The following is a 122822-nucleotide window of genomic DNA, read 5'->3' on the forward strand; positions in this document are numbered from 1 at the left end:
TGTTTCTATCACACGTTAATCCATTTATTAAACAATGAAGCATTAAATAAGAACAGGGCCATTTTACCCTTCTCAAATGGGAAGGTGGCCATCAGTTTAGAGATTTAGGACTGGACAAATTCAGAAAAGACCATCTTATCAATGGTTGCTAGATGGAGGGCAGTACTGAACTTCTGAAACCCAGGGTATTACATATATATTTTTTCAACATTTCCTATAATCCATTTTTTAAGATCAGTTGAGTGTTGAGCCATTGGTTGACCAACCAGTTCGTCATCTGAACCTGACTGACCCAAAGTCACCCAGGTGGCTTTCATGCCTAAGGTAGAACTCACAGTCTAGCCTGGTGCTTTAGCCACTAGATCAAACTGGCTCTCCTGAAGGTATATTTACTATCCACAAAATTAATTCCAGTTTAATTCCAGTTTAAATTTCAGTTGATATTATTTTGGCTCATTCTAAGTATTGCAAAATCCAAAATATTATCTTGATTGACATAGTTTCATGCAAAGCTTTAGCAACCACCCAGCTTCTGACCAATATTCTGTTCTCAATATATCCCTTGCCCTGACTAATGCCTAAATGTTACATTCTTTTCAGATTTAAAAAAAGACTCACCCTGTACTTTTATAACATCCCTCTATATTTCAATGTTCACAGTGGTGGCATTTCTAATCTCTTTTGCATGGTAGGTGCTGGCATGCTAGGAGCATCTCATCTAAACTCTTTTGAAAGAACCGGTATGCTGCCTTACATTAAAATACTGGGAGGAGTGTTAGATTCTGCACTAATGAGAACAAGCCAGAAGCAATCTTTCTCCATTATAATTATTGCTATTCCTCCACCTAAGAAATCTCATATTCCTCGACATAAGAAACATATTCTGTTACAATTATAGACCTGGCTATAATCCCACTGATGGACATGTCTTAGGTGGATGAGACTCCATGTAATATTTGAATATGAAGGATTTAGGACTGCAGGTATAAAGATGCAAAATGGAAGTGGCCGTGCTGCACACTTTAACATGACCATTTTTTTTCTTTAGCAAACCTAAAAAAAAAATAAAAAGCATATTAAAAAGCAGAGATATTACCTTGCCGACAAAACTCCCTATTGTCAAATATATGGTTTTCCCAGTATGCATGGCTGTGAGAGTTGGACCATAAGGAAGGATGAGCACCAAAAAATTGATGGTTCCAAATGGTGGTGTTGGAGAAGACTCTTGAGAGTCCCTTGGACTGTAAGGAGATCAAATCATTCAATCATAAAGGAAATCAACCCTGGCTGTGTTTTGGAAGGACAGATACTGAAGCTGAAGCTCAAATATTTTGGCCACCAATGAGAAGAGAGGATTCTTTGGAGCAGACCCTGATGTTGGGAAAGATGGAAGGCAAAAGGATTAGATGGTTAGATAGTGTCATAGATGCAATGAACATGAATTTGATCAAACCCCAGAAGACAATGGAGGACAGAGGGGGCCTGGTGTACTATGCTTCATGGAGTCACGAAGAGTTGACTTAGTAACTGAACTTAGTAACTTAGTAAATGAACAACAAGAAGTTTTTATTTTCTCCTGTTGTGAAGGAATGATATTTTTAGGACTGGTGCCTTAATATAGGGAAAACCAGTCCATTGCTTTTTCGTAATTTATACACAGGAGCCTCCAGCATCCAGAAAAAAGGATTCACTGGCACAGTTTGCCCACTTTTAATTTAAAATCATGTATAAAACCATTTTTGGCTAGAATCAAAGATATATTCTGGACTTGCTGAACATTCTGGATTTGCTGCAATATTTCTTACATTGTCTAAAGGTGTGTGTCCATGTGTGTCCAGCTGTGTCCGTCTCTTTCTCTCTCTCTCTCTCTCTCTCTCTCTGTGTGTGTGTGTGTGTGTGATATTTATAATTTATTTAAAGTTTCCATACAATCAGATCACTATCTCCAGTTATATTTTCTCAAAAAGCAAGAAAAAAAAGAAAACAAACATAAAGATCTATTTCTTAGAGATCCTTTGTTAGAAATGTTAAACATGTAGCTAGTTTGAAGTGTCTTCATCTGTAATACTATTAGTCTAGCCTTCCCATTAAAAAGCATACATACATCTGATAATAAGTCATAAGATCTAATAAAATCCATGCCCCTCTCTTAAGACATTCAAAATAAATACTAGACTGTGTTCTATAAATAAGTTTAGAATAGACTTGCTCAGTGAAGATGTCCAATGAAAGAATTGTTTACAAATCCAAAGTTTATTTTTGCTTCTGAACAAAATAGGATACCATATTATGTTTTGAGTATAACTTCTATAAATTCCAAATCCAAGCTAATATTCAGGGAATATTCCAGATAACCTGGAGGGCACCAATTGTCTGCTTCTCCTAAAACATGTTTAATTTGCAAAAAAAAATTCTAATAGCTAAATTAGATGGTAGCTGGATCAAAATCACGTAGTGCTTGTATAAGTTATACTTTATTTTTTAAAGATTGTTCATAGTGTTGGGTATCTTTATCAAAGCAGTTTGAATAGCTGCTTTGTTTTTTGTCCCAAAGGTGCTTTTTCAAGAGGCAACTGGACTTTCAGATTTTTCTTTGAAGATGTTTTGCTTCTCATCCAAGAAGCTTCTTCAGCTCTGAAGAACACACTGTTTTGTTTTTTGTTTGTACTTTATAGGCTGCCTGGTTTATTTTTTAAAAATCAACTAAAAAAGCCAATACCTTTCCTTCTATTTCAAGAACTCTGAAGTGAAAGAAATCATACTAACCCAATCTATTTAAATCGCTTTGTATCATTCAATGAAGCCATGACAGAAATAGCACATATTGGAGCCTCAATGTTCTTTAACTTTAGAACAGTAGGATATACAACTATTTCTTTTCAGAAATTGCTGGATGCCTTATTGACTAGTTATGGAATGCTGCAGCTAGGAGCGGCAGGTTATGATCTAATGTGAAGGCTGAAATTTAAGATTCAATACCTTCAATTGGCTTGAGGAAACGAGAAGTATTTGTTTTGTAGAACCTAGGCTGAGAGACCTTACAGTTTCTTCCACTTTACTTTCTCATTACTTGCTTGCTCAATCTCTCTCCTCCCTCCCCCATCACTCCGGTTATAGAAAACAGAGGAACGCTCAGTCCGATATGAGGAAACATGGGAGTGGGGGTGGTGGTGGAGGAGAGAGAGAGAGACAGAGAGAGAGAGATGTTGTGGCAAAGGAATCAATCAAGAGTCGAGCATTTATTGAAACCAGTTTTACACCACCCTCCTCCCCTTGCCCCTCCCTTAGTCTTTTTCAGAGATGACCATTTGTGGAACAGGAAACGTCAGAGCACAAAGCTGCTATGGGCCCCTGCTCTGTGGAATGATTTCCTTTCAGACTGTCCCATTATCTTTTAGCTGGCAGGACATTCTTCTCCCTCCCTTCTTTGCTGAAAAATATTCTTTCTGCTCCCCACTCCTCACTTTTCTTAAACACACACACACACACACACACACACTCTTCACTGGCCATACTGCAAAAAAAGTCCATCCTCCTCCCTCCCCTGCTAACTTCCTTTAAGCATTTCCTGAACTGGATAATCCCAGAATTTGTAAAAGCAGAGGAAAGGGGAGAATGAGAGAGACTGCATTAAGTAAGGAAGCCAATTCCTTGGTCTCCTAATACTGTCCAATAACCCCAAAACAGAGTAAGGGGTTTAAAATGTAGAGCCTACATAGATTTGTAGCTCTTCATCAGTTTTGTATTTCTCTCTTTTTCCCTCTCTCTCTTTTTTACAAGTTCATTGGAGAAAAATGGATTTGGAGTGTCTGTTTTTTTTTCTATGAAAGACCCAGCTTGATTTAATTTGAAGGCCAGCTTCATTTGATTTGTTGGGATACATCAGCAAGGAAGAACCTTAGCCAAAATCTGATCTCTGTTGCCAGTTTTGCTGGAGACATTGGTTTCTTAACTCCCTCATAGAGAACCATCCTAAACTTGGGCTACAAACTATATGCTGCTTCCTGCTGGAGATCTCTGTATGTACTGATTGTTCCCTTCTACAACAGCCTTAGTTGCAACAGCTTAACATCTGGTGGAGATTAATGTTGAGGCATCCGGCTGAAAGTTTTTCTGGGATTTCAATGTTGCTGACCAGAAACGGGACACAAACGACACAAATCTGAAAATAAGAGGGGAGAGCTTTTAACTTATTTGGTGTAAAAAGGGGGGTGGGGGGAAGGAAGGAGGGGGTAATCCTCTTTTTTGGAACTAACTCATGAAGAACAAGGCAGGAAAGCTGAAACTCAAGAGGAAAGGAGCCACAAACGTCTTTGGCTGCGAGCTAAGTGAATATCTGGAGAGTTCTGGACAAGATGGTAATCAAACATGGTTTCTTTCTTTTTTTAAAAATTTTCTAATGATGGCTCTGCTGTGGTTTTTTAGGGTTGGGAGTCTTAGTGGTCAAAATATGGAGTTTGTTTATTTCATGTGGATAAGATTTTTTTATCCTGTTGCCTGATTCTATCAGTGATCAACCAGCAGGATGCTTAGTTCTTATAAATTTATCGCTATATGCCAGAGAGAAAGGAGAGAAAATATCCCTAAGACTTGACGTATATGGAGAAGATGTATTGTATATAGACCAAATAGGAAATGGCTTCCTTTTCAAGTTATATATGTATGTATGTATGTACAGCATGTAAGTATATATTATTGAGAGGGGTGTGGGAAAAATGATTGGACAAATTTGGGAGAAGCAGCTACTATTTCTTGTGCATTTTATTAGACACAATTTCTTTTGATTATGATTAATATTCACAGATGAATATATGATGTGTCATACTGAAGGAAGTTGAAATCCTAATCTGTTTTTAAAGTAGTCAAAGGAAGAAAAAAGCAGATTCCACCGCCCAAGTGGGCTAGATGATAAGTCACAATACTGCTGATATTTTTGGAAACTATATATACGATGACAAATGTTTAAGGATTTCTCTGTACCTTTGTGCCATTTGTATGATCCTAAAATGTTGGTTCTTTAATTCAAAATGATCTATTAGTAACATAATTTGCTTGATATCCAGTAATAATGGATGAATTATTATTACTGTATCTATAGAACAAATCCCTCATAAAGGGAGGGCATTTAGTATATTTGAAATAAAGGATATGATATTGCTTCATCGTGCCATGAGGTGACAAACTGCATTGCTTTGCTCTTGAGTGCTCTCTCAGATACATTTACTTGCCTCTAGTAATTGCACAAGGAGTGTCATCTCAAGTTGGTCTTCTTACAAAGCTGAGTGCATTTTGCAGAAAGGTCTGGCATCTATGGACAAGTATGGCTATGTAAATTACACAGTAACCTTGTCACTCCCGCAGTACAGCTTTTCCCATTTGATGTCCATTAAGAACTGGAAAGATTAGTAAAGAAGAAACTGCAAAAACAGATCTCAGTTATTTCAGGTCAGGGTACTATAACTTTTGACCCACCAAATCAAAATAGGCACAGTCAGTCAACTGTGTTAAAGTCTTCTTAAACATAACTCTCCATGGTGTTTTTATTGAAATTCTTAATCAATATCTCACAACTGGAAACTTGATCTAGCTGAGACAAAGTTTCTCAACTGTGGCGCTCAGATTTTAGAACTTTTTATTACATGAAATGTAACAAATATTCTGTTAAATAACTTTTCAGTCAATTGTTGATTTGGTTTGAATCCTTCTTCCTTTGCTATTGTAAGGAGGAAAGTTGCTAATGGTAGAATATTATATGCACTTTTTCCTGGGAAATTAGGTAGGGCTGGGGGAAAAACAAATCCCATGTGGACATTGAAAGGCCACTGTCCTAATGTCGAACAAAACACAACTTCCTATTAGGGGTGATCAAATTATAAGGATAGTCAATCAAATCTAGTCAATTATTGGAATCAAATATTCAAATTGATTTTTAGATATTTCATTGAATAAATTGCCTTTGAATCACTTCAAAAACAACAGGACAATTTGAGACATGATAACTGTCTCAAATGTTGCAACTTTTCTAACTTATAGGAACAAAGCTGAGGTTTACTCTTAAGTAGTGGTACTCTTAAATTGGTATAAATATCTGACCAATGAGTTTCATTATCTCTAAAAAAATTATATATTAGAAGATTGCTGAAGTCCTGTTATTGTCTCATTGTTCTGCTATACAGTAATTTGTTTAGACAGATTCTCTAGAAAAGAAGAGAGATCCAAATTTATCCAGTTTCCTTTTTTTATACAAAAAGGAAAAGATTTTTCCTGTCCATTCATGTCTGACTCCAGGGAGCGGTACTCATCTCTGTTTCTTGGCCAAGGGAACCAGCATTGTCCAAAGACATTTTCCACTGGCTATATGCCAAAGGCACATGGAACACTGTTACCTTCCCATTGGAGTGGTATCTATTAGTCCACTCACATTTGTATACTTTCAAGTTGCCAAGTGGGCAGGAATGGGGGCTCACTCTGTTGCATGGTGCTTGGGGTCTCGAACCTAGGCTGTCAGCTTTCCAGTTGACAAGCTCAGCATCTTTAGCTGCTGAACCATCATTTGCTCTTATATGATCCTTTATCTTTTCCCTGATCCATAGCCATATATTCTGATAAGTAACTTTCCATTTGTTTGGCTGAATTTAAGGATAGTTCAGTTAGTCTCTGTATTTAATCTGACTGTTGTATTCAAGTTCCCTATTTATTTTTTTGTTCTTTTATTCTCTCCACTAGACCCAAATGAAAACAAGCAAACAAACAAATTAAAAAAAACCAAAACAAGAAAAACTTTTGATCGTGTGCTGAATGAGCCTTCCTTGCATGAATGGGCATAAAATTGTATGCCTGCTGTACAACTATGCATTACAAAGTCTATGTACCATGATATATATATAGTATGTTATATATTTATACTGTCTATACAGTAGTTCATTATGTATGCAATAGTGGTTATGGATCCACAAATGCTTCTTCTATTATTGGACAAGTGACACATAATGTGTCACTTTCTTAAGAATTCATTTTGCTATGCCAATGAATCTGCCAGCTCAGAAAACCAAGCAGAGAATGGTGGATTCATTTGTTTTTATGTTCTTAAGTAAGAACTTCCATTGTAAACAGTTTTTGAACATTTTTATTTTAAATAGAAGAAAAATACTTTCTGTATTAATTAAGCACAACTTCTTGGAAATTGAAAAACTTCCTGAAAAGTTTAAAAACTGCTGTTGTGCTGGATTTTTTTGGGGGGGGCGGGGTATACTTATTATTTCTGCATAGATCCATTCTGCCCCAAATGCTGAAATTGCAGATATTTTGATGTGCCACCATTACAGCCTATGACATAAAATCTTACTGAATTGTTTATCAGTTGGTTCAAACCTTAGAAGCTAAGCAGCTGGTAATACTGGAATGGAATATCTGGGCTATAATTTAGTTACAAAATAGCTGAGTCCGACCTGAGAAAGACTTTAAACTGAATTGAACCTTGTTGCATTCAAGTTGGATCTGGCTGATTCACAAACATCAACAGTATTTCCTTATGTTTTAGTAAATATATTTTTTATCTAGTTTTCTGTTTTTATTATTTGCTTGCAATTTTATATGTGTCATGCCCCTGTAGGAGTCTGAATCCAAGGAGGAAGATGAACAGCCATCAGGGAGTGGAGGAGTAACTCTGTTGGGTGTGGAGGAAACTGGGGAAGGGCAAACTCAGGCTGGGCAGATCAAGGAAGAGATAGAACAAGGAAGAGGGAGTTCAGAGGAAGACCAAGGCCCATGCCCTTCTTCTTATGGCCCGCAGGGAAGAACAGAGAAGAAAGCAATGTGGCTTGTGTGACTTATGATGGAGGAAAGGGCCCTGATTCTTTTCACAAGGCACACCTGGGAAGGGAGTTGGAAGGAGAACCAGTTGGGAGGGACGTTTGCCAGGAACAAATGTTGAGTTTATCTTGTGTTGGCTGTTGTTATCTTAGTTCCTGGCATCCTCCCAAATGGTTGGATTTACTGCTGTGTTACTTCACTTCTGGAACTTCTTATTTTGCCCTGCCAGATCTATAACCTTATTTTGCTTTGTTGGATTTATAGTTTAAAGTTTTCTGTTTACACCATTTTGGATTGGAATATCTGCAGCCAAAGGCAATTGCAGGTTCCTGGGACAGTTTTTCTCCAGCTTGGAAGGTAACCGGAACATTGGGGGCAAAGTTGGAGCTAATAAAGGAATTATTATCTGACTGGGTTGCCTTTGGGCCATGCCCTGGATCATCACATTTGTAATGGTTGCATGCTTGGGACCATCTGGCCTTAATCAGCAGTTCTCAACCTTTCTTGCTTCAGAGACTGGCAGTCGTGGCAACAAGTGGTGGGGAGGGGGAATTTTGTGTGCACAACCTTATCCCACACATGCACAAATGGAGCTTTGCATGCTCCCCCATCGCTTGAGCAGCCCACTTCTCAATGGGCCATGGACCAGTAGCAGTCCACAGATCAGGGATGGGGGACCTCTGGCCTTAATAACAAGAAAATCATGAATTTTATTCTCCATGACATTTCGTTCCTCTCTTTTTTCCAGTTCCAAATAGTCACCATAGAGTTTATTAAACCTAAAATGGGATATTAAGTGGCTCATTATTAAGGTGTATTTGGCTTGGTATATCACGTTGTGTTGCTTTGTTCTTGTTTGTTACAGTTACGGGTCTCTCTCACACACACACATAGACATAATCCAATCCTTTATTTATTGTGAAGACAGATATAAGGAGGCCTTGTATTTCTTCCCTGAGTGGGCACTTTTCCACCAGTGATTTATTTCTTTGCTGGATGATTCAGTCTAGCAGCACAGGTCAAGTGAGAGGATTATAATGAGTGAAATGTTGTTTGTTTACTGAATGGCACGTCCTATTGGTTACCATCACGGGATCCTCTAATAAAAATCTAAATTGTTACAGGAACAATTAGAAGGATGAAGATCAAAAAGTACAAGTTCAATCTTAAAAATATTAGCAGGAGAGATTTGGGAATTTTGATCCTTTTGTTCCGTGACAGCTCAAAGAACTGGAATAATATTAACACCAAATTTATTCCTAGGTAGCTGTGATGGCCGGCATACATTCAAATGTCATAGTTATGAATCTTTGCAGCTGTCTAAAAGTCTTGATTGGAATCTTTGAGTTGAATTTATTTTTGTTAAGATGGAAAATCAGCCATTGGAAGAGAAGGACTCTTATTCAAATATTTTCTAATAATTAGAATCATGCAATAATATTGAAAAAAGCTATTTTCTACCTCTGTGTGAATGATTTGATCTGTGAAGCAGAGACACTGAACACCATAATAATTGGTAAAAAATATTTAGGATTCCTTTAAGATCCTCTTTAGTGAGAATTGAGCCATAATACACTGCTCAAGAAAAGGGAACACTTAAACAACACAATGTAACCCCAAGTCAATCACACTTCCATGAAACCAAACTGTCCATTTAGGTAGCAACACTGATTGACAATCAATTTCACATGCTGTTGTGCAAATGGAATAGACAACAGGTGGAAAGCATAGGCAGATAGCAAGACATCCTCAATAAAGGAGTGGTTCTGCAGGTGGTGACCACAGACCACTTCTCCATTCCTATGCTTTCTGGCTGATGGTTTGGTCACTTTTGAATGCTGGTGGTGCTTTCACTCTAGTGGTAGCATGAGACGGAGTCTACAACCCACACAAGTGGCTCAGGTAGTGCAGCTCATCCAGGATGGCACATCAATGCGAGCTGTGGCAAGGTTTGCTGTGTCTGTCAGCATAGTGTCCAGAGCATGGAGGCACTACCAGGAGACAGGCCAGTACATCAGGAGACATGGAGGAGGCCATAGGACAACAACCCAACATCAGGACTGCTACCTCCTCCTTTGTGCAAGGAGGGATAGGAGGAGCACTGCCAGAGCCCTGAAAAATGACCTCCAGCGGGTCACAAATGTGCATGTGGCTGCTCAAATGGTCAGAAACAGAGGGTGGTATGAGGGCCCGATGTCCACAGGTGGGGATTGTACTTACAGCCTAACACCGTACAGGACGTTTGGCATTTGCCAGAGATTGGCAAATTCGCCACTGGCGCCCTGTGCTCTTCACAGATGAAAGCAGGTTCACACTGAGCACATGTGACAGATGTGACAAGGTCTGGAGATGCTGTGGAGGACATTCTGCTGCCTGCAACATCCTCCAGCATGACCAGTTTGGCAGTGGGTCCATAATGGTGTGGGGTGGCATTTCTTTAGGGGGCTGCACAGCCATCCATGTGCTCACCAGAGGTAGCCTGACTGCCATTAGGTACCGAGCTGAAATCCTCAGACTCCTTGTGAGACCATATGCTGGTGCGGTTGGCCCTGGGTTCCTACTAATGCAAGACAATGCTAGACCTCATGTGGCTGGAGTGTGTCAGCAGTTCCTGCAAGATGAAGGCATTGATGCTATGGACTGGCCCGCCCGTTCCCCAGACCTGAATCCAATTGAGTACATCTGGGACATCATGTCTCGCTCTATCCACCAATGCCACATTGCACCACAGACTGTCCAGGAGTTGGGGGATGCTTTAATCCAGGTGTGAGAGGAGATCCCTCAGGAGCCATCCACCACCTCATCAGGAGCATGCCCAGGCATTGTAGGAGGTCATACAGGCACATGGAGATCACACACACTACTGAGCCTCATTTTGACTTGTTTTAAGGACATTACATCAAAGTTGGATCCGCCTATAGTATTTTTTCCACTTTAATTTTGAGTGTAACTCCAAATCCAGACCTCCATGGGTTGCTAAATTAGATTTCCATTGATAATTTTTGTGTGATTTTGTTGTCAGCACATTCAACTATGTAATGAACATAGTATTTAATAAGAATATTTCATTCATTCAGATCTAGGATGTCTTATTTTTGTGTTCCCTTTATTTTTTTGAGCAGTGTATATGGAATAAGACTTTTTCCTTGATTAAACATTTATATATGGGACTATGTGGAAAGTGACGTACTTTTTGTTCCCTGCCACTGTAATTTGGATTAATCAAGAAAGTGGATATTTATATCACTCTGGATGATAAGTTGTCAAACCATTTATAGATGATATAACCTTCATTAAAACAATTAAAATTATACTCGAGTCAGGAATTATATCAGGCAAGAAATTATAGAAACCAGGAGATTGGGAAATAAAATTTTGTCGATGTTGACTAAACTTAATAACATTTTCACCTATATTTTTCCTCATCAACCAATACGATTTTTAATTGGAGTTTTATATTAACTGGGTTCAGCTTTATTCTATCTGTACAGTTGAAATAAAATTCTATTTGTGATCCTCCAAAATCCTAGTTGTTACAGTTTTAATAAGGCCACCAATAGCCAGCTCCCCAGCTGAAAGTATAGCTTGCTTTAAAGGGAAAGTGTAGATGTAGCCACAGGAAGTGGTTTGGCAATTCAGTGAAGCTTTTTCCCCCCTCTGGGTCAGTTCTTACCAGTTACCTTTGGCTTATGCAAGAAGGAAAAGAGGGTGTTCATTGTGCTCCTGAAACTGCTTATTTTCTGCTTTTCTCTCAGCCTAACTTTTTGTTTGATTGCCATAGAAGAACAGGGATATTTGAAAAACAAAGATGAAAATGCTGTAGCCAACAGTTTGGAGCAAAACAAAAGGCAGGAGCATTTCTTACAGACTACTGCACAGTAGTCAGTAGTCGGCAGATGAAAGAGACACAACGTCAGGCTTGTTGAGACACTTGGAATAGTTCAATAAAATACTTAGATGAATCATGATTTGATTGATTGATTAGGTTATTGAAAACTTGCAGTCCCTGACTCATGATGAAACTAGTCTGCTTTATTACTGCCATTTGGGCCTTTTATAACTATAATATGCTTCTCCTTTAGATAAAGTTAAATCAAAGACAGGTAGCTTGATGTTTATCAGATATTTCTAATTTTTTATTCTATTTAGTCAACAGGGTCAGTAACTGTGGTTTATTTTATTTATTTAGTGTATAGCATCTAAGAGGTCATTCAATCCCTGATATATATATATAAAACTAATGAAAAACATTATACATACAAACACTAATATATGTTTAAGTAGAATACCAGAAAACTTATACATATAATGTGAACAGTATAATATATGAGGTAAAATATTAAATTAAGGTAAAACCATAATAAAATCATGATAATATGGAGTCATAGAATTGCAATGGGACAGATGTTATAATTCAATATCTAAGGAAGCTAATCAACTAACTGCTTCTGATATGGCTGTGATGAGATCCCAAATACCTTGAAATTTCCTGAAGACAGACTCTCAAACTGTGTCATAGTCAGGATCATGGAAATTGTAATGTGAAATATCTGGATCCTATAAGATTGCTTCTCAGATCTGCATGATAATTCAATTCACATTTTGCATTTTTCTCATCTATTCTGACTAAAGAGACCACTTTTTGCCTTCAAGGGACCACAGTGCTAGACTTTATGTAATACCTCTTGCTCCTGCACTCTCAATGCAACTGAGATTACTTTTTTTTTTTGCTTGCTTACTTGCTTCCTGGCATATTAATATCATGGAAACTGCTGGTTTTCTGCTAGTGCCTGTTTATACAAAAACAATAAATCAAAAGACTCCTTGTAGCGAAGAAACTAGAATGTCACAAGACGTTGCAGAAAAAAGTTGATTTCTTGCCAGGCTCAGTAATCATAGAGAGTACTCAATTCATAATTCATAATGACAAGTAGAATTCTCTACTATTTAAATTCTGTTATCACAAAGCCATCAAATTATTTTTTAAAAAAATCTTAATGGCAGTAATTGCAACATCAATGCATGGAAAATAAGAAAAAAGAGAGAACAGGCAGGAAAGTTGTGAGTACTTCCAGTGGGCCACACCAAGAAACTCAAAGAATATACTGCATTGCATTGTACTTAGATTTTGTGTTTAACCCATACCTGGAAGAAGCTTCTCGTGGGGGAAAATTCTCATTGAATTCATGCATTTCATTTTATGGACCTTTTTATAATTATACCAGTGACAGTTATGGATTTTGGTGATACAGATCCAACAAATGAAGAAGCAGTGAATAGAAAATCTAAAACACCTTAAAAATGGATGCATTTTTCTCCATCTGTTTCTCTTTGCTTGATGCTATGCCCTGCTTGTGTCTATCCACATCCTGGCAACATCAATTTCTGCTATATCCTCTTAATGTTACTTTTATCCCCAGCTCATGAGTGAAAATCACTGTTAGCTGTACAATAAAACCTCAATTTAATGGACCAAGACGTACTTCCATTGAATATACATTGAATATAAAATTATGTTATTTATCTCAATTTATTTTATTTGCAGAATGACATCAGTGCACAGATGATATACATTGATGTAAATGAAATAAATTAATACAAATAAAATAAATTTAACACTGTCCTCCTCTTTAAGTGCCTCCCATGGACTATGTCCAGGGCCTGCTGTGTCAAGGAATCTCTGGTAATTGTTTTGCTCTGCTGCCCGCAAATCTTCTAAGTGGAGTTCCTAAGCTCTAATTTCTTTTGCAATTGAGAATAGAAATAATGGAGCAGAACAGTAATTGGGAATAAGGATAATGAAATTTATGAATTTGTTTTTCTGTTGACTTTGGGTGGAAATGCTGTAACTCAGTATTGGAGAAAGAGTCATAGGATGTGGTTTTCATGGTAATGGCTGTATATTTAAAAGTATCCTAAGAATTTGTATTTGAAGAGTAGTTATGGGGGGTTTGTAATAAGATGAAAGTATTTCCTGCTCCTGGTGAACTGAAACTCTGAAAATGAATATGTTGAAGGTACAGGTTACTAATCACAGGTCTGTTTTTCACATTCCTACTATAATATGCCAAGGAAGATACCGTGTGTCTCAAAACACACCTCAGCTGTCCATGTTTCTCAATCACAAAGAAAAAAATACCTTTCATTCTTTGTAGCTATCAGCAAAAGTGTCAAGAGGAGATGTATTCATTATTTTCTTTTTCTCATAATGTTTGAAGCCAGCTAAATTCCTATGCTGAGAGGCTTCCTCAAAACTTGAGGATTTTTTTTTTTTTTGTATGGCATTTAAAATTGGGCAAGTCATGATGAAAACCTCACAAGAGGAAGTTTCTCAGACTAATTGCAACTCTAGTGGTTGCGCATACACTATATTTCACAAGCTTGAGACATATAAACTACTTTTTTGTTCTTTTTTGTTTTCTTTTCCTTTTGTTTTACTTTGTTTATCCCAGATGTATGCAGGGTAGAATCTCTTGTTATGAAATACAGATTGGAAAACTCATATTTTCTGCAGTCCATTCTTTTCTTAGTCAAAATAAATTGTTTTTATAGCAACTTTCCCTAATCTCATGCTCTTCAAATATATGTATCTGTAATTTCCCCATAATTTCCAACGATATTAAATATAGTTGCCTTACAGGTAAATACTCATTCAGCTACTACACTGACTGTTCAAAATTTCAATTGTTGAATGAGGAGAGTTTAACAGATTAATAGAGTTGGAAGGGACCTTAGAGGTCATCTAGTCCAACCCCCCAGACAAGCAGGAGACACTACACTATTTCTGTCAAATGGCAGTCCAGTCTCTTGAAAACCTCCAGTGATGAAACTGTTCCATTGGTTGAATGTTCTCACTGTCAGAAAATTTCTCCTTATTTCCAGCTTGAATCTCTCCTTGTTCAGTTTCCATCCATTATTCCTTGTCTGGGTACCTTGGAAAATAGTTCGACCCCCTCCTCTCTGTGGCAGCCCCTCAAATATTGGAACACTGCTATCGTGTTTCCCCTGGTCCTTCTCTTCACTTGTTTTAGTCCCTAATCATCTTGGTTGCTCTTCTCTGCACTTTTTCTAGAGTCTCAACATCTTTTTTAATCGTGTGGTGACCAAAACTGGATGCAGTATTCTAGATGTGGCCTTACTAAGGCTTTAGTTTATAGAGTGGTATTAGTATCTCTCTATGACAGACCACAACATACATGCATACATATACACATACAAACATACAGATATAGCAATTAGTGTTTCCTGTCTGGTCTACCTAGTACATTCCTTGTAGTTGTGGCCATCGCAGCATCTTCACAATCACCTGATTGTGTCAAGCTTGGCAACTGGCTCACAAATACAAAGGTCACAGCACCTGGCAGCCATGTGATTGCCATTTGCGACCTTCTTGGCTTCCGTCAATGGAGAAGCTGCAGCAGATTATGTGGTCCCGGGATATTTCTTTCTTTTTTATTTCTATTTTTGTAAATGGGTTGTTGCATTTAATTTTTTAAACCGTTTTGTCTGCATTTCCTATAATTACTAAATTTAAATTAAAAGTTTGAGTGATAGGATGGTGTTTGATGTATCTCCTTCCTGTTTATATCTATTCAGAAGTCTCACGATATTTTTCTTGAAGTTGTAATCATATGTAGATTTACTTATGAATATGTTCCCATTCTGTAGTTCTGAGATTCCATAGACAATTCATGCTGAGATAGGTCTAAACTAGCACAATGGTCTGTGTGTCTATTAAAAATAACAACTTTGACCAGAGTTTAGAGTTGCCAAAAGAGATCCAGAATATTTGATGGATCACAAGTGAGATATGAGGCAACAAGATTACACATTCTTCTAATATGGAGACAAGCTTTTATTTTATTAGTTTCCATCAGTCATCAGTTTCATTGAGCTCAGCTATATGAAATTTTCAGAAAGTTCTGAAATTTGTATGTGATTTTTCAACAAAGAATCTATATAAGAAATACCACTCATACATCATCACAAAATCTCCAGAACTGTAAAGCCTACAAACTTGAAATTTGGCACATAAACCTCTTGGTTTCTAGGTGCTCACTAGGAAAGAATTTTTTGAAATGACCATCAGAGCATTAGTATTTCATAAATCATTTTTAACACCAGAGGTGGTATTCAGCAGGTTCTGACCAGTTCTGGAGAACTGGTAGCGGAAATTTTGAGTAGTTCAGAGAACTGGCAAATACCACCTCTGACTGGAGATTTTACAGTATCCTTCCCCTGCCACGCCCACAGAACTGGTAGTAATAAAAATTTGAATCCCACCACTGATTAACACACTCTGATGCTAAGGAGTTCTACTCCGCCTCCCCATCTGAAAAGAAATCTGTCCCAAATGCAAAACGCAAGTGGAGGAGAGGAGTTTCAGTTTCAGCTTTAGTTTCACAGCAACCACCAGCTTTAGTACAGAACAGTTGAGCTAAGCCATGCCCAGGCTCCTTCTTGCTGTCTCCTTCTTGCTCACGCAGCAAATACTGTTTCAGTTTCCAAACAGACCTCAACCCCCCTCACACACTGACAGGACTCCAGCCAGATGAATACCGATGGATGCTGGTAGGCAGAAGGAGAATCCCCCCCATATTTTCCTACTCCAAAACTAAGCCCAATGACAAAGTTTCGTAGCGAAGCACGGGTATCGAGCTAGTTGTTTATATAACATTTAAAATAACCCATTAATAATTTCTTTTAAAAAATTAGGAGAGTCAGGATTTTAAAAAAGTAAATACACTAGGAGCATGATTGTGATCTATTGTAACTTATCCTTGTATACAACAAATGATTATCCATGGACACCAAACTTTTATCCTACAGTGCTACAGCTGTCTTGCTCTTATAGAAAGAAAAATTAATATCTTAGAAGATTCTAGCTTTGGTTTCCAGGTGGGGCTAGAAGTTGCTTCCTGTAGGTGGAGTAACACTGAACGAAATAGAGCAGAGTCTGACTTGGCAGCTACTTGTGTTTCACGACTTCCTGTGTGAGCACATAATGAAAGTGGTCAAGCTATCTTTTTTAGAGGTTCAGTAACAGTAACAGATTGTACTGCCACTCTAGAATCTTGTTCAGGTATCCAACAGGTTTTTTCTCTCTCTTGAACTCCCTTTAGGAAAACACAAAATTAGACATCAAGCACATAGGAGAAGGAATAGGAGAAGGAAAATGGGCTTTCATGTTGTTTGCTGCATTATTTGTATTTTTTTTCCAGTGTTTTTTCAGTGTTACTTTCTTTGGACTCTGCTGGTTTGAAAAGAAGCTCTTTTTGAGCCAAACCCCAAATCTGCTGTCCAGATGTGAATTCAGTTCTCTGCGTTATTTTTTTTATCCTTTTGTTCCCATTTCTATTGGCATATACTTTTACAACAGGATCATGTGTTCTTCTCTGGATATGTATGAATGAAGGAGGATACATTTCCCCTAATTGTCATACAGTTTTGGCTTGATAAAATTTAAAGACTCTCATAAATAAATTTAATGATTAGCCTGCTAGAATGGTGCAGCTAGTTAGGGGAACTTCTAGGGTGGTTATATATCTCCTTCTGCATACATAGTAGGATTGAGTGTAGAATATCGGCTGAAGACATAAGAAGAGCTACAATATAGTATTGTGGTAGGATTACGGTGGCTCATGTAATTAGAAGCTGGGCAATTCGAAATCTGAGAGCGAGCTGTGTGATGGAATGAGCTCTTGTCAATTTGATCCAACTGCTGTCAACTTAGCAGTGCAAAAGCATGCAAATGCAAATAGATAAATAGGTATCATTTTGGTGGGAAAATAACAGACATGAAAGGCATCTCCTGCGCAATGTTGATGTCACTGGCAAATCCTTTCAAACCGGAAGTGCCTTGGTAGGTACTTCTGTCACAAATATGGTAGTATAGTATTAAGGACCCCAGAGCTAAAGTACTTTAAGCAGAGGTGGTATTCAGCAGGTTCTGACCAGTTCTGGAGAACTGATAGCAGAAATTTTGAATAGTTCAGAGAACCGGCAAATACCACCTCTCACTGGCCCCGCCTCCATCTATTCTCTGCCTCCTGAGTCCCAGATCGGCTGGGACTTCTTTTGTTGCCCTGCACAGGAGAACAGAGTAGAAAGGCAGGTTAGTGGAATGAGGAAGGAATGGGATTTTGCAGTAACCTTCCCCCAGAAGTGGGGAGGGCATGGGGATTTTGCAGTATTCTTCCCCCTGTCACACCTAAGCCATGCCCACAGAATCAGTAGTAAAAATATTTGAATCCCACCACTGACTTTAACTACACAGCCAATGCTATTATGCAATTCTGAGATGACAAAGCCATTGTGAGTGTTGGGTGGGGGTGGATAATCTTAAAACGGGGCAAGTCTTAAAACCTACTTTTTGATCTAGGTTTTTCAAATGTGGGTGGTATTTAGCAGTTAGCTGTCATGTTAAATTCAGAATATGATTTTAAAATGGTTTTATGATATTATTTAGGTATATACGTGTATTTCTAAGATACCTAGAGTCATTATTGTGGGATATCAATTGAACAATCAATCAATCATGTCTATTGCTGAGTATTGTGCAAGACGGTCTATATGTCTGGGGCATTCTGACTGGGAAAAACTAATTCAAGCTTTTGTGAAGTTGTTTTTTTAAATGTAAAAGTAAAAGAAATTTTCTACACATTTTGCATTCTGCTGGATCTGCAAGATGCACTCTTTCCATGCCTCTGCTCAGTCAGTTTTGCTGCTGGGTTGGTTGATCTCATGCTCCCTTCCTTGCTGACTGTTAATGTGAAATGCTGTTTAGTGAACAAAGTCCATAGGCAAGCCAATTCTTATTTACAGCACATAGCAAAAGTCAAAGAGCTGCTTCTACTGAAATTAATATATGCTGTAGGCATCCGTGCAGTGGATGTTGGCACAAAATACCTCTGAAGATTCATCTGTGTGGATTTTTAATAGACCAGAATCATTCAGCTAAGGATTTGAAGGCTCTAGAGGTCTTTTGGAACTCAGAGCATAGTTGAATTTAATGCTTTGCTGTTTGTGGTTAATTTCAATAGACTCTCTGAATGTGATATAGGATATGATCATGGATGTACAGGATATGTACTTTGAAATTTGAATAGCAATAGCCTATTTGCTAATCTGAAAGTGAGACATAGAATGTCTTAGCAAGTCTGAAATTTGATACCATTTATTTATCAAATTTATAACATCACCCCGACATCCATATAAATTTGATGTTATCAAATTTATAACATCACCCCAATTCAGGGCATCGTGCATTAAAAATGATAGCTAACAGAGGGATAAAGGATGATGTATATTATAAAGAGAGTAAATAAATAATCAAATTACCATGTAAAGTCATATGAGCAGTTTGTCACTCACCCTAATCAAAGGACTAAGGAAAAAGCCAAGATTTTGAAGACTTTTAAAACACAGTTGGGTTTGGAGGCCATGCTGGTATTAGAGGGCAGGGTTCTTTTCCACGATCACTGACTGACGAGAAAGAATGAAGGAGATAAATTCTAGTGCATGCCTGTGTATCTTTCTTACCTGACCACAGATAGTTAATGAGATCTGATTTCTATTGTAATGGATACTGAAGCTATAAAAATAGAGAGGCTTTTCAATCATACTATATTTCAACTTTTGATATCCTTTGGATATTTAGAGCATATTTTGATACATTATTTCTGCTCATTTCAAAATATACAGTTTGAAATTCAAAACTGCTGTCTTTTTTTAAAACAACAACAGCAACAACCCAATGTGCTGATTTCATCCCCAAATCACAGCTTTGTTTAACAAATGCATAGGTTCTAATTAGATGTGTCAAATGCTTTATATTAAAAAAAAAAAATTATGTTCAAGAACAAAAACGGAAGGCAAAAGAAAACCTGGAAGATTATCTAGCTCAACTTCCAACTTGAGAATTCTGGGACAAGATTTGCACAGTTCTATGCTATGGTTTCTTTAACTGTGGTTTCTTGACTAATTCTTACTTGGTGGGAAGACATGGTACATTCAATTATAAATTGTGGGTTATGAAATATAGTGATTGTGTTTATATAATATGCTTAATGAAAATTGAATAAACTACCTTAAGATTTAATGTGATGTGTGAACACAGCCTGTTATTCTGATGTTCTGATATCAGCCTTTCATTCTTTCCCATAGAAATATGGCTTGTCCCCAGAGAAAGCAGCACCAGAATGCAATCAGACAGATGGCTGCTAGTGTTACTAATTAAAGGCACTTTTTCACAACAGACTGTTGTGTAGACGAATATAGGAAAAAAGAAGTAGGAAAAAGAACATGTAAAGTAAGAAAGAAGTAAAAGGTAAAGAAGTCCCTATGGGGTTTATTCCATTAGTCATAGTTGACTTTAGGGAGTGGTGCTCATCTCTGGCATTCGACAAAGTAGACCACAACCTACTTCTTAGTAAGCTATAAAAAAGTGGAATAGATAGTACCACCACTAGATGGACTCGCAACTGGCAGGCAAACCATACTCAACGAGTAGTGCTTAATGGGTCTAAGTCTACATGGAGGGAAGTAAGCAGTGGGGTGCCACAAAGTTCCGTGTTAGGCCCAGTACTGTTCAATATCTTCATTAATGACTTAGATGAGGGAATAGAAAGGGAATTTGCAGATGATACTAAACTGGCAGGAATAGCTAACACCCAAGAAGATAGGCTCAAGATCCAAATGGATCTTCACAGACTAGAACACTGGGCTGTATCTAACAAAATGAAATTCAATATAGAGAAAAGTAAAGTCCTACACTTAGGCAAAAAATACCAAAAGTACCCATATAGACTGGGTGAAACCAGGGTCAATAGCAGTAACTGTGAGAGGGATCTTGGAGTCTTAGTGGACAACCAGCTAAATATGAGCCAGCAGTGTGCAGCAGCAGCCAAAAAAGCAAATGCAATCCTAAATTGCATGAACAGTGGGATGCAATCAAGTGAGGTACTAATACTACTCTATAAAGCCTTAGTAAGACCACACCTAGAGTACTGCATCCATTTTTGGTCACCGCATTATAAAAAAGATGTTGAGACTCTAGAAAAAGTACAGAGAAGAGCAACCAAGATGATTAGGGGACTGGAGGCTAAAACATACAATGAATGGTTGCAGGAACTGGGCTTAAAGAGAAGGACCAGGGGAGACAAGATAGCGGTCTTCCAATATTTGAGGGGCTGCCACAGAGAGGAAGGGGTCAGCTATTTTCTAAAGCACCTGTAGGCCAGACAAGGAATAATGGATGGAAACTGAACAGGGAGAGATTTAACCTGGAAATAAGGATAAACTTTCTGACAGTGAGAACAATCAACCAATGGAACAGCTTGCCCTCGGAAGTTATGGGAGCGCCATCACTTGAGATTTTGAAGAAGAGATTGGACTGCCATTTGTCAGAAATGGTGTTGGGTCTCACGCTTGGGCGGGGGGTTGTACTAGATGACCAACAAGGTCCCTTCCAATTCTGTTTATCTGTTAAATCTGTTTCTTTGAGCCAGTGCTGTCCAAAGATGTTTCTTCTGTCATATGGCCAGCATGACATCACATTGCAGCGCAAAGCATATAGCAAAGCACGGAATGCTGTAACCTTTCCTCAAAGTGGTACCTATTTATATACTTGCATTTACATGCTTTCAAACTGTTAGGTTGGCAAGAGTTGAGGCAAGTGACAGGAGCTCACTCTGTCATGAGGTGGTAGGACTTGAACTGCCGAAGTACCTTTACTGGTATCTTTTAAGCCACTGAGCTACCACACCTCAAGAAAGCAGAAGAAAGTAGAAAAGAATAGGAAAATAAAAGGGAAGAAGTAGTAAAAAGAAGATGCAAATATAGGCATGCTTTTAGGATCACTCTGAACCATATTGTTTAGTTTGAGGCTGCAGGGCAATATTGCCAATAACATTGTGATATGATCAGAGTAGCTGCGACAAAAACTTTGGGTCCAAGTATTTTTTTGCTATTTAAATATACTGATTTTTGAGAGGAGGATTCATGATCTTTAAGAAGCAATGCTTAAAGTCTCTACACCTATATGCCCCTTAACTTTCCCCCAAGTATGTGATCTGTGTGATCCTGATCTCATCCCAGCTCTTCTCTTCATTTTTCCATGCTGCATCTATTCTTTAAATCAAGGCAGGCAAAACTGGAAATTATTTGGAGATCACATTGTCATCCTACCTAGTAAACAACTTCAGTATTACAATATCTATGATGGGTGGCCATACAGCCTCTGATTATGTAACCCTAGCTGACTGCATCCCAAAGCACTCAGTTCCATAATAGGGCATTCCGTACATTAAGAAAATTTCCCTGATATCTAACAAAAATCTACTATTTTGTAATTTCCACCTATTGTTTATTGTCTAGACTTCTGGATAAGTTGACTATCTCTTACATGCCAGTTTGTTTACTTGGAGACAGTTATGAGTTATCTTAAAATGGCAGATTTAAGTATATAATAGAAATATTATTGAAATTAATGGTGTATAGCAAGGAACCATTTAAAAAAATATTCTGACTTATAACCTTACTCAGGCATGATAAGGAGTATAGAGTTGTTATACAATATCAGAGAATCACATATTTCCCCTTATTTTATATGATCTCTCTCCAATAGTTTCTATCCCTAATTTGGAAAGGACAAAATGTATTTACAAACAACTTCCTCACAAGCTTAAGCAAATGTTTTATATATACGTGGATGAATCTGAAAATGAGTTAACCAAAACAAAAAATAGAATAGCAAGTTTTACTTGGGAAAAAATCTGCTTAACTTGTAAATTGCAAAGCAAAGAAGCAAAACAAAATCTGTTTAGACTATTTAGTGAAGACAGGGAAAATATATTTTGAATTTGTAAATCTAAAATTCATAAATAACTTATTCAAAATGCAATTTTAAATAATTCCAAAGAGTTTAGTTCATTCTTTCTTTCTTAGGCACTCACTGGACACTTATAAATATCCATAGAGAGTCTTCCAGTAACCAAACAAGGAAGAGACTGTTCATTAAACCATAACTGGAGTTTGATGTGCCACAGTTTACTAAGTGTGCAAATACAGGTTGTCCTCGACTTATAATCACACTTGAGGCCAAACTTTCTGTTGCTAAGCAAGACAGTTATTAAGTGAGTTTTACTCTATTTTACAACCATTCTTGCTACAGTTCCTTTGTTTGCAACCAGCCTGCTCTTGCACTTAAATGTGTAACCTGCAGAATGGTGTCAGGTTTTTACAAATTCAGTAGTAAAGTAGTGGTGGTGGGACTTCACTCTAAACTGGGATTGTGGCACCCAGAAACCCTCCTACCCTACAATCTGCACAAATTAGCCTTTGTGGGGGTGGAAAGAACTGTCCTTGTCACTAATGGAGAGCTTTTCATAAATCTTTGTACCGTTAGAAAAGCAGAATTCCCCTCTGAGAGGATTCTAGCAAGGAAAGGAATCTCTCTTCCCCTCTCATCTCCCCTTTTTAGAACTAGTAACTTCTTGTGAGATGGAGCAATGAGTTGTTTCAAAAAAGCAATCTGATTCCCCTGTCAGTCAGAAGCATGTAAGAACACTGATATTATTGTGAGGAGAAGCCATCTGTTCCCTGTTGTACTTTCACTGTTCTTTTTTGTTTTGTTGTTGTGAGATTCTGTTTTCATTATTTCGGCAATCTGCTTTTTGTTTCCTGGGAGTTGTGTTTTAGTCACTGCAACTGAACATTTGTGCTGCTGTCACAGTTCTCTGCATTGTGTCCCCATTTCCTCTTCCAAAAGTAGCTGCATTTTGTTGCATTGTATATCCTGTTTTGCATTTTTCCTCAGCAATGCTTGGGTGAGGCGTTTCAGCTCCCTTGTTTCTTCCCAGACTGCTAAACAAGCTGCAGAGCTTTTGGCTGTGGTGCATACTCTCCAGATCTGTTTTTACAAGGATGGTTCTTATTTATCCCTGCTCTAGTCCAAAAAAGACATCCATTTCTTTTCAACAGCTTCTTGCAGCAACTAATGTTGAGGAGAGGTGGGGGTCCCAGGGCAGGCCTTTTTTCAGTTATCAAAAGCACAGGCATCCTGGAAGATGAGCAAAGGCACAAGGACTGAAAAAAATAATAGTATACTTTCTGACCAGATGCTATTTTGCAGTCTGAGGATAAAAAAAATTTGTGGTTTTACTCTGAAGTTTCTGCAAAATTATGTATATTGTACTATACCAAGAGATTACAGCTGCAATAAAAATATAGCTAGTATTTTGGTCGTATGATGCATATATTTTCATTCTTAAAGTTAACTACTTGACTAGTTCACCTGGCCATCCCATCTGAGGGAGGGAGGGAGGGAGCAGAAAGCAAGTAGTCTTGTGGCCCATTAATAACTAACCAATTTATTATGGTATCAAAGGCTTGTGTGTGTTGGGTTCGTCTATGTGTCAGGCTTTTGCAGCCATTTCTGTTTTAAACTTGGTGCTAGCCTCGTGCTTTGTTAGAATGTTTTTTTCTTCATCCTGATTGGTTGGGAGTCTTGGTCTATGTTTATTGGTCTTGGAGTTTGCTGTGTTCTGTTTGAGTGGTGTTTCTAATATCTTCTGTCTGTTTTGTAGCGTTTTTTTGTCTTGATTGGCTGGCAACATGGTGTTTTGTGTATTCGGGGCTTTCAGCGCTGCTTGGCTTCGGGTGAATGGCCAGCTATCGTTTATTAGGAATCTAGGTTTCATCTGGGTGTCTGGCTGGGCTCTGTTTGGGCTGGAAGTATCGGGGGGGGTGTCTGTTTGTGCCCAGGTGTTTGCTTGGCTTGTGGTATGGCGATTTTTTTTGTTTGTGAGTGCAGGCTTCCAGGTAATTGACAGTCTCTTCTATTCTAACAAAGCACGAGGCTAGCACCAAATTTAAAACAGAAACGGCTGCAAAAGCCTGACGATGAACTCAATACACAAGCCTGATGATGGCAGATGCGATTCTGCTGAAACATCACTGCAACTTTAAAAGCACAACTATAATGACGTGGGAAAATACCCGAACAAAGCTGAAGACCACACATATAAATACTCATGAAAACTTAAGAAAACAAACATGCACACACACACACAAATATATATATATTGTGCACATGCATGCATACACGCACATACACACACATTTATTTTGTATACCAGAGCTGAATTAATGTCACAAATCTTAACATACACATCTATCACTCCTAGTCTCCTCATGCTATTTTTATTTTAGTAAAATCACTTAAAGCAGACGGTGCAGCAACTTATTTCCTGTGGCTCTTATTAAAGCGGGCAGGATATTACTTTTGAGCTATACTGGTGTTTCTCAAACTTGGCAATTTTAAGATGTATGGTCTTCAGTTTCCAGAATTTCTCTGCCAGTATGGCTGGCTAGGGAATTTGGAGAGCTGAAGTCCAGACTAGGTTGTACCAATAGTTTTTCAACTGCCTTCTTTACTCTCTTGGTTGGGTTAAAAGACTAAGGCAGAGATGAGTTATATTTCAGTGGGTAGGATCTCAAGATGTGCAGGGAATTGCAAAATCATGAAGCTGTGTTCCATCAGTGTGACCAGTATTTCTGGAGATTTTTTTTCAGGGTTTCAGTTTTGTTTTTGAAATATAGCTGTTGAAATACAGCTGTGCAGATAATTCTGGATGTTACAATTCCAATTTACGCGAGGGTAGGTGCATCCATAGGATGTGTTAAAAAGAAGTGCAATTTTTTGCAATTTATTAAATTTATATGTGAAGCTCTTACTGTTTCTGTTTTTTATGTGCTTTGTATATGAGACACACATAAAAGAAGCTGAGCTTCTATGGTGACATCATGGATTCCAGCCTGACTCTAAAAGTCATTTGTTTCATTTCAGCTTTTATAGTTTATAAAATATGGTCCATGACTTAGCATATTATACTAAATCAATAATTTGTGGCTTATTTATTAAACCATAGTTATCAAATTCTTATAAGCTATCCAACATGGTAAACCTTGTCATAAGCCAGAATTGTTTACTAATGATGATTTAGACTTTCCAATTAATGTGAACAATATAAACAATATCCATACTATATAGGGTTCATTTGTACTATTTTGTACAAATTTGTACAAAAAAATCCACTTCTCTAGAGTGAGAGTATTTTATTTCTCATAATAATGTTATGGTTCCTTTTTCAAGCCCTTTGTATATATTTTGTTTTTCTCCTAGAAATTAATAATCTGTCTCCAATATTAATGCAAAAGAGATGGAAATAAGTTGCATTTAGAGGAGCTATTAGTTTTCAGATTTAGTTGAATAAAAGCTCTATTTAAGAAATTCATCATGCGTCAGATATTTCAAAATGTCTTTTGGAGAAGCATTGAAGAAGCTCTTTTCTGGACAATTAGAATTCAATATGCTATTAAATGCAAAAGATTCCAGCCTGTAAATTTGGTTTGAAAATTAATCAAAGAGGAAGATAGATGTAACATTCTGTAATTGTTTGATTTCTTTTTCTTCCCTTTTCCTATTTTTTCTTTCCCCCCCTTTTTTCCTAGGTCAGGGCATCTTGATTTTGATCTGTATTGAAAGGCATGTTTCCTAACAGCTATTAGCTGTGGGACAAAATGCAGACATGATAATCTATAACTTTGATACTAAAATAAGCCATTTTCTATTTTCTTCTGCTCCAGGTAGTTAAACCACACCTACACCATATAAAAGACCACAATTTTGGTCTTTTACTTGATGATAATGCAAATTGTGATTTTGTGTATTAAGTAGTATCACAAAATACTTTGTTTGAAAGAAAGGGTCTTAAATTTCAGAGCAACCTTAAATAAGTGAGCCATTAATGGAACCAGCATGTAAGTATAGGAGACAGATAATTGGACCATCCACAAGTTGTCCATCCACAATTGAGATCAACAATGAGATCCTGCAATTCTAAGGGCCTATTTTGATCAATTTAGTTCCATTTGTTATTTTAAGAAAGATAAGAGAGGAAGGAAGGAAGGAAGGAAGGAAGGAAGGAAGGAAGGAAGGAAGGAAGGAAGGAAGGAAGGAAGATCTAAGAGATGATTAGATTTTCTATCCAGTTATAATTCTGCCTTCATCCATTATCTGTTTCTATTTGCAACAACCCTGAAGATGACAGATTTCCCTGATGACATGTGGAATCTAACTGAAAGATTTGACATGTACATACTATATGACTTTGTCTTCACTTGTCCTTCTACCCGTGACCGGGCAACCCCAGTTTTCAATCTAGGGCCCACAATTTTGTTCTCACCTTGCACAAATGTATAAATGAAATGCTTTTAAATCAACTTTAGATATACTGACATAGAAGTAGTTTTCCTTCTCTTAAACTTCCATTATTGCATTGCAACTATAAGGTGAGTATAAAATGCTGGTTCTGGAGAATGTTTGAAGGTGTAGTGTGTTCTCTCTCTTTCAGTGGGCAGAAAAAAAGAAAAGGTGGAGTTAAAGCAAACATTTGTTGCTTCTTTGTCTGTTTCCCTGCATGAGCCAGTATCAATGACTTAAGAAACTTAAACACCTGGCACCTAGTCTGCTTCACTTACTATCTCCTACCAGACCTAGGTAAATTTATGGTAGGGCTTGTGAGAGATCCTGATGGGATCCTGAAGAATAATCTAGAATGGGAAGTCTGATGGGTTTTTTTTTCTTTTGCCTGTGATATGTTGAAAAGGAAAAACAGCAAAGGGAAAGGAGAAAAGCAATCATTTTCCATTAGGAGAGAATATCTGTGACAGGAAACCCCACAATCAGTCACATTGATGAGGTTACCTAGTTGGTAATGAAATATCTGCAAGCAAACAGCCAAGATCAAAAAGCATCTAGGCGAGAATGAATAACATGCTTACAATACCATTTGTTAGTGACTTGGAAATAAGAAATATGAAACAAGAAATAAAAACAAAATAGGGACTGCTAACCAGGACAGCTATCCTGTTATGCTGCCATTGCCAACTCATAGATGGATAGATAGCACTTCAAAGCAGAAGAAAGTTCCTATGCTGTCTGAGCAGTTTTACATTTTGAAAGATTGGCTTGGCTTGCAGTTGTTGTAAAGTACATTTAAAATGCTTAGTAGTATACAGGAGTTCTCATAGTGATCCATTTGAAATGGAATGCATGGATTGTCAACTCAGAACAATCTAGATAGTTTTGTAACTGTTAAGTCTGGGCGGTGGGTCCCAAGGAGAGACGGGACTCAAAATAGTGACAACGGCTCTTTATTAGGAAACCAGATATTGAGACAAGACTCCCAGCTGAGGCAGCTCCTTTTATAGAGCTGGCTGCGGCTAGGCAGCCTATGACATGCATTTGAGCTTGCTGTGCTTGGTTTTACCCAATCGCAGCAGCCGAATAAGAACCAATCAGAACGCTTAGTTCTGTTCAATCATGGCCTGGCTTTTCTGGACCAATAGGAATGCAGGCCTACAAGCCTGCTAGTATGGAACAGTAACCACTAGTGGTGCAGTGATTAGAATGAGTGTTGCAGGCTAATTAAAGTCACTGCTAGGAGTTCAGTCTTTGCTGGCTCAAAATTGACTCAACCGTCCATTCTTCCAGCGCCAGTAAAATGAGGACTCAGATTGTTGAGGGTAATATGCTGACTCTGTAAACCATTTAGATAGTGCTGAAAAGCACTATGAAGTAGTATGTATCTAAGATGATTCCACTATCTTTCTTTTCTTTTTGCTGTAAGCTCATTCAGAATGAATGAACCCTTTGAAAGAGTTTGTATAAATGCTTCAAATGCAATGGACTGCAAGCTTCATTAATTCTATGCTGCCTAAGCAGTGATGGCAATATTTAAATTATCTACTTTGGCTTTTTAAAACAAGAATGGAAGTCCTGGTTCTTCAGTAAAGACTGACTGACTTTCATGTGCCACTCAGAATATAAAAAGAACAGTAAAGTAACAGTAAAATGATATAGGGGCCTCTGATGACCAAGATTGATGTCATGTTTTAAATCAATTCTCAATTTTTCTTATATTAGTAGCTGTTTATCAAGAGACAGAGTCAAAGACTGTTTTGATAGGTGATCACATAAGCTTGCATATGTACATGTTTATGGGCAGTGTCTTTTCATTCCAATTAATACTGAATGCATTTTTTTCTGCTATAATGCGATGTTGCTCATTGTGCCTTGATGTGCTTAGAGGCTCCTTTGGCATAGCTTTGTTATATTTATCCTTCTCTGCAGCAATGAAAGGCGGGTGGTGGAGGAGAAACATATATAATACTGGTGGATTCTTTAACTGCCTGCTGAGAATTTTGGAATTCTGTCCTTGCAGTTCCATAGAATTCACTTCCATTTATCTTCAGCTGCTTCTCTTTTCCATACTTATGCCTGCCCCCCTTTGCAAATCTTCTTTTTTTTCCTTGTTCACATTCAAGGCTGACCACCTGCAATATACCTATCTATCTTTAGAAATAACACAATGTAATATATCCCCCCACCGCCATTTTCTCTCTGCTTCTCCCCCTCCCCGTTCTCCCTCTCTCATCATCTTTAAGATTAATCAGCTGAATCATTTATCTACTTTCTTCAGGTAAAACACTTCTATTAACAAAACACAGGCAAAAATTACCTTTTAGTCCTTGGGTTAGTCTCCACTCTTCCAGTTATACTCTGGTAATACAAGTGTTTATGTAGCAGTCCTGAACTTTATTCTGGAAGAAGCTTGTAGATTAAGGCTGACACTGAGCCATAAAATGTTACAGTGTGAAAGGATCAAGGGTCCTTCATAAGAACATTTATTATGCATAATTGCTGCTCATGTATTTAGGCTTAGAGATATATAAAAAAAAAAGAGCTCAAAAGGTATTTTGAAAGAAATGTGGAACCCAGTGTTTCAAAGAAATTTCCCAGGAATTTTAAAAGGAACAATAAAATAAAATTTCAATAAGAACAGAGTACCCTGTTGGGAACCCAATGCTGGCAGAGCAAATTCCCCCAAAGCGGGCAACTTTTTAAAACGCTAGGTTTTATTCTCAAAAATGCAAACTAGGAAACAATTGTAGAATCATATAATTTAGAAAAAGGAGAATATAATTTAGAAAAGGGAAGAAAGACAGAAGAAAAAGAATATCAGTAAGACAGGCAAACGGACACCCTTGGGAGTATTCATAAGATAATAAGATTCTTAAGCCTGATTCAGAAGGCTGTTCTAGGAAATCTAGATCTTCCAAAACAGCAGTCCCCAACGTTTCGGGCTCAATGGATCAGTGGAAGTGGTGGTGGGAGGGCGGATGGCTTTGTGCGTGCATGCCACTTTCACCAATGCAACTTCGTTCATAGGCACTTACCCACTCCTCCACCATTTTTGTGGCCTGATTCCAAACAGGCTGTGACCCAGCACTGGGCCATGGACCAGAGTTAGGGACCCCAATCTAGAAGTATGTACCAATCAGCAATTAGTTTCACCTGTGAATATTGCAAAGTAAAACATAAAATTGAAAAAATCATCAATCTCAAAGGAAATTAACACAAGTTAATATGCCATTTTCATTTCCAGCCTTTCATAGACAGGTGACTTCTAGGTATACTGGTGTACAACATCTAGAACTTGTTTTCTGCTCTAATTGATAATAGGTGACATTTTAATTCCTATATAGATGAGATAGCTATAGATATGGATGGATGGTTATGATTTTATTATATTTTTGTTGACATTTTGTGAATCTATAAATATCCAAAACACCTTGGACTATAAGTTAAAAAATAAAAGTTGAAACTTGTATCTCCAAGTAGATACTAGGAATCAAATATTAAAATTTGATTGCAATGAAAGCTGACGCTCCTGAGTAATATATAACAACTTACTTACAGAGTTCAATTGGCAAGAGTTGATAGAAGGTTGTTTTATATATTTTATTTTACTTTAAGTCATAATTTATATCTTCTGGCTGTCAGATGTGTCACTGATGCTTAAAATAGCAGTCAACATTAGAAATTTATATTTTTAGTTAATAAAATTAAAAACATTAGAAACTACTTGTTGGGTATATGGATACACCAACTAGGTTTGGGTGACTAAATATATAAACCTAGGTTTAAGTGTTTGTAGCTTTAAGCACAAAACTGCAATGTAATAAGATAATTAAGGGTGCGGTTGCAAGCAGCAATAAAGGCAGTAAGAGAAACGTAACACTTCCTGGTTCCTGCTTGCTGGTTACTGGTTCCTGGTCACTGGTCTGCTGGTCTCTCTGCTCTCTGCCTGCCTGCTGTTTACTCCTGTTTGAGACGTCTACTTGTTAATGCTTGTTGGCTACTGTGCTGAACAAAAGGACTGTTTACTTGGTGAGCTGATATCCTGTGCATACTCAGCATTGTCTTCGAGAGAAAGGTATCGGAAGGAGAAGATTTACAAGCAGATAAGGACATAGCACTGACTAGCTAATGAACTATGTTACTGGATGGATATATTGGATAATGACATATGGACTGATTGACAATGCTTAAACTCTAAATGAATAAAATAACTATTTAAAACTACAAACAGTGTTTTTGTCTCCAGTGTGTGTATACTCTTGGGCCCAGCCTCTCTCTCATTTGGCTGCCTGGCTTGACTGCTGCTGTGCACTCTGCTTGGGGGTTTGTCCCCAAACACTAACACTACTCCAGTTTTATTTTCAGAGCTGGTTTGTAATAAGCACTGTCAAATCTAATGTTACTTTGCAGTAACTAATTGCTTAACTACCAGTCCTGGTTCCCAAATTATATTTTGAAGGAAAGTATGTATCTAACAATAGCTGGAAGAATTGGCATATGGGTCTGCAGTATCATCTTTTAAGCCCGAAGCATCTTATGCTGTTCATTCAAACTGAAAGTAGGAGAAACTTGTTTGCAGGAAATACGACTTAAGCAACAGAGTGGTCAATGTCTGGAATACTCTACCTGATTCTGTGGTTTCTTCCCCAAACCCCCAAAACTTTAAGCTCAGACTATTTACTATTGACCTCACACCTTTCCTAAGAGGACTGTAGGGGGCGTGCATAAGCACACCAACGTGCCTACTGTCCCTGTCCTATTGTTTCTTTTTATTTTTCTTATATGTATCCATTTCATGTATTCATAACTATGTTATTTATAAGATAACATACCTGTTATCTTATAATTGCTTGACAAAATAAATACATAAATAAAAAAAATAAAGAATGTAGTTTTTACTTTTAGTTCAATCTGTTGAATTGAGAAACTCTGAAAATATATTCCTGAATCCTTTGAAATCAAGGTTTTTTCCTGAATGAGTTCAGAGAAAAAGTTTGTTAGGCCGAATTGGCTTACTTTTTTTTTTTCTAAATAAATGCATGAGATAGAATCAAGCTGATGTTATAACAGCATTGTTCAGAACAGGAATTGGATGATTAGTAACCCTGAAGATTCCTCCTTCTATGTTCATTCTGTGCATGTGTAGAAAGAAAGATCCTATAATAGAAAGGCTACGATTTCCAGATATTATTTTTTTAAAATGGTGGTAAAAATAAAATCTTATTTTTTCCTGAAAACTCATTTTAATTTCAATATGCTAGTTAATATGTCCAAATAGAAAGAAATTAAGGGCAACAGTTGGCAGTGGTGATGCTACCATTGGGCAGAGTAAGGTCGTTACTCCAAAGAAAATTACTGGAAGCTGGCAAGAAAATGTGAGAAGTTAGAACTGGGTTCTGCAGGAAGCTATCCTATTGCCAGTATTGGAAAAAAAATACTTTTTTATCGTGGAATAAAAGGGGCATCAAAAAAAAAAAGATTTAAAAAAAGAGGTGCATCAAATTATTCTTCACTTAGGCACCAATATTTCTTGAGTGAGACTTGGTAGTAGCAGTGATAATTTTAGTATGCTGTGAACTTTTGCTGCTTTCTGAGCAATTAATGCATTTGTCTGCCAAAGAATGTTAATACAAACATGTAATGTATGTCATCTATTGGTAGAAGAGAAGAATAAGTACAAATAGGAATTTGGACATTAGTACATCCAGTGGATACCCTGGAAAAAGGATGGGTTATTAATTGGCTTTCTAGAAGTATACAACCTTCCCAAGGAAATCCGCTCCTCTTTGACAGTAGCAATTAGGAAGAGACAAAAGCATCTAATCTGCAGGCAGGAAAGTGGCAAATCCTAATGAAGTCTCAATTTTACCCTACTGAAAAAGCTGTTTGTCGCTCACTCTGTCAAAAAGTGGGGGAGGGGAAACAGTGCCTTAATGATCTCCCAAATCATCCCCAAGATGGAAGCCTCCTAAGTGTGACGTTATGAAGCTGAAAGCTATACTGAAGCTGTACTGAATAAGCCAAGCCACACCCGTTGTTTCTTGGAATAGAGAGCTCTGAGGAAAAGCAGGAAATAAGATGTTGATGATTCAGAACTGTTTTCTTTAGTTGATGCAAAGGAGACCTTTTGGATACAAGGCCTTCTAATTGAAGCAGAAAAGGATGTGGATATTTTTTTCAAGAATATATTTTAAAATAACTATCAGTTAGACTTTAAAAATATCATGCCATTTTAAGATAAGTGCACATAATAATAAGCAGCAAGAATTAGTCCAAATATGTATCTCTGTTCTTTAACTTGCCATTCTGATTTTGAAAAACTATCATATCTCAATATCTAGAAGGTAAGAGACAAATGTAATAAGATAAATTGGAAGTGATAATGCCATTCTGCTTAGTTGCAAACTTCCATGTAAGTCTCAACTGATCTGATCAGACCTTTAGATGAGGAATCAATCCTTATGTTGACAATTAACTGGGTAGGTCACAGAGATAGCATAGCAGGGAAGAGAAACAAGGATATTTATGCCAGAGATGAGGAGGTAGATAAAGTATGGTTCTGTTCATCTTTGGCTTTGGCTATGTCCAGCTTTCAGCTGAAGAAAAGCTTCCTTTCCATGGATTAAATGAATAAGAAGAAAAGGAATCAGGTGGCAGACCCAAAGATTTGTTAAAAAGTAGCTCAGAATGAAATCAACCTGTAACTATTATGGTTTGATTTAAACAATATAATACTATTGTGTAGGAAGCCCTCAATTTACAATTCATCGTTTAATGACTCGATGGGCCACAAAAGGGATGCCTTGTGGGCCATAAAGCACTTCTGGCTGTTGTAAAATATTATACTGACCCTTGTGATCACTTACTACATTTCAGGTATTTGTCAGCTGGCTCACATTTATGACCAGTTGCAGCATCCTACTTTTTTGCTAATTTCTAGCATGTTTTTGCCAGTTTTTGGCAGAAAATGCCCATTCAGGTAAATGGATTCAGACTTACAACTACATGATTCACTTAATCACCATATGAATCAGAGTTGTAACTGCCACATTTGCTTAACAACTAGCATAAAAATAGTTCTAAATCAGGTTTGGTCATGTGGGCACCTTGATTTACAATGAAAATTCCCATCCCAATTGTGGTCGTAAGTCAAGGACTAAATGTACGTTCTTCCTTTCTTTTCCATCTTCTGGTTCCAATACTTATTTGCTAGTTTTATTGAAACCATTATTTGCTGTTCCATCCAAAGTGTTAAACCAAAATTTGTACCTACTGTCCAAACCTGAGGAAAACTATAGTGTGAAGTTCATACAAAATGCAAAGGATCAGTTGTTGGCTATTTATTACATTAGAACAATGCATTCATTTTCGGTGAATATTAAATAAATCCCTGTTTAATTTGGAAGCAGTATTTTTTAGATTAGACTGCTTGTTTATCTAGGCCATACTGTCTACTCCAACAGGGAACAATTTAGAGAATAGTTGGAGTCTTTCCCATCACCTCCTGTGTTTAAATATGGGTTTTCAGCATTTAAATATGGTCCTTTCACCAGTATCATGCAGCCCAATTGTATTTCAATTTAATCCCTAAATTAATTATTTAATTTATATTGAGAAAATCATAGGGGATTTGAACCTGGGTGTCTGCTGTTTATATCCTATATTACTCACTGCAATTGCTTTGATTAGTGAGCCCAAATATAGATACTGGTGGATATTTCACACCTACAAGATTCAGAATTGTTACTTTGTGGTCTGGGTGGAATTTGCTCTTACTGGAAATCTTCCCAAGATACAATGGCTTGATTTTAACACATAAATCTAGTTGAATCTGTTGCCATATGTTTTAAACTCATTGTTTAGCACTTGGGTTGGAAACCTTTCTGTCTTCAAGCTGAGTTTCAGAAGAGAGACAGAAACAGTGAGAAATGGGACTTTTATTTGAGGCATGTTTATAAAGAATAAACCATAAAATGATAATGGTCACAAATAATGGAACTCTTTCCATTCTGCTGTTTTATCTTCAGGCAGAAGTTACAGGCAAACAATAGTTGCCTAGTATAGCAAAAATATTGCATTGTCTTATCGCTAGCAAATTTGAATGATTTTTGAGTTTTTCATAGCAACTCAAACCTTGCAGCAGAAAAACAAAATGTGTCATAGTGGCATTCCTTGGCCAGTATCAGCAAGGATTCTAATTTTCAATATAATCTCTTTCATCGTTAGCTGGAAACTGGAGGAGATCAGACCTATATATAAACAAAGAGCAAACTCCTCTCCCTTCTAGCACTGAAGATGTTATCTAGTTGGGTAATGGAACGTCTGCAAGGAAACAGCCGAGCTCAGAAATCACAAGCTACAAATATTATCTTCTATCAGAAGAGACCTTCTCTGACCTGCTCCTTCTGTAGCTGTTTTCATGATGATTAATTCATTTATACTTCAGGAACATGGAGGCCTACATAGCTTCAATTCAGCCAATGAGTAATGCCCAATTATTCTAAGTTTAGGTAATAAGAAGCAAACTGCTAGCATGTGGACCTTGTCTCCCCAGCTAAATAGCTTGTTGAACTCGGCTTCTTTCAGCACTGGGGGTGGGAGGTGACAAATTTTAGACTAGTCAAATTATCAGCAGCGGATGTGCCAGATATGTTGGGGCAACTTTCCTAGCTTTAAAATCACATCTAACTAAAGCTTTATTCATGCAACTTATTTTTCCAGCCTTGTAAATTTTAAATGTCATTAAATTATTTTGAATTCTCTTCACTTTTTTTTGCTCTAGGTTGATATTTATAAAGCTATAATTACATGTATTTTTGTGCATTTAGAGTGTACATCAATCAGTATTCACCTTTGCTATCTCCTAATAGCTGTGTCCTTTGACTTTAGCCATGAATGAATGTCCCTTCCATTGCGTAAAGCTGCTTATTGAAAAAGAAAATCTATTCACCCCCACAAGAAAAGAAGACAACTTGTTAATATTTCTCTCTCTCTTCTCCTGCTAATAGTCCATGTATGCATCTACATTTTATCTAGCAATTTGCAAAACCAACCAACCAATCAAAAAACATTGTGAGCGGCTGTTCTAGGAGGGTTAATAGCAAATGGGATTAAATGTAAAGCTGTAAACAAATGCTCCAAAGCCATGCTAATGTATCAATAACCCTGCCCAAAGAAGCAAATGACAGTAAATACAGCAGCTGTACGTCTCCACATAACCAGGAGAAAAACCCGGTGGACAGAGCAGCTAAGTGCATTACAGGGTGGAGAAGAACTGTCTCCAGCATTAATCATCTGAAACACAAATCATAGCTATTGAAATGAATATTTCAATTCTAAATATAATTTTATCTGAATTAAGCGACATGGAATTGATGCAGTAATTTCATCATTATTTTAATTTCAAGTTTATGATTCACGCAAAGGTAATACATATGTGAAAAGTGAAGGTAACTAATTGGATAAGGACTGGAATTCAGCATGAAAGGTTTATTTCTCTTCCCCCTCTCCCACCAGAAAAAAATAAATAATAACAATGAGTAGGGTAAGCCAAGTGTGGATAATTCAAGAAGGATAATCAATATCTTTGACCATGCTGGCTGTGTGTGATGGGAACTAAAGCTCAAAACTGGAAGGCACTATGCTATCTATGTTTCTCAGCTATGTTCAGAATTCTGCATTGGACTGTGGTTTGCCAAAAGAAAGTGTGGAAAATGTATTTCTGATTAAAGTGTACATATGCATTGCTGCTAGACCAAATATATAACTGATATAAAGTATGATACTGCACTTTCCCATATTTTTCTACTGGATTTAATAATGAGTTCCACATATGAGCGCTATTTTTAAAAGTATATATTTATTTAAAAATATAAAAATAAATGAAACCTCACAAAATTCACAAGTCCTCAGTTCTCAGACCATTGATTGAATTATTCATGAGGCAATCCTCAGTGACAGAATTAACTGTGTGGAAGTATCATTGTCATTTTACAGAAAAACCCTTTTGTCATAAATATTTTCCGGTCACTATTTTGAAAATGGATTTTCATGACCATAAAAGGAACAACATTTTTAAAAATCATTTTACATTTACTAAAAAAGGGCAAAGATATCTTAAAAACTAACATGCGTAACCTGATGTAATTATGTATTTGCTTGGCTTTTATTGCCACAAGCTTTCTTACTGCATTCACTGAAAAATAGTAATATCACTATCTTTTTCAAAACTCTTTAAAACCTTTTTCTTAAAAAAATAAGCTTTGAAGAAATTTTTGGGTAGGTTTTGAATAGAAAGAATACTTTCTTGTAAGTAAAAATGAAGATAGTTGTCTTTGGCTATGTGGGAAAAATTACTACCAAACCATTGTGGGTAGGTAATATAACTCACTTTTGTGGCATTTTAATCATATTGGCAAATAGAGAGGGGAAAATGAATTTTTCACTTTACATATGGCTTACTCCATTCATTATTGTTATTTGTTTATTTTTTCTGTTTGGTTTTTTTTAATGAAGTCACAACACTGTCCAAAATATTTGCTGTATATTTCTCTGGTGTTTAATGCCATTCTTGTTCCATGAGTTTACTCTACCTTCCTTCCAATTTAAAATGAAGAGTTTTCAAAATTAATTTTAGACTTGGCATATGGTTGTTCCAGCTTTCATTTTCTTTCATATTCAAAAAACATTTCCCCTCTCTATTTTAGCAATAATTTGCATAAATGTTAAATTATTCATGAGGCAATCCTCATGGAAGTATCGTCATTTTACAGAAAAACCCTTTTGTCATAAATATTTTTGGGTCGCTATTTTGAAAATGGATTTTCATGACCATAAAAGGAACAAGAGAAAGATAGGATTCAACAGCACAGTTTCAGATGAGCAATTGTTTATGATCAATCATATAAATGTTAGATTCATCTTGTATTGCAGAGGTAAATTTAAGCTGCGGTGAAAATATGCATGTGAAATAATGTCTTAATAGTTTGGAAATCAAAATATGGTAGATTTATAAGTTGTTGGTGTTAATTTGAAACCTTTATGTCCAGAGAAAAATTAAATGTGTAACAATTGTTTTACAAAATCTTATTTGCTTTCTTCTTCATTTATTTATGTATTCGTTAGCTACAGTACTCCTTCTTTGTATGCATCTAAAAGATGAATGACAGTTTAGGTTTAGCAAAAGTTATTGAGTTTGTAATTTAATATATTATTGTGTCAACATAGAAAGGCTTTGTTTTTAATCTGTGTGCTCTGTAGAACTGCTGTGCGTTGACTTTATAAATCTAAACTAGAAATAAATAAATACTTGGCAGAAAAAGACATTGCTCATTACACTTAAACAAAATCAACTTCCTAAAGTTGTTAAGATTTATAATTTTTATGACAAGTCTTAAAAAAAATCAGTATCTGATTATAACTCCAGTTATTGTGTTTATTTTTAAAAGTACAAACAGGCAAAAAATTTAAAAACCACAGCATCAAAAGCCATGAAGTGAAAAGGAAGCAGGAATACCAATCTAAATGCCTGCTCCCCTATTTCATCAGAGCAGTTATACCTTTCCAGTTGTCTATGTCAGCAGCCCCCAACCTTTTGGCCATCAGGGATCGGTTCTGTGGAGACAGGTTTTTCTGTGGTCCAGAAGGGGTGTGGTTTTGTGTGCTGCCTACACCCTGTGAATGGGTCTGGTTTCTGGCATCCTGCATACCAGACCACAGACCAGGAGTTAGGGAACTTTGCTCTATGTGATGCTGGATCACTTAGGTCACTGTCCCTGAATAGCTGTGGGAGTCTGTTGTGTATCCTGAAAGCACAGCATTAAGTTGGATTTGTTTGAAATCCTATGGATCACTTTAATACTCAAGACTGAGCATGGCATTGGTCTTAAGTTGCCATTGAAAAGAACAACTCTATTTATTTGTAGCGTGATGCAGTTTAGTTACGAATTTCTTCACTCATATGGACAAAAAGATGGCAGTGGAAATTGCATTTTCATGTTATTAAATTATGCTTATCCAGAGGATTCTGAAGATTATTTTGAAAAGAGCAGTCACTAACAATCCTGTGACATGCGTAACAAAAGCCTTCTGAATATATGGTATGTTAGCAAAGTGTGGCACCACAATCAGCCCCAGGTAGTATTGCTGATAGTCAGATAAAATAGGATTTGAATTCTAAAATAGTTGGTGGGCACTAGATTGTGAAAAATTGGCTCATGCAAATGTCATCTTTAGGTTTAGAGTTCAGTAGATTAAAACCAATATTGTCATTTTGTGTTGCTTATCACCATTTAAATCCTTAGGAGAGAAAATATGGACTCCTTTTTAGCCTTTCATCAGACAGTGGTTGCTCTAAATCCTGACAAGAACATGGCACATTTTAATTCGAGTAAGGCTGTGTGACCCTTCATAGCATCATACATAGCCTCACAGAGGAAAAAGGTTCTAAATTGCTTCAGTGAAGTAACAGAAGGGATTATTGCAACTGGATTAATACTTTAGCATGTTTGTAGAGAGACATCACTTTTACTGGACAGATCTTACTTATACCCCTTTTACTGCAATTGGAAAGGGCATGATTTAGTGACTCATTTAGAAGGGCCTGAGCTGTTGAATCATACAGAACAGTGTCTCATTTTTTCTTGGAAGTTCTTTTAAACAGTGGGTGAAGTTAATTTATTAGTGGTAAAAGCAATTAGAGAAGGAGGAAGAGAAACAACAATTAAGTAATTGGTAGGGGAAAAAATAAGGAAAAAAATAGTTGGTTGGACAAAATGCAAGAGAAAATAATTGCGTAAGTACTGGACTCAGAAGCATATGTGCTATAAAGTTGAGAGGGGAAAAAAAACCTGTTCTTGATTTGAAGTGAGAATGAGGCATTTCATATTTGCAAAGCAAATAGGATGACTTCGTAGGAATAGAGTACTATTCCATAGATACCTTCCCAGTGCCTGTCAGGCTTCTTGTCTTGAATTCTTACAACTTTTAAAGTACCTTTTAATTTAAACCTTCAGAAAGTTTTCATGTTGCAAAACAAAGCAGCAGTCCACAATATATAGCACAAACATTTTTTTAAAAAAAAACCCTGTCTCTGGGCACAAAATATGACTCACAGGATTTCTTATAAAATGGAAATGAAGTGTAGCTATAGTCCAATGCTTTGCTTGGAACTCTGTCCTTCTTTCCAGAAATAGGAGGAAAGGTAAGGAAAATTGATAGGAAACATCCTACCAATGGGGAGGCATCGGCAAATAACATTTTGTAAATTTGTATTGTAATTATACAATATTTACCATGACAGTCATATTGTATTATAAATGGACATAACATCACAGGTAAATTGACACAACATTCAATTTCTTGAAAATTTTCAATTTTCCTTTATTTTTTTTAAATTAGCAGTTTTTGTCTGAAAAAAACATATTTGAGAGAAACAGCTGAGCATGACTTCAAGATACGTTACCCTTAATTATCATACAATGATCAAAATAAGAATAAATTATACCAAGCAGCAGTATGTTCGGGTTATGTTGCTTGGTCAACTGCAAGCCAGATAATCCATCTTTTCTGGGAAATACCAGAAATTGGATTTCCTAATATCATAAAGTTGAAAGAGAAATTAGAATCTTCTAATCCAACCATCTCTTACCATTCCATATCTAACTTTTGCTTGAAAATCTCTGCTGATGGAGCACTCATGATCCAAGAAGCAGGCTCTCCCACAATTTAATAGTTCCCAAGATCAGGATATTTCAGTTTATTTCAAGTTTGGATCTTCCGCTGTAAATCTTTAGCTCATTAATTCTTGCCCTAAAGTGTCATGTGTTGGAATAGACTTATTGTATTCTTCTCCTAAATTTCATTTATTATCATGACAATAAGCAGATAAAGGATAACTGGAAAAATAATATGTAGAGAGAACAACGACAGCACCCTTCACTAACACATCCACATCCATGAGATCAATAACAAAACTAAAAAAGAAATTGTAAGGAAATTCTAAACCAGAATGAACTAGAAAAGCAAATGCTCTTTCCATGTGAACAGCAAAGAAGGAATTGAAGGATAGGTTATGCAATATACTATGAAACTGTGGAAAATGTTACAAAAAACTTCTAAGGATGAAAATGAACCATGACAAAACCACATTCTTGCACATTCTACCATTTGCCATCCTCATTCCTTTCCTAGAAATTAGTTTTTGCCTTCATTCTTAAGACTTGGGAAGGATAGTTTGCTTAAACCAGTGGTTTATTGAGCTATCCAGATGCTTTGGTCAATAACTTTTGCAGTCTCTTCCCATTAACCATGTTGTCCAAAGGAAATGAACGTTCATTTCTATAAAATCTACATCCAGTGGCATTTGCAGAGGGTGGGTGAATGGATAAACAACTTCAGAATGCTGGGCATAATGAGGGCAATGGATATTCCTACCTATATTTGATTTTAATAATCTTCTAGCAAGGGACCATATTTGGAGTAAATCATTAAGTGAGGTAAAGGTAAACCACATTAATAAATCATGGATTGCTTAAACATGGTATCTGCAGTGAATTATTTTTCTATGTATAAGTGAAATTCAAGGCATTATGGAGCTATGGGTTGTGTGAGCCTGGTCTTGATTCTGGGGTTTTTGGGTGGGTGGGTGGTGGATGGGTGATATATATGTATGAAGGATACAATAGGAATAACCATTGAACAACGTTGTGGCATTAAAAATGCCAAATCCTTCATTAACAAGCAAAATGTTCTTGAGCTGATTAAGTCTACAGAAATGATAGAGCTTTGTTATCCACACCTACAAGTAGTGTTGTGATATTTAATCAACAGGAGTATCTGCACATAGAATGATATCTACACCAAGAATTTGCATACACAGGTATATATGCAATGAGCTTTGGATTCTGTGCTTTCTCACTTATTGGTCAACATTGTCCAGTGGTGTTTTCAAGATTTTCCTCCTGCAGGCATCAACACTGAATACATAATGAGTGAAGGAGAATGACTCTTTCAGTGCTGTCATTGTTTGAATCCTAGCATTGTGGAACAAGATTTATAATGTCCACTAGGTTTAAATGTTTAATGTATAAACACGGCAGATCTTTACATACTTTTGAACAACTTATATTATGTGAATTTTATTAATCTCTGAATTAGTTTCTAGGCTTAGATTATACAAAGCAGAATATCTAGAGATGGGGATACAGATTAAAAAACAAAGCAGTCTAAAAACATCCACTTTGGTATGCTAATTATCTGGTTCATATGGCTTTCCAAGTGATAATTTTTTTTCTTTCAACAACCTACCCCTATCCCAGGTATTTAAATATTGCTAGACTTTAATAAAGGACGGGAAATAAGCTATCTGAAATGGACCAGAAATGCTTCAGAAATTACATCACATAATGAATACTTCTTTTTACATTATGGAGGAGGCATCCAGTTTTCTTGTATTTTGTTGGCAATATAATGGCCAAAATAACAGAGATATCCCTGTTATTCTCTCTCTCCCACCCACCCTCCCTCCCTCTATCTCCTGTTTTCTGTCTGTCTATCAAATTTATTTGCCATCTCATGATTCAGATTATTCTTTTTGTTTGTTTCTGGCTTTTGATGCTATTATTTGTTCCTGCCAGAGTGTTTCTGACTGTGGTTAGGTTGTCTCATAATACAAAGTAACAGTGTTTTCCAACAACATTTTACAATTACTTTTTTCAACAGAACTTGGAAAGAATTCATATTGCTATTATTTTAATGATTTTAATATATGTATATGTATATACATTTAATATATGTATATATGTATACATATACGTATGGCATTCGGCTTTGTTTGGTTATTTTCCCACACAACTACTATGACGTGGGAAAATACCCAAACAAAGCCGAATGCCATACATGTAAGTACCCACGAAAACTTAAGAAAACAAATATACATATACATATACATATACATACATACATACATACAGGGACATTTTAGAATACAAATTGAAATTACCTCCTGAGGCAAAAGTTTGCTTGTATTTCTAGCAAATATCAGTACAGATGAAAATTCAGGTGAAAAGAAGGCAGTAAAAAATAATGCATATATTATAAAAGTATTAAGTTAATCTAGAAATGAGGAAGGTGTCTATTCAAATCTTACTCAACCTTTAACTTGCCAGCTCATTTATTGCTCAGTAGTTCCAAACTATTGCCTAATTTGCAATTTGCAATATGAGGTATAATAATACTAATAGATCATGGCAGACTGTATGTGAAATAATGCATGTTTGCACTTTGAACAGAGGAAACACACAAGAAATAATCTCAAAGGGACACTGCAGACTTTATTGAGGTTGAATCAGCAACTTTCGTGATTAGCATCAGCCAAAATGCAGAAGACTCTTTTGCTTAATTTTGTTGTTGTTAGTCTTGAAGTCATGTCCGACCCATCGCAACCCCATGGACAACGTTCCTCCAGGCCTTCCTGTCCTCTACCATCCCCCGGAGTCCATTTAAGCTCATGCCAACTGCTTCAGTGACCCCATCCAGCCACCTCATTCTCTGACGTCCCCTTCTTTTGCCCTCAATTGTTCCCAGCATTAGGCTCTTCTCCAGTGAGTCCTTCCTTCTCATTAGGTGGCCAAAGTATTTGAGTTTCATCTTCAGGATCTGGCTTTCTAAAGAGCAGTCAAGGTTGATCTCCTCTAGGACTGACTGGTTTGATCACCTTGCAGTCCAAGGGACTTGAAGGAGTCTTCTTCAGCACGATAGTTCAAAGGCGTAAATTCTTTGGCATTCAGCCTTCCTTTCACAGCCATACAATTGCAACTGGGAAAACCATATCCACGACTATATGCACTTTGCTTAATTAGTGTCCCTGTAAAAGTTAAATTTTTTATGAAACAATACCTATAAAATGTGCATTTTAATTATGAACTGCACATTTTCAAAAAACACACACCACCACATACTTTTAAATATAAAAACTAGCAATTTTCATATTTGAGGTTTTATCATTAGCAAGTCCATGCAGGTGTTTATCATTTGATAATTTGTGTCTCAAATTTCCTCCTTCTGCTAAAAAGTCATTTGTTTTCCAAATTTTTTCTTTAGAATGTGTTTTGCTTTTCTCTTGGTTGTACTTTTGACTTTACTTCAAGTCAAGGTAATTAGTTAAGGTATGATTAAGGTATCTGTCAAACATTATTTGAAAAAAGTGTTTTGGAGCTTGTCAAACTGCAGCACTTCTCTGACATTCATGAAAACAGATGACCTTTCTCAAACTTTATGGAAGATTTGAAAAGTATTGTTGCTGTTTTAGGGAGTTGACCCATTCAAGTTAATGCAAGTTTTAAAACTACCACATCTTTTTATCTGACAAGTTTGTAAAGCTGAACAAAAGCCTTCATTTGACCCATTTTTGAAGAAAACAGAACTCTAATCAAGTTGATGGTGTTTTTCCTGTGTCCTCTCACAGTTTATCCACACATCTTTCCATAACACTGACCCCCTCTAGCATGCTGGAGGCAGTTTTTTGTCCTGAGCTGAGACAAGGGGGGTCACTCCTGATGTGCTCCTTAACTGATGCACGAGCATCAGAAGAACTTAGACTCTTAGAGAGACTCTTATACAATGTAGACCAGAACACTTACTGTGTCTCTTGGTCATTTTGTACCTAAGTTTATGAAACCCAAAATTTCAATAAAAATGCTTCATATAACAAAATAAATGTTTTCTTTCTATCAGATTGAATGCTGATGGTTAAAAATGCATCGAACTGTTCAAGCAAATCACTGGTCTCATGCATTTTGCATCTGATGCCTACATCTCTTTTCCTCTTTAGCACTTTGAAGATTTAAAAGCATTGCTCATTCATTATGTGTATGCCTCCATTTTCTTTCACACTGAACCTGATTGAAATTCTCTATTGAATATTCTCTTTTGGTCATCCTTATACGGCCACTGACACAAGGCCACTGTATGCAGCAGTTTCAGACCACACCTGCTAATCCTGTAACAACTTCGTCTTACTACTACCAACCTTACTGGAACTTGAGTCCGTCTCTTGTATCCATAACACACCTTCTCTACCTGCCTACTATTATTCATTGATTTTAGACTAAAGAAAACATTTTGTACAGTTGAAGGACACAGTACAACAGATCATACTTGTGCCCGAATCTTTACTTTTCTATTACTATCTTTACTTTTCAGTTAAAAATATTTGAGAAGAAATTCTCTGTGTATTTTGCCTAGAGGAAATACAAGGGGCAAATGACGTGCTATTCCATGAAGCTGTTGAATGTATGTTGGTATTTGTCAAACAATTTTGTTTCTGCATTTCATTTTCTTAAAGTAGCTATGAAAAACATTTTCTTAAAGTAGCTACGAAAAATTATTGTCTGTCTGTCTGTCTGTCTGTCATCTGTCTCTCTCTCTCTCTCTCTCTCTCTCTCTCTCTCTCATAACTGAGATTTCTTCCTTGGTCCTGTACATAAACTGTGCATTGCACCTTACATCTACAACAAGTTGTAACTGCTAAATGGTTAAATAAATGGAGATTAGCAGATAGTGACATGTCCATCCACATGGAAATCTGCAGGGGGTCAAATGAAGAGATGAAATGAGTATCATCATGTTGAGATGCAAACTGCCCTTACTACTTTCAAGTGACTTTGCAACACATGGAAGGGGTGGGTAGGAAGAACTTGCATCATGATATCACAATATGACTATTGGCTTGGGGGTAACTATGGTTAGGAATGGATTTCTATGGAGATAGTCCTGTTTGTTATTCAGACATGTCTGATAGCAGCTTACATTTTTGTTATATTAAAAACAGCAGGAGGCTCCAACATTTCATTTCTGAGCAAAAAAAACCCCCTTAATAGATATATTATGTTGACTTTTCTCATATAATTTATACTAACACATTCAGAGATTAATCATGCATATGTCATAATGCATTACAGAATCCATTTCATTACACTGTAATGCTGGGTTCTTGGTGTATTGATGCATAACAAAATGTTTGCATTTCTTTTCCTTGGTGATTCTAGTAATTATTTCTGTGTGGATTTATTTTTGCAAAAAGAGAGGACGGGGAGGGAGGAATATATATATATATATATATATATATGTTTTCTGAGGTTCTCGCGGGTATTTATATGTGGATCTTTGGTTGTTCGGGTTTTCTCCCGCGTAAGATTCGAAGTATCTAGGCAACGTTTCGATGAAGTCTCATTCATCATCTTCAGGCTTCTGGCTCCGGCTCTGTGCTTTTCAGAGTAATGTGAGATTGCAGCTGCTTCCTCCCTTTAACTGCCAGTGGGGTGGGACTTGATTGGGTGGGGGCTTGGCTGTGTTCTGATTGGGTGGGGGTGTGTTCTCATTGGTAGGGGGTTTGGTTGTGTTCTGATTGGTTGGGGGTTAGCCGTGTTCTGATTGGTTGGAGGCGTGTTCTGTTCAGGTGGGGCTTGGCTGTGCTCCGGTTAGTCTTAGTTGCTGGGGATTTGAGCTGGTGAGTTGTGATCTTGCTGTTTGGCTTCTAGTTCGTGGTCCTGTTGCATCTTCATAGTGGGTGTCGGTTTGCTTCATGTATGGCTCGGAGGGGTTTGAAGTGGGTAGTGATGCAGCTGTAGTGCAGCTTCTGGTCCATGGTCGTGTCTCATCTTCTGAGTGGGTGAGAGTCTGTTTTCTACATGGAAGTGTGGTGGTGGCATCTTGTGTGGCTCTCATGGGTGTGGGTCTGGTGTCCTTCTTCATGTTAGGTACTCGTCTGTTCATGAGGGCGGGTTTCCAAATGGCTGGAAGGCGGGAGGTGTCATCTCGTTTGTTCATGCTGTGTGGGCGTTTTTCTATCTCTATGGCTTCTCTGATTATTCTGCTGTTGAAGTGTTCGGTTTTGGCGATAGTTCTGGTATTTTTAAAATCAATTTCATGTCCTGTGGCTTTGAGGTGTTGGACCAGGGAAGAGGTCGTTTCTTCTTTTTTTGATTGAGTTCTTATGTTCTTCTATGCGTGCATTTATTCTTCTGTTAGTTTGTCCAATGTATGTGGTAGGGCAGGCAGTGCAGGGGATTTCGTATACTCCTTGGTTTTCTAATTCGATTTTGTCTTTGGGGTTTCTTAGGATGGTGGATATTTTTCTGTTTGTGCAGAATGCTGTTTTGATGTTGTGTTTTTGGAGGATCTTGCTGATTTTGTCTGTAGTGCCTTTTATATATGGGAGGAGGGCTTTGCCGTTTTCTTGTTCTCTGTCTTGGATTTTGGTTGGGGTTTCTTTTTGGATTAGGTGGGTAATCTTCTTTCTTTGGAATCCATTGGCTGTAAGTACGTTGGTGAGAGTGTGTAGTTCGGTTTTTGGTGTTGTTCATCGGCTAAGCATTTTGTTCTGGAGATGAGTGTCTTGGCTACGGAATTGATCTGTGCTGGGTGGTGGTGTGAGAGTGCATGTAGATAGCGGTTAGTGTGTGTTTTCTTCTGGTAGATGGTGTGTCCTAGGGAGCCATTGGATCTTTTGTATACCAAGACATCTAGGAAGGGAAGTTGGTTGTTGGCTTCTGTTTCCATGGTGAATTGTATTTTGGGGTGTAGGCTGTTGAGGTGTGTGAGGAAGTTGTTCAGTTTTTCTTTCCCATGTGGCCAGATTATGAAGGTGTCATCTACGTATCTGAGCCAGAGTTTGGGTTTGTGGTCGTATTTTTCTAGAGCTTGTGTTTCAAAGTGTTCCATGTAGAGGTTAGCGATGACAGGTGAGAGGGGTGATCCCATGGGTGCTCCTTCTATTTGTTTGTATTTTTGTCCATTGTAGGTGAAGTATGTATTGGATAGGCAGTGGTTGGTTAGATCTAGGATGTGCTCGGGGGGGTTGTATTTGTTTTGGATGGCTGTCAAGGCTTCTTTTATTGGCACTTGGGTGAAGAGGGATATGACATCGAAGCTTACTAGTAGGTCGCTAGGTTGTAAGTTTTGTTTCTTTATGATCTCGATGAACTGGAATGAGTTTCTTACGTGTGAGTTGATGGATTCTGCATAAGGTTGTAGTTGTTTGGCGAGAAATTTGGCTAGGTTTTGTAGAGGTGAGCCTATGGAGCTGACTATTGGTCTGAGTGGGGTTCCTTCTTTGTGTATTTTGGGGAGACCATAAAGCTTGGGGCATCTGGATGATTTTTCTCTGGGTATGATTCGTTGCTGGATTTCTTCACTGATGGGGGAGGCTTTTATAGGCTCACCTCTACAAAACCTAGCCAAATTTCTCGCCAAACAACTACAACCTTATGCAGAATCCATCAACTCACACGTAAGAAACTCATTCCAGTTCATCGAGATCATAAAGAAACAAAACTTACAACCTAGCGACCTACTAGTAAGCTTCGATGTCATATCCCTCTTCACCCAAGTGCCAATAAAAGAAGCCTTGACAGCCATCCAAAACAAATACAACCCCCCCGAGCACATCCTAGATCTAACCAACCACTGCCTATCCAATACATACTTCACCTACAATGGACAAAAATACAAACAAATAGAAGGAGCACCCATGGGATCACCCCTCTCACCTGTCATCGCTAACCTCTACATGGAACACTTTGAAACACAAGCTCTAGAAAAATACGACCACAAACCCAAACTCTGGCTCAGATACGTGAGATGACACCTTCATAATCTGGCCACATGGGAAAGAAAAACTGAACAACTTCCTCACACACCTCAACAGCCTACACCCCAAAATACAATTCACCATGGAAACAGAAGCCAACAACCAACTTCCCTTCCTAGATGTCTTGGTATACAAAAGATCCAATGGCTCCCTAGGACACACCATCTACCAGAAGAAAACACACACTAACCGCTATCTACATGCACTCTCACACCACCATCCAGCACAGATCAATTCCGTAGCCAAGACACTCATCTCCAGAACAAAATGCTTAGCCGATGAACAACACCAAAAAAACCGAACTACACACTCTCACCAACGTACTTACAGCCAATGGATTCCAAAGAAAGAAGATTACCCACCTAATCCAAAAAGAAACCCCAACCAAAATCCAAGACAGAGAACAAGAAAACGGCAAAGCCCTCCTCCCATATATAAAAGGCACTACAGACAAAATCAGCAAGATCCTCCAAAAACACAACATCAAAACAGCATTCTGCACAAACAGAAAAATATCCACCATCCTAAGAAACCCCAAAGACAAAATCGAATTAGAAAACCAAGGAGTATACGAAATCCCCTGCACTGCCTGCCCTACCACATACATTGGACAAACTAACAGAAGAATAAATGCACGCATAGAAGAACATAAGAACTCAATCAAAAAGAAGAAAAGACCTCTTCCTGGTCCAACACCTCAAAGCCACAGGACATGAAATTGATTTTAAAAATACCAGAACTATCGCCAAAACCGAACACTTCAACAGCAGAATAATCAGAGAAGCCATAGAGATAGAAAACGCCCACACAGCATGAACAAACGAGATGACACCTCCCGCCTTCCAGCCATTTGGAAACCCGCCCTCATGAACAGACGAGTACCTAACATGAAGAAGGACACCAGACCCACACCCATGAGAGCCACACAAGATGCCACCACCACACTTCCATGTAGAAAACAGACTCTCACCCACTCAGAAGATGAGACACGACCATGGACCAGAAGCTGCACTACAGCTGCATCACTACCCACTTCAAACCCCTCCGAGCCATACATGAAGCAAACCGACACCCACTATGAAGATGCAACAGGACCACGAACTAGAAGCCAAACAGCAAGATCACAACTCACCAGCTCAAATCCCCAGCAACTAAGACTAACCGGAGCACAGCCAAGCCCCCACCTGAACAGAACACGCTCCAACCAATCAGAACACGGCTAACCCCCAACCAATCAGAACACAACCAAACCCCTACCAATGAGAACACACCCCCACCCAATCAGAACACAGCCAAGCCCCCACCCAATCAAGTCCCACCCCACTGGCAGTTAAAAGGAGGAAGCAGCTGCAATCTCACATTACTCTGAAAAGCACAGAGCCGGAGCCAGAAGCCTGAAGATGATGAATGAGACTTCATCGAAACGTTGCCTAGATACTTCGAATCTTACGCGGGAGAAAACCCGAACAACCAAAGATCCATATATATATATATATATATATATATATATATATATATATATATATATATATATATTCACGGGTACTTACATGTATGGTATTCAGCTTTGTTCGGGTATTTTCCACGCCATTCCCACGTCAAATGATGTGGGATAATACCCAACAATATATACATATACAATATATACATATGCATATATACATATATCTGGCATTCGCTTTGTTCGGGTCTTTTCACATCGTTGTAGTTGTGCTTTTAAAGTTGTAGCAATGTTGGCAGAATCTCATCTGCCATCATCAGGCTTCTGTACAGAAGCCTGATGATGGCAGATGAGATTCTGCCGAAACGTTGGTACAACTTTAAAAGCACAACTACAATGACGTGGGAAAATACCCGAACAAAGCCGAATGCCATACATGTAAGTACCTGCGAAAACTTAAGAAAATATATATATATATATTCTTGACCTAATTAGGCTGGGTGACCTTAAGCTAGTGATTTTCTTTCAGTCCTAGGAGGGAAACAGTGGCAAACCACCTCTGAAAACCTTGGTAAGGAAACTTCAGGGACTTTTCCAGACAATCTATTAAAATCATACATGCCATAGAGGAAGTTCTAGGTTAGATATTTGGATATCCTGCAGATGGCATCAGTTATGGAAGTTTCATAGCCACAAATTCTTCAACAGGCAGAACACAAAACCTTCTAAAAAAACAACCCCCAACTCATGTTACTCATGTTTCATCCATCAATAGGCACCAGGGCTTCAGAGTGAGCATGTGGAATTTTTCCAGTCCTCTTCACTTTAGGCATATGGAATTTTGAAGGGAAAGACACCAGCTTTTTGCTCTCTAATTTTAAATTAGAAATCAGAGATGTTGACAGAACTGGAATCTTAGGGTAAAATCCAACAACTTTCACCTCCAACTCTTTGATTATATGAATGTCAAGAGGCCATATCTTAATCACAATATATAATTCAAGTTTATAGGCAATGGAATAAAGATCCCTATTTGTCTTGATCAAGTACTATAAATAAGAGATGTTATGATGTGATATTTATTACCTTATAAATGGCAGTATGTAGTTTCACATCCAGACGGTCATAAACCTAAGTGTTTTTATCGTAATACAAAGTGTCTGAAAAACCCATTTTCAATAATTCCTCTATCTCCCCAAGGTTGCCCATTTACTGCTACCTAAAGAAGGAAAGAAAACTTCATTATGAAGTATAGACATTCATGAGCGAGAGATCATCAAGAATGAACAATGTGCTATCGTATCTCTCAGTAAGGAATTTATTTTGTTCATTCCTTCATGCAGTTTATCTCCACTTCCATCCACAGGGAGTGGGAATGTATGCTAACTAACTAGATCTGCAAGACTGAAGCAAAGTACTGAACATAATGTGAGTGTGAGTATTGTTGTAACAGCTGAGATGGTTAGCAATGTCCCACAACTTTCTATTTCTCAGTAGTTATATTAAATAAATAATACATATTGACTCCATTAAAGTTTTTAAAATTGATTTCTTTCCGGTCAGACCTATGAAATGATGGATGGGGTGGAACTCTTAAGCAAGAGGGGTATCATTATTTTAAAAGGATTTTTTTTATCTTTCATTTTTTTTAAGTTAAGAGAGTCAACATAGATATTTTAAAATACCAATGCTACTAGGTATGCTAACAATTATAATTTAATGGTAGTTATTAATTTTACATAAATTTGGGGTGAGAAAAATCCTAATTTAAATTTCCCTAAAAACTGAAAACACATTTTTCTTAAATGCTATTTTAAGAAAATGCTATTTTTATTAAATGCAAAATGTAAAACTTTACAAGTCTTAAATGTCACCCATTAAACATATAATAGATGTTTTTTGGACTCTCAGCCAATGTAGTAATTTCAAATAATTAATGGTACATTCTTGGGTCATCAACAGTAATGATAGACCTATAAAATTAGGATTCTCCCAACTATTGTTCCCAGATCCCAGAAGCTGTTCCTTGCTTCATTTCTCTGCCAGTTAATTATGTTTAGAGGGAAATTCTTGCACACCAACATCTATAAACATCATCTGCAGAATAGGATTAAATAGTATCAGTGAAATGGATAATGGATAATGATGTAAGAAAATTAGTTCATTTGTTTTGCTTTCTCAATTTTCTAATTCTATGTTTCAGGGATATCAATGTGAATTCTAGTTCAGCTCAGGATAGATAATGATGAAGGATAATGAAGGACATCCATCAATACGTGAGATGTATGTGTAACTTCTTCCCCTCTGTATTATGAAAACTGCAAATATGAACCCACTTCAAATCTATGTTCTGAAGGCAGGATATTCCCTCCTAAACAATGTATCTAAGACACATTTACATATTTCATATCCACAATGAAGTGCAAAATAATACTTCTAAAGATTTGCATTTTCACGATACTGTAAAGTTGACTGTCATAAATTTGACAATAGCATCGATGCATTTGATTTAATATGCAATTTTCCCAATTTATAATGTTGGCATGTAATATAGTTAAATATCATTTGTATCAGTTAAATGCCTTTTTTCTTAGAAATTCTTTTCAGGATTGGCAAAACAATATTTTGTATGTGTGGTTATAATTAATCCTCCCCCCTCCTTGTTCAGAATATGGTAGATTAGGTACTTAAAACATCAATGAATGTTCAAAGGTCCACAAATATTGGGATTTTGTTTTGATGAAATACTGAGTGATTGCTATGAACTGTGTGATTATTTTAGATGACTTACTTTAGAGAACTACCTCAGTGTTGTTTTTACACTTTATGGTATATAATTAGTAAATGACATTCAAATATAAAGCTCACATCGTATTCATGAGCAGAATTCAGTTAAATTCAGTTAAATTTCTAACTGACAGTTCTGAAATGGCTTATTGGGATAGGTAGCACGTTATTGCACGTTCTTCATATTAAGACCATGGCATTGTAAACACATAGAAGGTGGCTTATCTATGTAATAATTAAATACAATGCCATATTCAATAGAATGTTTGTTGATCCATAGTTTAATGAAATTGCAAATCTATTTTCCCTGTAGCCGCACATTGAACACTTTAAAAAAGGACATGCTCACTGAAAAAAAATGTAGAGTTGGCGAGATATTATATATGCTTTGTATATAATAATCTAACTGTGAAGACACTTTTGACTTAATTTGATAAATGAGTGGATCTCAGCTTTCTTATGATGGGAATATGAGCCTTGATATACTGTAATACAGCATATAAGCAATGTCTGCCATCCTGTGATGTGATCTTCTATGTATTTGGAGAATGATAAACTCAGTGCTAGGTGAACATAGAAGAATTTTTCATATACACAGATTATTCAGCAATTTAAACATGCCTTCAAATTGGTAGTGACTTACATAGAAATCCAGCCATTACTGTCAGTAAACTATGGTTTGTATGTTATGTAAGTTCAATCAACTCTGGCTCATCAAACAAACTATGATTAAAACAAATATTTAAATTAGCACAATATGTGATATTTTTATAATTACATACATCTATAATGTATTGCCACACTTCAGCAAAATTGACATTGACCAGGTATCTTACTTATATTTAATGTTTATGGCTGCAGCCACAACTTCCAATATTGTGTTGTTTTGGTGTAATTAGCATACAAATATTTCCCCAACATGCTCCTTTAGAAATTAATCTTTGTTCTCCTGCTGTTGCTTATTCTCAGTAGTCATTTTTTTTATATTTACTTTGATTTGTTTCTGCTTTCATAAGTTTTAGAGCTATGTCCTTCTTCATAAACAGCCTGGTATCCTGTTTTGCATTTTCCCATGTAACTGCAGCTAAAAGATTTGAGGATTTTTCCATTAATAATCCCCACACCCTTTTCCTGGCCAGTATGCTGTTTAAGAAGAATTGAGGTAATTTATTCAAGAATAGAAAACAGTAATAACTAAGGAGAAAAACCAAGTATGCCAACAGAAAGAAAATGTGAGCTTGTCAATGCTGACTGATTTACTTCTATAAAATATTTTAAAATAGCCACCTTAACAGGAAATATAAAACATACCATATGCTTGCTTTCTATTCAACTTTCAGAAACGTGCTCTTTGCATCATCTAGATCTTCTGATGTGCAATTTTAAAAAGCAAGGCTATTCAACTTTAGCAGGATGTGATGGAAATTGACATCTTTATTTTATAAAGATGCATTTTTATGCATTTGCAGAACCAATGCAGTAATTAATGAGAACTTGCTCACAGTTTTCAATGGTGGCCTTATCCAGTATTCCAAGTTTTGAAAGAACCCTTAATCTAGTTTCTCATTGATTGTAAACTACGTGGTATGGTGAAGTAGCTTCAAATATACAGTATTAGGATATATACATACCAGTTTCAAACCATGAGCTAATAAATTCTTTATAATCCCAATTTCTTTGGGAACAATTGTAATTGTTATTTACTAAAAGAGAAACTGTTTACATATTGACTCAGTTTGTTTTTCTATTCAGGTAAATTTGGGACCACACAAACTACTAATTTGGACTTGGCTTTTGGCTACCTTTATATATGTGCTATGAAAACATTTACACTGGAATTTTAAAAAAATATTTAAAATAATTCCTGCTTAGTACCCACATTACTAAAATTAATTTTACATATCTAATTCACCAATGGAAACTAGAAAAGTCAGAACTCATTATTTATAGCTGAAAAACCTGCCTGGAAATTTGAGTTAAATTTATACTGTATGTAGTAAAGAAGAGAAAAATTGTTCCATTATTGTTGCATGTGACCTTTAGACTGGATTTAGAGCTTGCACTAAAACATGGTTTGTTTTAATCATTGTTTATTGAGTCAATTACAGTTGGATTGATTTACATATCTCATTGATTTAACTCATAAACAATGTGTTACTAAGCAAATGGTGGAATTCACACTCCTGGTGGAGTCTGTACAAGCCATAGTGGTGTAAGGAACACAATATTGTCTTCTTGCTCCCTTTCTGACTACTAAAAATAACAACTCTATTCCTTTTTGTGATTTTGGCCATCAAGCTAGTTGGAGAGGTGTCTTGCAGTGGCAAGTTGACCATCCCTGCCCTATAATATTTTTTAAAAAATGAAAAATTATTTTTATGTTTAAAAAGGCACAAAAATGTCTGTGTTAAGGTTGCTTCTAAATACATCATCTTTTGATAAAAAGGTCATAAATTTAGTGGATCACTATTCTTTTTATTGAAGCTTTAAAAAAATCTATTTAATCCATAGAATCATAGGGCTAGAAAGAACCTCAGGGATCTTCTAGTCCAACCCCCTTCTCAAAGCAGGAGTCTTATACCATCCTAACCAAATGTTGTCCAATCTATTTTTGAACTTCTAGTGAGGGAACACCCACAATCTCATTGATTTATTGTTCTCACTGTCAAAGACTTTCTCCTTACTTCCAGGTTGTATCTCTCTTTGACAAGTTTCCACCCATTACTTCTTATCCTGCTCTTTGGAATTCTAGAAAATAAGTCAATCCTTTCTTCTTTCTGAAGAACTGGAAGACAGTTATCATGCCCCCCCCCCCCCATTCTTCTGTTCAATAGACTGGACATACCTAGGTCTATCAACCATTCATTATACCATTTAACATCCTGACGTTTTATCTCTGTGGCTTTTCTTTGCATGTTTCCTGAGTCTCAACATCTTCTTTGTATCATGGTGACCAGAACTGGATGCAGTATTTTAAGTGCGGCCTCATCGATGCAGTGGTACTATCACTTCTCATTGTCTTGACGCTATCCCTTTATTGATGCTGCCTAAGACTGCATTGGCTTTTTGGCAACTACAGCACATTGCTGGCTCATATTTAAATGGTGATCCACTAGGACACCTAGGCCCCTCTCACAATTAATGCTGTTGAGCCAAGTGTCACATATTCTATACCTATGCATTTAGTTTTTCCTGACTAAATGCAGGACCTCACATTTCTCACCACTGAACTGCATCCTGTTGGATAGGGACCCATATTCAAGTCTGTCAAGATTCTTCTGGATCTTGAGCTTATTTTCCAAAGTATTAACTATTTTCCCCAAATTGGTACTATCTGCAAACCTGATGACTTTGTCTTCTATCCCCTCCTTTAGCTCACTTATGAAGATGTTGAAGAGTAGTGGGCCCAAGACAGCACCTTGATGTTCTCTATTGCATACTTCCTTCCATGTAGACAGAGTTCCATTAAGGATTACCTGCTGAGTATGAATTGTGAAATATTGTGAATACATCTCTTGGATTTATTCTGTTTGCATTTATTTATTTGATTCATACTTCTTCAATTTTTGGTCAACTTAAGGCAGTGCATATATCTAATCTCCTCTCTCCTATTTTCCCCATAACAGCAGCCCTATGAAATGGGTTGGCAGAGAATGACTGATCTAAAATGACCCAGCTGAGTTTTATAGCAGAATTTTCTAGGTGGCTCATTGGTACTTAATATAAAAGGTTATACACATTTAGGAATACAAACGTTACATCTGAAAATTGTCAAGTTATTATAATATATTTTCCTTTTGTTTTTCCCGAGTGAGTATGGAAAGTAACACCAAGAGGACATTCTATATACTTGCATCCACATCAGTATTATTGTAGAATGTTTTTTTACTTTCTGCTGGCTCTGAAATATCTTTTATGAGACCTGCAGGTTAAGTCAATGTTCCCTTTCTCTTAGATTTGTTGACATAAGTGGATCTCAGGGGCCCTTGAGGGAACAACTATTGCCTAGGCTTTAGCTATGCTGAGTGGAATAAACTTTGTTTATTCTAGGTAGCACCAGGTTAAGATGAAGAGAAAGCAAGTGAAGCATTTTAAGCTGTATAGAAGTTTTCTTTACCTGAAAAGTTTCTTTGATATAAAAAAGCCTATTTAAAGTCTAAGAGAATTTTTAAAATATTTTCTTTCTTCCTTTTTCTCATATACAGCTAACTAAATATATAGGTATTTATATTCATATTATAATGAAAAGCTAAAAGTATTTGCACACTATACAATTTAATATACCACAATTGGTTGAATCCATGCAACAAATGAAATCATATATCATTATATTACAACATGTAATAATGGAGCTTGAAAGACATGCTACTTCAGAGAACCTATCATACAAGTTTACACGATGTGTGAACTATGCCTTTTCTTTCAATGCTCTTATTTGTCCTCTATTACATGAAAGAATAAGACTTGGTCTTGACTGAGGCTGATGACATTAAATACATTGGAATATGTATGATGCCCGTTTGTAGTTGGAACAGGAATTTGAAAGAGGGAGGGAGGAAGGAAGGAAGATAATGAAAGAATGACAGCGAAAGGAAGGAAGGAAAGGGAGGAAGAGGAAGAGGGAGTTAGGAAGGAAGGATGAGAGAGGAAAGAAAGAAAGAACAGTGAAGAAAGAAGGGAGGGAAGAAAGGGAAAGAAGGAAGGAGGGAGGGAGAGAAGGAAGGAAGGAAGGAAGGAAGGAAGGAAGGAAGGAAGGAAGGAAGGAAGGAAGGAAGGAAGGAAGAAAGGAAGGAAATTTCCAATGTTCTCTGTCATCCTCCCACATGGAAACTCAGTGAAGAAGCTGGCAGGAAATTGGAAGTCTTCCTACTGCTTTTTTTGCCCATTTGTAAAAATTTTGTTTCTCTGTTTAGGCAAATAAATATTTCTGAAATCATGAGACAATAGGCCATGGTTTGTCAAATTCTTAACCATACCATGGTCTCTTATATTACATTCTTTATAATTATGTTTTTGTCTATATGCACATTATGCAATATCTTTATTTCAGGCTCATTTTTCCAGCAGTCATGCCTTTATATGATATCCCTCCTTATTCATAGCTTCTTTCAGTTTATCTTACCAACCATCCTTTTTCATACTGCTTAATAGCGTAATCCTATGCCTTTAGGGCGTATTATAACATAATTCTTTTCATGCTGTTCTGAAGACTATACATATCTTTTTTTCCTTTTCTTCTATGGGAGATAAATTTGATATGTTTTCATACGCATAATTTCTCTATCTTCAATTATTCCACTTCCACTCTAATTTCTTTCACTTCTTTCATTTTCTTCCATATCCATATTTTTCTTTCAAGATTCACTCCTGTCAACAGCAAAACTTTATTTCCCCATAGTTAGAATCTCTGATCACTCTTGTGCACTCGATATTATTCTCTCAATCTTTCGCCATAAAAAAATCCAAATCCTGCTTTCAAATCTATGTTCATTCATTTGCTGGCTGTATTTATGAACAGACTTATGCTTTAAACAGAAATATACAGATTGGTTCTTATTCTAAGCAGAGACATACCAGTTACCATATTCATTCATTCTTGAGTCTTTAAATGGCCCAATTGTGCTTCTTTGTCCTGTTCATATGCATTCATACTATTCATATTGTCATTTTTTTTTCTCCTGGATCATTTTCAGAATGTTGAAGTTCCACCAAATTCCTTCTTAGTTCTTTTATGATAATCAATCACTGGAGTGTAACATGCAACTGTACCCCATCTAGGTATTCCTACTTTCAGAGTCACTCACAGCAAGCTAGGTAACACTAATTAATACTTTCTAACATAAATTGAAATCTTATTGTTTATAATTAAATCTATATTTTCATAAAATGTTATAGTCTTTGACCATAAATCCAGTAGAATAAGTAAAACCTGATGCCCCATAATACATTCAACAGAGCAAGGTTATCTCAGCAGATAATTATTCTGTCCCAAGATAGTGATCTTCTCATGACATACCTTTGGATAAGTAGCACACCCATATTTTTACTTCCCTGCATGTATTTATTATCTTTACTATGCAAGATCAGGCTATTTTCAATCAGATCTGTAGATCTTCCAGCTGAATCATCTGAGAGGCAAGAACAAAATTAGATGTTGTTGTGTCAAGCATTGCTGGTAATCCCTGAAAGTAGTAGTCATAAATTTCCCATTCCTTTGTGCCTAATTGGGCACAATAAAATAAAATATGGGATAGGATCAAATTGTTCCAGTCTTCCTACTGCATGCTATTTGAGTGTCTGCATATATCTGTGAGAGTATCTTTGTATATTTTTGTTCGAAAGAAAAAGTTTCTAAATTTTTGGACTATAAATTTTGTGTTTGGGATAAAAATATGCTTTAAAACTCATACTGTTTCCATTTACTGAGTTAGAAATGTTGGTGTAATTGATATTAGCCAATTTTATATTAGAATCAACTTTACCTTTCCATCTATTTTAAAAAAAACTAAAGGAAATATAGTGCATTGGACACAATATTGAAAATAACAAAGGAAACTCTTGTGGTTTTACCAAATAGTTGTAGCTTTTCAGCCTTAGAAGTTCACAGAATCATTTCTAATTCAGTTAGTGTGTAGAATGATGTATTATTCAACATTTTGATTGTCTATTCCAATTTAGTCTGAACTGAACTGTATGATTGATTTGGTTGTCCACTTTGGTTAAGAAAATGAGTAGTAGTCCTACCATAAGTAATTGCATACTTTCAGTTCCCCCAGTCTGAGACAGGAATTAATCATTTGAACTTCATGCTTAGACTTACCTGCTTGAGAGCCCTATGTTATACCAATTGTTTTCAGGTACTCCTTTATTCTGATTACATTTAGATATATGCTGCATGAAGCATTATTTGATCTATATACTGCTAAAACTCTCAACTTTTAAAATATATTTTGTAACCTTTAGCTGGGCAAAATGTTGCACCATATGGCAAAACTTTCTCAATGAAGGTACCTCAAATGGGCTAATTTACAGAATGCCAGGACATTCTGTAAATTAGCCCATTTGAGGTATCTTAGCCCATTTGAATAATTAGTGCTGAGGGAATGAAAATTAAGACATTTTTTTTCCTGCTTCAGTGTTAATACACTGCTGCTGTTCAGCATCATGGGGAGTGTAGTGTAGGGTAGTGCAGTGCAGTGCAGTGCAGTGCAGTATAGGAAGGAAGGAAGGAAGGAAGGAAGGAAGGAAGGAAGGAAGGAAGGAAGGAAGGAAGGAAGGAAGACTATTGTACTTAGCAATTTTTAATCCAGGGATTTAGAACATAGAAACAGATTTGGCTTTACAATTTATGTTGATCACTTTCCGGACTAAAATCTACATCAATGGCATTATTCATACTGTAATATCTAACGATGAAATCAAAATCTAGCTGGAAATGGTTGTGTTACAGAAGAATCAAGGCAGATGGACTATCAGAAGCAATACATTTTCTAAGGCAAGGGTCTTCAAACTTGGCAAGTTTAAGACTTGTGGACTTCAGCTCCCAGAATTCGCGAGCTAACAAGACTGGAAGAAGAATTCTGGGAATTGAAGTCCACAAGTCTTGAAGCTGTCAAGTTTGAAGACCCCTGTTCTAAGTAATATGTTCAAAGATCTATAATTCCAGGCAGTTTTATAACTTCCAACAAGCAGGGGTGGGATTCAAAATTTTTAACAAATGATTCTGTGGGTATGGCTTAGGTGGTGGGCATGGCTTGGTGTCATGTAACTGGGTGGACGTGGCTTGGTGGTCATGTTATTGGCTGGGTGTGGCCAACTCAACATCACTCACATCGAGGCACGCCTCTCCTTGCCTGGCCTCTCATGACTGTGGGGATGCTGCAACAGTCATAAGTGTGAAAAATGGTCATAAGTCACTTTTTTCAGTGCCATTGTAACTTTGAATGGCCACTCCACACAAGCAAAGTACCAGCAAAGGAGTGAAAAAAAACTCCAGAGACATTCCTGAGACAGGAAGTCTAGTCCTGCCAAGAATGTAATAAGGATTAACAGAGAGGCAGTTTCTGTAAGCAACACCAGAAAGTTTCCTTCCTGCCTTCCTTACAGGATTAGGCCAGTAATTTCTTCTAACAACTGTTTCTCTGAACTGCTTAGAATGTTAACAATTGGTTCTAGCGAATAGGTGCAAACTGGTAGAATCCCACCCCTGCCAACAAGACTTGACCAGTCCAACAAGGCTAGGCCATTCCCGATTGGCATTTATCTTATACCTCCAGGAAACCCTATACTTATTTTTCTCCTGGAATGTCATTATTTCATCCACCATTGGCCTATTACTCTCAGTGTTGTGAGAATCATATATTGTGCATTTTTCAAATATGTCATTTTTCAAATGGTACGTAGGTTAACTTTTTCCAGAATAAACCTTTGTTTCAGTGGTCTGCTCTAAATGAATATCACTTCTTCAACTTGCATGTGTGTTCTCTAACAAATACTTCAGAGCCAGCTATGTATCCACATATCATGGCATTGTATAATGAATGGCACTGCATATTAGCAACAATATTTTGGCATTAACAAATATATGCTAAATCTATGCCAACAGAAGAGAATAGAAAATACTCCTTTCTGACTGAAAATCATTGCTAAAGTTAAAGAATGTCTTTTTACTTTGCAGCTTTGCAACAGGAATAGGAATACTAACTGCAAATCAAACACTAATGAATGATAATATTTACATTGCTTTTTGAACAAATGTCCGTACTTGGTAAAATTGCAGAATTGGTAGTCAAGCCTTAAACTTCCCTTTCACAAATTAAAACATATAACTATAGTAACATGCTAAAATAACATCTCCTTTTTCAAGAGGCAACTGGACTTTCTGGTTTTTCTTTGAAGACATTTCCCTTCTCATCCAAGAAGCCTCTTCAGCTCTGACAGGACAACAGGGAATGGAAGGATTTATATTCTTTGCAGATAGCTGGTCATTTGCATCCCTTTAGAGAATTGTTGAAGCAGAAACCAGGAACACTACTCTGGTAACTTTGAGGACACAGATAAATCTCCAAGTGATTCTACGATCCTCTAAAACAGGGCTTTCAAACTCCTGGCCTGCAGGCTGGATGCATCATGCCCACACTTGGTTTAGCAAAGGGGAAAAAAGTCCTGATATGTCATATGATACCGCCATGCTGACTTGAGTTTGACGCCCCTGCTCTAAAAGGGTGAAAATGACCAGCAAAGAACATAAATCCTTCCATTCCCCACTGTCCTGTCCAAGTTGAAGAAGCTTCTTGGATGAAAAGTGAAATGTCTTCAAAGAAAAAAATAAGAAAGTCCAGTTGCCTCCTGAAAAAGCACCTTGGGACAACCATGACCTGGATGACTGAGAACCTCTACAGACTTTTATGCTAAAATAACAGTTTAATTCTAAAGCGAACTGAGTTTTTAATAGATGTATTAACTTTATTCTTCCTCTAGTTAGAGGAAAACTGACCCTGAGTGAAGCTTACTATGTGCAAGGAAAAACAAAACAAATATATCTTGCCATGCCCATTGCCGCCGCCATCATCATCATCATCATCATCATCATCATCATCATCATCATCATCGCAATAGTAATTTGTCTTATTTTGCTGCTGCTGCTGCTTCTGTTTACAATCCATGCAGGCAAATGGTTTTCATGGAAAAGGTTAGATATGCTAAAAGGAAGTTCCATTACTTTAAGAGGAAGTAAGGCCTGACATCAACAGGAAGTTCTGTACTGTTCAGCTACTGTGACTCTCCAGAGGAAAACCCTGTGAAACAATTTGGCCGGTAATTTAAAGCTAATATGCCGGAAGGGAATATGTGCTGGTGTGTGTAGAAGAGAGGAAATGATAAATGCTACCTGGTATGGACCAGAGATACTGGAGAAAACAAAACAAAACCAAACCCCTTTGTTTTTCCTTGAGCTAGGTTTGAGCCTCTGATTTACCAAATGGAAAACAAAACAGAACAAATCACAGAGTAAAAAAGTGTATGTGTGGAGTGGGGGAGGAACTAGAGATTGCAGCTGGAGAGAGATGAATTTATGGGGCAATATATCAGACACCTGACATTTTGCTGTTAGAAGTCAAAAAAGAAAAATGCCCAGATTTTACTATTTAAAGCAAGCTTCCTCAAAAGGGGTCAATATTCCTCAAAAGGGGTCAATTTCAAGGCTCCATGGGACTATTCATTGTTCTTATTGATATTGTTGTTATTCATAGTATTAAGAGTTAAAATATTGGTATTTATTAAATTGTTTTTATATAATAAATGGGGGTTGATGAACAGTCTGAAATTTCATGAGCAAGCCAATAAGCTGACCTAAATCATTACTGCAAAGATATCTAAATTAATACAGTATATTAAATATTAAAACTGTTGGAAATGAGTACTACTGCTTTTGAGTGCAAAACTCTATTCACTTTTGTTTTAATTCATCTTTCTACTGTTATGGCAACCCAAGTTTTGGTTTTGTAGGATTGGAATAGAAATGAGTGGTCAGCCCACAGCAAACTGATTAACTGAATTATTTATTTTTTACTTTGACTGAATGCTTAAGGATAGGAATAGGAGCATTTTATCTCCTAGAAATCTTTTGTTCATCTCATCACATCCTGCACATAAATGGTCTGACTTTCTGTGGTCCTCCTGAAGGTTTGGAAGCTGAATTACATTCCCCTCTCATATTTTGATCATTGCCCAACCCTGAATTAAAAGACACTGGGCTGGAGGGAAGTGCAAGACAAACTTCTTATGGTCTATCCTGTAACTTGGGAATTCTGAACCAATTGTATCTGAAATACACCATAAAGCAAACCAGTGTGGATGAAGAATGTTAAACCAAAGTATTTTATCCAAGACCAGGAATAATGAAAGCATAAACATGTATCCTCAAAACAAATTGCACTGAGGTATGGAAAAATTCCTTATAAATATCTTTAGGTTTGTATATAGGGTTTTCCATGTTTTTTACCTCCTTGTGGTTGCTTTTCCATTTGTGAAAAGTAGAATTTGTCTATAGAATTCCAAGATTGCAAAAACTAAAACATGACATTTCCATGTTATTTCTGTATTTGTAATTTAAAATTTCATATTTACTAGAGTTTTGCCTGGGTGGAATCACAGGGCAATGCGTAAGAAAAAATAACAACCTTGTTTATTTGATTTATTGATTGATTTGTGTGCTGCCTATCTCCTCTAGAGGCAACTGATTTAACTCAACAATAATTAAGGTGACTAACCGTTCTCCTTTAGGGAGGACAGTCCTCCTTTTATAAGTTCTGTCCTCTCTCGAAAAGTGTCCTCCTACATGTCCTTTTTGATATTTGAAGACTAATCTGTAAATCTCTGTATTTGCTTGATGCTGAGCCGATCCGTTGTGTGTGATGTGACGTATTTGTATTTGACATGACGATTCGTCAAAGCTCGGTACAGTGCAGCAAGATGTGATTATGAGACGCATGTGCTCTGCACAGGAGAATTGTTTTGAGAGAGTGTGCCACGTGCAAGAGAGCACCGTATACAAGAGTGTGCCATGCACAAGAGTGCGCCACATGCAAGAGTGCACCATGCACAAGTGGCTTTGTTTTTTTCTTCAATTTATTTGTGTCCTCCTTTTCATTGTAAAAAAGTTGGTCAACTTACAATAATTCACGTTAATGTACTAATAAGGTCAAGCTTATTAGTTGTGTTTACACAGGAAATCAAACTAATAAAAACATTGAAATAAGCTCAGAGAAGATATTTTATTTGATATTCTTGATGGAAGATTAATTTAAGCAATTGCATATGATATACACAAAAGATCTCACTTTGTAAGCCTAGTTTTGGCTACTTCTGCATGAATAGCTGCGGCAGGTCAAATTTGGGTAGAAGAAGAGAGCAGTGATATGCATGTACCATCCAGTAATAGCACTATATTATAAGCAATCCTTTCTATAAGAAACAATCCTTGAAATAAAAGATCTGGCAAATTTAAAAGAAGCTAAATTAAATTGGTCTTCCATTAAGGGTGTGCAGTAAAGAATATCTAGGACTTAATTTGTCCTTTAATTGGTGTTGGAAGGTTTGCAAGCAAAAGAATATGGAACTTTATCACCAGCTGCAATTTCTCTGGTTCAGGAAGTATCTAAATTATCTGAATTGATGTGAGGTCTCCTGGATGAAACTGTAATCAAATACTAGGCCAAAAAACAAGCTTTTAAAAGGAGAAAGTAAACTGGAAGACTGTGTATCATTCTATACCTATTTATATCTTTATTTTTTTGGAACAGGATAATCACTGATTCCTGTTTATTTCTCTGTTTATAAAAACATCATTTACCACTGCATTTCTCTGAAGTTTAATTATTTCATTTCCTTTCCTCATACAGGCAGACTTAGATTCAGTATTTGAAAGACCATGCTAAAAATAAGAGTAGTTAAGTAACAGAATAAGGACTGAGTCATAGATAAATAATAATATTCCCTTATTTGGTGGTGTAAATTTTCTTTTTGAAGTGTTTAAGCAATGATGGGTTCTTAACCATTTTGTCACTGATGATTGACACGGTGGCTGAGCCTCCAAAAGAATATTCATTACCTCTTGATATTTTATTATATGCAGTGCATTTATTGGATTTATTTCAACATTCATCTCCCAGTTATTGTGGTTTAAATGGTTAAATGATGAAAAAAAAAAGGAGGATGAAATTTCCCATTGTTTTATTTTTCACAGTCATTGGACAGATTGAAATTCTGCCCAGATTTGGTGGGGGTTTGTTTTCATAAAATGGAGCTATTGTTATTTTTTCTTTCTGTTATTTGTTCTGCCACTTCTGTTCCTTTTTCATTCTAATTATAGTGGTGGAATTTGGTGCTTTTCCTATTAACTTATAAAATGCCTCCCAACTTCAGTTACTGTCTAGAGAGATTCTCAATCATCCAGGTCACAATTGTCCCACAGGGGCTTTTTCAAGAGGCTTGAATGAGAAGCAAAAAGTCTTTAAAGAAAAACAAAAAGCCCAGTTGCATCTTGAAAATGCACCTTTAGGACAACTTCAGTTTACTAATTTCACAAAATACTGTAGATCAGTTCAATTTCTCTCTTAGTGAGTTAACTTATGCTCAAAGCATTGCCTTTCCTCCTTCATTCATTTGTTATTTCCATTTATACCTTTTCCTGAGACATTTTCAGAGATTAAATTCCTGGAACATTATTTCCATTTTGAGATCTAAGATGCCTATATACTTCTCTTTTGTTGCTTCATATAACTGAAATAGACTTAAGCTTTTAGTCAGCTTTGCAAGTCATTATACTAATCATTGGGACAAGTTGCTGAACTATCTGATATTGAGACAAAATGAGAAAATAGGATGACTACATTTCTAGCCCCCATTAAAATCTTGTAATGGGGGCTAGAAATGTAATCATCCTATTTTCTCATTTTGTGCAACAGTGCAAATGGCCTGTTCAAAGTTCAATGACAAACCTATGGCAGTCAAAGTAGAATGGAAACTTAAAAGGGGCTATTCATTTTTAAACCTGTTTGATGTTGGTTTGCTGTTCAAAAAAGGATGTCTCAGACTTCCAGGACCCAAATGTAAACTTTGGCACATGAGTGTAGTAGGATACTGTTTTTCTTCTCTATAAATTAAATGATGAAAAGTTTTGAATTGATAGCTATGGGAATTGAAAACCTTTGTTTAAATACACATTGAAGGGTGGACATCTGTTCACACTGTTCTGTTTTGACAAGTTTTATCTTCTGATCATGGGTCCATTGAAGGGGGAAAGGGGAAGTCCATTTTAATAGTGACTTCCATTAAGGATTATTAATGATAAGGTTCCATAATTAATGTTTTTAGAAAAAAGGAACATCTGTAAGGTTTCTTAAAATGGCACTTGCATTTAAGCTAAAAAGTAAATTGTTAAGTTTGAGCAATGAGAGACTGAACCAGAGCATGAGTGCAACAGTACTTTATTTTACAAATAAAGGGCTGACCGTGCTTGCCAAGCCTGGAACTGGCTCGCAGCAATCAGCAGCCAGTTGGACCCCGCAGCCTGCTTTTATAGCTGGCTGCTGGGGAGAACCGACCAATGGGAATGGGGGAATAACGCCCACACAAAGTGAGTGGACCTGAGTGAGAACTCCATGAGTCCTCAGGACATAACACCCCTTCCCCCCAGATGCGAACACGCATAGTCCTTGAGGTAGATGGGGGGTTTGTGTTGGTGCCCGGAGCGGCGCAACTCGGGAACATTGTCTGACTGTTCGGTATCAGTCTGTGACGGTTGAGCTGGCATAGTGTCGCCAACACTCTCTCTGGACTGGGCATCCTCGGAAACCACCGGGTTGGTTTCTGGAGTCAAACTCTCGTGGGTTGGATCCGGTTGATCAACTCTCTGGGCGCTGTTGTCCGAGTTTGGGCTGACTGGAACGACCGCTGGCGCAGACTGGTCACTGGGTGCGGTGTGGCTGGGTGGCGGATGGGACGGTTCCCCTTCGACTGGAGACTCTGGATTCTTGTTTGCGAGGTTGCTGAGGCGCCTTCTGAGTTGGTCTATGTGTCTCCTCCAGACGCGACCATCCTCCAGCCTGACTCTATATGATCTCGGCCCGGTGACGGCGATGACCTCGCCGGAATCCAAAGTGGGTCCCCAGCGAAATTCCTTGCGAATATCGGCTCCTGTAACATAAAATGTCTAACCCCCGAAGTGGAAGCGAGGGGAGAGTCAGGGCAGTATTGTGGGTGCAGTCTATCTAATACAGTCCTCAGGCGCCGGCCCATCAGAAGTTCCGCTGGGGACTTATTGGTGACTGCACAGAGGGTTGAGTGCTGGCTCATCAGGAACCGTGAGAGTTTGTGGTGCCAGTCATCTCTGCCAAACCTAGCGAGGGCCTCTTTGGTGGTCCTGACGGCCCTTTCAGCCAACCCATTACTCGCAGGGTGAAATGGGGCTGTGAAAATGTGGCGAATGCCTAGGTTGGCTGCAAAACGGCTGAATTCTACTGATGCGAACTGTGGGCCATTATCGGAGACCAAGGAGTCGGGTAGTCCATGGGTAACAACAGGCGTGTTAATACGTTGGTGATTGCTAGTGTGGTGGTCGTGGATAGCTGCGCCACGTCTATCCACTTGGAATAAGCGTCCACGACCACTAGGAACATCTTTCCATGCACGGGGCCGGCCAGATCGATATGGATTCTAGACCAAGGGGCGCTGGCGCTCTCCCATCTGGTAGGGGTGGCGATGGGGGGAGCAGGACGGGATTCCTGGCAAATGCTGCAGGAACTTACCCAATTGACAATGTCTTCGTCTAGACCTGGCCACCACACGTAGCTGCGTGCCAACGCCTTCATTCTCACAATGCCGGGGTGTCCCTCGTGCAACGCTTCCAGGACTCGGGTACGCAGCGAGGTCGGGATGACCACTCGAGTGCCCCACAGTAGACAACCCTGCAAACTGGACAGCTCCTGCATGCGAGTCTTAAAGGGTGCGAATTTGTTATCAACATTGCCTCCCGGCCACCCCCTCCTCACCCAGTCGAGCACCTGGGCGAGCGTTTGGTCTGCCTTGGTTTTGGCGGCGATGTCAAGGGCGGTGATGGGCAGGTCCAACTGGGTGATTTCAAAAATGGCATTGACAGGAGCTGGGTCTTCAGCCGGAGCGGGTAAGGGGCAGCGACTGAGTGCGTCAGCGTGGGATAGAGTTTTGCCCGGGCGGTGGATAAGTTTGTATGAGTAGGCCGCTAGGAAAAGCGTCCACCTTGTCATCCGAGGGGAGAGGACTTGAGGTGTCTGTTTGTCGCCGGCCAGTAGGCCCAGGAGGGGCTTATGGTCGGTGACCAGTTCGAAGAAGTGGCCAAAAAGGAATTCGTGAAACTTTTTCACGGCTGCAACAGCTGCTAGGGCTTCCTTGTCTATTTGGCTATAATTTCGCTCCGTGGCCGAGAGCGTCCTGGAGAAAAAGGCGATGGGGGCCTCGGCGCCATTGGCGAGTCGGTGACTAAGGACCGCCCCAATTCCAAAAGGGGATGCGTCTGCTGCCAGTACTAAAGGAAGGTTGGGGTCGAATTGGATGAGCACTGCCTCTGGACGTAAGTAGTGATTTGACGGCGTTAAACGCCTGGTCTTCTTTGTGCCCCCAGTGCCACGGTGACTTTTTGTCTAGTAATCTGTGTAGGGGTTCGGCTACTGAGGCTTTATGGGGCAAAAAGGATGCATAAAAGTTTAGGAGTCCCAAGAAAGCTTGTAGCTCCGTTTTGGAGGTCGGTGTGGGAGCTTCGTGGATCGCCCTGACCTTGGACTCCAGGGGTGAATGCCAGAGGCGTCAATTTTATAACCCAGAAAGTCCACCTGTCTAGTGGCAATGGCGCATTTTTCTTTTTTTTAACTTGAGGCCATGCTGTCTGAACCTCTCTAACACTGCTCGCACTCTCTGGAAGAGTTGGGGTCTGTCCCTGGCCGAGACCAAGATGTCGTCAAGTAGGGTACTACACCAGGAGGCCCTGTAAAATCCGCTCCATGAGGGATTGAAAAATACCCGGGCAACACTGACGCCAAATTGGAGACGCTTGCATCGGAAGGCACCCCTGTGAGTGACGATGGTCTGAAGTTCCGCTGTTTGGTTATCAACAGGGAACTGTTGATATGCTTGAGACATGTCCAATTTAGCAAAAATACTGCCCGGTTCGAATGTGTGCAATAAGTGCTGAATGACGGGCACGGGTAGGCGCTAACTTGTAAATATTTATTGATTGTTGTCTTGTAGTCCGAGCAAATTCTCAGGCTACCATCTTTTTGAGGGTGTGACAATGGGCGTCTCCCACTTGGCGAAATCTGTTGGCTCAATGACCCCTTGTTTTAGTAGTTTATCCAATTCAGCGTCTAGTTTTGGTCGAATAGCAAATGGAACTCTACGTGGTTTTAATCTGATTGGGACTGCCTGGGGTCAACGGTGAACGAGATGGGGGTTCCATTATAACACCCCAGCTCCTCGCTGAACACATCTGCGTAGTCAGCGAATAAGGAGTCAGTGTCTGAGGTTGAGACAGCATGGACTCCTGTTAACCCTAGGCCGAGGTGGGGAAACCAATCGAGCCCCAATAAGGTGGGTAGATTGCCGTTAACTACCACTAGAGGTAGGTGGCCTTTAAAAGCTCTAAAACTGACAAAGAACTTGCCTCTGCCGATCACGGGAATGGCCTTCCCTGGTAGTCCTTCAGACCGAACTGGCATCTCTGAAGCCGGGTAGTAGATAGGCTGGGGTGGAGTCTCTTGAGGGTGTTCCACGAGATTATTGAGAGCGCTGACCCTGTGTCAACCTCCATGTGGCACGGTTTACCTTCTAGGGAAACGGAGAGAGAAATTTTACTAACAGAGTGGCAAGTACGCCTGGCAAGGCGGTGCGTGCGACAGTTTAATACTTGCCTCTGTGGTCCCGAGTGCGAGGACGGGGTCTTTGTGCAGCGCTTTGGGGGCTTGGCAGACTCTCGCAATGTGCCCCTCTTATGGCAGTTGTTGCAAACGGCTCCTTTAAACTTGAAGGTGGCCCTTTGATGTGATCCCCACAGGCTAGGCACAGGGTGATGTGCTTGGGTGGACCGGTGTATTCTTGTTTGGCCCCAACCTGCGACCGTCTGTCATTGGTGAGGCGATGGACATCGTTCTCATCGTTGTGGCCTTCCTCCGCTTCCACCTCTTCGGAATGGACTGGGAACACTGCTAGCTTGGCGCTTGGGCCCTGAATTTCGGTGGCTGAGTTCGTTGCTAGCTCGGCTGCTAGGGCCTCCTCTACCGCTTGCGCGAGGTTGAGGTCTTTTTAGCTAGCAGTCGCCTCTGTAGGTTGAGATCCTTGACCCCACAAACCAATTGATCGAGGAGCATGTCCTCCAGGTATGTTCCAAACCCGCAGTGCAGGGCTGCTGTTCTGAGGGCGGCCATATATTGGTTGATGGTCTCCTTACTTGATTGCTTCCTCATTCGGAACGTGAACCTCCTGGCGATTTGTGAAGGCCTGGGAGCGTAGTGGTTTGTGAGGATCTCAAGCAACTCGGACCACGGAACGTTTTTTAATTCTCTCGGCGCCACGAGTGCTGCAGCGGTATCGAAACGGTGGCTCCGCAGTAGATTAGGAAATAGGATTTTTACGATGCTCTCCCGCATCCGACAGGCCGACCGCATCGATGTAATGATTGAAACGGTTCTTATACGATTCCCACTTCTCTTCGTCTGGTTTAAACGCTGGGAATACTGGATTGGAACTCATGGTGCTGGAACGGCTGGGCTACCTGCGGGAGAAATCTCTCTGGGACTACGAACGCTCGTGAGTTACTAGTGATATCAGCTCTGGAGAGGTTTTTTTTTTTTTTTTGCTACCCTCTCTTTCTCTCTCTCTGGGTTACCACGTTGGCTGCTAGCCGTTGGAGGTGTCTTGATTCGCGCCAAAAAGTGGGCGTTAGTGACTCTCTACAGCGCTGTGCTGTGATTCCTACTGGCTCGAAATTCAAATGACACCCGTTTGAATTTCGCGCCAAATGCAGAGCGGCTGCGGCTCGCAGCGCTTCACTTTCCCCGTAGCGAGGCTAACAAGCGGCTACAGACGCTTCTAACTATTTGACTCAGACCGCTTTCTCTGGCTGCGGATCTGCGTTTGCTCTTTTGATCGCTCGTTTCGCTAGCTGACCACTCTCTCTGGCTGCGGATCAGCGTTTCCCTTGTTGCCAGCCGATCGCTCTCTCTGGGCTGTAGATCGGTGGCTAGTGACTCAGCGGTTGCAAGGTGCTTCTGGTAGCCATCCCATCCTCGTCGCCAGTGTTAAGTTTGAGCAATGAGAGGCTGAACCAGAGCATGAGTGCAACAGTACTTTATTTTACAAATAAAGGGCTGACCGTGCTTGCCAAGCCTGGAACTGGCTCGCAGCAATCAGCAGCCAGTTGGACCCCGCAGCCTGCTTTTATAGCTGGCTGCTGGGGAGAACCGACCAATGGGAATGGGGGAATAACGCCCACACAAAGTGAGTGGACCTGAGTGAGAACTCCATGAGTCCTCAGGACATAACATAAATGATGGACAAAATATAACCCATTTTAATTTGTCAATTAAAAAAAGATATACAGATAGGGTTTGTGATATTGGCAGTTCACTAAGAAAGAGTTCTTGGAGTTATGGTTGACAGTTGGCATAGGTGCCCACCTATGGAGTTAGAGGAGGTGACCGAGTACAAAGGTCCCCAACCTTTTTGGTTCCACAGAAAAACAGCAGTGGCGGATGCTTTGATGGTTTCAGTGGCAGGCAGGGAGTGGTTTCATGTGCATAAGCTAAATCCTGTGAATGCGCAAAAGAAGCTTTGCACAATCACTGGCCACTTCAGTGGCCCAGTTCCCAATGGGCTGCAGCCCAGTAGCAGATTACAGTCTTGGGGTTGGGGACCCCTGACCTAATGTATAGCTCCTATGCAAAATATACCTTCAGTGACAGGAATCATTATAAAATAATTAATAATAAAGTTCAAGCATCATAATGTTTACAGTGGACTTTTATTAAGACAGTTGTGACCAGTTTTAGAGCAAAGAAAGCATAGGTGTCACTTGTTAATACTTATAAGAAAAAAGATGAATTTCTTGCATTAAGCAGCTGATCATTACAAAAAAGATAATTTTGTCTTCCAAAAGGAAAAACAAATCTTGCCTAACAAGGGACACTAAGGTATACAGTGTTTTTGCTATGCTACTCCAGGATCAGTTATTTGCCACTGTTTGGCAGTTATAGAACTTATATTTAACTTTTGTTCACAAAAGTTTCACTAAATTACACTGACTATTTTATCCCACTTTTTAATCATACATTATTTCCAATTTTCTAACATTATTTCTATTACAAATATAACAATACAATCTTATGTACCTTCACAGAATCCCTTTTTTAGTTAAATTTTCACCCATTATCTCTGAATAAGTCCTGTTTCTTTACATCTTGCTCCAAACCTTTGTAGCTTCTCTTCCTTTCCTTCTTCCTTTTCTTCTTCTCTCTCCCCTTTTTACCCCCCTGTCTCTCCACCTCCATTTCCCTCTTCTGTATTCCCCTTTTCTGTTGCTTTCCAATGTTGTATCTGCTTTTCAAATTATTTTCCCCTTTTTTGGCTGTTTTTTTAAGTCTTAAATTCTCCATTCTCTTTCCCCCCTTTCCCCTTTCTTCCCCAAATACTTGTTCATTGAAGATGGCTTCTTCTTCATCCCAATCTTCTAGTTGCGCAGTCCTTTCTTGTTGTTTCTTGTAGGTGCAGATCGCCATTTAAACAGCCACCCAATTGTTTTTAGTCATTCAAATATAATATCCAAGAATCTCAAAGTCACCAAGCAATCCAAATACACACAAGCTGTTTCTTTTTACACTTCCTTCTTTCTTCACTTTCTCTTCCTGGGGTTACTATTTAGTTACAAAGTTCCAGTTAAAATGTATATTTTAGAAGTCTTATTAAGATTTTACTTTAGATTCTTTTAAAGTCCAGGCAGTCCCTCCTTCCAAATCCTGCCCTTATTCTTTTCCTCTCCCTTCCTCCTTATAGAAAAAAAAGGATTTTTTAGTGTCCAGAAATCTTTATTGTCCCTTTGGCATTTAATTATATTTTCAGCTTAATTACCTATTAGTGCCAAAGCAGATTTTTCCAATTTCTTATTCAGCTCTCTTCATTGTCAATGTGAGGAAGGAGAGTGAAGAAAAAAAACTTTCCCTTTTCACTTTCTTTTGCTGCTTCCAACTCTTCTTTGGGAGCGATGTATCTTTTATAAAATTTAAGTTCCAGGGTATCTTAGTTGTTGCTTTTTATCCCGGTCAGCCAAAACTTTCACTTCTTATCTTCCGCCTGCACTTTCTTTTCTGGTTGAGTGCTTCTTTGAGGTGGCCATTTCTGACCACCGCTCCACCGCCTTCGGGAAAGGGAGTTTCACTAGCTGAGGAGGAGAGATGCGGCTCTCCTCGACCCTGCTGGCGATCTCCCCCCTCTTCGCCACTTCTACGGGGTGGCTTAGCCCCAAAGCCAGCTGGCTCGGGGCGCTCCAGCGGTGAGCCCAGGCAGAAACCGCTCACGATCGCGGATTCCTGCCTGCCACTGAAGCCCTGCAAACTGGAAGTCTCTTTTGTGAACAAAATAAATGAAATAAAATAAATTAGAGAATTGAATTAGGAAGGAACAGGAACATTTTAATTACTCAATGTTTTATAAAATATAAGTGAAGTAGAGGGGAATTAACTATGGAAAGTTTATAAATGTTCCCATAGAAGTATGATACTTATCTGAAAAGTAATGTGTAAAACGTTAAGATTTAAATGAATATTAATGTTAATGATTGAATTAAATTGGTATGGATTGTTGTTTTAATTATATTGTACATTTATAATTTTTTCTTTTTTCAAAATACAGTGTGTAGTTTTAGAATGTACCAAGTAGAATCCAAATGGAAGTTATGTATTATATTAAGTGTTATAATTTTAGGGGAAATATATAAAGGCGTCATACTCCAATCAGTGATTACAGGAGAAATTTGATTCAATGAGAAAAGATAGTAGACAGTTGAAACAGGACAGACAAAGAATATAAGTACAATGATTTGAATTGAGATGAAATAAATAAAATAAAATAAAGAAAGTTAAAAGAGAGGAGAAGCTACATAGAAAATGTAGAATAGTAATAAGATATGGAATGGGATATAATAATGAGCATGAATTTGAATTTGTGTCTGTACGAAGAGATGTAACCCGGGATTATGCTGCTTTCAAAAAAGATGTTTTATGTTTTTATGTTTTATGTTTTGTTTGTTTATGTTTGTTTTTAAAAATCAATAAAATTTTCAACAAAAAAAAGAACTTATATTTAACTTACAAGTGATACTGCTGTGAAGTTTAAGTATAAGTGATACTATTGTGAAGTTCATGTTGTTTTTAAGGCAACTATGGTGGAAAGTTTAGCCTCTCTGAATCTGAGCCTGGAGCCATTTTGTCTTTCAAGGGAAAGGTCTCTTTGACTTTCATGTCCAATTGTTCCCTGCAAAAAAACCAAAGGGAAGTGGCTAAATAAGTTTCTGTAGCATCTTCTTCTGAACCTTTGAAAAGATGCACCTGTTTTAATTTTGTTTATACTCCTGTTTATGGGAAGCCTCTATTTTGAATGCCATCCACATGCTATTTATCCTGGCATGAAATGACATTTGGTGAATGGCACTGACAATAAGGGTGCATGGTTTGAAGGTCACAGTTTTCCTGCTTGTAACATCTCAGACTATCTTGAATCATAGGACAAATTATTCAGTATTTGGTAAAGTAAATCTAGACTGCCTACTTGAAGCACCAGTTATAATATATAAGCACCAGATAATGCTTAAGTGAGCAGATAATGTGAAAACCCCAATGCTTGGGAAATTTGAAGGCAGGTCATGTGAAATCTCCAAAACATTGACTAGAGCAAAAAGTAACCAGGAAAACTTTTCAGAAAATAGATACATACAATTGACTAACATTTCCTTAACATCCTACTATTTAAGGGATTTTTAAAACAGCAGTTTAAAAAAAAGCTTTATTGTCTTAATATGTTCACTGTGAGTATTTTTCACTGAAGTAATATTGGGGGGCTATGTTCTCTCTTTATTCCTCATCTGGTTTCCATTGTAGTTGTAAAATGAAGACCTTTTCCCTTCCTGGCAAAACTACCAGAAATTTTGTGACACGAGTTTCCTCTTCCAACTTCTTAGCTTCCAATATGGTTTCAGTTATAGACATAAGTAGATTGGGAAATTCAGCCATGTTCCTTCTTTTCCTCACACAAAGCAGCTTTCCTTTTTTGTTTGTTTGTTTAGTCCTGTCTAATGTCTCATTAAGAACGGAAAAGTGGTTTACTTTCAGAAGTTTCAGTGCTTTGTACATGTTGTTGGAAAGAAAGTTATGGCAAAAATTAAATATATATAATCTCTCTCCCACTATCTCCCTTACAGATCTTACAGATTCCCTCTCCCTCTCCACCCCACCTCCCCCCTTTCAGATTAATGTGATTCTTTTCTACTAAGAACTGTTGCAGACAATAATTTAGGAGAAAATTATCTCAGTACTTAGTGTGCTATGATTACCATCTTAACCCCAGCTCCTGCTAGCACTGAGTCAGAGAGCTACTGCTTCTGGATTTTGAAATTCCTGAAAAAGAACATTTTTATCCTCTGCTTTCATGTAGTCAATTCATTGAGAAGTTTGGCTTTGCAGAAAATTGATGCTTGGAATTTGAGGTCAAATCTTATAATTTTTGGTCACAAGACAAATGAATGTTTGGTGGATGTTTCTTGACATCACAATACCCAGACTTTAGTCATAAGAAGCAGGCTGTTCTGGTATAGAAGAGTTCAGGATGGGAAAACAGCAGGAAATAGTCTGCAAAAAAGGGGAGGAGTTAACTTATCGAGCTGGTGGAAATATAGGGTTGAATGCCAGATTTCATTACCAATCAAATGACTGAAGTAAGACAAGGAAGCAATATCATTTTGAACCAGGAAAACAAAGGTATTTTTGGTCACTTTGGAAGAAAATAGGACAAAATAAAACAGAATAAGATTTTTTTGCAGATTTAGTTTTCTCCTGGAAAATCCAGGCAATTTTTACATGTCTTTCTCTCTTCTTGTATTTGCATATTCAGCATACAAAAAGATTGTTTTCACAATTAGATGTAATTCTTATACCCATTGTTAAGCAGTTCACCATTAAAAAATTCCTAAAAATGATGGTTTGCAAATTTCAAATTTTGAAATGTTTTGCTTTCTTGGGAGCTACATTATACTGATTACAGTTTCATGGAGAGCAGACATATCCTGTCATTGTATGGAACATGTTTAATGAGATTTCTAACCTCTTATTTGCAACTATCTTATATTCTCCAAAATTAAACTATCACCATTATTTATTCAGACCAGAAATTGGAAGATCATATCGTATCTTAAGAATCTAGATATGTCCACAGCAAACTGAGATTAAAGTATGTCAAAATAATGAAATCTGTATGATGATGCCATGACACAAATCTCACGCTTATGTACTTACATCCTGATATGTGCCAGAAATTCCCAAGTTCCAAGTTTTGTTATTTCCATGTATAGATAGATGCCTATGAGTTACAGTTTACCAACTAGTCAAGGTGTCTGAGTGTCCAGAGGATTTACATTTGAGATATAGTTCATTTAGCATATTAAATATGTGAAAAAATATCCTTTTTAGCCACAAGTTATAAACCACCTGGTATAAGGTGTATGGATACAAAAATTTTTCACACAGTATCATGTTTTAAGCTGTATTTGCAGGGCTGCATCACAACATGGACCTTGTTTATGAGAGGCTATCTGTGTAGTTTTACACAGAAATCCTCCATGATAATAGATCTGTCTTGCAAGATGCAGAATAGGTTCACATGTATCATTAAATCAGAGGGCAGCTTGTTCAGTTTTAGTTTAGCACGCTATGAGAATTACAGTGTTTATAGATCATAGCTTAATAGCAGGTTAGCCACATGACGCTTAGTCAAAATGTGGTTTTCTTGTTTGTACCATATCTTATGAATATAGCCATTGTGGTTTAAAAACCTTGTCATAGGGAATAACATATTATATAAATGCAGGACTTCTGGTTTGAGTTTCTTAGGCGACAGACCGAAACTGCGACTCTGCACGGTTTCGATCTGTGCTTGGCACTGGAGCACCCCAAGCTGGCTGGTTTCAGAGCTAAGCCACCCCGTAGAGGTGGTGAAGAAGGGGGAGTCTGCCTGCAGGGTTGAGGAGAGCCGCATCTCTCCTCCCCAGCTGGCCATTACTCCCTTTCCCAAAGGCGGTTGTAGCGGTGGTCAGAAATGGCCACCACAAAGAAGAACTCAACCGGAAAAGAATGTGCAGGAGGAAGATAAGAAGAGAAAGTTTGGTTGACCTGGTCAAACAGCAAAAGCAACAAATAAGGTACCCTGGAATTCAAACTATTAAAAAAAAAAAAATAACACGGTTCCCAAAGAAGATTTCTAAGCAGCGAAGGAGAGAGAAAAGGGAAAAGATTTGGGGTTTTTTTCTCCTCTTCCTATATTGACAGCTAAGAGTCTTAAGCAAGGAATTGGAAAACAAAATCCACTTTGACATTAATAGGCATTTAATGCTGAAAATAAAAAGTCAAAGGGATAATAAAGATTTCTGGATAATTAAAAGCTTTTGAAAACAGGAAAGGAGAGGAAAAAGAATAAAAGGGCAGGATCTGGAAGAGAGGAGACTGCCTGGAATTAAAAAGAACTTACAGTAAAATCTCAACAAGACTTCCAAAAGATACATCTTAACTGAAACATCGCAACAAAATAGTAAAATCCCAGGAAGAGAAAGTGGAAAAAGAAATAAGAAGAAACAGCTTGGGACTATTTGGATTATTTGGTGATCTCTGGATTCTTGGTTACTGTATTTGAATGACTAAAATCAATTGGGTGGTTGTTTAAAAGTGTTTAAAATGGCTCCACTTTTAAAAGAACTGAAAAGGGAACTTTAAAAGTACAAAGAAGATGCACAAGAAGGGAGAGGTTCTTTTGGCTTTGTATTTCAATTCTTGGAAACTGAGATTTGGAATTATGAGAAACAACAAGAAATGCCTGCAGAACAAGAAGATTGGGACAAAGTAGAAGCCATCTTTAATGAACAAGTAATGTTAGGTGGGGGGGGGGAGAAAAGTGGGGAAAGACAATGGAAAGTTTAAGACTGGGAAAAACAACCCAAAAAAAGAATAGAGTGAAAAATAAGTATAAAATAAGAAAGCAACTGAAGAGGGAAATGCAGAAGAGAGAATTAGAACTAGAGAGACAAGGGGGTAAAAAGGGGAGGGAGAAGAAGAGAGGGAAGAAAGAAAGGAAAAGAAGTTATAAAGGACAGAAACAAAATATAGAGAAACAGGGCCTATTTAGAAATAATGGGTGAAAATTTAATTGAAAAAGGGATTTTGCAAAGGTACATAAGATAGTATTGTTATATTAGAAATAGAAATAATTTCAGAAAATATGAAACAATGTATGATTAAAATGTTTGATAAAATAGTTATCGTAAGTGGAATGCTTATGATAGTGGAATGCTTGTCAATAAATAAATGTAACAAAATGACTAATGATTTATAAAACATATGTGAAGAAAAATAAGGGAAAAATTAAGTATGGCGATTATACGTGTCTTTAAGGAAGTATGATATTTAATTGAAAAGAAATGTTAAAGATGTTTAAGATTTTAATGAATATTAATGATAGAACTGAATTGGAATGGAATGAGGGTTTTAATTATATATATTTACAATCCTTTTTTTAAAGAATGTAGTGTGTATTATAAGAATGTACCAAGCAGAATCCGATTGGAAGTTATGTATTATGTATTATATTGAATGTTGTCATAACCTTAAGGTATATATCAAAGTTTAAATAAGAGTTGAATGGATAAAATTAAAAGATATAAAGGTGTCATACTCCAATTAGTAACTACAGGAGAAAATTTGTTTAATGAGAAAAGATAATATGAAATTGAAACAGAACAGACAAAAGTATAAATATAATGATTTGAATTGAGATGAGATAATCAAAATAAAATTGAGAAAAAAGAGGGGAAAAACTATATAGAAAATGCAGAATATAATAAGATATGGAATAGAACACAAAAATGAGCATGAAATTGAGTTTTGTGTCTGCATAAAGAAGTGCAACCCGGGACCAAGGCATTTAAAAAAAGATGTTTTACTTGTATTTTGTGTGTGTGAAAACCCAAATAAAACTTTAATTTAAAAAAACATATTATATAAATGGAGCTATTTGTGTTTTGTTCCGAAATGGAGGTTAAACTTAGGTTTTTTTTGTACTGAACCAGAACGAACATTTTACAAATATTATATTGATAAGACAAATCATAGATTACCTTTATTTGCATGCAAGGCCAGAATCTAGTAATGTTGCTGAAAGTTTCAATATTTTATTTTTGCTGTTTTTTAATAATAGGAATAAGATGGCAGACCAATCTGAAAATGAATATAAATATCTTTGTTAAAGGGAAAATGCATCTATGAATTCAAAGCATCAATTCATCTATAACTATGATACATTTTCTGGAAAACTGTAATTTACAGAAACCCGCACAATTGTATTAATTGGTAAAATTTTAATATAATGAGATAATTATTTAGGCAATCATATTTATCCACTGAAGTATATCTTGTACTTGAGCTAGAGCTGAATTTTTCTTACAGGACAATTTGTTTACTTAGTTAAATGATTAGAAATATATATTTACCACATTATGCTGAAACCATAAAATAGAAATAAAATGGAAAAGAATAGAGTAAGTGCTTGAGAGCATTACTGTAAAACATGACTACAGACTATCTTGTTCTTGTAAAAAAAAATCTGCTTTCCTCAGTGAGATAACTAGAAATAAGACCTTTTAGAAATTCAGAGCAATTATTTCTTGTAAATTGGGTGGAGTTTTTAAAAAGAAAAATAAGAAAATATTGTGAGAAATTATGATACAAATATTGTTTGTTTTTAGCATGCTTTACCAATATGTGGTCATTTTACTATGATATAACTTGCTTTGTTTATGAAACTGGTGTATTGTATAGAAATGAAATGTATAAGTTGATTAACATAATAATGAGAAATGACTCCATTGAAGTTACTTTAACTATCCTAATTTTTGCTGTAACTATAGCTACAAGCTGCTGAATAATAATAAAGTGGCATCCTTGTAATTTTGCTTATGTATGATAAGTAGGTAGGCAGCAGTTAAAATTAAAAACAAAGTCAAAAACATGAGTTTTAAAAAAATGCCTTTAATCTTCATAATGGACATGATTGGCTAGAGAATTCTCAGAGTGGAAGTCCACACTTCTTCTTGGCAAATTTGAGAAACACTGTCCTGTAGAAAGTATTATATTTCAGAAAAAGGCTAAAAGAAGCTAATGAGACAGAATGCACATTTTTCCACATAAAAAGGTTTTCTAAAATGAGTCTCATTCTCTGAATCCGAGCTACGGTGCTTCTTTTGATCCCTTATTTTTATCTTTGTGTAAGCATTTGGCTTTTGTAGGGAATGAGATTTTTCTCGCTCTTTTAGGTATTAGTTTTTTTAAAAAAAAATTGGCATATTGCCAAACCTAGATCATTTTTTTTACTTCTCATGTATTACTGATATATATATATATATATATATATATATATATATACACACACACACACAATCATAAAGAAAATTCCATATTTTTCCCCAGACTTCTGTCTAGAGATAAGCTGGCAGGAAAAAAACATTTAAGATATTGTTCCATTTTACAAAGTAGAATCATATTTGCCATACATATGTTTAGTTTATTTTGCTTTTTATCCAACAATTATTTTGATTCATAGATGTATCATAACTGTATATTCTTTATTCATCATCAGTAATTTTTAGTAACAAATATTAATAATGATGTTTAATTCCTTCTCTCCTTCTCATAGTTCCTATAGTACTGAAGAGCTGCGCAGAGTTCATTGAGACTCATGGAATTGTGGATGGAATCTATCGGCTTTCTGGTGTGACATCCAACATTCAGAAATTGAGGTAACAAAATTGAATCCACGTTAAGCCTCTTATGCATTTTGTTTTTCATGAGATGGCTATAAATATAAATATGTGGATTGGACCTTGATTTTTATTTAATAATATAGCACTAAAATATGAAATGTAGCTACAAAATAAATTCAGAAACATCTTGAGTGTCGTTATATGGGAGTTTTCAACAAGACCTATGTGATTTAAACTATGTAGACTTTTGAATGTAGTTTATTTTATTTATTTATTTACTTTCTAAGACTGTTTACTTTACTAATGAATCTGGGAAGCTTATGAGGAGTAAAACAACAGAAAAGTAAGATACAAAAGGCTAATAAGAAAAACAGTATCAGGGGAAGAATGACATCTATATAAAAAACAATGGGTTCACATTAACCCAAAATTTGTTGAAAGAGGCAGATCTCTGACATCCTCTTACTAGTCAGTGAAGCTGAGGCCATATGGAGCAATGGTGTTCCAGAAGACTGGCACAGCACAGAAAATACAGGTTTCTGGAATCTTCTAAAATGACATAGCTTAAGTTAATGGAACCTGGAATGTTCAATTCCTGTCAGATATTATAAATGAGAAGTGATTCTGCAAGGTGTATGCCATGTTGATATTCCCCCCAATAGTTCTAGTAATTTTATTACAGTCATAGACAAGCATTACAAATAAATATTTTTAAAATGATAAAATTAAATTAAATTTTTAAAAAGAAGATAATATTTAACAACTGTTAGTAGATTGTCAGTGGGCAAAGTCTACCTAATTTTGCAGATAGTGTAACAAAATTTAGCTACCTTCAAAGAGAAATTGGATTGATCCAAAAACAGAAATTGAACATAAAAACAGGCTGGTGTTTCCCAGATATTTTATCAGGTCAGGTGTTATGAGATGGGTTCATGAGTCCTTATAGAAGATACAGAAGAATAAAATGTGAGCAGAGTTTTAATAACCCCTTGTCCACAGGGGCACAATCTGAGCCCGTATGGTATATATATGTATTTTAATATCGACCCTCAAAGACTGCTGTGGGAAGTACATATCAGCGTGTTAAAGTTAATACCCTTTGGAGATTGGGGACAATTATAAGGTGTAAATATTTTGCTGCTTTGCAAAGAGGAGTTTGACTGGTCAAGAAAATAGTCTTAGGAAGAGCAGACTGATCTTGTTGGGCTTCCAGATCTTTGATATGTTGTTTGAAATCATACCCCATCATTAAAAGTGTTTTCCGGGAACAGCCAAGATACTGAAGTTTTTGGATGTTAGGAGTAATACTGATTCATAACTGTCCTCTATACCAGTGATGGGATTCAAAATTTTTTACTACTGGTTCTGTGGGCGTGGCTTGGTGGGCATGGCAGGGGGAGGATACTGCAAAATCCCCATTCCCTTGCTAACCTGTTTTCCAGCTCCGTTCTCCTGTGCAGGGCAACAAAAGAAGACCCAGCCAATCAGCTGGGACTCGGGAGGCAGAGAATAGAAGTGGTATTTGGCGGTTCTCTGAACTCAAAATTTCTGTACCATTTCTCCAGAACTGGTCAGAACCTGCTGAATACCACATCTGCTCTATACGAAAAAACCTGAAACCTGCGGGGGAAAATGTTGATATTCTATTCAATCATTAGAATTGGCACTGTTTGCAAATGAAATCTTGATCATATTCAGAGGTTTTGAAAGCTATTTGATTCTCCCAATTCTAGTTTTTCAAAGCTCATATAATTATTTTTCATTTGATTTATTGGTGTTAAGCAATGGATTCTTGATCTTTTATCCACATAAAGAAGTTTCATTCATTATTTTTCAAACACATTTTTACATGATGGTGGTGATGGAATACGTAAATTGAAAGGCTTATTTTCCTCTACATATTTATGTGTATGTATGTCTATGTCTATGAATCTGCCCTTAGACATATTTTGAAATTATGGCCAATAGTTCATCAGTGGCTTATAATGGATTGTCTTCATGTAAGTGGCATTTATACCATACTAATTACAGTATCTGAAACTAGAATATGTAGAATCCATGTACTTCTTAAGGTTATGATAGGTTTCCATGGTGATTCTAGGTGCCAAACAGGTTTTCCATGGCTGTAACAGTATTATACTATCAGTATTATGCTATTATACAAACAGTATTATGCTATCAGATATTTGTTACCAAATCAGAATACTTAAAAAAAAAAAGAAAATATGAATTTTGTTTCTATCTCATTCTACTCATTAACCACATTATTTCTCCTACTCTGTTGTTGCAGACAAGAGTTTGGATCAGATCAATGCCCTGACCTCACTAGGGAAGTATACCTACAAGATATTCACTGTGTTGGATCACTTTGCAAGTTATACTTCAGGGAACTCCCAAATCCTCTTCTCACATATGAACTTTACAAGAAATTTACGGTGAGATGTCTCTGTTCCATTTTTTTATTTTCATTGTGGATGAAGGAGTTATTGCAGTTTTACAATGCATATTCAGTTCATATTAGAATGTGATTTGAGCCTATTTAAAAATTTCAGTAAATCTATTTTGCATGTAATGGCTTTTGAAAAAGCATTATGTTCTTTCCCAGTACATAGTACGCCAGCAAGCAAACTGAGTCAAAATTCCCTTTCGAATATTTTTGTTCATGGGTATTCTGCTCAATGCTGTTTTGACTACTGGTCTGGTCTGCAACTGGTAAGGTGCATAAATCCTGACCTACAGTGCAGCATCATTTTACACATAAATGGTAGAATTAATGCAAACATTCAAACTAAAAAGTAGAGCTTATTCATATTTCTGGAAAAGTAAAGGTGAACTTAATTGACAAATGATAGCAAATGATATATGATAAATAATATCTATGATGTGACAATGATGATAATGAGTACTGATGTTTAAAAAGTCAGTTGACAACATCTGTTATAAAAGTTGTCTTATGCTGTCTGTGTAATTTAAACAGAATATTGGTTTTCTGCAGACTGTATATTCCCAATACATTTTCCCTCAAGTAAATATGATGGATATCAATTATGTACTAGGTCACTTTCTCCTTTTGCTGGAAAAAAAAGAAATGATTGCTTTTGAAACAAGGGATGCAATTCTAGAAAAGTTGTGGACTGAGACTGGAAAAGAGTGGGATTTTCCAAGTTTCCATTATCCCTATTAAAATCTGAAATTTCCAAGAAGTAGGTGCTCCAGAAAAATTCCAACTATAGGGCTTATCATCTGCATTATTTAATACGTAAGGTCAATGAGAGCCTTTATAGTTTATAGATATCTTTTTAGACTATTATCCAAGAAGTGGGAAAGGACCGAATCCTCTGGTTAGGTCTTCAGATGTTCAGACTGCTATTACATTTCTTTTATCTGTAGACTAAACATATCTCAGTCTTTTTTCTATTCTTTGTAGGGCTTGGTTTCCAGACCTCTTGCCATCTTGGTAGCCTTCTTCTGAACTTGCTCCAATTTATCTTTTTGTTTTTAAATAGTGATGCTCAGACCTGGGCACAAAATCCTAAATAACATCAGAGGTGGGTAGAATAGAACATTCCTAAATAACATCAGAGGTGGGTAGAATAGAACAATTATTGCCATGATCTGGATTATATGAATATGCTAATCCATCTCCAGATAGAATTTACTTTTTAAGCAGCTGGATCACACATTTTGCTCAATTTTAACTTGTGGTCAATAAGGTGATCCAGATACTTTTCATACGTTTTTGTATCAAACCAATTTCCGCTTCCTATATTTATGTAGATTCTTACATTTCTTCCCATTAAATTGCATTCTATTGATCCATAATGCTGTCCCCTAAGTAAGCTTTCTCTCTTTTTAGGGACCAAATATCATTGTTTAACTAACCAGAGGTGTACATGGCATACATTTGTTTCTTTACTGTTCTGTCAATCAAGTTTTAACATTCCTCAAGATTAGTTCCCCAGCCTCATAAAATACTGTTTACAAAAGTAAAAAATACATAGGCACAGTGCAAAGGCTAGAAACAAAGGTTCAACACTTACTATCAATGCAGTAGCCCTTCATTTAAAAAGTTTCCTTCAGCCTGATCTACCTGCTTTTCATGTCTGCCACAATCAGTCCCCGTATTATAATGGCCTTAGCTGAATTGCTATATTCATCTCCTTTTATTCTGCCTATAAAGTGGGATCAAACAGTATGGACTTTACTTATTGTGTTCCTGTGAGAACAATATGAAAGCTTTGATACCTTAAATAATTAATTTTATGGTCCTTTGGTGCAAGCAGAATAGACTAGCTCTTGTCAGATTTTATACTTATGTTCCTAAGGTGCTCATTATTGTATGTATATATATATATATATATATATATATATATATATATATATATATATATATATATATATATATATATATATATATATATATATAATATAATGCAGTGCAAACCATACAATCTCTATGCAGGCATTTAATTATGATAGTTAATGTTTAATGCAGCATAGTCCTATGTTCCCACATGTCCCAGCACTCTCTATTGGATTGCTCTTTCAAAATACAGATAACAGGAATGGCAATGTTTTTTTTTTCTGCAATGCTTCTAAAATAATGCATTTCTTTTTTAATGGTGATTTCCCCCCCTTCTTCCTGGTTTGTCCTTATCTTTTAAATAGATATATTAGAATTTTAAAATGAAATGAATTTTTAAAGATTTTATCTCAGAAAACAAAATTATAGACAGAACTGTCTACTCCTGAGCAGCCTATTCCTAATTTGAGGGATTTTGAAGGAGTTTCAGTTTAAGCAGCCATCATCTTCCTCTATTCTTATCAATATATATTTTGGTGAATAGCTGATCTGTAGTAAAATTTTGCACTACTGTCTTGTAATTGAAGTTCTAATTTGGTAAGCAAAATTAATGAGTAACCCCAAAATATTTGTCTGCAACAGAATATGGGAAAGTAACTCTCAAGCAGCTCTGAGTTGCATGTGATTGACTTCTAGTCACAGACACTCCACATAAGTAGCAAAATTGCATGCTTTCAGGAGTGGCTGCCTTTCGATTGTATGTGAATGTGAATTTTCTTCTCTCAGGAAGCCTGCCACAAAGTACAACTCTAAGTCAAACTTACACCTTCTGTTAAATGCAAAATGCACCCGCAGGGAGAGTTGGTAATTATCTCCTATGAACAGAGATCATGACCAGAGGTGGGGAAAAAACCCAGTTTGAAATGGTTATATTAGTGATGGGAACAGATTCCTCACTGGAATCCAAAGATTACATTTCTGTTTAGTTCTTGAAGGTCATATGCTGTACAAGTAGAGGATTCATTTCCAGTCTTTGACATATCCATAATAATAATAATAAGGACTCGTGCTTCAATCCTCAGAGAGCCAATTCAAGTTGTTATGGACAAATGGACAAATAAACCTACTCTAAAGATGTTTTCTTTGCCCTACTATATCCAGTATTTTTAAAAATACTTTCTAGCCAGCATTGTGTTCAATGGTCCCATGTAATCTGGGAAGTGCCAGTTTCTGGAGAAATCTGATTGAGGTGGTGACCTCTTTGGTATTCATAATATGATCACGAGGAAAACAATGTCCTTTCCTAATATACTAATTGATATATCACCACTGAAATGAAAACTTTGGATAGTACTCATGACAAATAGTTCTTGGCAGATCTATTTTTTGTGCAATTGCTTAATCTCCTTATAAGCTGATGATCAACGTCACACTCCATTTTTTTTTAATTCCCCAAATGTCATTATTTCCTAATAAGTATTACAATTATTTTGCTGTCACAACTTGATGGAAGGCTGCTGCTGGCTTTCCTTGGTTTCTGCAGTCATTATTATTTCCATGTTTGTTTATTTTGTGCATCAATTTGGTAATGATATTGCGGATGACATTGTTTTTGCCTTCAAGAAGTGATTGTGAACTAACTGAATTCTTTTTGTTGATGTCTTTGCAGGAAGCCGTCTCGTGCTTCCCTGAGAAAGAGCAGTTGGCCCAGATTCAAAATGTTATCCAGGAACTTCCACCATCACATTACAGGTAAAAGAAAAAAACTTAGTAGTTATTGTGGGTTGCAGGCAGGTAACATCAGAAAAATATCCTTTATCTGAGATTGCTTGGTTTTTAATTAGTTAAAAAACTGAATAGTCTGCTAATAGCCCACTAATCAAATAATTGCTCAACAACTTAACTATATTTTTTCAATATATTTTTATTGAAACATACAGGATGTTACATTATCAGGACTAACCATCTCTGTTCCCCACCTATCCAAACCGTCTTTTTCCCAGCCACCTTCTTCCAGTGCTTTTGTTTAATGCTTACTCATCTATTATTGATGTTTATTATTATATTCAGATCTCTATCACATCATTTTGAAATTCCAGGAAGCTTTTTATTGTCAAGTAAAATATTTTCAATCATAAAACGCTTTTTGTTTTGAGTCTGTATAAGCATTGTTGTAGATAATTGCACAACCAGCTGGCTCCTCAGTCAACATGGCTTCAAGATAATTCAGATGAGGTTTTACATAGCTCAGATTAAATCTATTTTGTTTTCTTCTCCTCATTTAATTTCAGATGTTCAGTGGAGAGACATGGGACGTGAGTTTGTGGGTCCCAATGCCTCCCAGGAGAGATAAATAAGAGTAAGAAGAAAACAAATATTTAAATGGAAGTGGGGATTGAGTGTTTAACCAATGCATTAGTAGCTAAAGTAGTAGACCAGAATGAAGAAATTGAAGTCCTCATGGCCCAAATTTTGCTGCAGCTCCCAAATACACTTGGAATCAATGTTAAATTTTTAATTTTTAATGTGACATAAGATAGGAAATATAATTAAAGGCAGTGATCTCATTAGCTGCAATTTATTAAAATTTTTGATAAAAATATAATGAAGTGCAGTGTCTGTTCTTAAATATTTTTGCTTTGACTGCTTTCACTTTTTCAATAGAACATGGATCTTAACAAGCCACTCAAAGGTCAATATAACTAAGACAATATCTACATTTATTGGTGACTGGAAATCCCTTATGGACTTTTTGCATTTAAAAAAAAGCCTGAACTCATGATTTATGGCTTTGATTATTAGACATTAGAAATTATAAAAAGAAAGGAGCCACAATGTAAAGTCAATTTATAACTATACTTGTAACTGCTATTAAGAAGATATATTCATATATTTATTAATGAAATTTGTATACTCACTGTTGAGGTAATTCTCCATTAGAAGAATGAGCGCATACAGGGAAACTTATTTGAGAGTAGTGTTTGAATAATACACACACAGCACACAGATACACTGTACAGTAAATGTAGGTTTTTTACTTTCAATAAAGGTTTAAGCAAAGTTCAAAACACAGTCCAAAGTCATTCACAGGTATGATCAATCAGTTTTTAGTCCAGGAATAATCCAATAACAAAGTCCAGTGTCAAAACAGTTCAGTATCAGACTTATATCAGACAATATCAGTCAATTAGAAGGAACAGCAGAACTCTCCAACAGAAGGAAACAGAGACTCACTGAGACTTCTTCTGAGACTAAGACTAAGACAACCCAGGTTTCTGGCTTCATCTTATGGCCATTTGAGAAACCACACCCAATTACAATTTTTTCATTCTTAAAGATGCAGTATTAAAATGTCTATCCTGGTTTATATATTTCCAACCCAAATAATTGTTAGGTGACTCATATTCCTAACATTCACCTATCTCACCAAAAGTTATTCTGGGTGGCACACAGAAATTGAGTAAAACCACAGATATTAAAAAAGATATAAAAATATACATTAAGAAATAAATAGTATTATATATATATATATATATATATATATATATATATATATATATATATATATATATATATATATATATATAGTATTATATATATATATATATATATATATATATATATACACCCTTAGGCAAAGAGTGGGTAACAATAGGTGCCTTAACAATGGAGCCATCTAAGCATATCAACTGGAGCCCCAGGCCTCATAACATAACCAGTCTTGAGGGTCTTCCAGAATGTCAAAAGGGATGGAGCTAATCTAATTTTGGAGTGGAGGACAGAAGAGAAAGTCCCATAACCTAGATGCCACTTCTGTATATTATTTTTCTTTCTCTTCTATTTTTCTGCTTTTTTTCTTTTTGCACCTTTAGTTTTTGCATTCTTCTCTTTTCTTTTTTGCTCTAGTTTAGTTTGTACTAGTCTTATTCTGTTTAAAAATTTCAATAAAATTATCATTTAAACTTTTGTAGCTATAACCCTAGCTACAAAATGATTGCACATTCAGTCCCAATACAGCTTAGTGTACATAAAATATGCTCAATAATTGGCAATCGGTACAGATTTCAGTTTACACATTAGCATTGTGTTACTGCGTATTATATTAGTTGTACCAGTTCCAGATGGATGCATATCCTGCACATTGCGATAGTCATAAGTGTTCTTGGTTTGTCTTGACTACTTTATTTCAGGACTTTGGAATACTTAAGCAAGCACCTGTCACTTCTGGCATCCTTCAGCGGCATGACCAACATGCACACCAGAAACCTGGCTTTAGTGTGGGCACCTAATCTCCTTAGGTATGATAAATATGTTTACTGTTTTGCTTTATCCTAAAGGCAATACCGAGAAAGTTCATGGAAGCACATAATAGATGTGCACATAGGAACTTTGTGGATAAATCCAGCCGTGGGGGAAGAGCATAAAATCAAATATGATGGTGGAGGTGAATCTCATCAATTTGTTTTTTGTTTTCCCATTTTCATGGCCATAAAAACTGATGAGGTGTTCATATTTAGTTCAGTGACCCACATTTTATTGGAAAAAGTAAAGGAAATACCTGAAAAAGTTGTAAATCTGAAAAACTATAAAATGTATATTTTAATAAAATATTTAATCAAGCGTACATGTAAATTTATTTTTTAAAATGTGTATATATATGAATATAGTTTGTTTCAAGAGACCAAAAGTAGAAACAGTGATGTGAAGTTGAATTATCTGATCAAATAAGCCAGTGGTCTTCAACCTGTGGTCCTCAGACTCCTGGGAGGCTACAATCAGATGTGGTTTTCAACAGGTTCTGATCAATTCTGGAGAACTGGTAGCAGAAATTTTGAGTAGTTTGGAGAACTGGCAAATACCACATCTAACTGCCCCCCCATCTATTCTCTGCCTCCTGAGTCCCAGCTGATCAGCTGGGTCTTCTTTTGTTGCCCTGCAAAGAAGAACAGAGCTGGAAAGTAGATTAGTGGGGTGGGGACGGAAATGGGATTTTGCAGTAACCTTCCCTCAGGAGTGGAGTGGGAATGGAGATTTTGCAGAATCCTTCCCCTGCCACGCCCACCAAGCCACACCCATAGAATCGGTAGTAAAAAAATGTGAATCCAATGGGATTCAAAAAAATTTACTACTGGTTCTGTGGGCGTGGCTTGGTGGGCATAACTTGGCGGGCATGGGTTGGGGATGTGGCAGGGGAAGGATACTGTAAAATCTCCATTCCCTCCCCACTCCTGGGAGAAGATTATTGCAAAATCCCCATTCCCTCCCCACCCCACTAACCTGCTTCCCAGCTCCATTCTCCTGTGCAGGGCAACAAAAGAAGACCCAGTTGATCAGCTGGGACTTGGGAGGCAGAGAATAGATGGGGGTGGGGCCAGTCAGAGGTGGCATTTGCCGGTTTTCTGAACTACTCAAAATTTCTGCTACGGATTTTCCAGAACTGCTCAGAACCTGCTGAACACTACCTCCGAATTTCACCATTGGCTACGATGTCATCACAGGCTTGAAGCCTTGAAGAAATGTTATGATTTAAATATTGAGTTCAGTCTTGGGAGTTCATGGCCACAAAAGATATTTAAAGGGGATTTAACCACTGATATAGGCCATGACTGGAGAAGGGAACCAGGCCTGTTTTTTGTGTTTTTCTCAAAGTATATACTAAAATGATTGCTGAAAAATTGGCTCTAGTTCCACAGTATTTTTCAATGGAACATGAAGATGGTATTGTAACTCCTAGAGTAGGCTTTGTATAGATTAAAACAAAAACAAAAATCTCAGACACATCTCCTCTAAATTAAGAAAGAAACTGCAAAATCCTAATTCTATTTATGTGTTTGCTGTAACCATGCCCATTTGTTGGGTGCATCTGGTGTCCTCATTGCAAGGCACAAGAAGAGATGTAAAACACACACACACACACACACACACACACACATCCACTTTTGTACTGAAGTTTCTAGTATTAGGTATCACAATAATTCATTAAGAGCATTGAAGATATCTGACACAGTACTTCTCCAAGCAGTAATACACTGAAATGAACTTGATTATGAAAGCACTATTGCACAGATCCATTTGTTTCATGTAGCTTTCAAAAAAGCTTCTCATTAGAATTTTCCATTGTGTGTATGCAGCAATGCACTGCATATGAACCACTACTAAAATGAGTTTTTTCAGGAATACTGATTTAGTCAGCAAGAGGCTCAGGATTTGAGCCTCAGAAAATACAGGGTAAAACTTGTCTCCAGCTTTGCAGTTCTTAAACTGCTCCAAAATTTAATTGTGTCTCCTGCATAGTCCTCCTTTTTTATTTCACAGAGGGTGGTTGTTGTTGTTGGAAGCTAACTTATTTATATAAATATGGATCCCCAGGGAAAATGAAAAGTAGTTGTACCTCCCTTACAAGGCTATCCTGTTGAAGGAATCCCTTCTGAGTTTTTATCTTTCACTGCAGCCATTAGCTTTACAAAGGATTGTGTTGCCCAAAGATAATTTCTTCAGCAACACTTTGGCATGTCAAGATAAGAAAGAATTTATCTGTTTTTATTTTTTGGATAGGTGGGTGAAGCTGAAGAAGGAAAGATTGTTTGGGCCAAACCATTGATGTGATAAAAAACACAAAGCAGATTTTTTAAAAAGACAAACTCACAAAATCCATCTAGTTGAATTGTTTTCTGATGTTTTCCCATCCTTTCCCACTTGATGCTTTGAAGTGATGGTTCTACTCAGAGATAACTTAAATCCTTTGGATTAACTTGGACTGCAGCAGCCCCAGCTTTAAGTAGAATTGCTACACCAATGATCAGAATGTTGCCTAGAAAATGGCTCATATGTCTCTTAGCAAGGGATGGTTAAGATCTGTTGTCGTAATTAAGCAGAGTTCTGAAATTCTTGGGTCATCCTTCCTTGCATCTTTAATAATCTGGTGTAGTAGAGGGAGGCTCGCTGTAATGCTGTATCTTGTATTCACATGAAAGTGCTTGCTATGCACTTTAAGGCTCTCGTCTTCACTCTTTGCTGTACAGAAATGGGACATAAATTTCTGCCACTAGGCAGCAGATTTAAAGTAATTCAGCTCAGATAAGAATTTCATCAGAATGTTCTTTGAAGTAATCTGAAACAATCCTTGCTTGTGTATGCTGTTTATATTTGCTGACATAATATTGTTGGCTGAGATATGTTTCATGTTTGATTATGTCTCATGCTATTTTATTTGTCTGGTCTGCCATAAAACAACGGTGCCCTGTTGATTTATAGCATTTCATCTTACCCTTCTTTTAGGAAGCTGAAATGACAACCAAGCATTCCCCTCCTCCGCCCATTTCATCTCATGCAACAATACTGAATGTTCATGCTTTAGTTTGGCCAGCTTAAACATGCTAACAGGATCAAGTAAGGAGTAAGGAGTCTAATGAGGAGTAAGGAGTCTAATGAGATAGAAAATGTTTCTTTCATGACTGATATTTGATTTAGAAGGAAAGCAGCTATAATCATCATTATCCCTGACATGCTGCCAACTCCAGCTGATATTAATTGCTCCTTTAAGAAAAGACTGTCCATTATATATTATGTTAAATATATTTAATCTGGAGAAATCTTTGTTAGCATTAGAATAAGTACTGTGGGCTTCTTGTCTGAAGAGATATTTAATATGGAGCTCATTGTACCTAATCTGATATTCTAATCATTGTACCATATCGACTGACTGTACTCCCAGGTTTACAAAATTATGGGTGTTGAAAGCTACACATCTGAAGGATATTTGTTTAGGGGAAGGATTATTAAAACTGCCATTGCAATATTTGATAAAAGCCAGTGAAATCAATGGGAGTTTTTATCACATTCTTTGAAACCCTGACTTAATGAGATCTAGGGAAAGGCTTGTTATATTGTACTTCATCTTTGTTCATAAATTTTGGTCTTCCTTTTATAAAAGCTTAGCAAAGACATTTTGCTAACTAAGCAAATCAATACACTAATCCATATACAAAAAAAAAGCCATTTGGTTAATTGAGTCTCTTTAATGGGATGACTATTCTTGAAATTTCTTTTAGCGTACACAAGGATTGTTCTTGCAACCGGATTGTTCTGAGATGCATGTTCCACTCATGAAACTGTTCTTCTCAGTTATGATCTGTGATTCATTTTAATTCTTCCCTTGCTGTCCTTCTAAAAATCTATATTTTGATTCCACCATAAGTTGATTATTACAATTTGTTTCTCCTAGAAGAGTAATAAAGAATTATGAGCTGAATATAGCCGGTGGAAGTTCTCTTTTAAGATGTTCCCCCAGATTCAAACTCTTCTTTTTTTCTTTCTGAAAAGGGGAGGAAATGCTCACTGAAAGACACACTGCAGTGTTTAAAGACTGCCTGAAGAATTTTGCTGCATCTTTAAAAGGTTCATGGCTCTCCAGGGCTTTGATGGATCTCTATAAAGAGTTGTCCCCTTTGTGCAGTGTTTAAGTTTCAAAGCAGACTTTATGAACTCTAGTAGAGGATATCTTAATACCCAATTGCTCTGGTTTCTGAGAAAGGAGAAGAATTTAGGAAGGTTAAATGGGTGAATAGTTTATGTGTGAATAGAATATATGCAACCATGGTTCTAAAGCCAAACCATTTCTCTGCTTTAGCTTAGCTCTGTTAGTGTTGGTCTAAGATACACACATTGTGGTGTGGTATTCCTAAAACATTTTATTTATTTATTTTATTTATTTATTTGTTTGTCAAGCATGTATGAGAAAACAAGTATAAGTATGAACATAACATATAAACATATGAGTATGGTATAAGTATATACATAATAAATGAGTATGAATAAATGAATAAAAGGAAACAATAGGACGAGGATGGTAGGCACGCTGGTGCACTTATGCATGTCCCCTTATAGACCCCTTAGGAATGGAGTGAGGTCCACGATAGTTTAAGGTTAAAGTTTTGGGGGTTTGAGAATGTAACAACAGAGTCAGATAATGAGCTCCAGGCATTGACCACTCTATTGCTGAAGTCGTATTTTTTGCAATCAAGTTTGGAGCGGTTTACTTTGAGTTTCTATCTATTGTTTGCCTGTGTATTATTGAGGTTGAAGCTGAAGTAGTAATTGACAGGTAGGACATTGTAGCAGACAATTTTGTGTACTAAGCTTAGATCAGACCATAGGTGGTGTAGTTCTAGGTTGTCCAGGTCCAAAATTTCAAGCCTGGTGGCATAAGGTATTCTATTATGAGCAGAGGAGACCATTTGAAACCAATTGTCTACCCTGACTTTGTATTTTGAAGTGAGCAGTGCAGGTTCTGTGTGATTGGCTCTATTTTGCTACCCAATAACATGTTGGTATTGATAAAAATAGAATGGTATTTTGGACTAAAGCAGGGGTGTCCAACCTTTCACCTTCCCTGGGCCACATTAGAAGATGAAAATTTGGTTTGGGCCGCACATAAAATAAAATAACAGTAACGATACCTGATCATCCAAAAAAACCATAGAAAACATAGTTAACATATTAAATTTATTTGGCAGCGGGGGCAGAAGCGGCGGCAGGGGCAGCGGTGGTGGGGGCAGAAGCGGCGGCGGCGGCAACAGCAGGAGGTGGCGCTCTGACAGCACCCACCTTTTCTGTTGCTGCTTGGCCTGGCGCTTGCCTCGCCCCGCCTTGCGCCTGCCTCTCCTCCTCCTCGCTGGCTCTGGCACGAAGGTTGGGGTGGACACTGGGCTGCATTACGAGGTGACCTGGGCCGCATGCGGCCCGTGGGCCGCGGGTTGGACAAGCCTGGACTAAAGGGATGGACTTCATCCTCTCATCTTTCCATAAACTGACTATGGCAACCTTTTATTTTAAACATTTTAAAATAAAGACCATGCCAAAAAGACCAAAAAGAGACCATGTCATTTAAAATGTACTTCATTTAAATCATGTAATGTGTATAGTTGATTTACGCATGTCTGTAGTGTAAGTGAGGAGATATGAAAGGAATGCAAAACAAAAAGGTTTACAATTAGGCTGTAGGTCAATTTCTGCTGCTATTACAGTGTTTTTTGCTATAAAGTTGCAGACATGGCTTATTAGGAAATTTAGTTCTCTTGTTCACAAGCAGCGCCTCGGCGGGGTGATGCAGGGTTGTTCTTCCAACTGCTTCTCTGATTGTGCTTAGATCAAAGGAAATTGAGGCAGAGGGCTGCAATGGAGATGCAGCTTTCTTGGAAGTGCGAGTCCAACAGTTGGTGATAGAATTCATATTGAACCATGTGGACGAGATCTTCAGTGACAACGTTTGTATCAGGCCAAAGGATAACGAAGGTAAATCCTTCTATTTTCTTTTATGCTAGCAATGACCATTTCCAAATTATCTGACTTCTTTTGGCCAATAAACTTAGTTCTTCCCAGCACATAACCTACTTACATTACTTTTAGTATTTAGGTCTTGTGAGGTACTCATTCAAAACATCTGAATCCCAATTCTATTGAAAAAAGGAAACAGAAGAAGGAAATGAAGGGCATCTATATGAATATTATTTTAAAAAATAGAATCTGACTGTGGACTTTTTTGATGTGACTAATATAAAGCCTGACTAATAGTAGAGAAAAATCTGCTACCTCAATTTTTACAGATAGTCCTTGACTTACGACCAAAATTTAGGCCAAAATTCATGTTGCTTAGGTGAGAAAGTTGAGTTTTGCCCTATTTTGTGACTTTTCTTGCCACATTTGTTAAGCAAATCACTGCAGTTGCTAAATTAGTAACAACATTGTTAAGTGAATCTGGCCTTCCCATTGACTTGTCAGAAGGTTCCAGAAGGGGATCACATGACCCAGGAACACTACAGCTGTCGTAAATATGAACTGATTGTCAAGCATCTGAATGTAATTCACATGACCAGGGGGATATTGCAACGGTCATAAGTGTGAAAAATGGTCATTAGTCACTTTTTTCAGTGCCATTGTAACTTTGAAAGGTCACTAAATGAACTGTTGTAAGTTGAAGACTGCCTGTAATCTTTTTTTTTGTCCTTTAAGACTTTTTAAAATTGCTTTCAGAACCATTAGTAGGTTTGGGAAGATCCAACCTTTACCAAATCTTAATTTATGCACAAAAGGAAAAGGAAGAGCCTTGGTGGCACAGTGGTTAGAGTGCTGTAGTGCAGGCAACTTCTGCTGACTATCCAAGTAAAACTTTTTGAAACCCACCACTGCACCAGGCTCAAGGTTGGCTCAGCCTTCCATCCTTCCGAGGTGGGTAAAATGAGGACCCAGAATGTTGGGGGCAATATGCTGACTCGATTAAACCACTTAGAGAGGCTGTAAAGCACCATAAAGTGGTATATAAGTCTAAGTGCTATTGCTAATAAAGACATACAATCTTCAGTTCACCTTGGAAAAAGTGTTGCAAGGATTCTCGTTCACTGAAGTCTGAATTATGGGGATCTAGGGAGAAGCCTCAGCTTTCATTGTTCTCTTTTGTTGCTCATTTCTCTTGATCTTGCAACCTGATTACTTGGAAAAGCAAAAAAAAAAAAAAAAAGGGGGGGGGGAGCATGGAAAAGATAATTAAGAGTTGGGAGAATTTTATCCCCATCATTGACTTAATGTATGTTGTTACAGTTACTCATCACACCAAAAAGATACAGGAAAAGTCCTGAGATGGTTTGAAATTTATCAGCTATCATAAATTGGCATTTTAATGGGCCGGTGGACACATTTGAATATTAGACAATATTTCCATCACTAAAATGATTGTCATGCAGTTTCTCCATCCACAAATTGATGCTAAGGATGGGTATGGTCAGGCATAAAATTTCCATTTAATAGAGGACAGTGAAATTGGTGAGGTTGCTCCTCCTGACATCACTACTGTCTCAAATGTCCTCTGATCCTTGATTATTTTGTCTTGTTCCTGAGCATGAGGGCATATTTCCAAATAAACCACCACGTTCCAAACTCCACACTTATTTTTGCCTAGATCAGAAACATTCTTGGGGAAAAGAAATGATACTAGCAGCTGACACCTTGATTTTTACTTTGTCAGTTTCTGACACATCAAGTTTTGGATGAAAAGAGTATTTTTTTTTTAAAGTGAAGTATGGCAAGGAATATGTGCCAAGAAAATTGTTTGCAAACACATTACTACCCATGGATGTTATATAACCCATCCTTGTGCTGTTTCACTAGCTAGAACAGCCATCATGCTGAAAAATCAATTTAGCCATTGTTCTGTCCCATAACAATCTTAAAAAAGAAAAAGGTGTAAATAGCATGGGTTCATAAGTTGCAGCTGCCGGGTGGACAGGCTGTTTTAAATTGTTCCTTTCTGGCAGCTAAGGGATTATTTTCACCACATATCATGAGTAGTACTCAAAAAGAGTTGCAGACCTGTCATAAGAATTTCCTAGGTTCCCTTATAAACTGTTCCATATAAATGGTGTACAACCTGATAAAGGTTTACAGAAGAGATCATTTTCATGGTTTCTATATAATAATGTTTAAAAATATTTAAAATTAAATGCAAAGTCCACCAGTCAAATTATATAATAACAGAATCATAAGACTCCTCCACACTCTTTCCATTCAGGTATATTCTGTTTCACTTCTGTTTAATCTGGCTTTGTCCTCTATTTTATTATAAAGTGTGTTTGGAGGTGAGCTTTCTTTGCTATGGCTTTTCCAATAAATCAATCACACAGCTAATTAGAAGAAATGCTAAAGTGTCAATTTTGAAGCTGGGAAAGCTGCCTTTAACCATCAGGACTTTTTCTTTTTTTCTTTGGAGTTCCAGAGCTGTAACTTCCTACTTCCTTCTGACAATAGCAGTCAGTGTTGAATAGGAAAAACAGCAACAATATTCAGAACAAATTTCCAAAATAATCTAGATGGGAGAGAAGTATTCCTTCATCTTCAAAACAAAACAAAAAGAGCTTAGTCTTCCCAGAGTTTAGCACAAATAAACAGCATCATTTTCAGAAGATGCATGCCAAGGCACTATGGAGCATGGCTGCTGACCAAGGGACTATTGGGGTGGAGGGCAGGGTGCTGGATTACATTACTGGATAAGAAGTGAATTTCTTCAACAATCACAATTGCAAACAATTTCACTGGGAAAGTTTATTCATTAAAGGCAGTGCTTGAGAAATCTATTGGTTTTCTATTTCTCTCTGCCATTCCTACCTTCCATTCCATCCCAAATTAAGATAGATTCTAATGCAGGGGTCCCCAAACTTGGCAACTTTAAGACTTGTTGACTTCAAGTCCCAGAATTCTGGAACTTGAAGTCCACAAGTCTTACAGTTGCCACGTTTGGAGGCCTCTGTTCTAATGTGTTTTTCCTTCTGTTTTCCAGAGAATAAACCTGTGATGAAGAGCCTAACTTTACCTTCCACCTCTCTGCCAATGAAGCTGGTGAGCTTGGAAGAAGCTCAGGCCCGAAGCCTCTCAGCTTGTCACCCTGCCCGCAAGGAGCGAAGGGAGAACAGTTTGCCAGAAATTGTTCCAGCCACAGGCTCCTTTTACCATACCGTCCTTGATCTACCAGACAGCAAGCAAGTATTCCTTGTTTTAGTACCTGAAAACTGAACACCAAAGATAAATAGGGCCATGAAAGAGCATATAAGTTCAATAAATAAATATCATCCAAGGGCCTACCGTTGTCCAACTCTGTTGTGGCCTGTCTGGCCATCAGCTCCTCCAGCAGCCAAATCAGATAAGGAGGCAGCATGGGAGTCAGGGCCAGAATTAAGGCAATGTGAGAGCTTCCAGGAGGAAGAGGGAATGGAGCTGTCAGAGATAGAGACAGGGGTGGAGCCTGGGCCATCCATAAGCCCTCAGATAGAGAGTCAACAACCCCCAGGTCTGGAGGTGGCTGATGAGGAAGAGGAGGAACAGCTGGGTCCAGTGTCTGATGAATGGATGCACAGAAGGCAGAGAAGAGGAGAGCAGCAGGAATGTATGGGCTGGTCCTTGGGATGGAAGAGCCACCGCTGGTAGCGAAGCCCCACCCTAGCTCCGGGGATAAAAGGCAGGGGGCAGAGATGAATAGGTGTGGCAGACAACTATTCAACTCCCTGCGTGTCAGCTACGGATAGCCTGCACTTCTGAATCCTGCATAGAAATTATTAGAATTCTTCTTGGAATCTGCTGAGCCTTCTGAGTGAGTGAGTGAGTGTTTGTGCATGTGTGTGTGTGTGTGTGTGTGTGTGTGCTCTGCTGCTGCTGGAAGAAAGCAAGCACACCTTCCAGGACTTCCTTTGCAAGTGTGGGGAGAGGAAGTGTGGAAGTGTGGAGGCCATTTCAGGGGGAAAGGGAGCTTTCCACAGGACTTAGAGACTTCATTATCCTGCTGTGAAAGAACGGCTGCTGGCATTCCTAATAAAGGAAACATTTTGTTAAATACAAAGGGATTGATGTGTTTGGGCCCTGGGTCAGAACAAACTCAGAATTCCCCAGTGTTCTGGCTCTGTGGACCAGTGGGGGAGGTAGAGGGGATAGTTCCATAAGAACGGCTGGCAAATGCACATGAACACAGCTCTTGCGCTCATGCAAATTAAGCCTATGTGCTTGCCCACTGCTCGCAGAAGTGAGGGTGTGCATACATGCACTCACCAGCTGTTTCCATCACCTGGTTGCAATTTCCTCACGGGCTACAGGTTGGAGTCCCCTGGTCTTCTTTGGTGCTCTGAGGCATCTTGTTAGATGCAATTGGTGTGCAGCCAATTTGGATCAACTATAACAATGTGCAGCCAAGCACTGTAAGAGAAACCTTTACCGATTTGATAGCTTCCATGAATAAGCGTAGTGCAATTTTGGGAGAAAGAACCATTTGGAGCCATGGTGACACGGTGGTTATAGTGCACTACTGCAGGCTTCTTCTGCTGACTGCAGATTGCCTGCAGTTTGGCAGTTCAAATCTCACCAGGCTCAAGGCTGACTCAGCCTTTCAGCCTTCCGAGGTGGGTAAAATGAGGACCCAGATTGTTGGGGGCAATATGCTGACTCTGTAAACCGCTTAGAGAGAGCTGTAAAGCACTTAAAGTGGTATATAAGTCTAAGTGCTATTGCTGTTGCCATTTTCCCCAGCACTGTATAGATACATCAAAACTTGAAATATATATTAAAAATGTATAAACTTTTCCCCCTAATTCCTCAACGTTGCTGTGAGAAGGATAACATTAAATCCCTGGTCAGTGTCAGTACCTTGAGTAGCAGGTAGACAGATGGATACAGGAATAGTTTTCTGCTTTGCTTCATTTTAAATGTTTGATCATCAGGAGTGAAACACAAAGGCTCAAGGCACCTGTGACGAGGCAGCCACCTACTGGTAACCTTCCCCAATTGCATCTGGAATATCTACCTCAATCGTCATTCTTTATTTGTGTAGCATATCCAATATTCTATATTTTACTCATGCATAGTTGGATACTGTTGAAAGATGGCAAAAGCTGTTATGCAAGACTTATATTATCCAGCCACAACGGAATCATCATCAGTACTTGTAGATTGCAGTACTTAAATTGCCATTGGCCTATGACATTTGATCATGTTCTCATAATATAAATTAGGGCCTGAATAGCCACATCTTTGTACGAGTAATAAATTCTGAATCTCTTGAAGCATTCGCATGAATGGCAGGCCGTATTGAACTCAGAACCCTGAGGTTATTTTACCCATAATTTCGTTGGGTGGAGTTGGCCAGTCATAAAAGTCCATTTCCCACATCATACATAATATAACATATATAATTAGTGAGGAAGGGAAAGCAGTCATTTTCTAGGTCAAACTGTCTAGCCTCTTGGCTACTCCAATGGCAAGAGCCCTCTATGTTTCAAATCAAACCCTTCGCACCATCTGCTACCTGTTCTTTTTTTAGCTGGAGATGCTCAAGTCTTTCTTGGCTACAACTGTGAAAAGCAATAAAATAAAATCTGAGAGGAAATGAAGACAAACAAAAGGGGCACATTAAAAACATATTAATCTTAACTGTTAACCATTGTTACTTATTGACAGATCTTTGATTTTATCTTTCAGGAGAAAATTATCCACAAAGTCCAAGAAATGGAAGTCTATTTTTAATCTGGGCCGATCAGGATCAGAAGCTAAGACTAAACTGAGCCGCAATGGAAGTGTGTTTGTTCGAGGACAAAAAATCTCTGGTAAAGACTCGCTATGGCCTTCATTAATATAGTTTCTCTTTTCTCCCTTAGCTTGGCCTTGGCCTTGGCCAGTGGGGGGGGGGACAGGCACACGTCCCAGCGCTTGGCAAAAAATCATTCATGCTAATAAAGTAACAAGGATTAAAAGCCAGTATGAATGATGCTTGACAACAGCATGGGGGAGATTGCATATTTAACCTCTTGCATCATACCAAGTATCACTTCAGCAGCACAATAAAAGGCAGTCATATCTCAAAGCCTATGAAATTCTTGCTGTGAACACTGTCTATTATTTTACTGTGTTGAACATGCATTTCTGAATTGGCTGAATGCATGCGCAGGCAGAGGTCAAATATGCGTCTGCCCAAGCTGTTACTAAGAATATGCCTATGCCAGTTGTTTTATTAAGGAGTCCCGGAACATGTGTCCATCTCATCTTGTCTGAGGTTTCTGATTAGAATCCTTATGAGATAATCAGTATCTTATTAAAGAAATGTACTGGCTCCCCTCCAACAATCCTTGTAGTGCAAAGAAGATACAATTACTATGTGTAGATTTTAATTTTTGAAAATATATATATTTATTATCAGATAAGTACCTTACATGAAGGACAGGTGTCCAAACAGTTGTCACAATGAGGAAGGACAAAGAAAATAATCCAGTCTTGATTAACAGCCCAACACTCTGCTTAGGGAGAAGATAGTGGGCTCCTTGAATAAAGAACAATGCACAATTATTCATTGTTTATGAATAAGCAACTCAGAAAATCCTTGCAAAAATCATTATCTCTATTTTGGCAGATAAACATATTGAATCAAGCTTGCCTTTTTCACTGTGCTAAAAAGTTAAGAAAGCAGTGCACCTCTTGTACCTTGCTAGCTGGTAAGCCTTAGTTTTAGCTGTAAATTAAAGATCGAGCTGTATGTATTCTCAGGATATTAAATCTTTTTCTGCTTTGCAGCTGCAGTTATTAACAATTTTCATTTCTGTGTAACTGCAGTGTGTGATTATATTTCAAACATTTTACATCCTTCCTTTCTGCAGAGAAAGCAACCATTCGACCAGCTAAAAGCATGGACTCACTTTGTTCACTTCCAGTAGAAGGTAAGGCTTGGTCAGTGTGTCAGATATGGAAAAGCCAAAGATCTGCCCTTTCTTTGGGCATTTTTATAGCAGAAGCTGAATTTATGTAATTTTCATGGACATACTGGATATCTGTTTATATTAATCTGTTTATTTACTCAAAATGTTTTGTGGGGTTTGTTTCATAGAATCAGTAGATTGGGAAAAATACCAAAAAGTACTTAGTACAGTCACTGGTCAGAGAATGTGCTGTAGTAGCCACTTGCCTTTCCACATCATCTTTTCCTAGATGTCATAGTTCAAGAAAAAAAAAAGCCAAGGTTTTCACTATGATATGAGCTAGCAGTGTGCAGCTATGTGCAGTGTGCAGTAGCAGCCCAAAAAGCTAATACAATTCTTGATTGTATAAACAGAGGCATAGAATCAAAATCACATGAAGTATTGGTACCACTTTATAAAGCCTTAGTAAGGCCATGCCTGGAATACTTCATTGGTCACCACATTACAAAAAAGATGTTGAGACTTTGGAAAAGAAGAATAACTAAGATGATTAAAGGCCTGGAGACTAAAACACATGAAGAACGGTTGCAGGATTTGGGTTTGGCTAATCTATAGAAAAGAAGCAGTATTCCAGTATTTGAGGGGTTGCCACAAAGAGGAGGGGGTCAACTTATTTTCCAAAGCACTAGAAGGCAGGACAAGAAACAATGGATGGAAACTAATCAAATAGAGAACTGGAATTAAGAAGAAACTTCCTAACAGTGAGGATAATTAGCCAGTGGAACAGATTGCTGTGGGTGCTTCATCACTGGAGATTTTAAAGAAGAGACTGGACAATCACTTGTCTGAAACAATATAGGGTCTCCTGCTTGAGCAGGGGGCTGGACTAGAAGACCTCCCTTCCAGTTCTATTCTGATTGACTATTTTATGGAATGTACAGTATAGGAATGGTCTCTTCACAGTAATCCATGCTTTGCAATCTCCTAGGTTTCTGAGATACAGTCTGTATGGAGCTGCTGTTGAAGATGGTTCAGAGTTTGGAATCTGTGCCAAAGGCAGATACAAACTTGTAAACTATAGTACTTCATTAATTCGAGGCCACATAATATAAATTCTTAATGAGCTGCACTAGTTGGCTCTGATCAACCCCAATGCAGAGGATTAATTTTAATATATAAAGCTACAAATGGTTTAGGATTTGGTTAACTTCTAGGAATGCCTCTCCCTTTATTTTTGTTTCTGTAATGTTAAACTTCAGAAATAGCCTGCTTTAGGGATCATCCAATTACTAGAGGAAAGCTGGAGTCACAGGAATGCCAATCACAACGGTGGAACTTATTTTTCCTTAGAAATTAGATTGTTGCTAGTGTACTGCAATTTGGGGTCTTAGGTGAAGGAATTCTTTTCTACCATGCCTTTTCATTGTTTTTTTTTATTTAAAAAAATTGGTCGAATGCCAAAATAGGCTGTTTGATCACTGATATTGGATCTATTTTGATCAACATGGGAACAAAGTGAAAGGTTGGCTATAAGAAATTATATTTAAAATGATAATCATGTCAATTTTCTGCATTTTGTGCCATACAATCTAGAGACAAACCTTACTGTTATTGTTATTACTTCAGAAAAACGTTTTGTGGCAAGCAGTTGCTGTGCTGTGTATCACACTACTATCAGTTACATCCAGGGGTGGGCTTCAAAAATTTCAGCAACCAGTTCTCTGGCCGGTATCTGGGTGGGCGTGGTGTTTTTGCCCCCACCCCAGGCTTTGAAGGCTTTCCTTGAGCCTCTGTAAGGGCAAAAACAGCCATCCCCGGGCTCCAGAGGCCCTCGGAAGTTGTGGGAGCACCATCACTTGGGACCTTCAAGAAGAGATTGGACTGCCATTTGTCAGAAATGGTGTAGGGTCTCCCGCCTGGGCGGGGGGTTGGACTAGATGACCTACAAGATCCCTGCCAACTCTGATTATCTGAAAAAGTAATCTGAAAAAATCTTAAGGCCAGAAATGGGCATGTTTCTGGCCTTCTGGAGCGTTTGGGATGCCTGTTATTTATTTGTTTGTTTGTTTGTTTGTTTTGTCAAGAGGTTATAAGATAACAGGTATAAGTATAAACATAGTTATGAATACATGAAATGGATACATATAAGAAAAATAAAAAGGAACAATAGGACAGCACGCCCCCTTTTTGCCCACCTGGAGCCTCTGCGCAGGCCCTGTGCTTACCTGGCATCCGAAACGGGTCACGTGGGGACTTCTGGGAGAGACAGGGTGGGGTGGGTGGGGCCAGCCATGGGTGGGATTTACCAGTTCACCGAACCGGTAATTAAAAATGATAAAATTAGCTACCGGTTCACACGAAGCAGCCCACCCCTGCTTATACCAACAAATATCTTAAGGTTATGGATGACTGCAGTTTATGGAGGTAAGGGGGAGGAATAGTGAGAGAGTTTTTTCATATTTCCACCTTAACAAATCCAGAGATGGAGATGGAGACAGAAAGAGTGAGGAAATGTTGCAAATATGGATCCAGAGAAAGGTTGAAGGAAAATATATGTGCTTGTCTCCTTTTCTTCCCTATTTCACCACCTCCCAAGCTTTATATTTCATCCTGTCCATCTTTTAAAACAATTTTATGGTTGCTGCCTTCGGCTTAAAGATAGAGAATTGAGGAGGAAACGAAAAACACTCCTTTTACTCCAATTTTCTCTATTACTGAATATCACCATTTCCAAATAGACAGTAGATCGAATCCATGACTGGGATACAGAATACAGATTTGCAGATGCCAAAGCAGGTCATGATGACTGTTTTTGAAATTATAATTGTAAAGTGGGAAGTGCTTAGAAATAAATTCAACCAGTGGTCTAAAAGAAAATTGAATCATGTCTAACAAGCATTAAATCATTAAATCTTTTTAAATCAGCCTGAGTTATTACTACTCTCAGTGAAGTATTTACCATAGGATTACAGCATTTGTGGGGTGGCACAAGTGATAACCACGCATCATAATTTCACAATGCAAATTTTGTCACTTGTGTTTGATACCTTGATGCAATTATGAAAGGCCAGAATTTGCATCATGATATTGTAACACATTTTCATCATTTTTTCCTCATCATGGTGTGCACCAGGTACTGACACAAAAGACGTTCTGAACATTGGCTTTTGCTGGGCCATTATAAAGACGAAACAGACTTTTGAAGGGAATATTAACCTGCATGCTCTAGAAGAAACAGAAAATACAATTTAAAAGTTCTATCTGGTCAAGTATTCAAACTAATCTAAGATGAATAACCATGGGTTATAGTCTTCAAATAACATCTAGATCTCCATTTTGATCCCAAGGTTCTGCCATGTTCTGTGATATTAATTTTACTCCAAAGGAGAAAAATAGCATCAATATCTCCTTTATTAGTATCAATCTACCATTATTTTTTTCCTTTAATGCCCCTTTAGATTCTTCTTTCCCCTCTCCATAAATATGTCGGGATCACAGCATTAGTAGATATGTGCCTGTGTCCCTTAAAGATTAAAACAAAAAACAAACAAACAATAAATAAACAATGTATAATCCAGGCCAAAAAAAGATCGACCAGCTTTATTTTCTTCCTTCCTTCCTTAGGAGAGGATGAAAAAGGTCATTTCAAGCGCACAATCATGACCGGAGGGTTTTTTGTTCCAGTCATGAAACAACGAGTGGGGGGACCTAGCAGCTCATTTGACCTCAACAAGCAAGACGCAGAGTGGGATCTCAAAGGTGCCATGAAAGGAGCAGAGGGAGGAGCAGAGGACAATGAAGAGAATCATAGTCCACGGCCAACCCAAATGAAACCCCTTCCTGAGCAACTGAAGGTATTCCGCCCCACTGAAGACCCTGAGAATGAACAAACTTCCCCAAAGATGTGCCGTATGTTCTACACTTCAAATGATGGGACATCCAATTTGGGATTCCATGGGACCCTATTTCCTCTGGAAGCCTCTCCCCGTCACCAACATAAAGCCTTGAATATCTCAGAACCCTTTGCTGTCTCGGTGCCCCTTCGAGTGTCTGCAGTCATCAGTATTAACAGTACACCTTGTCGGATGCCTGTTAAAGACAAATCAGCTTTCTCTGGCCTTCAAGAATCTTCTTTTCTGGGAAAAGAAAGTGCTATCTCTTCAGTCCCTGAAGGTGACAACCATGACCAATTAGAGCATGTCACAGTCAAGGAAGAAAAGAAGACTGAGTCCAAATCCATAACAGGTAAGCTTAGAATAAGGATGGAGGTTCCAGATGTTGAACAGCTTATGTCTGTCCATAGCAAATGATCAAAAGAATGAGATTTGCAACCAAACGATATTTGGAAACAGTTGTGCACCCTGACTTAGAAAAAGCAGTAGTAATTTGTTCACAACAGAGACCCCCAACATGATTAATAGTGAATATTTGAAATATTGAGAGCACGTAATGGATATTCTTGAAGAATATCACATGTGTTTCTTCACAACATTGCTTTTTTGGTGAGAGCATGCAATTGAAAAGTGCCAGTTTACCTGAATACCTATTGCTCTCTCTGTCTGGCCATTCTGTTTTTCTTTTTGCCAGTGAAGAAAGAAAAGCTTAGATATATTATAGTGGTTTAAAAAAAAAACTAAAATTGGAAAAAGAAAAGCTAATTAACAGAAAAATACAATCCTTATAATTATCAATAGCAATTTAAAATTGATATAATCCTTCAATCTTGTTAAATCACAAAGCAACACATTGTGACATCTCATTTTTATAATGTAGCAACCACCCCGCACCACCCCCAATAATAGATATCTTATATCCTGGCTCTGTTCTTTAAAATTAGAAAAGTAAGGTTTTTTTTCCCCCCAGTTACATAAAATTGTTAAAAATATCCTGTGGAACAGAGTGCCTTTAGGAACACATGGGTGACTTTCTATTGGAGATCTCAGAGCCTGAGGATGTTATGAAAACCTTGCCTGCAGTGATACAGCTGGGGTGATCTTTTTATTTAGTTATTAAAGGAACAAAAGGGAAGTCTTAGTGGTAGGCTGAAATTAACTGTCAGACAAGTTATTACATGTACTTGGAAGAACAAAAGCAAGTTTTAGAAAGGATCAATTGAGGCAGGAAAGCACTTGGCAAGGCATAGCTTAGACTTCCTCAATTGCTTTCCTCTCTAAATCTCTTTTCATTAAAAATATAATAAAAAAAATCAGAGTTCAATATTTTACATACCCATTTTATATACCTAGATTTCATCTTAAATCAAATTATTGCACTATCCTGAACATCTAGAGCAGATGCTGGAAACACAGTGCCAGGGCATCTATTACATTCTAAAATATCTATACTGGTTCCCAAAATAAATGAAATTATATTTTTGAATAATTAAATGTCCAGTTTTCAGAGATTCTGGTATGAGATCTCATTCAATTCTAGACTTCTTTTCTAAATGTCACAAGAAGCCAACATAAGATTGCAAAGATAATGATCTCATAAAAATTTAGGCATTAAAATATTTCGGCCATAACTGAAGTTCTTATGATAGCATTTACAGCTTGAAACCACTGAAAACTCCATATATTTAGAGATGTGGGATATGAAGGATCATGCTAAATAATATACTCTATATATGTAAAAGAGCCCAGATTCACTAGTCTATGTGCCACTTCCAGATAGAGGTGGTAATAATTATATATCTTTCAAAAAACTTTCATCTTTCCGTCAGTGTGAAAAATTTGGAGGAGCAAGAATAATTATTGGCAAAATGTAGCTAGTTTCACATAATCTGTAAACTATTAGATTAAGGGCATATTTGTATATACTATAGAGAAGAAACTATGATTTACTACATATAACTATGCTGCCAAATACACTTAGAGGGTATTGTTCATCTCACAGCTGTATAACAGTTCAGGCAGTTGACTTCAAACTGTCAGTCCTTAAGATAAACTCAAATTCAGAAGTGCATAAAAATTAAGATGGCTTCCATTCATAACCAGGATAAAAAATCATTTTCATTTTAAAAGCCAGACATCTCTCTCTCTCTCTCTCTCTCTCTCTCTCTCTCTCTCACACACACACACACACACACACACACACACACACGTGTGTGTGTGTGTATCAGTGGTGGGATTCATTTTTTTTTACTACCAGTTCTGTGGGCGTGGCACATAAAAAAATAACACAAACTAATAAAGAACAGAAACAAGAAATCAAAAAGAAAAAAGCAACAGTACAGAAACAATAAAAAATAGAAGATTCCAATTTATTTGCATCAAATAGCAATACAATTGCAAAATTTACCTTTGTTCTATTATTAGAAAACAGCTCACTTTTTTCTATATTCAGGGTTTTCTCTAGTAATCAAAATCACAATTCATAAGTACATTTTTTTTCTGTTTCTCTTAGTGAAATTTCAGATTTCTGAAGTCCATAATAGAAACCCTACTACTCACTGATTAACATGTCATTGCTGAAATATACAAACTTTTTCTGAAAATATGAAATGGTAGAAGAACAAAGTAAAAGAATGTATAATAAAATGAGTTTAAAAATTGGCTATAAGGTATAGATGAACTAATGGGAAAATATATGGTTGAAAGGACTGAAATTTACATTACATTCTAATCTTACACATCACTTTTTATAAAATGATGTAACATTTATATTTGTCAACAGAGAAATGATCTAGAATATATACAGGTTTAGTTGGAAATGTGAACAAGAAGGGACATTTTATCATGTTTGGTGGATATGTAAGAAAGCCAAAACATTTTCAAATACATGGATGAATTCAGAAGATTTAAAAGGTTGAAGTACAACTGAAATCAGAAACTTTTCTTTTGGGAACTAATGGATAAGCAGCTGGAAAAAAAGTTGTGGAACTTTGTTTTTATATATGACAATTGCAATGAGATTATTTGTACTCAAAAAGTAGAAATGTTTGATACACGCTATAATGGAGAAGTGATTGGTGAATATTATGGAACTGGTAGAGATAGCTACATTAATCCTTTTGATTAGAGAAAAAAACTATTTTCTACATTTTGGTTGACTAGAAGCCCTTAAGGACTTTTTGAGACAGCAAAAGAGACAGCAATGAGAGCTTTCTATAGCAATAGCACTTAGACTTATATACCACTTCACAGTGCTTTTACAGCCCTCTCTAAGCAGTTTACAGAGTCAGCATATTGCCCCCAACAATCTGGGTCCTCATTTTACCTACCTTGGAAGGATGGAAGGCTGAGTCAACCTTGAGCCTGATGACATTCGATCTGCCAAATTGCAGGCAGTCAGCAGAAGTAGCCTGCAAAACTGCATTCTAACCACTGCGCCACCATGGCTCTATAGCTTTCAGCCCAGATAGGACTGCCCAGCAGTTTGAAGCTGCCATCTCAATATGATGCCTTTCAAAAACACCAGAACTATTGTCATGTGCATATCATATTGTCATATGATTTAGAATAACTTGACCTTTTAATTATAAGATTTCTTCATTTTCTTTTGATTGTTTTGTTTTCTTCTTTAAGATTTGTATATATGCTTTTTATTTTTTTATATAGATTCTACTATTGAGAAAATAGCCATTATTAGAGAGCTGGAGTCTGTAAGTATTCCTCAAGCAACAGTCAATACTCAGGAGACAAAGAGTGATGGCAACAACTGCAGCCAACCTTTAAAAGATAAGCTCCCCATGGAACAGAACCCACTGGTTATGATCCTTGCAAATCAGCAGCCGACAGAGAAAGCAAGTCAAGACCAATTTGGAATTAAGGACATGTCAGAGCAAGTTTGCTGGCCAGCAGAGCTATCAACAGAAGATAAATCACATCTAAAAGAATTGGTAAGAAAGAGTATTGAAAGTCTTCTTTGGACATTATGTTGTTTGACCATTTGCTATTTTATGAAATAGGCACCAACTATTCTTTCCTCAAGTACCATTCTTGATACATTCTGTAATAATGGACATTTTTACACAGTGTATTCCAGATTGAAACGTCTCCCAAACTGAATCAGGATGATTTGGACATAATTAATATGTAAATCAGAGCAGAATTCATTCAAAGTCAATTAATTTGATTCTGAACTGTCTCTGACTTTCACTAATGATTGTGAGTTTCATACATTTACAAACACACTGCAATGTCTAAGAATGGATCCAAAGAGAATCTAAAAAAGTTTCCACAAAAACCAAACAAAGCAGTCATGTTATTCAGAAAATGTTCAGGTTGCATGGATAGGCATATCTCTATTCCATTTGTAACTTTCTTCACATTGGTTTAATTTTCATCTCAGAAAGGTAAATAAAATTTCTGAAAAAGGGCATTTAGTTCCACAAATAATTAAATTAGTCATTAGAGTGTCTTCCATATTACTGGTTTCTTTTTTACAAGAAATGTCTGAACCTTTTTAAAAAATAATTGAAGTGCCTTCCTCTTCTAATAAATGTCAACAAATTTTCATCCAATTAGTTGAACATTAAAAAAAACCCACTACAGCTGTATCTTCATTTTTAGTAATAGCCAAAAGGATTCAAATTTCAGATCTCAAATTCAATTCAGTCCCCCAAAAGAATTGAGGCATTCTAAATAAACTAAACTAAAGCTATTTGGGGAAAAAAATCCAAGTTCTTTTTCACTCATCACTTACTAATAACTCCCAGTCTTACTTCCTTTGAGCCAAAAAACCCACAAATCTTTTTCCCCTTCTCCTTTGCCATTGTCAAATGTTAAAGTCCAATAAGGCTGATCCCAAATGTATCGATGGAAAAGTAAAATTGGGATCAGAACCATCACTTTGGTGTGGTGCTCAGGGTGATATTAATGGGATTTACAGGAATTTTTCCAATTTTGCAAATAAATTTATCACTACGAAACAACTAATTCATTCTATATTCTCTGAATTGAATTTGTTTTGGGACTCTTTTCAAGATTATTTGAAAACTTCAGTTAAATTAAATAGAACTGTAACATTGGACTGCCTAGTATAAACCCTTGATTCCATTACATTGACTTTAGGTTCATTTCCAGGTTTAAGTCCCAGGCTTCCAAACTGATTTTTAAAGCATTGAATAGCTTGAAAATATATATTTTCAATGAAGAGCCTTACCCAATGTGTCTGTCAGCTTCCAAATTTGTCATCCAGGATTTTGGCCAAGCTGAGTGAGCTTGGTTAGCTACAAAGGAAAGGCCTTTTCTCTCTCTCTCCAGAAAGGCACAAATGACCCCCCCCCTTAATTTACTACCAAGGTAAAAACATTCCTCTTTATTAAAAATGTAAAAATATCAATAATGTATATAATCTGTGTATTTATATATTTATATCTAGTGTAACATATCTATAACTTGCAGTAAGTGAGGCCTATTAATATCTCTACAGTGCTACTTATTAATTGTATCCTGCTTCCTAATTTTTACATTTTTAATAACAGCATAATCTGTCATGAAAATGCTAAGTTAGTGAGTGGATTTGAAGTAAAATCAATAATTGAAAAACCTTATATTAATCCACATTCATAGCTGATTTTCAGATATTCATACTTGCCCTGAAATCTTCAGCCTATTGAAGATTCAGATTGCTCATTGATGTCCAAACATGCATTATATGAAAATAATTTAATAAATACTACTTTATCTAATAGCACTATGAATAATAACAACAATGAAAATGGATTGTCCCAACCATCCGGGAGGAGTGGGTTAATATTCACCACTTTGAGGAACCCCGGCCTAACAGTTTTGTTTTTTTTCTCCTTCAAGTCAGCATTGACCCTTGTGCAAGATTTCCGCAGTGACTTGCCATTGCCTTCTTCCTAGGGCTAAGAGAGAGTGATTGGCCCTTAGCTGGCTTTGTATCCCTAATGCAGGATTAGAATTGGTGGCCTCCCAATTTCTAACCTTGTGTCTTACTACTACACTGATCTGGCTGTTTGACCTAACACTAGACTGAAATTATCCGGTTAGGAAGCTATGCTAGTTGGTATATTTCTGCGTTTGCCATAGTGTGATCTGTCCAAGAAAGCCCGGTAATAAAATGTTGCAAAATAGTGTTCCTATTCATAGATCATCTGCAAACTACTCCATTTTATTTCCCTGATCATTATTGGCATGATAACAGATAGTCAAGCTTCTGCACGCATAGAAAATGTTTAGTCCTAGTTGGTCTGTTTCAAATTCCACTCCCTTTAAAAGTTTTTCTTTTCCTAAGGTTTGGATTTTGGATGGAAAAATAGCAAGATTTCTGTCTTCAGTGAGGAAAATTTTTATTTTAGCATTATTTATTTAATAGAATTTGAATGTATATGGTTTTTAATGGACGATCTGGAAGAACTTTTCATTCTTTCAATAGAATATATGTTTAGCTGTTATACTAAAACTTTTATGTAGTTGATTTTAAAAAGGGCCACAACTTATAAAAAGGAGTTATGTAATCTAGATGGTTTCTCTTTTTCAGGTGGTTGATGATCATTCCAGCACCGTGATGAAACCACTGTGGCAAGATATTCAACAAGAGCTGAAAATTGTTGAATCTGAGGAGGAGTTTTCGTGTACTGGAAGTGCTCTAAAGACAGAAGAACAACAACAACAGGAGTTTAAACCAAGTCTTACATCTATTGGTTCAGAAGCAAAGAGTTTAGTGTGTAGTTCTCTTCTGCTACCAACCCACTCCAAAGAGGAAAACCTAATTGGAGATCCATTGGCTATATCTGACATTCTTTCCAAAGAATCAAAAGATGTACAACTTTGCACCTCTGAGCCATTCAGAAAGCAGAGTAGTATTTCCTTCACTTCAGTGAAGCTGCAAAATATTCCATGTTCAAAAAATTGCCTACAAGATGATAACACAAAAAATGACCTCCCATTTCAATCCTCAAACTGGAAGTTTCCAACAGAACTAAAAGAAAATGCAGCTTTTTCAACAGACAAGCCATCATATTCCAAAGAAAATAATTTAGATCAGCCAGAATGTGAAAGTAAGAATTGGCTTCTTCAAAAGGAGAAAAAAGTTGAAACAACAACCCAATTGGAAAAAAACAGTGACACATATTCAGAGAGAGATCTAGCCAATTTGAAGATTCACTGTGGAATTGAAGTCCCTTGGGTCAAAGAGGGCAGAATGAATGATCAAAACTCTTTTAATCAACAGGAGGAAGATACATGGAGTAACCATGTCCATAGTTTAGAATTGCTAGAGCCATGGGAAGATCATCAGTGGGTTACCAGTCCCCTTCATTCTCCTACCTTGAAAGAAACTCAAGGGAAAGCACTTCAGGAGTTTCAGCCACAGAATCAAAGAATGGCCCAAAGCCATTTCAAGAAACCATGTTTCAGTCGTAGCTTTTCCTTAGACAGTAAAGAATTTTTGAAAGCTCATTGGGCTGTAGAAATACCTTTAGCTAATGCAAATGAGGAACAATTTTGTGGTGACCTAGAACAAGGAATGAAGGAATATTCACCAGGACAGTGGAAAGAAAGTCTTCAGAAAGCTGAAGCCTGGCTGAAGTGTTTAAAGGAAACTTCCAACTCACATGAAACAAACATGAAATATCTAAGTCATGAAGCAGGCTTTGCGGCAATGGACTTGCCTTCTAGTCTTGAAGGATTGCCTAGTGTTGCCTGTAAAGCATTGGCTAAGAAGGAACAGCCTAAAGATGAAAAAAATCAAGATAACATTAAACTAGATTCACAATTTAATACTGAGGTCAGTTTATTAAATTCAAACCTCACAGGAAAGCAAGCAACTAATATTCAACAGAATGACAGACCTGGAGTTCTTCTTATGAAAGGACCATATTGTACTAAAGAGCTGCAGATCAATAAAGGTGAAGACATTCCATGTAAAGGAAAGCCAAGGCCCTCTTCTCTCAATCTGGATTCTGTCCTTCCACTCGCCAACCTTTTTAATTTCGACAACTTGTCTTTCTCCTCTTCACCCAGGCACTTTCTTTGTGGGCAGAAAGAAGCTAAGTCTAGTGATTCTGCACCATCCCTTCCTGTTGTTTGTCCAAGTGAAAACAAAGCTGACCTTTGGGGGTCACACTTTAATCCTCAAGACTTAGACTTAGAATACATAATGATGGCTCATGCTACCACTGGTCGTCGTAATTCTGCCCCTGTAAGTGTTTCAGCAGTAAGAACATCTTTCATGGTTAAGATGTGTCAGGCTCGAGCTGTGCCAGTAATTCCACCAAAGATTCAATATACCCAAGTTCCCCAACCTTTGCAGGCACAAAACCCCAACTGCAGAATCTCACTGGCATCAGAGAATAAAGAAACAGAAGTCAAGAAAAGTCTAATCAAGCCAATTCAAAATGCTCAGGGTCAGATGCAACTTCCAAAGAGTCCACCACTCGATGGAATGGGAAAAGAAAACAACAGTACACCCACTTTGGATTCAGTTGCAACTAGAAAAGCTGAATCATCTTTTTCCAATCATAATACTACTCAGGATGCACCAGTTCTTCGGCGAAAGAGAACCTCTGAAGGAGAAACTACTGGAGATACTCCACAATCCTCAAAAATGGAAAGGCCATCTGGGCTTTCAAAGCCTTCTTATAGATCAAGACCAGGAAGACCTCAGAGCCTTATTCTGTTTAGTCCTCCCTTTCCTATCATGGACCATCCCTCCTCTGCAGACTCTAGAGTATTGTTATCTCCAATAAAAAGCCCTGCACAGACCCCTTCTCCAAGTCCAATTTTGAATGATTTATTAGGGACAGCCCCAGAGGGTGTCACTCTTCGTAACAAGATGACTATTCCAAAGAATGGCCAAAGACTAGAGACATCTACAAGTTGCTTTTACCAACCACAGAGGAGGTCTGTAATTCTGGATGGAAGAAGCAGGCGTCAGATAGAATAATGTCTTTCAATATCTCTTCCCTGGTGGATGAGACGTAATAGTAACACTGAGAACTATGAATATGATGCTATTTTTGCTAAATGCTTATTACTAAAACAGTAATTGTTGATTTCAACAATCCTTAATTTTATACTTTGTCCAATTTAATAGATGACCTATCCCATAGGTGAAAGCAACATTTTACTGCAAGGAAAGGCAGGGGTAAAAGTTGTCTAGAAATGTATTCCTTTATAAGACACTGTCATGCTTCTGCTTCCCACCAATGGACACAAATAACCTCAGCTAATGTTCCTTTCCGTGATGTTGCTTATTGTCTTTGTATAATGTTGAAATGCTAAGTATTAGAGATTTCAGTCTAAGTACATATTAAAAACATCAGACCTGCTCCATGCATCTATATTTAGACCTACAAGGAGCATTGTCAAAAGAATAATGTACACACTGGGCACTCAAATAAGTGGTGAGAAGAAAGGATTATGTGTTTGAGTGAAACCTATTTTGATAAGCTATTATTATTAAAAAACACCAATTATATCTTACATTTCTCTAAATGGTTGATGTATTTTAGTACTGATTATAGAAGATTGTACAAATAGCCATACCGTATAAAATATCTGCTCTGTCAATGATTGGAAGAGTTAGCGATGTAATAGTAGGGATTGAACCTGAGGTGGTATTCAGCAGGTTCTAACCAGTTCTGGAGAATCGGTAGCGGAAATTTTGAGTAGTTTGGAGAACCAGCAAATACCACCTTTGACTGGAGACTTTACAGTATCCTTCCCCTGCCATTATAAATCCCACCAAGCCACACACACAGAACCAGTAGTAAAAAAAATTAGAATCCCATCACTGGATTAAACCCATTCCAGATAATATTCATCTCCTCCAAAAGCACTAATTTTCTATCTCTGTACCAGTGTCAATTTTGATAGTTGCTAAATGAAGTGATAGGGCAGTCATAATAAGCTTCAATCCATTTATTAGAATATTATAGTGTACTGATGTTTATTGAAGACGTTATAATATGATTTTCTCTACACCAGTCCCAGTGTGGCTACTTTGCAAATGAGATTGAATTTAAGTTGCTACCCAACTTGCATCAATAAGTGGCACAAAGTAAATTTCAATTAGCAAATATATTCCAGCCCAAATGTCTGGTTGCAAGTTATTAAATCAGAATTGAGGGCCTGAAGATCTGTCAAGAATGACTTACATGTGTTAGATTTTGTTTTCTCATTGACTCTCAATATCATAGTCTAGAACTACATTTTCACAAAACACAGTTGAACTAGAGCTAGGACAAAAATATGTAAACAAATGACATTGTTATGAATGTTGGTATACTTATAAGATACTGAAATGGCATGTATTGTAATTTTATTAATACTTATTTTGATACATGTACTTCTTTCTAGAATTCCAACTTTTATTTTGAGAATAGGTTGCTTCACATAACAAAATGTGCACCTCTTACTTATGGAGTCTATTATAAATCCCTGTTTTTTACTTTTCGATAAAATTTAAGTAAGGAAGTTTGAAATTATAGTGAAAGAGAATTGGCACTTTTAAAACATTGTAGTTCTCTGTTTATAACAGAGTAATGGGTGACACTGTCTTAATTTGCACATTGTTATTAACAAAACAACTGATTTTAATTGAAGATAATTTAATTGAAGAGAAATTCAGCTATTTAATTGAAGAGAAGTTCAGCTAAAGACAATTGGAATACTATGGATTTTTAAGATTCATTTTGAGAAAAAAATCAGTTTCTCCATTTTGGGAAACATGTAACAAGAGGTTCTGCCTTTTGCATCCTTGAATTTGGTCAAAATTTGGTATGCTGCTTATAAGAGTTGGGAAAGAAGGGAAAGAAAAAATAATGCCCACGGACAGAAGGAAGTGGACTGTAGGCTGTCATTCATGGTGGAAGAAAGAATAGGTTAATAGAGTGAAGTAGAGTGTTGAATTAGAAGGAAAGCTGTTAGTACATTATACCATATCAGAGATAGCAAAAATAATTTACTTGCTCATTGAATTGTATCTAAAAAGAAAGAGAGATTTGCAGTAGTTATCTGTAGGAATGTTTGTCCTTTTGCTTAAGTAATGCCTAGGATTTGCTTCAAGCAAGGTATGTTGACTGCTTTCTTAGTGACAGATACATTTTCTAAAAGTGTGCTATAGAAATATATTAAAATACAGTATAATTAAGACCTAAGAAGCTCTCTGTAAACAGCAGTGCATCTCTGAATCTTGGACTAAGCCAGTGTTTAGAAATTAGGCTTGGTTGTAAACTCCTCTTGTGTAGCTTTCCCACACTTTTGATAGAGAAAGATCATTGATTGCTGTAACTGCTAACTGTGGAGTCTGTCTTTCCTGATTACTTTTCCTGCAATTGTTCTTCATATCAACACAGGACTTTACCAACTATTACTAAGCTTATCTGAAACAGATCTCACTCAAAAAAAGTAAATCTTCTAGTTATTTCATGGCAATGGTCACTGGGGTGATGGTGGTGAAGAATTGTTTTATGAGATGAGAGGTAGGTGCCTGTACATCACTTTGCAACCTTAGCACTGTTTTGCTTCAATTTCTTTTCAATTTCAATTCTTGGGTGTACACCCACACACAATTTCAGGTGAGATTGAGGAAATCATGGGCAAATTTTTAAAATGGATGGGATTCTTCTTCTATTGTGTTCTTAAAAAGGGCCTAACTTTGGGGGGTTTGGGGGTGGAGGAAAAGGTGATGGCTGCACTTGGTTTTTCAATGGCATGCTGAGAACAACACTCCAGAAGTTAGATCAAGGATAAAATAAACTAAAATTTCATTTCATTCAAAAGTGACCTTGGTTAATGTTTCTTTTACATGTATTAAATGTAAAAATGTTCCTATGCTTTTTATAGTTTTCTTCCTCCTTTCATAATAATAATTACAACTTGTTGGCAACTTTTGAAGGAACACATCCACTGTAGTCAAAGCATTGTATGTCTGTAAGGTCTCAAGCTGTGCATCTTTCCTGTATATGAAAAATGCTCTATGCCATGTTAAATTGCTTATAACATTTTAACTGCAATTCTTTAAAATACAAGTATACTTTTTTCAAGATTTGTTTCTCATAATTTTGTTAAAATGAAATAAATTTAAGTTGAGGATAAATCCTGTTCCTGTCCCTTCTCCTCCCTGAAGAAATTATGAATCAGTTATTCCTATTGCTTTCCATCTGAGAGGGGGAAACCAAGTCCATTAATGTGAGCTTTGTATGAATGCGTTGAATTTCATTTAATCATCATGATGAGTATTGTTTTCATGGAGTGCTGCTCCTCTATTTTAGTGCTTTCGTCACTTGGAAATTTAGCCAAGTCTCAACTATGAGATTAAACTGGAGTTTTTATTTAAAAAAGGATATTTGTGTCTTAGTGTTGTTTTAACAATATACATAGTTACTGTGCTCTTGATGAGAACAAAAGATGTTTACCTTTGACACTTCTATTGCCATCGTTCTTACCTGATTAGCTAATCAGGGATGGAAAACCTGTGAACTTTCCAGATGCTTCTGAAATTCAATTTCCAAAAGGCCCAGTTAATATCAAGTTCTGAGAAATATTGCTGAGGAATCTTTCAGCAATATGAAAGGCTATAATTTCTCCATGTTTAAATAGCCCCAAATATTAAGGATGCTCATCAACATCCCAGGTGTTATTATACAAGATCATTGTTAACCGATTCTTTAAAGAAATGGAGAGAATGTACATTGTTATTTCATTCTCAGCTGAAAAATACTCTGGGGTAGATTTATACTTCAGGAAATTGATTGAACTACTCCGTGTAGATGGCTCATCTACCTGTGAGAAGCAGTCAGAATATTAGAGATCACCCTGCATCCTTTGTAACTAATCCAAAACTTACAAACAGACTTAAAATTCTTGTGGAACTTCAGTCTTTTTCATATCTAGTAGAAGAAAATCCAATCTTCTGTGTTTCCAAAGCAACTTGCATAAATGTAACATTACATCTGGTAGCAGCTGGATCTCATATTCTCTTATAAATCATCTATCTTGACTGTCACCACAAGCTCATAACTCAAAGGGATTTAATTCTCTTACTATCATGCCTCCAGCTGCTTCCTTTCTATTTTTCAGAATCTAAATGCATTAATTGGGATCCTGTTCATGTCTTTAGATGCATTAAAATGAAAGGCTATTTGCATGCATTTTGACTGATACACAACAGAATTTAGGCCATTTGCATGCATTTTGACTGATATACAACAGAATTTAGGATGCTTAGTCTAGTATTTTACTTTTAGTAATATATTTAGCATGGCTATATAATTAGGAAGTAATCTGGTTTGTGCTAGAATCACATTGTCTTCTTCTTTGAGAAGGTGGTCAATGTTTTATTTAATATTTTAAGGGGAGGTGAAAAATTCCAATGAAAAGTCAGCAGTGCAGAGTTGCAAGGAGTGGGTTTGGGTGTTTTTCTGCTAGGTCTTTTGGAGAAAATTGGGAGTGGGTCTTTATTTCTATAATATTGTAACTGTGAGGGCAAACTTATCATTTTCATGTGTTTCTATGGCAGATGTTTAGTAATACAGATAGTCCTTGATTTATGACCACAACTGAGTCCCAAATTTCTGTTGCTAAGCAAGAGAGTTTTTAAGTGGGTTTTGCCCATTTTATGACCTTTCTTGCCACAGTTGTTAAGGGAATCTGGCTTCCCCATTGACTTTGCTTGACAGAAGGTCACAAAAGACAATCACACGACCCTGGAAGACTGCAACCGTTATAAATACATGGCAGCTGCCAAGTGTTCAGATTTCAAATTTTTGATCAGATGATGATGCGGATACTGCAATTGATGTAAATGTGAAAAACAATCATAAGTCACTTTTTTCAGTGCCATTGTAACTTTGAACTGTCACTAAATGAATAGTTGTATGTTGAGGACTATCTATAGTAGCAAAAAGGTCCATTTCTCTTTAATACAAGTACAGTATAAAATGGACAAAGCTTCTCCTTTAATACATTGAAAACCTAGTAGGACATGTACAAAATAAGTGCTCAGGATTATATTCTTGCTCTCTCTAAAATAGTGAATGTTTACAGTACTACAACATTCAGAACAAATTTTAAGTAACATCACTTAAAAAGAGCAAAATCTGGTTTATTACAGGTAGTCCTTGATTAACAACCATTGCATAGCAATCATTCAAAGTTATGATGGACTTCCCCGGAGCCTCCCCACCACCTGCAAAGAGTTGATTCAAAACAGAACTAAATTTTTGGTCCCTAATCCATAACCATACACATACTATTGTTTTTGTTGATTGAATGTCAGTGATGCTGGTGGAGGAAGGAAATGCATCATATCCTTTTAGCTTTAGTGAAAGTGCAATCCAGAAATATTTAATTTTAGCAATAGGAAGATATGTTAGCACTTCAAAGCAAATACAGCAGCTGCTTAATAATAAGCCAAGGGATAAAATACAGAACCGGGGATCAAATAATATAGCTGAAGTTTTCTGAAAAAGGAGCATTTTCTGAAAGGCAAAAGCTGAAACAAAGAAACAAAAAGCAGATGTTGAACTCATTTTCCACTGCTGAAAGAACTTGGAGAAAAAAGCTTGTTTTAAAAATGTGGAAAGTTAATCTCTGTCTCAGCAAATACTACATTTGTTATTCTATATTTCATTGCCATTACCTTAGGTAACTGAAAATTCATCAAATTTTGCCCAAAGAAAAATGATCAAAAGGAATTCTATGTCTCTCAATGTGTCCTGGAGTATCTACAACCTTAAACCACTTGTTAAAAAAGAGCCTTGTTTAATTATTACAAAGGAATATTCTTTCAGTAAGAACTACGCAACTCCAACATGACTGGAAAAAAACTTAAGTCATATTTAGATGGGGCTGGAGTGTTGTTGTAAGCACTTGGAGAAGGCACTTGGAAAAGCATTTGTTCAGCTACTCATGAACAACATTAGAGGGATCATACCCATGCTTATAGCCTCCTATCTATGTATTTGCCATGAGGCAGGAGTTAACAGTCTTTAGAGACTTGAAGTATATTTAGAATTTGGAGAATGAATGTACTCACAAAATGGCTGTGATATTCCTAGAAATAATGTGAAAGCGGAGGCAGAATTTTTGTTTTGTTCCTTGTTTTTGTTTTCAATATGGAATCTATTATTTTTATTTAAAAACATTAAACATCAGGAGAGCTGGGCCATGTACCCAGGGCAGTATTTTTATGGGATGGGAAAAAAGCAGTACATTCTCTGATCTAGTTACTTCCATTTCTGCTGGAAAGCAATTTCTAGAATTCTCAGCCACCATGGCTTGTGGTTATTCCAGGTTATAATTGGCTGACATAATGTAGAACAGGGGTGTGAAACTCAAGGTCCATGGGAAGCTTAGATCTGGCTCGTAGGGCCACCCTGGAAACAGTAAGGGACCATCCCACAGTGCCTCTGCCAGAAAAAAATGGGCTCCCAAACTCTGTTACCAACTGAGACGGCTTCCTGAAACCTCTGCCAGTGAAAATAGAGCTCATGAGGATCCCGTTTTTGCTGGCAGAATGCTCAGGCCACCACAGGTGCCTCCAATATGAGTGACATTGAGTTGGCCACATCCTCCCTGGCCACAAACCCCCAGCCCTCCCCGAGGTCAAACACAACTGTGATGCGGACCTCAATGAAATTGAGTTTGACACCCCTGATATAGCAGATACAGGATGCTATGATAAAACAAATGCTTTGAATGTAGAAAAATCACAAATTCAATTTCTGGCTTCTTCAGTTATAGATGTGAGCTAACTCATTAGCAGAAACCTCTTCATGAAATCCTGCAGAGTGGTCAGAATACTGTAATAGCAAGCGCCACTAGTGGCTTCTTGGTTT

The 122822-nt window shown here is 37.3% G+C and overlaps 1 protein-coding gene across 1 annotated transcript; it reads left to right on the forward strand.

Moving 5' to 3' along the window:
- Positions 1-3376: 3376 nt before the first annotated feature.
- ARHGAP31 (Rho GTPase activating protein 31) lies at positions 3377-119324 on the forward strand. Its single transcript, XM_026708877.2, has 12 exons — positions 3377-4358; positions 81484-81586; positions 83841-83985; positions 87523-87605; positions 90044-90151; positions 96001-96146; positions 99181-99379; positions 101862-101986; positions 103031-103090; positions 106694-107314; positions 110629-110909; positions 113519-119324. The coding sequence occupies exons 1-12, from the start codon at positions 4259-4261 to the stop codon at positions 115922-115924; spliced, it is 4377 nt and encodes a 1458-aa protein (XP_026564662.1). The 5' UTR covers positions 3377-4258; the 3' UTR covers positions 115925-119324.
- Positions 119325-122822: the final 3498 nt, after the last annotated feature.

Source organism: Pseudonaja textilis, chromosome 7, assembly GCF_049901715.1.
Source record: "Pseudonaja textilis isolate UNSWEBS1 chromosome 7, rPseTex1.2, whole genome shotgun sequence".
In the NCBI taxonomy this organism is placed as follows: Eukaryota; Metazoa; Chordata; class Lepidosauria; order Squamata; family Elapidae; genus Pseudonaja; species Pseudonaja textilis.

Bases quoted from the DNA above. Each gene is read 5' to 3' on its own strand.
- ARHGAP31 (XM_026708877.2), top strand. From the start codon at position 4,259: ATGAAGAACAAGGCAGGAAAGCTGAAACTCAAGAGGAAAGGAGCCACA. The intron at 81,587-83,840 runs GTAACAAAATTG...CTGTTGTTGCAG, and splicing joins TCCAACATTCAGAAATTGAG to ACAAGAGTTTGGATCAGATC. The intron at 96,147-99,180 runs GTAAATCCTTCT...TCTGTTTTCCAG, and splicing joins CAGGCCAAAGGATAACGAAG to AGAATAAACCTGTGATGAAG.